Consider the following 144,179-nt stretch of genomic DNA (forward strand, 5'->3'; position numbering starts at 1 on the left):
GGGGGCAGCACCCATCCCCATCTGCAGGGGGCAGCACCCATCCCCATCTGCAGGGGGCAGCACCGTTCCCCATCTGCAGGGGGCATCACCGTCCCCAGTCTCCAGGGGGCAGCACCGTTCTCCATCTCCAGGGGGCAGCACATCTGGCTAGGGCTGATAATTTGCCAGTCTTGAGCTTTTCTTTCCCGTCAGACATCTGAGGGCTAATAATAATAGACTGTGGACCGGTCCAACCTTCTCTCCGTGCAGAGGAGCGGACTCCGCAGAATGTCTCACTATGCATATTATCTTCTGTTTTGCGCTAATGCCTGCAAAACTACATTTCCCACAGTACTTTGTGCTAGGATAAGTGGGCGGGGCGAAGAACGATGGGCGGAGCCGTAAATGGGATGGAGCGGGAGTGTTGTTCACGTAAAATGTGAAGGGGCGTGTCCAGGAAGGAAGAGGGGCGGGGCCTGACGTGAAGGGCGATCCGTTCCCGGTGATGACGTTACTGCTGTGGATGACGTCAGCTAGCTGGAGGATTCTCAGGGAATGCGCGCACACAGGTCCGCGTTCGCGACGCTTCCATCGGGCCTGGGGAAGGGGGGGTGTCGCTACGCCGCCATTACTGGAGAGAGCCGGAGCGGCGCGGAGGGATCGGCGGCTGCAGGGGCAGAGCAGCGCGGCCCGGGATAGCGGAGGAGCAGTGCTGGGGACACGACGGGACATGAGACCGCTGCACAGGTGAGGAGAGGCGGCACGGCGGAGGCAGGCCGGGGCTGTCAGGAGCTGCCGGGGCGGACATCACCGAGCTGTGGCTGCCGCTAGGCGTCCTGTCTGCACCCGGAGGATGCGTAGAAGTTCTCGCTGGCACAGTGCGGGGCCGGTGTGTGAGCTGTGGATCAGCCGGTGTGATGCGGGAGACAGCTGTGAGATGCTGAGGCCAGAGGTGACCCGGGGGGCCGGGGTGAGGCCCCCACTCTGCCATCCCAGCCAGCCTGTGGGGGGTATGCTGCCTCTCTGTGCGGCCCAGGGGTGCACCCCCCTCTCCCCGGTAGGGTGCCGTGCAACCCACCCCGATACAGTACTCTGCACCCACCACTACGGAGCGGTGCAACACCTCCTCCTCCCGCTACGGTACTGTGCACCCCCCCCAAACGGTACGGTGCACCCCACACACACACTATGGTACTGTGCACGCCTCCCCAACGGTACGGTACTGTGCACCCCCCCCAAACGGTACGGTGCACCCCACACACACACTATGGTACTGTGCACGCCTCCCCAACGGTACGGTACTGTGCACCCCCCCCAAACGGTACGGTGCACCCCACACACACACTATGGTACTGTGCACGCCTCCCCAACGGTACGGTACTGTGCACCCCCCCCAAACGGTACGGTGCACCCCACACACACACTATGGTACTGTGCACGCCTCCTCAACGGTACGGTACTGTGCACCCCCCCCAAACGGTACGGTGCACCCCACACACACACTATGGTACTGTGCATGCCTCCTCAACGGTACGGTACTGTGCACCCCCCCAAACGGTACGGTGCACCCCACACACACACTATGGTACTGTGCACGCCTCCCCAACGGTACGGTACTGTGCACCCCCCCAAACGGTACGGTGCACCCCACACACACACTATGGTACTGTGCACGCCTCCCCAACGGTACGGTACTGTGCACCCCCCCAAACGGTACGGTGCACCCCACACACACACTATGGTACTGTGCACGCCTCCCCAACGGTACTGTGCTGTGCACCCACACACACTGATATTGTGCACCTATCCCACCACCCCAACTATGGTACTGTCAACCACCACTACGGTACGGTGCAACACCCCCTACTCCCGCTACGGTACTGTGCACCCCCCACTACGGTCCGTTTTGGTACTGTGCAGCCCCCACTACGTTACAGTACTGTGCACCCTCCACTACGGTCCGTTTTGGTACTGTGCAGCCCCCACTACGTTACAATACTGTGCACCCCCCACTACGGTCCGTTTTGGTACTGTGCAGCCCCCACTACGTTACAGTACTGTGCACCCCCCACTGAGGTCCGTTTTGGTACTGTGCAGCCCCCACTACGTTACAGTACTGTGCACCCCCCACTGAGGTCCGTTTTGGTACTGTGCAGCCCCCACTACGTTACAGTACTGTGCACCCCCCACTACGGTCCGTTTTGGTACTGTGCACCCCCCACTACGATCCGTTTTGGTACTGTGTACCCCCCACCCCCACTGCGTTCTGTTGCCCGACAGCATATTGCCACTGTAATTCTCCAGCATCAGTAAGAGGACGTCAGCCCCCTGCACCGCCAGGGCACCAGGACCCCCCCCTCTAATCCCCGCTGCCAGATGGCTTTGTGCAGCCGGTGATTGTACGTGGAGGAATTAGGCGGAATCTGCGGACAGTAACCATTTCATGGCAGCGATAGTTGTGCTGCTGTGTGCCCTGCCTTATATACACCTGAACGCCGGGGTACAGTGCTGGGCCCGTGCACCGTTATACCCCTAGCTCAGATTTGTATGGAGGGGAAGGGGTGTCTACTGGCTGAAAACCTGCAGATTGGGGGGTACCGTTGATGGCGCAGTGGGTGACATGTCACCAAGAGTACAGTGTCCCAGCATCACACCCGGGTGGCATTGCCCCCAATACGTGGTCAGCAGCAGGGTCCGCGGCCGTCATCTGCACGGAGCTTGTATGTTCTCTTTCCAGGGGTGCTGGTGTCTCCTCCCACATTCCTAGAATGCACAGAGGCATCCTATGAAGCCCACCCTCCATCAGACATCACAGACTGGTGGGAATGGGGAGAATGTTTGTACCGTGCCGCGGAATATGTGAGCGCTATAGTGGGTCAGTAAGCTGTCAGCATGTGCCCTGCTCATTTCCTGATTGGGGTTCGTGGACAGGGTGGATATTTTATTTGCCCCCAATCAATATTTCACTCATCCATAGAGGCACTTTCTACTTGTTCCAGAAGGGCACCAGTCCGCTACCAACCCTGCGTGCCCCATACACATGGCTGGCCTGGGGGTCCCACCTTGGTCCATGTGCCAGGCTGTGACGTCTTCTTTCTCCACGGCTGGTGACTCACCGAAGGTTCTTGCTTTGGTTGCGGTCACTTCCTCTATTGCTGCTGCAGTGAAAGCTGCACTGAGGTTACGGATTACTATTTGCTTTATGATTTCCCACATCGCTGCCACGGCCAGCACTCTCGGGGTTAACCCCAATGGCCCGCTTGTGGCCATATATTTAATCTTGGTGCAGAAGGAAAGTGTCAAAGTCCAGAGCAGATCAGATACTGAATACTGGACCTGTGCGCCAGGAATCCCCCTTCCCAATCGCTCATCACCCCTTAGTGGCAGAGCACACTGTGGATTTTGCCTATGGAGTTGGACGCAGATAATCCGCAGCAAAATGGATGAGATTTTACCTAATCTTATCCACCCACTGAGTAAAGCAAAGTTTTCATTGGAGAATAACGTCCAGTGTGGCCGGAAATCTGCAGGTTGCGGATCAGATGGCCGTGAAGTGCGGTAGATCCGGGTGTGTGAACGCACCTCTAAACGTCCTGGCGGCTGCATATTTTTCTGCTAGCGATCTGTGATGTCCGGAGCGTGCCCATCTGGCCAGCGCTGTCATTAGGAGCTTTTTGTGGTTGTTCGTTTTCTGCTCCACAAATCCGCCATGTGTAGAACATCTGATAATCGGCAGCATGCCCTAAATTCCCGGCGGGTGCCCTCTACAGCGTGCCCTAAATTCCCGGCAGGTGCCCTCTGCAGCGTGCCCTAAATTCCCGGCAGGTACACTCTGCAGCGTGCCCTAAATTCCCGGCAGGTACCCTCTGCAGCGTGCCCTATATTCCCGGCGGGTACCCCCTGCAGCGTGCCCTAAATTCCCGGCGGGTACCCCCTGCAGCGTGCCCTAAATTCCCGGCGGGTGCCCTCTGCAGCGTGCCCTAAATTCCCGGCAGGTGCCCTCTGCAGCGTGCCCTAAATTCCCGGCAGGTACCCTCTGCAGCGTGCCCTAAATTCCCGGCAGGTACCCTCTGCAGCGTGCCCTAAATTCCCGGCAGGTACCCTCTGCAGCGTGCCCTAAATTCCCGGCAGGTACCCTCTGCAGCGTGCCCTAAATTCCCGGCAGGTACCCTCTGCAGCGTGCCCTAAATTCCCGACAGGTGCCCTCTGCAGCGTGCCCTAAATTCCCAACAGGTGCCCTCTGCAGCGTGCCCTAAATTCCCGACAGGTGCCCTAAATTCCCGGCAGGGTACCCTCTGCAGCGTGCCCTAAATTCCCGACAGGTGCCCTCTGCAGCGTGCCCTAAATTCCCGACAGGTGCCCTGAATTCCCGGCAGGTGCCCTCTGCAGCGGGGGTTTGTCCCATCATATGTGACCTTGGTGAGAGTCTAAGTTTCTGCTCAGAACAAAGCCTGACCAGTTACTAACAAGAAACACCTATTTATTTCATATTTGACTGCAAGAACGCTGCTGTGCCCAAACTATATTGTATTGGAGGTGATGGCGATGGAACCTTTCCCATTTGTTTATTTTCTTTTGACATCACTTTTTTTTTACCACTAGTTAATGGGTAAAATTGCAAAGTGTCTAAAAACCATCAACTTTGCAATTTACCCCTTATATATCTTCTGAAAGCGGAGTGATTTTTAATCCTATTGTTTACTGCCCGTTGCCAAGGTTACCTCAATAGTCTTGATGGCAGTGGCCCATCTCCTAGGTAAGGAGCACAGCATTTGCAAGCTGTTTTTTGACGTCGGCCGGATCCCTGCTACAGCGGCTCAGCGCGCGTCACTCAGACCAGCGGTGCAAACACTCTGCAGGTCCAAACTGTCGAGAGGGCATTTCGTCTCCCGTTAAGTGGAAGGTCGGTGACTCCTGAAATTACATTTTGAGAGTGACTTAAGAATTATAAAGTAGGCTGTTTTTTTTTTTTGTTTTTTTTATTAAATGAATGCAGCTGCTTAATGATGCATTATTTCATTGATAACGCCAATGCTTTTTTGAGTATTTTTATAAAAAAAAAATTCCTATGTCAGTATAGCATCACGTATATTTTGCTCACTTGTAGAGACTGGCCTGTTGCTAGGCAACGCTAACGGTTGCCATAGGTAGAGGGCAGGTATGGCGCATGGTGTGTAAACTTCTGTGATTCCTCAAGTCTTTACACTAAGGATCTGTGATCAATAGATATAATATAGATTTCTCTCTTTTTGACCCAAAGTATACGTCTGTGCCCCGATTGTGCGACAGCAGTGCAGTGAAATAGCCTCTACATTGCCAGAGGCAAGGGCGACCACACTGTTGGTGCAAGCTGTGCAACCACGTAGGGACCCAAGAGGTCGGGGGCTGCTAACACCTCCAAAGCAGGTGGGATCTTTGCAATTGGGCAGAGAAAGAGGACCAAGTCAGTTGGCCATGACGCGGGCGGGTTACGCACAGCTCCGTATTCTGACCACTGCTACATCTACAGGACAGTAAACGAGGATTGTATCAAAACTACAGCAAGCAGCCCAGTAAGTGATACATTGCTGGAATTGGACTCTTCTCTTCCCCTACGTCGTGCTGCTCTCAGATTTTATAGCAAACACCTGCTGACAGATTCTCTACAAAAAGCAAATCAGATCCTTACTTACAGGACTCCACCATTCCCTGCTACTGCTACTCGTGTTCCCCCGCGGGTCTCTTCTCTTCCTCCTGTAGGGGTAGTCACATGATTTGTGTTGACCGTCAGCAGCAACTGATGGGCTGCAGTTGTCAAGTGCCTTCCAAGCCCAAGATCCCATAATGTAATGGCCCATACTGTAAAGTTGTGGTCGTTATTACTGTGGAATCTTAGATGATCCCCGGAACTGTATTGACTAATGTCCCGATAAGATGCAGGCTTGTACTGCCTGGACGCCATCTTTGTCCAGCCCTGATGGATGCTGTAGGGTGAAATGCATGAGTCCCGGTAACCTTGGTATCCCTTGCATAGCTCCTAGGTGTGGGGAGGGCGCTTGGCACCGGTCTGATATTGACACTCTGCAGATCTTGCACACGCCGCTTCGGTCAGTCTATGCTGCAGATAGATTTTGCAGCGTTTGCAGGAGATTTTCTGCTGGTGAATACACAATGTACAGTCCCCTGTGGTTTCTGACTATAGGAACTTTTCTTATGCGCCCGAGTGTGATACAACACAAACGTGATCGGTGTGGAGTCACCCTGAGAGCGTCCCTATAGACTAGAGACACATGTACAGTGAGTATGGAAAGTATTCAGACCCCTTTAAACTTTTCACTCTTTGTTTCATTGCAGCCATTTGGTAAATTCAAAAAAGTTCATTTTTCCTCATTAATGTACACTCTGCACCCCATCTTGACTGAAAAAAAAAAACAGAAATGTAGAAATGTTTGCTAATTTATTAAAAAAGAAAAAACTAAATATCACATGGTCACAGGGTGGATTTGATTTAAATCTAACTGATTTAAATCACGATTTAAATCACTAGTCAGTAAGGCTTGATTTAAATCAGTGACTTAAATCAAAGTTTCTACCTAAACTAGTTCTTGCTACTTTAACATGCAAGTAGATGAAGATTTTTAGAATCTCTTTTTATATTACTTTTTTCTCCCCAGTTTAATGGGTTAATCATTCATATTTGGACACCACTGTTCTGTTGTACTTAGGAAGGAGAAAAATAATCCTGACCTTAATAACAATTTAAATAGATTTATTCAACTGAAGCAATAACAACATTACAGCATAAGTTATTTGCTTAAACAAACATCCATGTTTGTTAACTACTTTGGCTAAACAAAATATATATATATTTTAAGAAACTTAGACTGTCAGCCCAGCCGACACATGAAAAACTTAAATACTACTGTCCCTGCTGTCCTCTGTAGCTCACTTGTCGTCATCATCATCATCATCTTCTTCTTTGTTCCTATTCATAATCTGGAAAAGAAAAACAAGCTTTCCTGCTTTATTGGGTCCCAACCGATTTCTCAATTTAGAATGAATGAGTCCAAAGGAAGAGAATATTCTTTCAACGCCTGCAGAAGAAGCTACTGCTGTTAAAAGTGAAATCATTACTTGAACAGTCTCTAAATCCAAGCGCTTAAGTGACTTCCACCAGTTTACTGGTGTGACCATACTTAAAATATCTTCAGCAAACATATATTTCTTGAGTGGTTCCCCCTTAGCTCTGAAGTTTATTATAGTTGGCATTAAAGATGGATGATTGCTGGATACCCATGTCATAGCTAACTCCTCTTCCTCAGCACTTAGGTTTTGACCCTGATATTGGATATTGACAATATTTGCCAAAAACTGAGCTGGAGTCAGTGCTTGTCCCATTCGTTTGTTTACTGCTTGTAATTTAATTCTGTCCATGTGTAGTTCTGTTTTTAAGTGTTCACTCAGTTCCTTCCAAATTTCAACAGCATCCGCAATAAAACAGCTATTTTTCTGTATTTTGTTTAAAGCTTGAGAGATGGGTTTCAGGAAGCTCAGCATATGTTCAACATTTCTCTTAAGCCCAATGTTGAGGATTTTGGCCGTGACAGTGCCATCTATTTTATCTCGATTTTCTTCACAAAGTGTCATCAGAATAGGCCAGTTTTTGATATACTGCTCAAAACAGTCCACCACAGAGTTCCATCTAACATCTTGTGGGAGCGTTAGCTTGGTTCCACCCATCCTTTTCAGAGCTGCTGCAGCAAAATGATTATTACGGAAGTATTTAGCAATTTCAACAACATTAGCCTTTATTTCTGGAACACTTAAGTCTTTGGCTAAGAGGTGCAGCAAATGAGCACTGCAACCATATGTTATTAGCAGCTTTGTATTCCCTCCCTGCTCTTCTAAATCTCTTCTCATCTTGGATACGTTTGCAGCATTGTCAGTGACCAAACTGCGTACTAGACATTTGAATTTTTGTTCACATGTCGTTATAGCTTTTACTGCCACTTCTTGTAAGTATTCTGCTGTGTGTGCATTTCCTGACGTATCAGTTGTTTGTGCAAGGAAGACTTTACCTTCTTCTGTTGTTATACAAGCACATACAATAGGATCATTGTGGACATTACTCCACCCATCAATACTTAGGTTAACAATTTTACCCTCCAGAGCTGTTGCACATTGCTCCATTTTTCTGTCATACACTTGATCCAGCAGTTTCCCTGCAACATCAGCTCTGCTGGGGGGACTGTATCCTGGTCTCAGTGACTGAACCATATTAATGAAATGTGGGTTCTCAGTCAGACGGAAAGAAGAGTTTGTTGCATAAATAAACTGGGCAATTTTTTCATCAATCAACTCTTTTTCTAATCTGCTAGTTCTTATCACAAACCTATCTATGGTGGTTCCAGGAGGTAAAGGTTTTTTCTTCCTTTTGGGTGATGGTGATATGTGGCTGTGGGTGTCTGATGATGATGCTGCTGCTGCTGCTAATGAAGCACTATACTGGATGGATAACTCTGAAACTGTAGAACAGGATGATGGTGATCTTGGAGGTGGATAGTTTCCAGAATCCATGAATTCCCCTAAACAAAAAAAAGTCAATGCTGTTATTTTATTGTTTATACAATTTCTGCTTATTGTACACAACACATCACTGCCCCTGCCCCAAAAGGAATATTTGTTTTTCTTCATAACTGTACCAAATGACAGTAACATGCAGTAATAATAAGAAATATAATTTTTCTCACACATGACAGTTCAGTCTTTAGAAATAGGATGCAATAAAAATGTTTACCAACCTGAAGATCCTGCCTGTTCAGAAGTGTTTCTTTGGTCATCTTCATCACTGCACTTCTCATGATGTTGCCTCATTCGCGCCACCAGGCCTTGCATCTCTTTGTTGCATCGTTTGCATTTTGCACGCATGCCTGCCTTACCGATAGGCGAAGGAGCTTCATTAAAATATTCCCAAACTGGGTCTCTTTTACGGCCTGCTGCCATTATAAGGAAAGAATGTAATAAACCTCAGATCGTACACACAAACAGATCCAGACTTGTCTGTCTGTGGCTATGCTGCAGTATTGTGCTCAAAGTTTCACTTTCATTTTCTTGTCTGCTTGCCCTTCCTCCTCCTCACACTTAAGGCCCTTTTACATTTAGCGATGCACCAGCGATCCGACCAGCGATCCGACCCGGTCAGGATCGCTGGTGCATCGCTAAATGATCGCTAGTGAGCTTTCACACAAAGATCTCACAGCGATGCAGCAGCGACGCAGCGCACGATACTTACCATTCACACACAGCGATCCTGCGTCCTCCCGCCCGCCTCCACGCGTCTCTCGTCGTCACAGCAGGAAGTCTCAGCAGGAAGCGCCCGACGAGAAATGGAGCCGGACATTCTCGCGCGATCAGCGATGGACAGCGGGGGGAGCCGGTCGCTGGTAAGTATCACACATAGCGATATCGCTAGCAATATCGCTATAACGTCACAAAACCAGTGACGTTTTAGCGATATTGCTAGCGATATCGCTTAGTGTAAAACCCCCTTTAGATTCACATTCTTCTTGTGTTGTGCAGATCTTTTCCACTCCAAACAATCAAACATATTGTCTAACTTCTTGGACTTGGCACTGAAGGGGTTGATTCTGTATTCATAGGTTTGTAGAACAATAGGATTAAGGTCTTTTTCTCAACTCTGTTCATGTTGTAACATTTTTGCCGTGAAGAAGAGGCTGGGACCTCTGCGGAGTCAAATTCAGTTTTGAGAACTGCGTAAGTAAAGCGAGCGTCTGTGATAATATAGGAGAGAAACTGCCCACTAATCCTACAGAAACCTCTGGAAGAGCATGGCATTGTGAATGTTACACATATACAGCCTTTATTCTACTGAGTTAAACAACTCAGCTTTATCTCATGATGGAAGAACCTTTGGATGGTAAAATATTTTCCTCAAAAAGCAGTTTATTGAAAAAAATCCGATTTAAATAAAAAAATCCGATTTTTTTTTTTTTTTAAAAAAACATTGATTTTTATCCACCCTGCATGGTCATAAGTATTCAGACCCTTTGTTCTGTATTGAGTAGAAGCACCCTTTTGAGCTACTACAGCCATGAGTCTTCTTGGGAATGATGTAACAAGTTTTTCACACCTGGATTTGGGGATCCTTCGCCATTCTTCCTTGCAGATCCTCTCCAGTTCCATCAGGTTGGATGGTGAATGTTGCACATATTTTCAGGCACCCTTTGTATCGCAGATTTATTTCAAGGATCTTGCTCCGGTTTAGGGTATGTGCACACGGTGCGGATTCTGCTGCGTTGTACAGTACCTTTATTTCCTATGGAAATAATAAAAACGCTGTGCACATGCTGCAGATTTTCCGCGGGTTACAATCCGCAGCATGTCAATTCTTTGTGCGGAATCCGCTGCGGTTTCCTACCTTCACCATTGTGAGGTGAGAAACCGCAGGGCAAAACCGCAGGCTAATCCGCAGGTCTTTTGACCTGCGGTTTTACCTGCGGATTTTACAAAATCCACAAGGAGAAATCCGCAGCACTAAAAACTACATGGGCACATAGCCTTAGTGAATGAAGGAAGCAACAAATACCTAGAGCTGCAAAAAAATCCCCATCAATTGCATATAAAATGAATGAATATGCGCATCATTATGCCATGTGTAACTTGTGCCTTCCCATTCAATATTCTTCAGCTCTCTTAATCTTTTTAAAGGGATTCTGTCACCATGTCTTTGCCATATAAATGGAGAGCATCACAATGTAGAGCTATAGACCCTGATTCCAGTGATGTGTCACTCACTGGGCTACTTCCTGTAGTTTTGATGAAATCACTGTTTTATCAGCAGAATTTATCATAGAGGATTAGTAAACCTGTTGCCCTGTAGTCCTCCATATAACTCCACACACACCACTGATTGGCAGCTTTGGTACACAAAAAGTGGCCAATCAGTGGTGTGGGCAGGGTTATACAGAGCTCAGCATTCAGAGAACTGCTAGATCTGCAGCAGATAAAGCAGGGATTTTATCAAAACTACAGAAGGGAGCCCAGTAAGTGACACATCACTGGAATCGGGGTCTAAACCCCTACATCATCTGGCTCTCAGATTGAGTAGCACCACCCTGGTGACAGATTCCCTTTAAAACCCTGAAAGTGCAAGGTTCTCTCATACAGGGAAGATGTGTATCTTTGTACTATGAGGTTCTCTCATAGTAATACTTCTCCTGGGCTTATTCTGTTTGGAAGTATCTAATTGAGCTGAAAGCGAATGCATGAATGATCTGGCTTCACAGATCAAATAACATTTTCATTATGCTCCTAGTCGTGTATTGGATTTGTTTTCTGCCTTGATAATTTTGGTTATTGTTTAACAGGTTGCTTGTAGCAGAAAGTTTTTTGCTTGAAAGGAAGGTTATGATTTACACTCAAATGTATTTTTTTTTTTTTTTGAATGGTATTGAAAAGGGCCATGTTCACACTTGGAGTATTTTGTCTCCGTATTTGTAAGCCAAAATCAGGAGTGGAACAATCAGAGGAAAAGTATAATAGAAACACGTCACCACTTCTGTATTTATCACCCACTCCTGGTTTCACACTTCAAATACAGGCTCTGAATCGTGGCCCAAACTCACATATGCTGAAGACACTGTTGAGTTCGGGTTAGAAAATGGTGGTCTGTTCCAGAAATATCAAACTTGGACCTTCGAAGCTGGCCCTAGAGGAATGCAATAGAAAAGCCTGGTGTATGTTCTGTCTTAGTGACGCGTGTCTAGACACCCATTGTCACCACAGCGAATTTTATGCTGACAGATCTCGCACATCTCCTGTTGCATACAGTTGTGCTCAAAAGTTTACATACCTGGGCAGAATTTTTGCTTTCTTGGCCTTTTTTCAGAGAATATGAATGTTAACACCAAAACTTTTTCTCCACTCATGGTTAGTGGTTGGGTGAAGCCATTTATTGTTAAACTACTGTGTTTTCTCTTTTTAAATCATAATGACAACCCAAAACATCCAAATGACGCTGATTAAAAGTTTACATACCCCATTTCTTAATACCGTGTATTGCCCCCTCTAACATCAATGACAGCTTGAAGTCTTTTGTGGTAGCTGTGGATGAGGTTCTTTATTTTCTCAGATGGTAAAGCTTCCCACTTTCTGGCAAAAAGCCTCCAGTTCCTGTAAATTCTTGGACTGTCTAGCATGAACTGCGTGCTTGAGATCTCCCCAGAGTGGCTCAATGATGCTGAGGTCAGGAGACTGAGATGGCCACTCCCGAACCTTCACTTTGTTCTGCTGTAGCCAATGACAGGTCAACTTGGCCTTGTGTTTTGGATCGATGTCATGTTGGAGCATCCAAGTACGTCCCATGCACAGCTTCCGGGCTGATGATTGCAAATTTGCCTCCAGTATTTGCTGATAATGTGCTGCATTCATCTTTCCTTCAACTTTGACCAAGTTTTCTGTGCCTTTGTAGCTCACACATCCCCAAAACATCAATGATCCACCTCTGTGCTTCACAGTAGGAATGGTGTTCCTTTCATCATAGGCCTTGTTGACCTCTCTCCAATTGTAACGTTTATGGTTGTGGCCAAAAAGTTAAATTTTGTTCTCATCAGTCCAAATTACCTTGTTCCAGAAGTTTTGAGACTTGTCTCTGTGCTGTTTTGCGTATTGTAGGTGAGATATTTTGTGGATTTGCACAGTAATGGCTTTCTTCTGGCGACTAGACCATGCAGCCCATTTTTTTTCAAAGTGCCTCCTTTATATGCATCTTGAAACAGACTGCTGATGTTATTTGTGGGTTTTTCTTTTCATCCCGAACAATTTTCCTGGCAGTTGTGGATGAAATTTTTGATGGTCTACCTAATTAACCTAACTGTTGTTTTGTTTTTAGAGTCCCTGATTTTCCATTTGTTAATCACAGTTTGAACACTGCTGACTGGCATTATGAATTCCTTGGATAACTTTTTGTATCCCTTTCCTGTTTTATACAGTTCAACTACCTTTTCCCATAGATCCATTGACAGTTCTTTTGCTTTCTGCATGACTCACAATCCAGAAACGTCAGTGGCTGCTTTAGTATCCATTCAAACCCATTTGTGTCAACTTATGTGCATATTATCAGGCCAAAATCACCAGGGTATGTGAACTTTTGATCAGGGTCATTTGAATGTTTTGGGTTGTCATTATGATTTAAAAAGAGAAAACACAGTAGTTTGACAATAAATGGCTTCACCCAACCACTAACCATAAGTGGAGAAAGTTTTGGTGTTGTCATTCATATTCTCTGAAAAAAGGCAAAGAAAGCAAAAATTCTGCTGGGGTATGTAAACTTGAGTACAACTCTGTGTTCTGTCTCCCCATTGGCAAGAAAAGTCTGTAGGCCGCCGAGCCTAAAGGTGCCCATACCCATTTCACATAGTCGTGGGCACAAACATGTATATCTCCCGACTTCCCCTAAGGCTAAGTGCCCACGTTGCAGAAAATTTCTGCACAAAAACCTGAATCCCTTCCCAGAAACCGCACCTATTTTTCCCGCGGAGGTTTTTGCGCATTTTTTGCGCGGTTTTGATGCGTTTTTTACCGCAGCGGTTTCTAAACGCATGGGAGAAGCCAAAACCGCGGAAAAATCCGCAAAATTAATGAGCATGCTGCGTTTTTTACCACAATGCGTTTTTTTCGCGGTAAAAAACGCATCAATGTGCACAAAAAGTGCAAAATGCATAGAAATGACTGTGCAGCTTATTTTTAGCGGTTTTATAGTGAAAACCGCGGTAAAAACCGCTAAAAAAATGCTGTGTGTGAACACAGCCTTACACATGAATGTTTGGCACATCTTACTCCCGCAGACTCTTCAGTACTGGTGCATAAAAGGTCCATCTTGATTAATCAACCCCTTTAGTTTTAGTGATCTCAGTGGGGAAAAATCCCTGTAGCACATGGTGCAGTTTATTTCCCATGGGTGAAAAAGAAGCAACATGTAATCTCCAAGCATTTCTGCTTCTAAAAATTCTCCAAATTGCACTGCCAGGTAAATTCACGCGGAAGAAACACCCCGTACATAACAAAGCATTAAAAAATATACAAAAAAGTTTTTTGTGTTTTTTTTAATTTTTTTTTTTTTTTAAGAAATGATTTTTTTTCTACCCCAAAGATCCATGTCAGAGTTTGAGTGAATGAAAAGCTAGTTGTTCTCTAAGGCCTGTTTCACACTTCCGTTTTTTCAAATCCGTCAAAATCCGTTGGTGTCCGTAAAAAAACGGATCCGCCATTTTTTTGCAGGATCCGTTTTTTTGTCCCATAGACTTCCATTAGTGGTTACCGCGGATCCGTCAAAAAAACGGATCCGTTTTTTTAAAACGGATCCGTTTGCATCAGTTTCCGTCAAAAAAACGGAAACGGATCCGTTTGGCGGACACAAAAACGGAAGTGTGAAACAGGCCTAAGGAAGCGTTTTACTTGGTAGTATTTTGGGAAGTGTTTTACATCCCGTAAGTATTTGTAAAGCAAAACTAGAAGTGCAGTACCAAAACATAATGAACCGATTTGTCTCTTCCTTATTTGTAGCCACTTCTAGAATTCCTTCAGTGCACATGCATAGTCATTTTACAAGGTTCTTTAAGGCTAAATGCTTGGATTTGCGTGCAGAAGATACAGTATCTTGGGAGGTTAGTATAGTGTGGTGCTTGAAAGTTTGTGAACCCTTCAGAATTTTCCAGATGTCTGTGTAAGTTTGACCCAGAAAGAAATCAGATTTTCTCACAAGTTCTAAAAGTATAGAAAGGGAACCAAAGAATATGAAGATCGGCCATTCCAAAACATTGTTCTTGCTTCACCTTTCTTTTGTAGACCGACTTGTGCATGTTGGGGCTTTTTCTTTCTGCATGACGACCCCCATTGTGATGAGATTTAGCTCTTGGACAAATGTCCTGACATTTTCTTCTGGAATTTGCAAATGAAATTCAAAATTAATTGTTCCGTTGATGATGGCATTTGTTCTGGTCCAGAATTTTTTTTTACAAACATAAAGCTTTTCATGTAAGCCAAAATATCTCTATTTTAGTTTCTTCTGTCCACAAAACATTGTTCTAGTAGCCTCCTAACATATGTGTGAACTCAAACAAACTGCAGCTAGGCAGCAATGTGCTGCTGTTCAGTGTCCTACTGATGGTGGTGTCACAAATTTAACATTAGCTAATATGAGTGAGGCCTTTAGTTTCTTAGAGTTTACCTTGAGTTCCTTTGTGACCTTGCAAAATAGTACACACCTTAAGCCCCCGATGTCCCAGAGATCCCACCAACGATCCGACATGATGGGATCTTTGGGACATCATTAGGCTGATCGCTGGTGAGCTGTCACATAGACAGCCCCAGCGATCAGGATCAGCGACGCTGGTTTCTAATGTAAACATCGGGTATCTAAGAGCCGCGCGACTTCTGGATACCCGCTGTTTACCTTGGAAACCAGTGTCCAGCGTCGCTGATTGCTGGTCTCTCGCTGCCACATGCAGCAATGCACGCTGGCCAGCAGAACAGCGATCGAAAAACGGCCCTGGCCGATGGCTGCATGATCAGCGATAACCAGCAGGGGGGCCGGTCTCTGATCCCTGTCACACACAGCGATCTCGCTGGCGCAAATATTGGTTGTCGAGATCAGACTTTGATATGTCACTGTTCTTTCTATAAAATAGGTCACCTACTCACACCTGATTGTCATCACATTGATTGAAAACATCAAATTTTAATTTCACCTTCAAATTATCTGCTAATTATGCTAATCCTAAAGGGTCACATACTTTTGCCACTGACAGACATGTGATACTGGATAATTTTCCTCATTTAATCAAGGAGTCGAATATTTTTTACTGTATTTTTCGGATTATAAGACGCACTTTTTCCCCAAAAATTTGGGGGGAAAATGGGGGGGTGCGTCTAATAATTGGAATATACCTTACCGGCCGCGGTGGAGCAGGTTCCCAGGGTCGCTGCGAGAGGAGGCAAGAGTGGAGCGTTGCTGCAGGCCACAGGCTGGGACGAGGGGGTGTTCCGATGTGTGACGCTGCGGGTGTTCAGTGGTGCAGGGGCTCTGCTGACATTTTGTGAAAGCCTGAAGCCCCAGCACTTCCATGGTTTACTATGCGGTGGACTCTGGGAAAATGGCTGCCAGGGGTGGCGCATGCCAGATGGAGATCTCAGCGCCAAGATCTCTGGTGGCCATTTTTCCAGAGTCCACCACATAGTAAACCATGGAAGAATCGGGGCATGGATTGTAAGAAGCACCACCATTTTAAGTGTTTTTTTTTCCCCTATTTTTCTCCTCAAAATTTGGGGTGCATCTTATAAACTGCGAAATACGGTACTTGTTTTTACTTTTTTTCTTTATTTACTTTTAAGACTTAGTGAAAATCTGATGTAGTTTTAGGTCACATTTATTCAGAGGTATATGGAAAATTCTAATCTGTTGGCAAACTTCTAAACACCATTGTACATTGTTTTTTTGTTTCTGCAAGGAACTTGATTCATTTAGCAGTTGTTGTCCAATAGTGGACAATCCCTATTAACTTGTAGGGTAGCTACCTCTAATAGGAGGTGCTAGAGAGCCAGTTTTCTTCCTCCAGGTTGTAGTTAAATTTGTGTAAGGATGCTGATAATAGAAAATTAGGATATGATGTCACTTTTTTAAGTTTAGTGCTCTAAATAATAGAGAACCGTGAAAATTTAACAAGTCCCGTGTTATGGAGAACCATTTAAAAGAAAAAGGGTATGTGCACGCAATGTATTTTAGACACTGATATACCCGCCGGGTTTCGTCAAAATAAAATGCTTCAGGAAAATGAAGTCAGTGTTTTTTCTTCAAGTTTTTTCTTTTTGGCTTCTTTTGCGCCGGGCTGTCTGTTTATTTATTTTTTTTTAAATATGTATGCATTGGTCAGTGGCTGAGAGATTGATTGTGGTTATGGCATAGTGAGGGATTGAGGGGGACAGCAACTTGAGTGAGTGGGGGGGCGGCTTCTTGTGGGGGCGGCTTCTCGGGGGGGGGCGGCTTCTTGTGGGGGCGGCTTCTCGAGGGTGTGAGGGGGGGTGGAATCTCGAGGGTGTGAGGGGGGACGGCTTCTCGAGGGTGTGAGGGGGGACGGCTTCTCGAGGGTGTGAGGGGGGACGGCTTCTCGAGGGTGTGAGGGGGGACGGCTTCTCGAGGGTGTGAGGGGGACGGCATCTCGAGGGATTGAGGGAGGCGGTATCTTGAGGTAGTGAGCGGAGACTGCATCTTGAAGGGGGTCGGCATCTTGAGGGATTGAGGGGGGCGGCATCATGCATGCTTTAGGTTAGTGTATGATGACGCAGCAGAGCTGTTTTGTGGAAGTAGAGAGCAGTGTTATTGCTGTGTGTGTGTTGGGGGGGGGGGGGGAGCCTGTACAGAGATGGAGGACGGGAGGGAGACACTGATAGAGCAGGGGATCCTCTACTGTAAAGCTCAATCTGCTCTTCATACAGCAGCTCACAGCTGGCAGAGGCTAAGCTCCGCCCCTGCTTCCTGTGATTGGTCTCTGCTCCTCTGTTACTTCATCTGACAACCTTCAGTGGACAGCACTGTACAGAAAAGGGCGACACCTAGTGGCTGACATGTCAGGGCATTGTTATATTTCCAGTAAATAGTGATTTACACATTTTCTATCTTAGGGTACCGTTTCACTTAGCGACGCTCCAGCGATCCCGACAATGATGCGACCTGGTAAGGATTGCTGGTGCATCGCTACATGGTCGCTAGTAAGCTGTCAAACAGACAGATCTATTCAGCGACGCAGCAACGATCCGGCGATCCGTATAACGACCTAGGTAGTCGTTGGGACCTTGTCACGCAGCAGCTTTTCTGACGACTCCCGCCTGCGTCCCTGAGTTCTGCGTCGCCAACGAGGTCGCTCTTCGGCATCAAACACAGCGATGCATGCTGGCCAGTGGGACACCAGCGATCAAAAAATGGCCCAGGACATTCAAGCACGATCAGCGATATCCAGCAGGGGGGCCGGTCACCGCTATGTGTCACATGTAGTGAGATCGCTGGCGAGGTCACAAAATCTGTGACGTTTCAGCGATCTCGCTAACGATTTCGATATGTGAGACGGGGCCTTTACACACTCCGCTCAGTGGCGATAAGGTTAGTGACATGATAATGGTCTTTTTCACAGCCGGTGGTATAGGTGCCTTTCTACAGGGAAAGACTGTGAAGAGGAATCTGCATTGTGGCCCTTCATTCTTAGGAATGGCGAGGGTCCTAGAGATTGGACATTGTGACATCCCATTACTGTGTGGCAGAGAGATATCTCCCTTTAACTAACTTGTTGTAAATAATAGAATTAGTGATGGTAATTGTTACTTTTAAAAGGAATCTGTCACCATGTTTTTACTATTCATTTTGGAGCAGCATAATTTAGGTACAAAGACCCTGATTCCAGCGATGTGTCCCTTACTGGGCTGTTTGCTTGTCATTTTGATAAAATCCCTGTTTTCTCTGCTGCATGTCTAGCTGCTCTCTGAATACTGAGCTGTGTCTAACCCCGCCCACACCACTGATTGGCAGCTTCCTGCCCATTAACAGTGCACACTGAAAGCTGCCAATCAGTGTTTGGGGTGGAATTGGACTACATGGCAGCAGGTTTACTAGACCTCTAGTGATCTGCAGATAAATCCAGTGATTTTATCACAATTACAGCAAGTAGTCCAGTAAGTGACACATTGTTGGAATCAGGGTCTCTGTCTCTACATTATGCTGCTCTCAGATTAGGTGGCAAAACCTGTAAGTAACTTGATACTGATAAATCCAATAGATATGTTTCTGTAGTAAGAAGAGGCTGTTGTTGGGCTCAGTTCACACCTGCTGTTTTTGCTTACTATAAACACTCCCAACTATTGCTTTGATAGAGAATAGGGCAGACACTGGCAGGATTCCGGAAAGGATACAGATCCTGAGCTCGTTAACCCTCCGTGTGCTGCTGCTGATCGTGACCATTATCCTGCTTAATATGCCAGGCAGTCCTCGGCGTTCATCAGCAGCCAGACTGCACGGGCATAATGTTAGCCTTGTTCCTGGGTTTCGGATTCCAGACATGCGTGGTGCTGTTGTAGGGCAGACTGTCAGCATTTTAATTGATGGTCCAACCTAAGATGCGAGGCAGAGGAAATCATGAAGACTGCTGTAGCTGAGAGGTTTTATCTATAGAAGGCTGATATATACTGACATCTATGAATGCCGTCACAATCGGGCATGAGCCTTTTAGATCCAAATCTGAATTGCCAAGAAGTAATGTCATTCCTTATACCCAATGACAGATTTCTTTATAATGGTATTTATCTTTATTTTTATAGCTCCAACATATTTTTCTGCACACAACAAATCGGAGGGTACATTTAATAAACAAATCTTTGTAGCCAAGGACTTAAAGGGATGGTCCTAAACGAATATTGATTTAAGCCCAATTTTTTTTTTTATATTGCAATAATCTAATAGCTTTTCCAATACTTCAATTAAAAAGTCCCTGCTGTTCCCTCTCTCTGCTTTATTTTTTTACCATCTGCCACTTTGGTGACACTTCATTTCAGAACACCCAGTGCACACCGGGATACTGGAATAGTCACACGAATCGTCATCAGGGGGCAGAGGCAGCAGTCACTGCTGCAGCCTCTGCCGCCACCCTGAAACGAAGTGTTATCTGTGACGTTCATTTCAAGGGCAGGGCTAGTCCAGGCTCTGTTGAACATGTGTCAGTTCAGTATAATCTCTCTAATCATTGTGCAGTTGTTTTTTTTTACAATTCAGTGACAGTTTGCTCCATCCCAGGTTATAATGAGAAGTGATGTAAGAGAGCGCACTGTCAGTGCGCATTGTAAGGCGAGAAAGTGGGAAGCAAAGAGCAGAAACCTGCCCGCAAACGGATGTCTGTTTTAGGACCGTGCGCTCTAAAGTGTAAAGCTATATAATGTGTGTGTATATATTATATTTTTATACAGTATATGCTGTCCTTAAATATCCTGCATATTGGTGGGAGTCCCATTCCGGAGACCCTCATCAAGTGATCCAAACACTGTCCTGTTATGCACACTTAATAATGTAGAAATGCTCAGCGCAATATATGGGCTCAGTAGAAAGGCTATAAGGCAGTACACCGCTCTGTGTGTGCACTCATGCAGGAGCTGGTCAGTTTGTGGCACAAAATGTATACATACACACACAAAAATGGAGTGAGGGCTCTGCACACAATGGCTTGCATTCTCTATGGAACTAAGGCGACCCTAAGGTTTGAGTGCTGGTATTGTACTTCTATGGTTCATCCTTCTTTTATAGAACAACTTAGTCTTTGTAAAGCTGCAAAAGATGGCCACCAGATAGCGTGTGTGCGCGCACAGGTATGAAGTGACTGAGCGCATAAAGTATACTGTTACATGAAGGTATTGGGTAATTAAATGTGGAAGTTTGGTTAGTGTAAAGATCTGTTTAGGCCATGAGTAATGGGGTTCAAGAGTAGAGTTGAGCGAATTTGTTCTGATTCGGTCGCTGAATCTGAATTTGCCTTATTCGAACTCTATTCGTGCCGAATGTATGTTGGCTGATCAGTTCCGACCATATTTGGTAATTTCTACTTCCTTTGACTGTAATGACGTTCAGCTATTTTCAACGAACATTGCAAAAACAATATTCGCTGATGATCGTATTCGATACCGAATCCGAACACATTCGCTCAACTCTATTTAAGAGGTAACGTTTCTCCTTGTAGAGCATGACAAGCCAAGCCTGGCATGTCAGTGAGGAGACTTATAGGCCATGCATGCTCCTCTGGGAAATGAAATGTGCAAATTGTGTCTCCAGAGAGGAAGAGGACTAGAACTCTAGTGCCAACTATTGGAAGCAGCGAACCCAAAAGTCAGTTTCGACCTTTTAACAAGCCTGGGAGAATGACTTGGGATAAAAACCAAACCATAATCTCAATTTCCAGACACGTTGTTGCCGCTCATCAATGCAAAGTATGATATCTGATTTGGCTAGGTGAGAGGCAGTGGACTGGGGTCTAAGGGATAACGTTTCTTGTGGAGAGTGCAAGCCAAGCCTGTCATGTCAGAGTGAGGAGACTTATAGGCCATGAGTAAAACACTCCTTGCAAATTATTCTGATTTAAAATAGATTCTAGAATGAATGGGCAACTAATGCAGTGACTGGCACAGTGTAGGGGGATCGGTGTATGAGCTGGACAGAGATATGAGTTTGGCTGCTGGATGGACAGATTGGAAATGAGCAGAGTTAGAGGAGGACAGATTAGTAATGAATTGCGACAGTCAAAACAAAAATGAAAAGTAATTTTTTGCTCTTTAAACAGTAAGAAAAGGGTGGATTCTAGAGATGCTTTGAGGTGCAGGTGGCATGAGTGTGATTGAGTATGGGGAGTGAAGGAAGAATCAAGATCAACATATATTTAGTGCATTGTATAGATGTTATAACTTCATAGAGGGCGGACATGATATTTGAGGCAGCAGTGGTGATTTGTTGAGATTGTTTTACTTTTTTTGTTAATACATCTCATTTTGTGGCTTGGGCTTAATAGATCCAAGGAAATAGAAAAATGTGTTCCTGGAGCGTAACTTAGGTGCCTGTGTCAATCTGTCACTAAGTTCAACCCACCCCAAACTGCATATATAGGCATGCAGGTCTTTGAAATGTAAATCTATTGACACTTTTGCATGTTTTATAGTTTTCTGAATTCCAAAGATATTAGCGGCTTAATTTATGGCCAAATGTGGTGGGAAGTGCTCTCGGCCCAACAAAGCACTTAAAAATCCTTTGCTTGTTTCTTTACCGAGCACGAGCTTCTTCACCCTGATGGATCACTCTGTGTATGTGTGATATCAGGGGCCATTTTGGAAGACCCCCTTGTAAATTGATTAATTTTTACACTGGTTGCAATAAATGACGTAATCAAAGCATTTATAGGAGGCAGGTATATTTGTCACTGGCATTAATTATGATAACCATCTAAATATTTATTAAACATTAAGTGAGAATTTATGTTGTGGAGCCCTGCCAATATTGACTTAAAATTGTGTGTTTTCTTAAATGGTTATGCATAAATTATACATTTTGTGTATAATAAAAAAAAAAAACTAAGAGTTCCTGGAGAGCAGATGTCTACTGGATCTATTTTTTTAATAAAATTTTGGATGATAAATTAGTAAAATGTAATTCTTGGTGAGAAGCAAAATTTGTGTAATTGTGTAATCTTCTGGCCATGACTGCACAGTGGTGAATGTACAAGGGTGTAGTGTTTCAGTGTCATGTATGGGAAAGGGTCAGATTGCAGGGACCCTTCTTGTATGGGAAAGGGTCAGATTGCAGGGACCCTTCTTGTATGGGAAAGGGTCAGATTGCAGGGACCCTTCTTGTATGGGAAAGGGTCAGATTGCAGGGACCCTTCTTGTATGGGAAAGGGTCAGATTGCAGGGACCCTTCTTGTATGGGAAAGGGTCAGATTGCAGGGACCCTTCTTGTATGGGAAAGGGTCAGATTGCAGGGACCCTTCTTGTATGGGAAAGGGTCAGATTGCAGGGAGCCTTTTTGTATGGGAAAGGGTCAGATTGCAGGGAGCCTTTTTGTATGGGAGAGGGTCAGATTGCAGGGAGCCTTTTTGTATGGGAGAGGGTCAGATTGCAGGGAGCCTTTTTGTATGGGAGATCGGGGTCAGATTGCAGGGAGCCTTTTTGTATGGGAGATCGGGGTCAGATTGCAGGGAGCCTTTTTGTATGGGAGATCGGGGTCAGATTGCAGGGAACCTTTTTGTATGGGAGATCGGGGTCAGATTGCAGGGAGCCTTTTTGTATGGGAGATCGGGGTCAGATTGCAGGGAACCTTTTTGTATGGGAGATCGGGGTCAGATTGCAGGGAGCCTTTTTGTATGGGAGATCGGGGTCAGATTGCAGGGAGCCTTTTTGTATGGGAGATCGGGGTCAGATTGCAGGGAGCCTTTTTGTATGGGAGATCGGGGTCAGATTGCAGGGAGCCTTTTTGTATGGGAGATCGGGGTCAGATTGCAGGGAGCCTTTTTGCATGGGAGATCGGGGTCAGATTGCAGGGAGCCTTTTTGCATGGGAGATCGGGGTCAGATTGCAGGGAGCCTTTTTGCATGGGAGATCGGGGTCAGATTGCAGGGAGCCTTTTTGCATGGGAGATCGGGGTCAGATTGCAGGGAGCCTTTTTGCATGGGAGATCGGGGTCAGATTGCAGGGAGCCTTTTTGCATGGGAGATCGGGGTCAGATTGCAGGGAGCCTTTTTGCATGGGAGATCGGGGTCAGATTGCAGGGAGCCTTTTTGCATGGGAGATCGGGGTCAGATTGCAGGGAGCCTTTTTGCATGGGAGATCGGGGTCAGATTGCAGGGAGCCTTTTTGTATGGGAGATCGGGGTCAGATTGCAGGGAGCCTTTTTGTATGGGAGATCGGGGTCAGATTGCAGGGAGCCTTTTTGTATGGGAGATCGGGGTCAGATTGCAGGGAGCCTTTTTGTATGGGAGATCGGGGTCAGATTGCAGGGAGCCTTTTTGTATGGGAGATCGGGGTCAGATTGCAGGGAGCCTTTTTGTATGGGAGATCGGGGTCAGATTGCAGGGAGCCTTTTTGTATGGGAGATCGGGGTCAGATTGCAGGGAGCCTTTTTGTATGGGAGATCGGGGTCAGATTGCAGGGAGCCTTTTTGTATGGGAGATCGGGGTCAGATTGCAGGGAGCCTTTTTGTATGGGAGATCGGGGTCAGATTGCAGGGAGCCTTTTTGTATGGGAGATCGGGGTCAGATTGCAGGGAGCCTTTTTGTATGGGAGATCGGGGTCAGATTGCAGGGAGCCTTTTTGTATGGGAGATCGGGGTCAGATTGCAGGGAGCCTTTTTGTATGGGATCCTAGGAGTGATTGCATTATTTGCCTTCTTCCTAAAGGTTTAGGTAATAAATTTTGAGTTCAGCAGCTTTAATTTTTATCTTCCCATAACGTTATTCTGAGTTGACATCTTTCATGTAACCTTTAGATTTCCTGATGACTGCTCCTCTATGGTTTTCTGTTACAGCTTTAGATGGCCGTTAAAGATAATTTATCATCTCCATGAAAAGAACTCGCCAAACATTGACACACACAGATCTCTGGATTAATTGATATAGAAAATAAATTTTCTAGTATTCAGACTTTTTCCAGGAAGAGTAGTAGTAGATAATGGGCAGATACTTTGCCATTATGTGACTGTGTTCAATTCTTACACCATAAGGCAAAAGATTATTACAGTATTATTGTTAGATTGGCTGATAGTTGGGAATGGGTGTTTGTAGGAATGGCGATGAATGAGCAAAATGCAGGTGAAATGCTTTTTACGCTTGCAGAAAAATTATTATTCTCGGCAGCATTTCATCCTATGTAAAGAGTTGATGTGCTGCCAAGAGCAGTGATATTCTATGCCCACAGAATGATTGTACTGTGGTTGGCCTGTCTAAACAGGCTATTAAATGACTACCAATTTACCTGTATGAAGTTGACCTGCAGTTATTTAAAGGGGTTGTCCACTACTCTGATAACCCCTTCTAAACCCCCATTTTTCGCCTCAGTAAAATAACACTTGTGTTCCCTTCCAGCATTGTAGGCACTGGCTCTCCCGGTGACTGTGTGACATTGTCACTCAATCCCTGCAGCCAATCCACTCCTGGCTTTTCTCTCCTCTTCTATGGATGTATGAGATTCGTTTGAAGACGCGGGGGCATGAAATGGCCACTGATTGTCCACATTGATCACTTGACTTAATGTCTTGCGATCCCCAGGAGAGCCAGTGCCGACACCACTTAATCAGCACTGGATTATTTTACGGGGGGGGGGGGGGGGGGGGGTGTGGAAACATATGGATTCAGAAGGGTTTGTCAGAGAAGTGGACAACCCTTTTAACAGCTGCAATCTGCCAGTGTAAGTGCACCCTTAGGATACCGTTACACTTATCGATGCACCAGTGATCCCGACAACGATATGGATCGCTGGTGCATCGTAAGTGGTCGCTAGTGAGCTGCCACACAGGCAGATCTCACCAGCGACATAGCAGCGGTCGGGGGTTGCTACTTACCTGTCAGACGCGGCGATCCTGACGTCCTCCCGCCCGCGTCCACGCGTCGCTCGTTGGCGCCACAGGAAGCGCCGGACGAGAAATGATCCAGGACTTTCTCGCGTGATCAGCGATAATCAGAGGGGGAGCCGGTCGGAGGTAAGTATCAGACATAGCGATATCACTAGTAATATCACTGCTACGTCACAAAATCGGTGACTTTACAGCGATATTGCTAGCGATATCGCTATGTGTAACGGGGGCTTAACTCCCGGCATGATTTGCATATATGATTGACCGATTGTTGATATGTGTTCAGTTTTTGTTTTTTATTTATTTTTTTTGGTGATATTTAATTCTGAAATTTATTTTTGGCATTGTTCACATCTGCATCAGCTGCTATTATAAAGCTAGTAGAATATTGACATGTTTCACTTTTTATTGTCCCACAGTTTCATTCATCGGATTCTGCATCGGGACATGGATAAACTTCATGCAGAACTGCAGCTGAGGCCTTATTCACACATCCGTATTTCATCTATGTATGCGAAAATCCAGGAGAGGAACTTAAAGGGAAAAGGTATAATTGAAAGATTGACGCCTTTTCTGGGTTTTGGCATACTATTACTGATGAAATACAGATGTGTCAATGAGGTCTTGGCAGTATAAACCGCAAAGTGCGCTGTCTGCTGCCATGGTCTGCTCGCGTTAGCCCCACATACAACACATAGCCATAATATTGGTATATAGGGAGGTTGTATGTTTTCGGCTAAACATAGGATCGCATCATGTCTTGTAGGATCACCTTTGGCCTCCTAAAAGGAACACTGAGCCGTATATTCCCAGTACTAGGGGTGCTATGAAAAACACTTAAGTGGTCGAACTCTTCATACCTTATTAAAAAAAATAAAAAGTAAGAACTACTTGGCGTTTGTATTAGAAACTGAAGGTGAGAAAAGATTACCCATCGTGTTTATAAAATGTTAGCGCACCATTAGCTTCCTATATCAGTGCTGAATATTAGACTAGGGTCACACCGGCGGTTTTTCTCTCGTTCGAGAAAATTGGTTCCATTTAAGCTAATCGAACTCTGATCAGGGTCTCATCAGCGGGTGATCAGTGTGATGGGATTTTCTCAGTTGTGGAGGAAGAGAGTTTCCCCATCTTTTACATGCATCAGACCACGCTTGGTTGTCATTCGAGAGCTGTCCCATGTTTTCCATGGACTCGTAGATATGAATGGCTGAGTGTCATCTGATTATCGGAGGCAACTCATGCACTCTGTGACTATTTTTTTTTTTCTTCCCTTGGATCGGACTGGTCCAAGAAAAAAATTGGCCATGTGCATGTCCCCTTAGAATAACATGAGGATGAGTGCTATCTGTCAAAACGATGGCTAGCACTTGTCCTGTTATTACGGTCGTGAGCACGAGCCCTTACAGGCAGTTTGTGCGCCCAGAGCAGGACCATGAGAAACAAAAATTAATTCACCTAGAGAAAGCAACTTACCCCAAAAAATGCCCCTGGTTGTGAAAGATTAAAAAACAAAAAAAGTGAAAAGCAGGATTCTGATACAACGATGGCTACAGTGCTGATGCACCGGCTTGTATGTAGTCATCAAGAGTCATAGAAGAATGGGCGCCACTAATGAATAAGAAGCCATTACAGCTGGGGAATACGGTGCTGATGAGATCTCTATTTTTGAGAAAGCGAAGTAAGCAGCTAAAATAATCTGACACCTGCATTACATGAATTCTGGGCTTTTCTTGGAAAATATTCTTGGTCTCTGGTGACAGATGCTGAATGTATGATCTGACGGGTCTCGAGTACAGGAGCGATCTCCTATAACAAGTCCTCGTCTATCGTGACCAAATCTGACTCCATGATGTCATGTATGTTGCTACAGAAGGGGACAGCCGAGCTCTTGTGATGACCCGTTTTAGGCAAGAGATGGTCACATGAGGCTCATGTTGAAGTAGGAATCGGCCTGGTGTGACCAGGGCTGTGGAGTCTGTAAGCTTAACCTCAGACTCCTCAATTTCCATGACTCAGACTCCACCAAGATTGGCTCCGACTCCACAGCCCTGCCAGGGTTGTGGAGTTGGTAAGCCAAACCTCCGACTTCTCAATTTCCATGACTCCAACTCCACCAAAATGGGCATCGGCTCCGACTCTACAGCCCTGGGTCTGACGACGCCAGCCTCACCCTGAAGGTCTGTTTTATCCAGTGTGACTGCCCGCCTGCACAACTGACTACTACATTACTGCTGCCAAACAGATGGTTTATACTTTTAAGGGTCGCAAAGCTGTTTCCCTTAAAGTTTTTAAGTGTATATCTGAATTAACATTTTCTGCCATTCTTAAGATATTAAATTAAGCCTGTCATGTCCCCAAATACTATTAACCTGCAGATATAGGGTTAACCTTAGGTTACTAGTGCTACAATGCTACTGTGGACAAACTTTGTTGCTCCCGGATGCCGCCGGCTTTCAGTCATAAGCATGCCCCTCAGCGGCCACTGTCACTTCTCATAGCAATGTGATTGGTGGCTGTAAGCACCTCCAGCAGTTTGATTGACAGCTGGCTCTGCACAGATGTACTTCAGAGACCGTTGTCTTTCAAAGTGCTGGGGTTGCTTAATTGTATACTGAGAGGTGATTTACGACTGAAAGCCGGCTACTTCCAGGAGGAATAAAGATCATTTTCTCCCAGTAGCCACACTTTCAGTAAGGCGGTCGGATGGTATTGTAATGCTATTTGCCTGCCGATTATCTCTTATATCTGCAGTTCAATAGCATTTGCAGACATGAACCGTTCCCTTAACGCTTATCTTTAGTTTACAGCTCATTGTCTTGGAGACCGACCACTGCTCCTTGACAGCAGAACATGCTCTTTTCTGTTGAGTATGACTCTGGCCAGGATAGCTTAAGTTCACTGCTATCGTCCAATTCTTACCATCTTCAGCGTAGACCACAGTAGTGGTCGGTCTCCTAGGCAAAAAGCTGTAAGCAAATAAAATGTTACTATCTCAAGAGCAAGTGCAAATTGTAACAAGTAGTAAATTGCAGAAGGGCTTGTTTTTACCGACCATATCCATCTGGGAAGATGGGAGAAACCCAAAACAAACGAAATCTGAGCTCTGAATGGTATGTATTGCAGTATTCAGACGGAACAGTCACCTCTAACATACAGATCACCCATGTCTTAGCTCCTGACTGATATTCTAAGGTACCGTAAGTTATGACCACGGAAAAGTCAATCTCTTATGGAACATGCGATTTTTCATTTTTACCCTTCTGTTTTTACTCTTTCTTTCCATAGCAGTAACATTAGGAAAAACTTATATATTTTTTTTTTTTTAAGACAGGAGTGCCGACTGCAGTTTTCAAATCTTTTACGTGCCACAGTGACACCTAATGGCAACATTTAAGTAATTAAAGATGGTTTTATACTTACCGTATGTACTCGAATATAAGCCGAGATTTTCAGCCCTTTTTTTGGGCTGAAAGTCCCCCTCTTGGCTTATATTCGAGTCATATACCTGGGGGTCGGCGGGGGAGCGGGGGTGTCATAGATCATACTTACCCCGTCCTGGCTCAGTCTCTGCAGCCCCCTGCTTCTCCACTGTCTCCCTTCCTTCCTTCAGCGGTCACATGGTACTGCTCATTAAACTCATGCATATGCGCATATTTATGAGCTTAATGAGCAGTACCACGTGACCGCTGAAGGTAGGAAGGGAGACCGTGGGAGAACGGGACTGCAGAGACAGAGCCAGGACGGGGTGTGTATAGACTATATTCACCTGTCCCCGGTCCATCGGTGCTTGCTGCTGTCTGATGTGTCCTCTTGTCAGTTGTCAGTGACATTCAGACAGCAGAGGGCGCGGTGACGTGGTTAGTGCGCGCCCTGCCCTCTGCTGCCTGGACGTCACTGACAGACGACGTGGCAGACAGCGGCGGACAGCGAGCAGCGGTGGACCCAGGACAGGTGAATGTCTCAGGTGCCGGGTCCTGAGGCAGCAGCGACACCGGCACCTGGCACCCAGCGACGGAGAGGTGAGTATGTCATTTTTGTATTTGCAGCAGCAGCGACAGCATATGGGGACGTAATGTATGGGGCAGCATATGGGGGCATGATATATGGAGCAGCATATGGGGGCATAATATATGGAGCAGCATATGGGGGAGTATTCTATGGGGCATAATCCATGGAGCAGCATATGGGGTCATAATCTATGGAGCATCTTATGGGGTAGCATATTCTATGGAGCATCTTATGGGGCAGCATATGGGGCATAATCTATGGAGCATCTTATGGGGCCATAACCTTTATGGAGCAGCATATTATTCTAGGGAGCATCTTATGGGGCCATTATTAACCTTTGAGCAGCATTATATGGGGTGTATTTTGTATGGAGCTTCTTATGGGGCCATCATGAACTGTATGGAGCATTATATGGGGCTCCTGATTCACTATGGCTATTCAAAAACATCCTACTGATGTCTCAATTAATTTTACATTTATTGGTATCCCATTTTTATTTTTGAAATTTACCAGTAGCTGCATTTTCCACCCTAGGCTTATACTCAAGTCAATAAGTTTTCCCAGTTTTTTGTGGCAAAATTAGGGGGGTACGCTTATACTCGAGTATATACGGTAAGTATTCCCCAAGTATAGCAATCATGAACAACATCAGAAATACCCCCCCATCTGTGGTCCTCTGCTACCTCCCTCTGATTTTTTTCTTTCCTAAGGGCTTGTTCTGATGGCTGTATTATCAGTCCGAATCTGTTCCAACAAAACATAAGATTGCATACGGACCAATGTTATTCTATGGGGCAGTGCACACGTCTGATTTTTATTCCTTGGACAGGGCCTGTCCAAGGAAAAAAATCTGTGCATGTCTGAATTTGATCAGATATTCAGTTCGCACTTTGCCATGTAAGACAATGAGTGCGTGGAAACAATCAGACTGCACCTGGATGACATCGTAGTGCAGTCAAATTTCTGTGCACTGACACAATGGAGAAGATGGAGACTTATTTCTCCATCATCTTCTGCCAGGTTCACGCCCTGATCCCGTATTCTGTAACATTGTATATGATTGAGCATTGCACCTTTTTTTTACCTTAATCGATTTACACATGCACATTTCAGTTTTTGTGTTCTTGAATTTCTCGGAACATTCAGCTCACTGGCTCTGATGTAAACAGCACAAGCTGCTGAGCTCAGTGACCTGCTGCAGCGGTGAGGTGTCAGTGTGAGGTCGCCGCTGCAAAGACTGGAACAGCACCGAGAGTTGGTGCTGGATCTGGGAGGGTGTGTGCTATCTGATTTTGTTATTTTACATGAGCGCCATTGAAGGGATCACTTTTTTTTTTTTTTTTTTGTTATAAAAGGGAAAACCCATTTAATCAGTAACCCTTGGGTGCGAGCTATGTATCATGAGGACACATGACTTCTGTACATTAAGTGGCTATTAGAGGGGTAATTTGGATTTCTATGTACTGTGTCTAAGTTGCCTCCTATGTACTTTGATGCATAGAGGCTGTAGAAGCAAAACTGTCCAAAATGTTTAATAAAAAAAAAATCTATTGCGTAAATGATTTCTCACCAAAAATACTTTCAATAAATTAAAAAAGAATTCCCCCCTGAAGGAATCCATATCCCTTAGCCTGCCATTACATATTAGGTTAATGTTGTGGATCTGGCCAGAAAGGGTCTCCGACCTAGGGGGAACAAGGATTCGGTGATGTAATGGATGGCTGGCGATTGGGTAACTTCTGCATTGTTGCCCAGCACATAGCAGGCTCTTATATTGCCAGACTTCTGGATGAGGAATTACATCACATTGCACCAATTATACCAGCACAAAGCTGGTGAATTGCCATCTGTAAGGTCATTTGAGTGGTCGGTGTGAACCGCCAAGGAGAAAGAATGACCGCTTTTGTGGCTACGCTGCAGTTTTTTTTTTCTCTGGCTTGCTAAAACAAGACGCTTCAATTGCATTGTTTTAGCCCAAAAAATCAAATAAGAAGCCTTACAGGCACCTAGCAGACTTGCTCGAAGGAATCCACCAAAGATACCTTAGGCATCTTAAGGAGTGCGGTGGGAGTGAAAGGGTTAAACACTTGGCACCACAGTCCGCTGTCCTAATAATCTCTATAAAGCGCCAACATATTCTGCAGCACTGTATAATCCAGAGTCTCATGAGTCATTATTGGGAAAAGTCGGCATGTTCAAAAAGGAATAGATCTGTCAGGGCGTGTTCACACAACTCATGGAAATGCACCTTGAACAATGAACGAAAATCCTCAGGCCGAGAGGAAAGTGCTTAAAATACTGAGACGTGTGAGTTGCTTAATACATGCGCCACCATGACCTGTGCTCCCTGCCGGTCTGTGTTGTCTCGATGTCCCTTAGTAGCCACTTAGATGGCTGCCGTAGTCACATGAGTAGTCCTAACTGCAGCACATTACATGGTACACCGCTAAGGCCAGTGATTTGATGCAGTGAGTGTGGTCACAGGGCGCCATCACTGCGAGACCACCAAAGGGGCTGGGCTATGAAGCAATGTTGTGACACGTGACCCTGGCGCCCAATCAGCGCTGGCGTCACTGGCCCCTTCTGCAGCTGATCCCTGACTTCCTCTTCATGTTCAATTCATACAAAGGTGGAGACAGTGATGCCAGCGCTGATTGCGCACCGGGCACCATGTGTCATAACCGCACGGGAGCCCTTGGAATGAATGCCGACACTGCTGGAAAAACACTGACACTGGAGGGGAGGAGTAATAAGCTTTATTATTTTATCAGGGCCAAACGTGAGGTTGTCCAATCTCTTGTGGGTATTCTGAGTTTTATGTGTAGCTTTTCCCCATAGATTTGCATTATATGTAGAAAATCTGCAGGTAATAAATGCATGTACGTTTTTAGTACATTTCTGCTGTTTGTAATACACACAACTGTGTCAAGTTTTATCAACGCTAAATACCAGGAAGTATCAAAAACTAGGCCGCTTTATTTAAAACATGAAACACCAAAAAGAGACACAAACACCACCATAAGCACATGTTAAAAAACACAAGTAACCAAATTCACATAATAGGTGCAGAAAATGTGCAACATCAAAAGTTCACATAAAGCTCATCGTGACGTGAGAACATTGCCTTATCCCACTTTTGGTGTAAGTGGATGTTTACACTTACCTAAGCGATCCTTTAATCTGGCCTTGAATGTAAACATATACAGTACTTTTTAAAAACTTTGGGCAAAACTATTTTTGGTTTGTGTGAAATGGACTTAATGCAAACTGACTATTGTTCGCCAATATGCTACTATATTAATGCCTTTATTGGCAGGCAGCTTCTGCACCCGTCTGAGCGCTATTGTTCCATGGCCGACAGAAGCCCACCTTAGGATGAATCCAGCCTGGCGATGGGGGAAGCTTCTCATTACCCCAGAATGATTGAGGGGCCCTGATATACAGTACTTCTTTGGGTTGACTGTTAGCACACTGGATAGAGGTTTGTCTAAAATGTCAGACCCCCCATCTGATGTCCATAAGCTCTAATAACTGACATCAATAAGGGTCCTCTTGGTGTGTGTCCTTTAGATAATCTCTTTTTTTTGGAGGACCCTAGTGATGTCTGGGGCACTCTGCCCGATCACATACAACGATGGAGCTCTGGTAACGTCCCCATCTCCAGAGGTGCTGCCAGGCTTATAGGTGGACTTTTTAATATCTCTGGTTGAGGCCTCCACATTATCAAGATAGACCCAGGCTCATTGTGTGAGGGGAAAAAAATGAAGCAACAGGTGATATTTCTATATTTGGACTCTTAATCGTCTTTGTCTGTTGGGATTAGGGCGTTAATTAATTTAGTCATTAGAATCTTAGATGATTAGTAACGCATGGCGTTCTTTGTCTGGACCACTCAGGATTATTTCATCTATTTGTATAATTCCTCGCTGTTTGATGGATACATTCTGGATGATCCTTGAGCACTTCAGAAAAGGCCTTTTACTTTATGGCAGCTCTTAGTCAGTACACCCTACAGTCCTGCCAGCTGCCATTTTTTTCTGTGCACGTCATGTAAGGGGAGCACAAGCTGACCAAGGACAACATCTGCAAGTAGTTTGTATGTTCTCCCCGGGTTTGCGTGGGTTTCCTCCGGGTTCTCCAGTTTCCTCCCACACTCCAAAGACATACTGATAGGGAATGCCCCAATGGGGTCCAGTGATGATGATGTCTGTAAAGTGTGGTGCTATGATGGAGCTATATAAGTGAGTATACTAAGTCAAATAAATCTGTTCCTGTTCACTTGGCGTCTCTTCTTTAAAGAAGTCTTGTCACCTGGTTGAAAAGTAGGTAGTTTTTTCTCTTACTTTATTCTTGCAGCTCCACTTACTATTGTTTTTTTTCTGTTATGGCCTTTTATAAAGGAGTAATGCAGAGCAGCCTAAAGACATACCCTAGAGCAGGGGTACCCAACCTGTAGCTCGAGAGCCAGTTGTGGCTCGTGGCTGCCAGCTTGGTGCATTAGCACCAGGTGTAGCAAACAGCTATTAAGAGTAGATCTGTAGATGGAGACTTTTGTGTGTAGACCTGCACAGAAGAGCAGATCTGAATGGGGGTAAGATAGGAGACCCTGGAGCTGCCTTGGTGTGATTTCAGTGGAAAAGTTTTGTCTGTCGTTACACTGGTAATGGGGGCTATGGGTGTCACTACTGTGAATGGTGCAAGAGCTGGATGTGGTTCGCGACCCTCCCTCAGAGCTGAGTGTGGCTCTCAAGGTCAGAAAAGTTGGGGACATCCGCCCTAGAGAATCCTGCGAGTCACACCCCCTGGTAAGGACTGTGAAAATTAGCGCTAACTAATTAAAAAAAAATATATAGTGAATAATAAAGACAAAAACAAAACAATACTCAGGGGAGTAGCAGGAATAAAATACGTTAAGAGCAAAAACTGGTCACTGGTGACCCCTCTAAGTTCTGTTTACGCCTAACCACAGGTGGCACAACTTTACTGCTGATCGTTGGTCATTTTTCATCAACAGACCCAGCTCCCCGATGTGCTCTGAAGGATCTGTAATGGACCATTTTGTGCACTTAGGCTGCTGTTTCTCTTGTCTTGTCGAGAACGATGATTGTTTGTGCAGCACAAAAGATGATTTTTAGCCAATGAAGGAGCGTTTTGCTTGTTGAGATGATCGTTAGCCTGTTAAGACTACAAGATTATAGTGAACCCGAGCGGTCTTGGGAACTTTTGTTCATAATAATATTGCAGTGTAAATGCAGAGGCTAAGTGCACACGTTGCAGAAAATTTCTGCTCAAAAACCTGAATCCCTTCCCAGAAACCGCACCTATTTTCCCGCGGCGGTTTTTGCGCGGTTTTGATGCGTTTTTTTCCACAGCGGTTTCAAACCGCATGGAAGAAGCCAAAACTGCGGAAAAATCCGCAAAATTAATGATCATGCTGTGTTTTTTACTGCAATGCGTTTTTTTTTCGCGGGAAAAAATGCATCAATGTGCACAAAAAGTGCAAAATGCATAGAAATGACTGGGAAGCTTATTTTTAGCGGTTTTATAGTGAAAACCGCGGTAAAAACCGCTAAAAAAAGCTGTGTGTGAACACAGCCTTACACCAGAGGCTTCCTATGAACATGGGAATAACTTGGATATAAATATCTTGAATATATAAAATATAAAGTTTTTATGCGATCTTTGAAAATTACTTAAAATTGCCGAGTTTCTGGTTCCCGCTATGCGACCCCACCAGCTAGTTTTCTGTCCCTATCTCAGATGATGTGCCCGTCATTGCCTTGCCCACACGATCAGTGCCTCTGCTTTATTATTCCCACAGTGTCGACATTATTTCCATCCCTTTCATTGCTCGTCTCTTACTGTTTTTCACAACAGCACATATGCGGTATTACTTTATACATGAGCTAAACATGTTGATGGAGGGAATGACCAAGCAAACACAAATCACATGTACAATGTAAGTGAGGCTGTGAGTTCATGTGACAGATTCAGAATTTCGGCAGTGTTAAGCTATTTTGATGTTGTGAATTGCAAAGTTTCTTAGCATTGTGTTGAGGTACTTTTTTTAAAATTAGTTATTCCCAGTAACACCCCCTTTTAAGGCATTTATTTTGCTACTTTTTGTAAGTAGTTTATTAGGCCCAATTGTGATATTTTTATTAATAAGTATTTATGTGTAATTATATGTATATAGAATTTATATATATATATATATATATATATATATATATGTGTGTGTGACCTACAAGTAGACCTGACTTGTAATATTTCTCTACTTTGCTTCTACAGAAACGCCATGCACCATCAGGTTTGAGAATATATCATGTTGATGGAGAACAAGAGAAGGAGTTGAGCATCTTGCCTGGTTTCTTGAGAAAATCTGAAGACCTCACGTGGGAATTAAGAATGAAAAGTATGCCTTGCTATCTAGATGTGCTGAAAAGGATGAGAGGGGAGTGATGATGGCAAAGAATAAGGAGCCGCGACCCCCGTCATATACCATTAGCGTGGTAGGATTGTCCGGAACCGAAAAGGATAAAGGCAACTGTGGTGTTGGAAAATCGTGTTTATGTAATCGATATGTCCGCCCAAAAGCTGACGAATATTATCATGAACACACCTCTGTCCTTAGCACAATTGACTTTGGTGGCCGTGTTGTCAACAATGACCACTTTCTGTATTGGGGTGATGTAACGCAGGTAGGAGAGGATGGGGTTGATTGCAAGCATCACATTATTGAACAGACAGAGTTCATAGATGATCAGACTTTCCTTCCGCATCGTAGTACAAACCTACAGCCCTACATTAAGAGAGCAGCAGCTTCAAAGATTCAATCTGCGGAGAAATTAATGTACATTTGCACAGACCAGCTTGGCCTGGAGCAGGACTTTGAGCAAAAGCAAATGCCCGAAGGAAAGCTGACTATAGATGGTTTTGTTCTATGCATTGACGTTAGCCAAGGATGCAATCGAAAGTTCGATGATCAGTTAAAATTTGTTAATAACCTCTATGCGCAAGTAGTAAAAGCAAAGAAGCCCATTATCATTGCCGCTACAAAGTGTGATGAGTGTGTTGACCACTATTTAAGAGAAGTCCAAGGATTTGCCTCGAATAAGAAAAATTTACTTGTTGTAGAAACCTCAGCCAGAAACAATATAAATGTTGATACTTGTTTCACAGCACTAGTGCAAATGTTGGACAAAACAAGAGGAAAACCCAAGATTATCCCTTACCTGGAGGCATTCAAAACACATAGACAAATTGTTGCATCTGCTACTGATAAGTTCGAAAAGCTTATTGTACAAACTGTGCGTGACTATCACGCAACTTGGAAAACTATCAGTAATAAATTAAAAAACCATTCGGATTATGAAAATTACATAAATTTAGAGGGAACACTGAAGGCTAAAAACACATTTTCTAAACACATAGATCAGCTCAAACAGGAGCACATTCGAAAAAGAAAGGAGGAATATCTTAGAACGCTACCAAGAGCACTCAATACATTACTGCCAAAGCTTGAGGAGGTAGAAAACCTAAGTTGGACAGATGCTCTTCAGGTGCTAGAGAACAAGCCTGAATTTAGCCTATGGTTTGTAATGCTAGATAAAACCCCTTGGGATCAGTCAGATCATATTGACAAAGTAACTGACCGACGGGTTCCTTTTGATCTTCTCTGCACATTAGACTCTGAGAAAGTTTATCAAAGCCATGTTCAACACTTGGTTTCTGAGAGGAGGAGACTGGAAATGAAAGCCAAGTTCAAAAAAACCCTTGAAAAAATACAATTCATTTCGCCTGGTCAACCTTGGGAAGAAGTGATGTGTTTCGTTTTGGAGGATGAGGCATATAAATTTATCATTGAGACTGACCGATTTGAGGTATATCGTAAACACCAGCAAGAGATCATTGAAAAAGCCAAAGAAGAATTTCAAGAGATGCTTTTTGAGCACTCTGAGCTATTCTATGACCTAGATCTTAATGCTACCCCAAGCACTGATAAAATGACTGAAATAAATGCCGTTCTTGGAGAAGAACCAAGATACAAAGCTTTACAGAAGCTCGCGACTGACAGAGAATCTCTTCTTCTGAAGCACATAGGGTTTGTTTATCATCCAACTAAGGAAACCTGTCTTAGTGTCCAAAGTTGTATGGACATAAAAGTGGAACAAATACTTGCCAACAGTCTCTTACAATCGAATCTTAGCCGCTTGAATTTGTATCAGGATGGAACCAATCTCGACAAGGTCAACCTTCTCATTCTTGGCAAGGACAACCTTCCTCAAGAGATGGCCAATGAAATTAGGACCCAGTCAACAGATGATGAATTTGCCTTGGATGGAAAAATCTATGAGTTAGAACTAAGAGTAGTGGATGCCAATTCCCCATATCTTTTCAGCCAATTATGGACTCCTGGGTTTAAACCACATGGCTGTTTTTGTGTGTTTAGCTCAATAGAGTCACTTAATTTTATAGGTGACTGCATTGGGAAAATTAGATGTGAAGCTCAGGCAAGAAGAGATAAGGATATTGCTAACCTTCCATTTACATTAATTTTGGCTAACCAGAGAGAGAGCGTCAGTAAAAACATGCCAATATTAAGGCACCAAGGGCAGCAATTGGCCAATAAGCTCCAGTGTCCCTTTGTGGATGTGCCAACTGGCACATATCCTCGTAAATTTAATGAGACCCAAATCAAACAAGCGCTTAGAGGAGTACTAGAGTCTGTCAAGCACAATTCTGATATTGCCAGTCCTGTTCCTGCAATTAAAGACCTTTCAGAAGCAGATTTAAGAATTGTAATGTGTGCCATGTGTGGGGATCCTTTCAGTGTTGATCTTATTCTTTCCCCCTTTCTGGAGTCCCGCACTTGTAGTGCTGCTCAGCCAGGCCAAAATAACTCTTTAATGCTGGATAAAATAATTGGCGAAAAGCGGAGAAGGATTCAGATAACCATTTTGTCATACCACTCCTCAATTGGAGTTAGAAAAGATGAACTAGTGCATGGGTACATTCTCATTTATTCAGCCAAGCGCAAAGCATCTATGGGAATGCTGCGTGCTTTTTTGTCTGAAATTCAGGACACCATTCCTGTTCAGTTAGTGGCGGTAACGGACAGCCAAGCAGACTTCTTTGAGAATGAAGCCATCAAAGAACTAATGACTGAAGGAGAGCACATTGCAACAGAAATTTCAGCAAAATTCACAGCTTTATATTCTCTGTCTCAATATCACCGCCAGACGGAGGTCTTTACGCCATTTTTCAGTGATGTTCTGGAAAAGAAAACTTCTATTGAGAATTCTTATTTGGCAGAGAGTCGTAGAGAGGCAAGTCAACCATGTGAAGATGTTTTTCCATATTCACCACGTGGAAACTCACCAGCCTACAGCTGCTACCCAGATTCAGAGGATGATACAGAAGCACCACCTCCTTATAGCCCTATCGGGGATGACGTGCAACTATTGCCAAAGTGTAATTTGGACAATGAAGGGAACGAGTATCCTTCACACAGTACACCATTAAATTGCCACGATCATGAACGCAACCATAAAGTGCCTCCACCAATAAGACCTAAACCAGGTGGACCTAAGTCTAAGGTCAATAGGCTAGACCCAAATCTCGTCAGAGCTATTGAAGCCGGCATTAGCAAAAACCCAAGGAAGCAATCGCCTCGATACCCATTGGTACACCCTGAAGATGCCGATTCGTCCGATAACTACGCAGAACCAGTTGACACAATACCAAGGTCCAAAGATTTCATTAATGACCTGTATGCAGATCCAGATGATGGCCAGAACCACATTCATAAGTTGCATCATTTGTTTCCTAATGCACAAGGAGACGAAGAGAATGGAATCACTGACAGAAATTCAAGACAAGGAGAGAGAAGGCCATCAAAGTACAAGTACAAATCAAAAACGCTGTTCAGCAAGCCGAAATCGTACACATATAGGCGAACCCATTCCGATGCCAGTGATGAAGAGGCACTTACCACCACCACCACTGGAAAGGACAGAAAACGGAAACCAAAACACAGGCCAAGTGAAGAAGACCCGCTTCTTTCTCCAGTTGACCCTTGGAATGGCGGCATAGATAACCCAGCTATCACCTCAGACCAGGAACAGGAGGAAAGGAAGACCAAGAAGAAACCACCAAAAGTAAAGGAAGAGAAGAAGGTAGGTTTGTTGGATTTCTTTAGTTGGTGTGATTTTGATGGATGTCTGTATAGACTAATAGGTTTTATTAATAACTAAAGTATTATTGTGTTTTGCTCCAAAAGACTAGATTATTGTTTCCTAGAAGTGGCATCAGTTCATGTTTGGATAAAAATCATCTTGGCAATTCTGTCTTTAGAATATTGAATAATTTACTGTCTTTCCAATCTTGTGTCCCAATGAATATTAATTTCAAACCATCCTACAGTGAATGGATAGGATTAGTCCCCGTCGGTCAGTATAGGTAGGGTCTGTGTCAGAGCAGTAAACTGTTAGGGAAGCTGTTGGTTCATATTCTAAGGATAGAGACTGAGATGAGAGAATCATAATGAAAGTCTAAAAAAAAAAAAAAATAGATACCAATAAAAGTAAAATTAATTGAGACATCAGTAGGTTTAATGTTTTTGAATATCCATATTGAATAAGGAGCCCCACATAATGTTCCATACAGTGCATGATAGCCCCATAAGATGCTCCATACAAAATACACCCCATGTAATGCTGCACAAAGGTTAATAATGGCCCCATAAGATGCTCCATAGAATAATATGCCCCATATGCTGCTCCATAAAGGTTATGGCCCCATAAGATGCTCCATAGATTATGCCCCATAAGATGCTCCATAGATTATTCCCCCATATGCTGACCTCATAAGATGCTCCATAGATTATTCCCCCATATGCTGCCCCCATAAAATGCTCCATAGATTATGCCTCTATATGCTGCCCCCATAAGATGCTCCGTAGATTATTCCCCCATATGCTGCCCCCATAAGATGCTCCATAGATTATTCCCCCATATGCTGCCCCCATAAGATGCTCCATAGATTATGCCCCCATATGCTACCGCCATAAGATGCTCCATAGATTATGCCCCCATATGCTGCCCCATAAGATGCTCCATAGATTATTCCCCTATGTTTCCCTCATAAGATGCTCCATAGATTATGCCCCTATATGCTGCCCCCATAAGATGCTCCATAGATTATGCCCCCATATGCTGCCCCATAAGATGCTCCATAGATTATTCCCCTATATGTTTCCCTCATAAGATGCTCCATAGATTATGCCCCTATATGCTGCCCCCATAAGATGCTCCATAGATTATGCCCCCATGTGCTGCCCCATAAGATGCTCCATAGATTATTCCCCCATATGCTGCCCCCATAAGATGCTCCATAGATTATTCCCCCATATGCTGCCCCCATAAGATGCTCCATAGATTATTCCCCCATATGTTGCCCCCATAAGATGCTCCATAGATTATGCCCCCATATGCTGCCCCATAAGATGCTCCATAGATTATTCCCACATATGCTGCCCCCATAAGATGCTCCATAGATTATTCCCACATATGCTGCCCCCATAAGATGCTCCATAGTTTATTCCCCCATATGTTGCCCCCATAAGATGCTCCATAGATTATTCCCCCATATGCTGCCCCCATAAGATGCTCCATAGATTATTCCCCCATATGCTGCCCCCATAAGATGCTCCATAGATTATTCCCCCATATGTTGCCCCCATAAGATGCTCCATAGATTATGCCCCCATATGCTGCCCCATAAGATGCTCCATAGATTATTCCCACATATGCTGCCCCCATAAGATGCTCCATAGATTATTCCCACATATGCTGCCCCCATAAGATGCTCCATAGATTATTCCCACATATGCTGCCCCCATAAGATGCTCCATAGATTATTCCCCCATATGCTGCCCCCATAAGATGCTCCATAGATTATTCCCCCATATGTTGCCCCCATAAGATGCTCCATAGATTATTCCCCCATATGCTGCCCCCATAAGATGCTCCATAGATTATTCCCCCATATGCTGCCCCCATAAGATGCTCCATAGATTATGCCCCTATATGCTGCCCCCATAAGATGCTCCATAGATTATGCCCCTATATGCTGCCCCCATAAGATGCTCCATAGATTATGCCCCTATATGCTGCCCCCATAAGATGCTCCATAGATTATTCCCCATATGCTGCCCCCATAAGATGCTCCATAGATTATGCCCCCATGTGCTGCCGCTGCTGCTGCATTTAAAAATAAAAAAAATGACATACTCACCTCTCCGTCGCTGGGGCCAGGTGCCGGTGTCACTGCTGGCACCTGAGATATTTACCTGTCCTGTGTCCATGGCTACTTGCTGCTGTCTGGCACGTCATCTGTCAGTGACGTTCAGACTGCAGGGGGGGCGGCGCGCACTAACTACGTCACCGTTCCCTCTGCTGTCTGAACGTCACTGACAGATGACGTGCCAGACAGTAGCAAGCAGCCATGTGCGCAGGACAGGTGAGTATTGCTATACTTACCCGTCCTGGCGCTGTCTCTTCAGCCCCCAGCTGCTCCACGATCTCCCTTCCTGCCTTCAGCGGTCACGTGGTACCGCTCATTAAAACTCATGAATATGCGCATAATCATGAGTTTAATGAGCGGTACCATGTGACCGCTGAAGGAAGGAAGGGAGATCGCGGAGAAGCTGGGGGCTGAAGAGACAGCGCCAGGACAGATAAGTATGACCTGACACCCCCTCCCCCTCCGACCCCCCCCCCCGGTGTATATGACTCGAATATAAGCCGAGAGGGGGTACTTTCAGCCCCCAAAAAATGGGCTGAAAATCTCGGCTTATATTCGAGTATATACGGTAAATGTATATTTATGAAATCATTAAGTTGTAAATGAACCTTTTTAGTGATATTTTAAAATTTCAAGGCCCTTAAGAAAATCGCTAAGGCCTAGGTCTTTAGATTTCCCACCCATCGCTCCAAAAAACCCTCTTTTAGAGGTGCGCGGCTTAGGCCTTTTTCACATTTTCGTTTTTTGATGTCAGTGTAAATCCGCCAGAATGTGAAAAAACGGATCGGTTTCCGTTGTGGCACAAACGGAGGCCACCGGATCCGTTTTTTTGACGGATCCACATTATCAGCTAGTGGTGGAAATTTAAAGGACCACGAGCCTGGAAAAGAGAGAGAGAGCGCTATCTTCCGGGCATGTTCAGTGTCAAAAAGCGGATCCGTTGCCGGATTCTGTCAAAAACCGGTTGGCAACGGATCCACCGACCATTATAATGAATGGCGGATCCGTTGCTATCCGCTATTTTGACGCTATTTTGACGTTTCATTGTCCGTCAACTAAAGTCAGCGGACACCAAAATTTTGGCGGATCCATCGGATGACCATCCGTCAAAATCCGCCGCTAATGCAAGTCAATGGGAAAAAAACGGATCCGCCAAAAAAATGGCGGATCGGTTTTTTTTGCAAAACGACGGATTTTGAATGATGACAACAAATGGAAATGTGAAACAGGCCTAAGGAGATCAGATAACATACCTGAATGAGCACACTGCCTGGGATATGGATTCTATAGAAATTGAAGGCTATGCTTTCTTTCAGATTCATACCCTACTCAGTGTTTGGACTCAGCGAGGTGCTGTACCCTTCTGTCTCCTAAGGCTATGTGCACATGGAGTTTTTTGGCTCTGCGGATTTTGTAGTAATAACCGCAGATAATCGGCAGGACTAAAGTCCTGCGATTTATCTGCGGTTTTGCCCTGCGGTTTTACACCTCATAATGGATGAGGTGTGAAACCGCAGCGTTTCTGCACTAAAGAATTGACATGCTGCGGATTGTAAACCGCAGCAAAACCACGCGGAAAAATCCGCAGCATGTGCACAGTGTTTTCCAGTTTACAATTGAAAACAAAGGTACTGTACAACGCAGCTATATCTGCTGCGGACCTGCAGCTGCAGAAACGCTGCGGATCCGCAGCAGAATCCGGACTATGTGCACATGGCCTTAGCTGTGCACCTCTTTAGTGGAGAAATAGTTTGAGGACCTGCAGACTTGTGAATCCTCACAAGCACGCACAGTGCACGGTCAGGATTCTTTGGGATCGGCTAGTCATGTTACCGCGAGTATGTGATTTACATACTTCAGCCACATTCCGACTTGACTTGTCCGCCCTCACTCAATACATTTGTATTGAGAGACTGTGCACATCTAGTCGGCATGTAACAGCATTTGCGCAAATGGCATACTTGTGGTCAGGCTTCCGGCATCGGTGATTCTTGACAGCATGCACTTTGTTTTTAAAATAAAAGCTTCCTAAATTTAAATGGAAATTAAATGCAAACACTTTTGGCGGACGGCTTTACCTTGTGTAGGTTAATCGTATGTTTTGTAGCCCTGCTTTTGTCTGGTGTACTAGCACCAGTAGACATTTGGTTACAGCGTTCAGCCTGTTCACACAAATATTCTACTTTTGAAACATTTTTGGATACATTGACTACTTGACATTTGCTGATTCTTGCAGCCTTACAAATGGAGGCTAAAATCACCATTTTAATTGTAACATGAAACGGAATGAGTCCTAAGAGGATGAGTGTAAGGTGAAAAGTATTTTGTATTTTTTTTAATGCTTTTTATTTAAGCGCTGATGCTACGTTGAATACAGTTTACTCTCTCAACTGCAATTTTTTACATTGAGCAGAACATAAAACTAATAAAATAATATAAAACTAATCCAAATCCCGGTCGTTGTTCATCGCTCCAGTTCATTGGTGATATATATTGTACGAGGAGTCCCATGTGTTCAAGTAGGGTAGATAACTCATCCTATTGTTGTGTTAGGGGGTGGTGGGCCTCTGTTATATTCCTTCCATTGTCTCCGGGGCGTAGATCGGGCATCAATACTGTCTGATCACAGCCACGCTTCTTTTTGTGAGATTTGTGACACGGAACTATTCTTGATTTGTTTGGCAATTTGCCTCTGGTGTATTAGATGTGCTATATATGGCACATTTTATTTCTGGAGTGAAATTACTATGAGTATCTCTCATCTCCATGGAAATATTTTCTAGGTAGCTAGCAGTACATAAAAATGGTTTAAATGTGTGAGCGCAGAACTGTCGACTTCCCAGCGGTGACTGCATGTAAATGTCATTATGTTGCAGATCTATTGTTAATAGGGATTCTAGGTTGTTACTTTATATAGGATCAGAATTTCTATGATGTTACAAAATGCCTTTAAAGTCTTGTTTCTATGATGACTTGTAGACATAATTGGTGGATCACTGCATTTTTATGTAATGTCTCATGTATATAATTTTAGGATCTTTAAAGAAGCAGTTCAGCAAAAATAGTTTTTTTTCCACCCAACCCACCTGTCTGTCTATCAAACTCCACACGGCATACTTATTTCCATAAAGTTCATCCACCTCTGTGCTTTTCTTCAGCCTCCATCTTGATTCCCATCTTGTATTTTATTCCTCTGCTCTCAGTATCGAAATGCATCAGTACCGAATCACTTAAGAAAACAGAGCAAGTACCAGATCTGCCTGTTGTTGCAACACTAATTCTCCTCTCTATAGTCTACTGTATGAGCTATGGGATTACAAATACTGAGTCAAGGAGGCCGAACCGTGACCACCTTCATTATAAGTGTGTGACAGGTGCTGACTAGTAATCATCAGTAATTGCGATAGGAGTTTGTTTTCCCTCCTGTGAAGAACCTCATTGCCACAGTCCATTCAGTTTCAACATAGTCAGCTCTGGAGACTGGTATGGCAACCACCTTCAGAGAACACGAAGCCATATTATTCCCAGGTGTTCGCAATGCGATCACATAACACAACTGAAGAGAAATACAACATGACATTTCAGATATAAAGGACAGTTAATTTATTATGGCAGAATTATAAATATTGTGGGGCAATTGGCAAGATAAATGAGTATAGAAATCTCTGGACTTAGGCTATTTTGTAATATATCTCATAAGAAAATTCAGCTTCTGACTCCACTCATCATCTACTTCTTAGTGTTCCCTCAGTCTCCTGAACTTGTCATCTATTCTGAAAAAAAAAATCAAACTGCTGAACTCTATCTTAATCAAAACAAATTGCACGGCCAACACAGTGAGATGTCAGTTTACACATCCTAGATTTTATGGCGAGAGGAAGAGAAGTGAGGAACAGAGGGAGACACAATAATATCGTTCTTGGCTTTCTAACATCACTCCAAAGCTGGAATCTCATCTACAGTGCTCAGTACTACTGTATAACATCCTCCTTGCTGCTTTTTTTTCTGTGTGCTAAGGAATGAACGGCAGAAATCTTTGTGGGCTGTATATTGGAGACCTCAACATCATGCCCTCTAGTCATTTCCCACAAGACTCTAATTCAGTGTCAGTTGCAGGTTAAGAGATGGAGCCTGCAGAGGGGAATAACCGGTAAAAATTCAGGACGCAAGTCATGTAACGACCAACAATAGCATTATTCATCGTGTGCACAAATGACACATCTTTCCAGTATTGTCTGTATAGACAGTGAGCCAGTGTATTTGGTATGTGTTAGAGGCTATCAAATGTCCTATAGCCATAATATAGTCTGTTTTCCAGTAAATGTTGTGATATTTGCCATACTTGATTTGATAATTCAGCTTCTTCAAAACTTCCAGATTGTTTTGACATTTCTGTCTTGTAGACGTTAACATAGTCAGGAGTGCATCTGGTGTCCTAGTCTTATGCTGGTTTCCGAAACAACAACAACGTTTTTCTAGGTTTTTCTACAAAAGACATCACTTCCAGAAAATTGGTGATAAATGTTCATTTGGTGCTACTGCATTGGGACCATTCTTTGCGATTCTCTGCACTACAGAACTGTGAGTGGAGTAGTGGTCAATCACACATGGTGCTTCTCCATCCAACGTCTCTAGTACAGAGAGGCAGCCGAGTATCGCACCTAGCTATGTCCCTCAGCCCCATACACACTGAATGGAGGAGTGGTGGATCATACATGATACTTCTCCATCCAAGGTCTGTAGTACAGAGAAGCAGCCGAGTATAGTGCCTAGCTGTGTCCGTCAGCCGCATACACACTGAATGGAGGGGTGGTGGATCATACATGATGCTTCTCCATCCAAGGTCTATAGTACAGAGAAGCAGCCGAGTATAGTGCCTAGCTGTGTCCGTCAGCCGCATACACACTGACTGGAGGGGTGGTGGATCATACATGGTGCTTTTCTATCCAAGGTCTGTAGTACAGAGAAGCAGCCGAGTATAGCGCCAGCTATGTCCATCAGCCACATACACACTGAATGGAGGGGTGGTGGATCATACATGATGCTTCTCCATCCAAGGTCTGTAGTACAGAGAAGCAGCCGAGTATAGTGCCTAGCTGTGTCCGTCAGCCGCATACACACTGAATGGAGGGGTGGTGGATCATACATGGTGCTTCTCCATCCAAGGTCTATAGTACAGAGAAGCAGCCGAGTATAGTGCCTAGCTGTGTCCATCAGCCGCATACACACTGACTGGAGGGGTGGTGGATCATACATGGTGCTTCTCCATTCAAGGTCTGTAGTACAGAGAAGCAGCCGAGTATAGTGCCTAGCTGTGTCCGTCAGCTGCATACACACTGACTGGAGGGGTGGTGGATCATACATGGTGCTTTTCTATCCAAGGTCTGTAGTACAGAGAAGCAGCCGAGTATAGCGCCAGCTATGTCCATCAGCCACATACACACTGAATGGAGGGGTGGTGGATCATACATGATGCTTCTCCATCCAAGGTCTGTAGTACAGAGAAGCAGCCGAGTATAGTGCCTAGCTGTGTCCGTCAGCTGCATACACACTGAATGGAGGGGTGGTGGATCATACATGGTGCTTTTCTATCCAAGGTCTGTAGTACAGAGAAGCAGCCGAGTATAGCGCCAGCTATGTCCATCAGCCACATACACACTGAATGGAGGGGTGGTGGATCATACATGATGCTTCTCCATCCAAGGTCTGTAGTACAGAGAAGCAGCCGAGTATAGTGCCTAGCTGTGTCCGTCAGCCGCATACACACTGAATGGAGGGGTGGTGGATCATACATGATGCTTCTCCATCCAAGGTCTATAGTACAGAGAAGCAGCCGAGTATAGTGCCTAGCTGTGTCCGTCAGCCGCATACACACTGACTGGAGGGGTGGTGGATCATACATGGTACTTCTCCATCCAAGGTCTCTAGTACAGAGAAGCAGCCGAGTATAGTGCCTAGCTGTGTCCGTCAGCCGCATACACACTGAATGGAGTGGTGGTCGATCATACATGGTACTTCTCCATCCAAGGTCTCTAGTACAGAGAGGCAGCAGAGTATAGCGCTTAGCTGTGTCTGTCAGCCGCATACACACTGACTTGAGGGGTGGTTGAGCATTTGTGACTGTTCAATTCATTGTTCTCACTGTGGATGCACAGTGAAAAGGGAAGGGGGCTTAGGACCCCTCTTCAAAAGATCTGTGGACTCCTATGATCGGACATTTGTCACCAATCTTGTAAATGGGTGATGGCTTGTGTAGAAAAATCTTTTCTTCTTGAATATTCATTGCATATCTAGCGACTGAGCCATTAATTCCTGATTGATGCGGGTCCCATCTCTGTAACGAGGAGTGCATTGTTTGGGGTACACAGCTTCATGTGACATCTGCAGTATGCAATTCCTTACGAACCAATGAAGACTTGGTCACATAAAAGAATAAAGGCTGTGAGGCATGTGCATGGTTCCTATCTGATGTCTGGATTCCGAGGTTTACAGCCCTAAGTGGCATGTCAATCGCGGGCAGTGTTGATTTGTGCTGATCTATATAATGCAGATTATAGTAAGTGATGGGGCAAAGATTTAGGCTATGTGCACACTTTGCGGATTCTGCTGCGTTTCCGCAGCGGTTTTGGCCCTGCGGAAACGCAGCAGTTCGGCTGACATGGTACAGTACAATGAAACCCTATGGGGTTTCAAAAACGCTGTGCTCACGCTGCGTTTTTTTCCGCGTGGTTTTGCTGCGGTTTACAAACCGCAGCATGTCAATTGTTTGTGCGGTTTCCGCAGCGGTTTCACACCTTTAACATAGTAGAGGTGTGAAACCGCAGGGCAAAACCGCAGACCAAACCGCAGCAAAACCGCAGGTCACTTTACCTGCGGTTTTACCTGCGTTTCCGCGTGGAATCCGCAACGTGTGCACATAGCCTTAGGGTGTGTGCACACGCTGCGGATCCGCAGCAGTTTCTGCTGCGGTGTACAGTAGCATAATACCCTATGGATATTAAAAACAGCAGTGCAGACGGCGCGGTTTTCCTGCGGTTTCTAAACTGCAGAAAGAATTGACATGTCAATTCTTTCTGTGGATTCCGCTGTGGTTTACCATCTCCATTGTAGAGATGATAAACCGCAGGGCAAAACCGCAGGATAATCCGCAGATAAACCGCAGGTCTTTTGACCTGTAGATTTAAGGCCCTTTTACATTTAGCGATGCACCAGCGATCCGACCAGCGATCCGACCCGGTCAGGATCACTGGTGCATCGCTAAATGATCGCTAGTGAGCTTTCATACAGAAAGACCTCACAGCGATGCAGCAGCGACGCAGCGCACGATACTTACCATTCACACACAGCGATCCTGACGTCCTCCCGCCCGCCTCCAGCGTCGCTCGCCGTCACAGCAGGAAGTCTCAGCAGGAAGCGCCCGACGAGAAATGGAGCCGGACATTCTCGCGCGATCAGCGATGGACAGCGGGGGAGCCGGTCGCTGGTAAGTATCACACATAGCGATATCGCTAGCAATATCGCTATAACGTCACAAAACCAGTGACGTTTTAGCGATATTGCTAGCGATATCGCTTAGTGTAAAACCCCCTTTACCTGCAAATTTTTCAAAATCCGCAGAGCATTCCGCAGCGTGTGCACACAGCCTAACATGCAACTTATCCCGAATAGCTCTTGTCATGGTTATATGTGCTTGAACATACTGGGGGCAGACATAGGGTCTTGTGGTCAGTAGAAAGCTTGTGTGGGCCGTTAACATTATCATACCGGGGCGTGTGCCCACATTTGAAGCTTTACTGGGCCCTGCGTGCCCATCATGTCGGTGGGTTTTTAGGCTTTTCTGATACAAGCATGTACTGATTCTTGTCCCAACAGAGTACAGTAGGTAGTAGCCATATCCAGGAACAAGTGACACACAGGATGGCAAAAAATATAATTTTGCATTACGTAACTTATTAGTCAGTAGAGGTAGTGATGAAGTAGTAGTGCGATAACCCGTAGAGCAGGGATCAGCAACTTTCGCCACTTGGGAGGAGTAGGACCACAACAGCCATCATTTCCTGTTGGCTACAGGCAATGAGGTGGCTGTGAGGGCATGTTGGGTGTTATAGCTTCTCAACAACTGGAGTGTGAAAGGTTGCTAATCCCTAGCATCAAGGTGATAATGAGCAGACTGATGGCACAGGGCGGGTGTAATGCACACAAGATGAGCATAGTGATGGCACATGATGGGCATAATGCGCACAGCATGAGCAGAGTAATGGCACAGGATGAGCATAGTTATGGCACGGGATGGGCATAATGCGCACAGCATGAGCAGAGTAATGGCACAGGATGAGCATAGTTATGGCACGGGATGGGCATAATGCGCACAGGATGAGCATAGTTATGGCATGGGATGGGCATAATGCGCACAGCATGAGCAGAGTAATGGCACAGGATGAGCATAGTTATGGCACGGGATGGGCATAATGCGCACAGCATGAGCAGAGTAATGGCACAGGATGAGCATAGTTATGGCACGGGATGGGCATAATGCGCACAGCATGAGCAGAGTAATTGCACAGGATGAGCATAGTTATGGCACGGGATGGGCATAATGTGCACAGCATGAGCAGAGTAATGGCACAGGATGAGCATAGTTATGGCACGGGATGGGCATAATGCTCACAGCATGAGCAGAGTAATGGCACAGGATGAGCATAGTTATGGCACGGGATGGGCATAATGCGCACAGCATGAGCAGAGTAATGGCACAGGATGAGCATAGTTATGGCACGGGATGGGCATAATGCGCACAGCATGAGCAGAGTAATGGCACAGGATGAGCATAGTTATGGCACGGGATGGGCATAATGCGCACAGCATGAGCAGAGTAATGGCACATGATGAGCATAGTTATGGCACGGGATGGGCATAATGCGCACAGCATGAGCAGAGTAGTGGCACAGGATGAGCATAGTTATGGCACGGGATGGGCATAATGCGCCCAGTCATGTCACATAGGGATTTAGTAATAGTGGGTTACCGGGTAGTGGCAAAACTTAGCTTGTGGCCCCAATGCATCTTTGGTCTTTAATATGAGCCAAAGTGACATTTTTAGACTAGTCCAAAACATCAGGGCCATGGTGTGACTCTGCAATCCCTTGCCCCAATATAATTACACCCTTAAATGTAGTAATAATGCATCCACTTATTTCGCTGCTTGCCCATCAAGCCTTGATGATGAACACACTTGTTGTTAAAGGGGTTTTCCAGTTTTAGAAAATCCATCCTTGGCTGAGATTTTTTATTTTTTTTTAAAAAGAGAAAATCCCTGCATTACTCATCCTCCCCTCCCCCGGTCCAGTGCTTAGTTTATGCTCCGAGTGACTGTTCTTGTCTGCACATTGACCGCAGCACTGTCTGCATGATGTTGGCACTGTAGACAAGAACAGACACCGCCAGCAGCAGCGTCTATATTCGCACAGGAGACTTTCTGAAAATGGAAAACCCTTTTAATTTTGCTTTCCCTTATAACCTGGAAAAGAAATAAAAGCAGCTGAGAATATTAATTTGTTGGTCCGCGCGCATCTTCCCAGCTTCCTGTAATAGTCTGTGTTGTGTAGCTCTAGTGGAAGAGAGAGTAAGTTAGTCTGTGGTCTGTGACTGTTTGGTCAGGTACAATGTGTACTTCCTGACTCCCTAGTGAATATACTATATATACATCTGTACCTCTGTATAGAGCCACATGGCGCCTGCTATCAGAATAACAAAAGTGAAATGATCAGAACAGCAAGAATGCACTGCTTAAACACAAGCTCTCCTCTTCTCCTCTCAAAATAACGTTTTAATTTTTTTTATTTCATCAGGTTTTCGTGTAAAATGTTTATATTTTTGGTAGTTTTTCCCCTGTCGCAATCTGTTTTAAAAATAAAAAATACAAATCTTGCAGTTTTCACACCGGCCACTTGGGCATATTTAGACTCTTACTTTCTGTTGTTTCAGGAAACAACACATGTACATAGCTACAATAGCGCTAGTCCCTGACCCTATCTTTTGTATTGAAGTATCCAATGAGCATGTGCAATAGTCATTGTGAAGGGAGAAGAGTAGGTGAGCTGTGACATCTATTGTAAATGGTGTACAGAGATGTTACCTTTCATTGTAATTCTGCCTCTGATGATAAGGAGCCAGCTGAAAACTCTTCATGAAAGGACATGAAGTACGAGTCTAAAAAAAAGCCCAGTGGCCCGTGTGTAAAATTCAAAGATTACTAATTTAGTTTCTTTATATAAAGATCAAGATATGGAAAGAAAAACCCAAAATATTGCCAAATTTGTTTTAAAAAAAAGCTGAGGTCTGCACACGTTGCGCTCTCTCTCTCATATATATATATATATATATATAGATAGATAGATAGATAGATAGATATAGATATATTTTACACACACATATACAGTTTGGTCAGAGAACCCTGAAGCCTTTCCTAGTCCCAGCAAAGTGAATGGGATACCTCAGATCTCATGTACACGTTACATATTTTTTCCTGGCAGGGTTATATCTGCAGCTTGTCAGTTCTGTCCATGGGCACTAAACCTTTGTGATACCGGTGGCCCCTGATGGGGAAGTTCATTTACACAGTTTCTCTCTGTTCATGAGTGTGGTCCCTGTCTGTCAAATATGCTCATTTGCTCTCTGGTAGCAGGCAGAGACTAATTGCATTGCCCAGCTTGTAGCTTCTCCAGCAGGAGCAGTGTCCTAAAAGTTTTAACCTCTTCCAGGCTTTTGGTCCAAGGAAGGAGCAGGCGCAAATATTTTCCCAAATTTGTGAACAAATTGGCTATATTGTGGGGTAGGGAGTTGTCCTGTTCACAGGATCATCCACAAGAAAGGTCTTCAATATCAGATCAATGGGGTCCGACACCTGTAGCCCCAGGGATCAGCTGTTATTTGATTTGGCGTCCTCCAGAGGTAAACTTTACACAGGGCTGCACAGTGCATCTCCATTCAGTGTGTAGTGGCTGCTGCCAGGTGCTGCAGAATAGCTTGTATTCCTTTGAATAACTGCAGAGCGGTGTTGGTGCTCTGGGTCAGATCACTACTGATCTTAGATCGAAGGCTTGTACTACAGATAGTTGATCAGTATGTTGTGCCTTCTGCTCCCTGTGACCCGCTGTTGTGGGAACATATTGTCAGGCGCACAATTAACATGGCCTCTAGTCCAAGGCAAGGACCAGGCATCAGTCTGATACTGTCTGTAAAGCACTGTGGAATTAATGGTGCTATATAAGTGAGTTTAAATAAATATTAGCAAAAACTGCCCAAGGGTCGGGTAATAGTTGCATGTTTTAAATTGCTTGTTTTAAATACATCAGTTAGGGACTGCTCTTAGATGGGTATACCTTGACATTGGTGAGTGGCTTAGTATACATTTTTTGCAAAAAACGTATCAACTAAATACCCTTTTTTTTTTTTATCATTCTTTTACTAGCACTTGCTGTTTACTGTTATATTTTTTACAACAGAGTATTTTTGCACGTTTGTTATACTGCGTTTTTTCTGTGTTTCAGTCTTTGGGTGGTGTGAACACTGTCCTGCTGACTTGTTCACTTTTGTGCATGGCTCATGTGTGTTTTTAATCTATTAGATTCTTGCTTTTGCAAGTTTTGGGAGATCCCTGCCCCCCTCCCTTGTGAGCCATGCACATAAAAAGCCATCTTGCACAGCGTACCCACATCAGGCATTGCCTTTCTTAATCCTGCTCATATAGGTACTGTTCACATGATCAGGTTTCAAATACATCATTTAGGGATTGCTCTTAGATGGGTATACCTTGACGTTGGTGGAGTGGCTTAGTATACATTTTTTGCAAAAAAATTATCAACTAAATACCCTGTTTTTGTTATCTCTTACTAGCACTTGCTGTTTACTATTACATATTTTTTACAACAGAGTATTTTTACACGTTTGTTATGCTGCGTTTTTTCTGTGTATCTGTCTGATATTGTCTGTAAAGCACTGTGGAATTAATGGCGCTGTATAAGTGAGTTTAAATAAATATTAGCAAAAACTGCCCAAGGGTCGGGTAATAGTTGCATGTATCTGAAGCATAGGCACCCCAGTCCAACACATAGTGAGTGTGTAGAGCAAAATACAGTTCCTGTACTGTTCCCTGGATTCCCATGTTTGGTACTAACAATTATTTCCAAAGTTAAATATTTGCTGTTTGTGCCACCTGAAATCTTTTTGCTAGGACCACCAGCAATCCGCTTTAATCTCCGAAGGACCAGACAACCAGTGTTCATTTCCTTGCAGCACCCCCCCCAGGCAAAATGAATCATTTCATGGTGCCCAGTGCAGTGATGGAAGGAAGGGTACTGTCTGACTTTTGGAGGGTTGATTTTCCTGAAATAGTTTCCAGAGCCCCTAAGTGCCAGAATAGCAGAAATCCCCCAGAAGTGGCTCTAAAAATTGCACCTCTCTGGGAATTCACCTATGGGTGTAGTGACTAATATGACACCACAGGTGTTTTCCAGAAATGAGCACATAGCTGGTTTTGCAGAGTGAGAATTGCAAATAGACCAACTTAGTGCTCATGCTTCTGGGGACACGCACGCCATTCATTGTACTACAGGCTTTCCTAGCTACAGTAAAGCAAGTGGACATTGACTGTGGTTTGGGTACATTGTGGGGCTCAGGGATGGAGGGGGGACAGCCATTTGGAAATGTAGTAATCACTGGATTTTTATGGGATCAGCCGTGTCGCTTTTCCAATACCTTTGTCTTCAGTTACATGGAATCAACTTGTATTTCCAGTAACCAATACCGGACCAGGGAGGGGTTTGTTTTGTTTTAATGGGTTAAGTTGAAGTATTTATTTGGACCATTCTGGGGTACCTAACACTTTGGATCACTTGTTATAGGGCTTTATATTATATGCAGAGTTAGATATTAATAAAAATTAAACCATACCTACCCACCCTGAGTCCAGCACTTGCTCTGCTCTCCACTGTTGCACTGGCATGCCTAACTATGCATACGATATAAAGTTTGTAAAATGGGACAACCCGCTTTTACGGCTGTGTTCACATTTATTTTGGAGTTTTTATGCTGAGGTCGTATCTCAATGTTTCTCTCTAAATGTTTGAGGAACATGTTTCAGACAAAACCCCTTGAATCTCCAGATTTCCGGTTTCTCTTCTGCCTAAGCAAACTGTACCACTTCATGGTGTGGTCTCACGAGTTACTGGTCGTGGCAATAATACCTTGTCCTTTTACCTTTTTTACGCACTCTCAATTTTTGTTTTCTGTTGGGTTAATTTCTGTCGTTCTGAGCTGGCGGGACGCCTAAGAATGTTCCCACCAGTAATGTAACTTTATAAAAATGCTCAACATTTGGAAGGAAAGATTCACGGTTTTTCCATCCTGGTGATCATCTGAAGTAACATCGTCCTCCCTTGCATCAGTGCCGACAGCTTTTCATCTAACGTTTCTGCTTATAACAATGTGCCTCTGATTGAAATTGTTCCTGACATCATTGCTGTGTTTTTCTCCTGTTACAGAGAAGAGTTTAATTTGACCTAAATTTTCTATTCAGCTTTTTTTGGGAAAAGGAAACTGTCAGTGATAAGATTCTGAAGAACATTGTGATAGCTATAGATGGCTTGAAGCCTGAAAAGCCTTTTTTTATAGGCTACTTAGAATATATTTGTCACTATGTGCTTTGTTTTCTAGAAGTAATGAAGGTCTCTCATTTAAGGGTTGCTTCAGTCCCTAAAATGTCCATTCTAAAGATCTATCTTTATACCCTAAGCACTTCCTGTAAGGTTTCTTTTGCTAGGAGTCACATCCTTGCAGCATCCATCACCCCTCCTTGAACAGGACGTCATCAGAAGGCAGCACTGCAGCTATGTATTAGTTTCTTGTATTGCCGCCCTCTGAAGACGTCCTGCTTCTCGGGCGACAGTATCTGTGGGAGAGGCGAGTGCTGTGTCGGCTTTCTGCTTCTATCTCCACTGCATTGTGTAACTGAAACAAGATGTCATCAGGGGACAGAGATCAAAGAAGAGTGACACCAACGCTGCCTCACAGACTTCAACACTGTCCTCAAGCGAATAATCATCATAAGGTGGCGACACTGGTGTTACTACTTGCTTCTAGCACCACCCCCTGCTGTCTTCGTTTGAGGGCGGTGCTAGAAACTGAGGGGCGGTATTGGTGTCACTTACTTCTTCTGACTCCATTCCCTGAAGACGTCTTGTTTCACTGTTAAAGGGAATCTGTCACCTATTTTTAGCCCTATCAGCTGCCGGCACTGCCATCAGGGGCTTATCTACAGCATCTTCATATGATGATGTCCTCCTCCTTGCTTCTCCCTCGACTCCTGCGCAGGCGTACTTTATCTGTCCTGTTGAGGGCAGAGCAGAGTACTGCAGTGCGCAGGCGCCGGACCTCTCTGACCTTTCCCGGTGCCTGTGCACTGCAGTACGTTAATATAATATTCGGAATAGGCATTTTAGGCACTGGACCAACCCTTTGAGTCCTGTCTAGCCCTATTGGTAATGCATACACATAAGCTTACATGGCGACAATGAGATTGCAAGGTGATTTTACCAGTATTGGATATGGATGTGCTTTTTTGGACCCTCGACATAACATCGATGTGATGGTTAGAAGTGCAAACCGACTATATTTTGATTCCTTGTGACTCACTCGAACCATTTCTGCACTTATATTTTCCAAATGTGTAACTTGCTATTAAAAATTATAAAATCTCCTGCTACTCGCCAAAACTCCTTGTAGTGTGCCCACGTTTTTTGGTTACGTGACTTGTGTACGACTTGCTGATGGGTCGCTGTGTAACCCCTATCCTTTTATGCTTTTTCATGGTCAAAACCCACAATCTGAAATATGCAAATTCTAACCCATAGAATTTTTGGTAAACTTTTCTACTTCTTCTCTTCTGATTATAATTGTGGTGGAGGAGAAAACTAGAGATACTACACCACATGCTCCAATTTATTGTGCCACTGCTAGTCCTTCATTTTACGACTGATAATCCATCGGTTTGACCATGGTAATGGCAAAGAACCTTTTTGGCTGTTCTGCGTAAAACTGTAAATGTTTAACATTTTTTACTATTTTCTTCTTGTAGAAGAAAAAAAACAAGCCGTTTAACCCACCAACCAGACGGAACTGGGAAAGCAACTACTTTGGCAAACCCTTGCATGACCTTGTGAGCCCCGAGAAGCCCATTCCCGTGTTCGTGAAGAAATGTGTGGACTTCATTGAAGAGTCAGGTAAGCAGTTGTTATGGTTAGCCTTTCTGAATTGGCGTCTATAATCTGGGGAGTTGCTGTGTAAAGGCAGCATGGATGGCAATCATTATTTCCAGAACTGTGAAAATGTATCTTTGTCAGTAAGAAGATGTCTGTCTGGGTAGTTGGCAGACGTGCGTCTAACTTCTTCCAAGATCTCCACAGAAATGGGAATTAAATCAGACCCTTATATAGCAAGGAACATACTGTATATACCTGTGTATAAGCAGAGTTTTTCAGCATAGTTTTTTGTGCTGAAAACTCCCCCCGGCTTGTACACGAGACAGTTGTCCCAGAAAGCCTGCGGGGAGCTGCGCAGCAGCGGGTCACAAAGGCTGGAGTCTGTGGCTAAAGCCTGTGCAGTGGCTAAAGCCTGTGCAGCTGCTAAAGAGAAATGAATATTCATTTCTCTTATGGCGCGCACAGTTACAGCTGCTGCCGCTGGCTTCCAGCACAATGGCACACATCCTGCTCCCCTTCCTGCGCGCCCTCGCTGCATCTTGTACGTTCCGGCGCCAACAGCATTTCCGGCCGAGCGATCATGTGGCCCCGCTCATTAAGGTAATGAATATGCACGCCTCTCCACTCCCATAGGCGTGGAGTGAATATTCATTACCTTAACCCCTTTCCTACATTGGACGTAATATTCCGTCCATGTGACCTGGGCCCTAAATCCCATGGACGGAATATTACGTCATAGCGATCAGCGGCGCCCACGTGGTGAGCGCTGCTTATCGCGGCCGGGTGTCAGCTGATTATCACAGCTGACACCCGGCACAATGTGTTAGGGGCGGTCACGGACCGTCCCCGACACGTTAACCCCTTGCACACCGCGATCAAACACGATCGCGGTGTACCGGGGGTTAAAGGGAAGCATCGGCAGGGAGGGGGCTCCCTCCGTGCTTCCCTGAGCCCCCCACAGCAGCGCAATGTGCAGCGCTGCTGCGGGGGGCTCTTTCCGTGCAGGTCTCCGGATCCAAAATGGCGACGGGGGCCTGCAGGGAGCTGACTTCCTCAGTGCCTGCAAAGCGCAGGCATGAGGAAGTCTGCGTCTATGCCTGTGACAGATTGCTGATCTGTCACAGTGATCTGTGATGTGACAGATCAGCGATCTGTCACAGGACAGTGATGTCCCCCCTGGGACAATGTAATAAAGTTAAAAAAAAAGTGTAAAAATAATTTTAAAAAATCGCTAAATAAATTCAAAGAAAAAAAAAATCCCTAATTCATTTTTTGGAAATAAAGAAAAAAACCCCAATAAAAGTACACATATTTGGTATCGCCGCGTCCGTAACAACCTGCCCTATAAAACTGTCCCATTAGTTAACACCTTTAGCGAACCCCTAAAAAATAAAAATAAAAAACGAAGCAAAAAATGATTTATCATACCGCCGAACAAAAAGTGAAATAACGCGCGATCAAAAAGAAGCATATAAATATCCATGGTACCGCTGAAAACATCATCTTGTCCCGCAAAAAAACGAGCCGCCATACAGCATCATCAGCAAAAAAATAAAATTAATAGCTCGCAGAATAAAGCAATGCAAAAATAATGATTTTTTATATAAAATAGTTTTCATTGCATAAAAGCGCCAAAACATAAAAAACGACCTAAATGAGGCATCGCTGTAACCGTACTGACCCGAAGAATAAAACCGCTTTATCAATTTTACCGCACGCGGAACAGTGTAAACGCACCCCCCCCAAAAGAAATTCATGAAACTCTGGTTTTTGCTCATTCTGCGTCCCAATAAACGGAATAAAAAGCGATCAAAAGATGTCACGTGCCCGAAAATGATACCAATTAAAACGTCAACTCGTCCCGCAAAAAATAAGACCTCACATGACTCGGTGGGTCAAAATATGGAAAAATTATAGCTCTCAATATGTGGTGATGCAAAAACTATTTTTACAATAAAAAGCGTCTTTTAACGTGTGACAGCTGCCAAATATAAATACCGCCATAAATAGTAAATCAAACCCCCCCCCGTTATCACCCCCTTAGGCTAGTTTCACACTTGCTTTTTTTTGCAGCGCGTTTTTCCCGCAAAAAAACGCATTGAAAAAACGCATACATAAGCATACAACTGCTGCGTTTTTTTCAAGCATTTTTATGAGCATGCATGAAAAAAACGCAGCGTTTTTATGCGTTTGTATGCGTTTTTAGCGCGTTTTTACCGCGTTTGCGTTTTTTTCCAACATTTTTAGGTGGCCCCTCACACTACCCAAACCATGACTTTACTAACCCTAACCCTAACCCTAACCCTGACCCTAACCCTTAACCAAATCATACTTAACCCTAACCCAAACCCTAAACCCTAACTAACCCTAACCCTGACCCTAACCCTAACCCTGACCCTAACCCTAACCCTGACCCTAACCCTTAACAAAACCATACTTAACCCTAACCCTGACCCTAACCCTGACCCTAACCCTTAACCAAACCATACTTAACCCTAATCCTGACCCTAACCCTAACCCTGACCCTAACCCTTAATAAAACCATACTTAACCCTAATCCTGACCCTAACCCTGACCCTAATCCTTAACAAAACCATACTTAACCCTAACCCTGACCCTGACCCTAACCCTTAACAAAACCATACTTAACCCTAATCCTGACCCTAACCCTGACCCTAATCCTTAACAAAACCATACTTAACCCTAATCCTGACCCTAACCCTAAGCCTAACCCTAACCCTGACCCTAACCCTAACCCTAACCCTGACCCTAACCCTTAACAAAACCATACTTAACCCTAATCCTGACCCTAACCCTGACCCTAATCCTTAACAAAACCATACTTAACCCTAATCCTGACCCTAACCCTGACCCTAAGCCTAACCCTAACCCTGACCCTAACCCTGACCCTAACCCTTAACAAAACCATACTTAACCCTAATCCTGACCCTAACCATGACCCTAATCCTTAACAAAACCATACTTAACCCTGACCCAAACCCCAACCCTGACCCTGACCATAACCCTAACCCTAAACCCCCTTAACTAACCCTAACTCTAACCCAAACCCCTAAATTCCATGGTTTAAAAAAAAAAACGCATATGCAAAAAAACGCATACATGAGCATGCCAGTGCGCACATATGCGCATCCATAGGCTATAATGGCCATTTTTAGCGCAAAACGTGCGCATATGTGCGCATGCGCTTTTTTGCAGGGCCAAAAAATGCAACATGCTGCGTCTGGAAAATCCTAACGCACACCCCAAAAAAACGCAGCGCATGAAAATCGCATACATGCGCTGACCAGTGCGCAGGTATGCGCACCCATGTTAAATATAGGGGAAAAAACGCATGCGCAGGTGTGCGTTTTTTTCCAGCGCTAAAAAACGCAAATGTGAAACCAGCCTGAGTTAGGGAAAAATAATAAAATTAAAAGAAAATGTATTTATTTCCATTTTCCCATTAGGGCTAGGGCTAGAGTTAGGGCTGAGATTAGGGTTAGGGGTGTGTTGGGGTTAGGGTTGGAGTTATAATTGGGGGGGTTTCCACTGTTTGGGCACATCAGGTGCCTCTCGAAATGCAACATGGCGTCTGATCTCAATTCCAGCCAATTCTGCGTTGAAATAGTCAAATTGCGCTCCTTCCAAGCTCTGTCATGCGCCCAAACAGTGGTTTACCCCCACATATGGGGTATCAGCCTACTCAGGACAAATTGCAAAACAACTTTTGGGGTCCAATTTCTCCTGTTACCTTTAGGAAAGTAAAAAAATGGGGGCAAAAATATCATTTTTGTGGAAAAAAATGATTTTTTTATTTTCACGCCCGGGCGTTATAAACTTCTGTGAAGCATTTGGGGGGTTCAAAGTGCTCACCACACATCTAGATAAGTTCCTTAGGGGGTCTAGTTTCCAAAATGGGTTCTTTTGTTGGGGGTTTCCACTGTTTAGGTACATCAGGGGCTCTTCAAAGGCAACATGACACCCGCAGACCTTTCCATCAAAGTCTGCATTCCAAAACGTCACTACTTCCCTTCCGAGCCCTGACATGTGCCCATACAGTAGTTTTCTCCCACATATGGGGTATCAGCGTACTCAGGACAAATTGGACAAGAACTTTTGGGGTCCAATTTCTCCTGGTACCCTTGGGAAAATAAAAAAAATTGGTGACTAAAAGATCATGTTTGTGGAAAAAATACAATTTTTTTATTTTCACGGCCGGGCGTTATAAATGTCTGTGAAGCACTGGGGGGTTCAAAGTGCTCACCACACATCTTGATAAGTTCCTTGGGGGGTCTAGTTTCCAAATTGGTGTCATTTGTGGGGGGTTTTCACTGTTTTGGTACATCAGGGGCTTTCCAAACGCGACATGGTGTCCAATCTCCATTCCAGCCAAAAACGTCAAATGGTGCTGCTTCCCTTCCGAGCGCTGCCATGCGCCCAAATAGTGGTTTACCCCCACATCTGGGGTATCAGCGTACTCAGGACAGATTGCACAATAACTTTTAGGGTCCTGTTACCCTTGGGAATATAAAAATTGAGGGTGAAAAGATCATTTTTGTGGAAAAAATGATTTTTTAATTGTACCGCTGTACTTTATAAACTTCTGTGAAGCCCTTGTGGGTTCAAAGTTCTCACCACATATCTAGATAAGTTCCTTGGGGGGGTCTAGTTTTCAAAATGGGGTCACTTGTGGGGGGTTTCCACTGTTTAGATACATCAGGCGCTCTCCAAACGTGACATGGCGTCCGATCTGAATTCCAGCCAATTTTGCATTGAAAGTCAAACGGCGCTCCTTCCATTCTGAGCTCTGCCATGCGCCAAAACAGTGGTTCCCCTCCACATATCATATCAGCGTACTCAGGACAGATTGCACAAAAACTTTTCTAGTCCAATTTCTCCTGTTACCCTTGGTAAAATAAAAAAATTGAACCTGAAGTATTTTTTTTGTGAAAAAAGTTAAATGTTCATTTTTTTTAAATAATCAAAAAAATTCCTGTGACGTACCTGAAGGGTTAATAAACTTCTTGAATGTGGTTTTGAGCACCTTAAGGGGTGCAGTTTTTAGAATGGTGTCACTTTTGGGTATTTTCTATCATATAGACCCTTCAAAGTTACTTCAAATGTGATGTGGTCTGTAAAAATAAAATGGTGTTGCAAAAATGAGAAATCGCTGGTCAACTTTTAACCCTTATAACTTCCTAACAAAAAAAAAATTTTGGTTCCAAAATTGTGCTGATGTAAAGTTAACATGTGGGAAATGTTATTTATTAAGTTTTTTGTGTGCCGTATCTCTGTGATTTAAGGGCATAAAAATTCAAATTTGGAAAATTGCAAAATTTTAAAAAATTTTCGCCAAATTTCCATTTTTTTCACAAACGCAAGTTATTTGAATGAAATTTTACCACTAACATGATGTACAATATGTCACGAGAAAACAATGTCAGAATCACCGGGATCCATGAAACGTTTCAGAGTTATTGCCTCATAAAGGGACAGTGGTCAGAATTGTAAAAATTGGCCCGGGAGTTAACGTGCAAACCACCCCTGGTAGTGAAGGGGTTAATGAGCAGGGCCACGTGATCGCTCGACCACAGGAGCTGCTGAGAGGGCATGCAGGAAGGTGAGTAGGATCATGTTTTTTCTAATTGGAACCATGCATACAAGGATAGGGGGGATAAGGATCCATGCTTACAAGGATAGGAGATAAGGAGACATGCATACAAGAATGAGAGGGGGGAGCCATACATACAAGGACAGGGACTGGGGAGCCATGCATACAAGGACAGGGACTGGGGAGCCATGCATACAAGGATAGGGGATAAGGAGCCTTGTATACCACGATGGGGATGAAGGGACAATGTATACTCGAGTCAATAAGTTTACCCAGTATTTCGTGGCAAAATTTGGTGCCTTGACTTGTACTCGGGTCGGCCTATACTCAAGTATATACGGTATAACACAGTATTGTGTTCAGTTTCGGGTTGCCTGCACCACTGTATCAAAAGGGGGGCATGCTTAGAAGACCCATTTTATTGTCATTGAAAATTCAAGTTGCTGCTCGAATATATAAGAGCGGTCTCCTTTATAGCGGCATATGATCAGGTCAGTTTATCTTCTGAAGAAGCCAAATGTACGTATTCCCTGAGGGCAAGCAGAAGTATGCAATTAAATCTATTTGGAATGCGCACCCATAAAATAACACTGCTCCAAATGTTGAAATTGCCATCCCTGTACTCGGGATCAGTGAGGGTCCCAGTTGTCAGATGCCCAGAGACATGATATGATGACTGAACTTGGTTGCCTTTCCAATACTTTACACAACCAATGTGTATCTCATCTTACACTTCTTTTAGGTCTTATTCAGACGTCTGCTGTGTTTATCAGTGGGAGAACATGTACTCATTGCAGTCTATGGGGCTGTTTATATGTCCGTGGGTTTTTTGCGCATTCGCAAAAAAAAAATAAAAAAAATGACGAAATGTCCATTTTTAACCTGAGTCACAAATCAAAATTGTCCATACAAGTCTTCGAATGTATGAAAATTACAGACAACACAATGATGCCATCTGTTTGCTGTCAGCTTTCAGCATTGTTATGGGTAGAAGAAAATCACTGATGAAACTCGGATGCAAAACTCTGAAAATTGTACCATTCTTTGCAGATAAAAATCCAAATCCTTGATGTCTGAATGAGTGCTTATGCTCCTCTTTTTTCAGTATTTTCATCTATTTTGGACAAGGTTATGTCGGTAAAGGACCGTAATTACTGTAATGGAGAGCATTTACACTGCTCAAAAAAATAAAGGGAACACTTAAACAAGAGAATATAATTCTAAGTAAATCAAACTACTGTGAAATCAAACTGTCCCACTTAGGAAGCAACACTGACAATCAATTTCACATGCTGTTGTGCAAATGGAATAGACAACAGATGGAAATTATTGGCAATTATCAAGACACCCTCAATAAAGGAGTGGTTCTGCAGGTGGGGACCACAAACCACATCTCAGTACCAATGCTTTCTGGCTGACATTTTGGTCACTTTTGAATGTTGGTTGTGCTTTTACACTCGTGGTAGTATAAGACGGACTCTACAACCCACACAAGTGGCTCAGGTAGTGCAGCTCATCCAGGATGGCACATCAATGCGAGCTGTGGCAAGAAGGTTTGCTGTGTCTGTCAGCGTAGTGTCCAGAGGCTGGAGGCGCTACCAGGAGACAGGCCAGTACACCAGGAGACGTGGAGGTGGCCGTAGGAGGGCAACAACCCAGCAGCAGGATCTCTACCTCAGCCTTGGTGCAAGGAGGAACAGGAGGAGCACTGCCAGAGCCCTGCAAAATGACCTCCAGCAGGCCATAAATGTGCATGTGTCTGCAAAAAAAGGTTAGAATTCGACTTCATGAGGATGCGGAGCGGTGTTGCCGGTGTCTTTCTTCTTATTTTTGGACTGTTGTATCGGGCACGTTGCAATTTATATCCGCCTAATCCCCCTCCACACTTGGTGATATATCACCTGTTTTGACTCCTTGTCATGGAGTCTGATGCTTTGCCCTTTTCCAATGGACTATTGGGAGGTCGGGAGATTGTGGACACTTATTTTTTTTTTTAGAGTGTGAACAGCATGATAATATACATTCTTTAAGTACAAAGACTTTGGCGTACAAGTTATCCACTATTGCTGAAAGAGAAGTTAACCTTTTTTGGACTAATAACTCTTTGAAGTCGTATGTGGACTGTGGCAGAGTCCCACGAGGCCTCATAGTATACAAGGAAATGTCCCATTTTAAGGATAATCAAGTGTTCATCGCGGAATGGGAAACAATTTGTTGAAATTCTCCCAGGAGCTGTTAAGTTTGGTGCTGCATCGCGATGTGATTAACTATGAGGCAGTTAAGTCTGAATTAAGTGAAACCAAAGAAGAATTAAAATCAAGATAATCAGTGGGTACAGTTCAATAAAAAGTTTGGCAGTAAGTTTATTATTGTGCAGACAGAAATAAAACAAAGGAAGAGGGACAAATTCATCCCAGATAAAGATGACTTTGATTTGGGACAAATGTCCTCTAGCCACACACACTGCTCTCCTGCTGAAGATTTTAACTATGAAATAAAGGTGGATTTTATGAACGGTGAGTGCCATCCTTATTTTTTCTATGTTTGGATTTCGGTATTGTGTTTTTCAAGGAGAGAGCACCCGTTCTTAGTGCGTTTAATCGTCTTGATGTGTTAATAATTGTGGGATATATATTGGTGGGGCAGCGGTGTCGTGCTTTTTTTTTTTTTTTTTTTTTTTTTTTTTTTTTTTTTTTGGACTCAATCCTTAAAAAAAAAACTAGTCCAATCTTTTGTATATGCGTTACATATTGTACAGTTTGCAGAATAACACTAATGGTGTATTTTGAAGGGCAGATCTCCGTCCGTTAATGAGCACCAACCGACTATATAAAAGTTGATCCAAGCTTGTTTACTGGCCAGCTTACACGGGATAATGGAAAGTGACAAAACAGAATACTAAAGTTGTGTCCCCTGTAGGGTAGCAGGAGGTAAAGTTCCGGAAGGCAGGTATGTGTTACTGAAGTGACTGAAGTCCCAGAAGAAAGTATATGAGGAACAACAGGTTACTGAGAGGATTTTGTAGTGGACTGGATTTTTGGTCTGGGATTTAGAAGCGACCAGAAGAGCCTGGGTGGGAAAGGTCGCTCCCATACTCTCAATGCCGGGGTTTGCTTGTCTAATAATGCCGAGCTCACTTACCTTCCTTTTATCTTGTGGTGTTTGGTGAGGGAAAAGACAGTTAATGGTGGACATTTTCTGAAAGAGCCTGAGAGGTGGCTACAGAACTGAATTGGGGTGGGGGGGGCTTTTTTTTTTTCTTCTATTCAGTGAATGGATTGTTTTGTTAATTTGTGCTGGAAATAGGCTTTTGTTTCTTTGCATTTGAGTCTTGTGGAAGTTCATGAAATATAATAAATCTTACACTGTTTGACACGAAAACCTGTGTAGCTGAGCTGCTGCCAGAGAGCTTCAATCCCTACACCCCATACTGCATCAGTGTTGGGGACAACTCATTCTTTGTTTTCCCAGGGTGTTGTGCTGTCGATTATTTTTTTTTTTTTTTTTCCAGCATAATGGATCGAATCACCTGACAAACAAGCATTTTGCAAGTTCATTGTGTGATCGCCGGCATGTTTACATTACATGGGAAGGAAGTGTTCTTATGGACGCTCATTCACCAGGTCTAAGTGCACCTTTACTCATCAGATTAGAAGTATGTATGTCTATGAACTAAATTCTGCCTCCATTCTTCAGTCCACCACAGCAACACCAGCCCACCACACTTTACGTCAGACTCCCACCTTCTTTCTGTTAACAAATCTGATCTGTCACTATACGGTCTGTGCGTCGGCGACTGCTGGAGTGAAGTCTGCCTTTACCTGAGCACTTGTGAGATTACTGTATGCCGTCTGCTTTACTGCTTCTCCCCTAGTGAGGAAGGCGTTAAGAAGTTGTTGGTTCTATCTGAAGAGTCTGGTAGGCAACACAAGCTGTGAGATTTCTGGCCAGCCACACGCCAGGATGAGGAGCAGATGCTGTCACCATCACCCACTTCCAGTAACAGAAGGATTAATTGTAGCACACACTCCCGGGCTATGCTCTGGCCCGCTGCTTGGTGGATGGCGCTAAATGCCTTTTAATGTAATGAATTTTGCACGTTTATCCTGCTCTTACGTTATATACAGCAGGATGGTGATTTGGTCTATTATTTTTAAGAAAATCTTTTATGGTACAATTACAACGTTGGTTATTACTGTACTGACCTGTAATATGCAAAACTAGAGGCTTTTCTGTGGCTTGCCTTAAAGAAACTCTGAACCTAAAAAACTTCCAAACTCGCCAAAACTCTCCCATAGTAATTGTCATACTGTGTGATTGTAGAGCACATATAGTATTACACCGGTTGTCACCTTTTCCCACTCCCGTCACCCCTTTTCTACCACTCCAGTGTACTCTGCTGTGGCTATCACACTTTCGGTTGATGTCTCGAGTCCTACTGGTTATCAAAACTGTGAGTGTTCTTTGGTGATGGTGCCCATACACCTCCTGGCGTAAACGCCTTAATGAGTCCCCCTCAAAGTGTATACCTATATATGTCATTATTTCACCGTATTGTATCTATATCTGCATATAGCAAAAGGTATGTAAATATATTTAATGGATTTCTAAAACTATTGTATGCACATCTATGGTATACAGTGGAATGTGAAAGTTTGTGCACCCCTGGTCAAAATTACTGTTATTGTGAAGATGAAACGAACTCTAAAAGGCTTAAAGATGACACATTTCTTTTGTATTTTAGGCGCAAAAAGATATATTTTCATCTTTTACATTGTAAAAATTACAAAAAGGAAAATGGGACAATGCAAAAGTTTGCGCACCCAGCATGGTTCGTAGCACCCACTTTTGCAAGTATCACAGTTTGAAAACTCTCTTTGTAGCCACACAAGTAGCCACACAAGTGTTTTTCAATCCTTGTTTAAGGGATTTTCTTCCATTCTTCCCTGGAAAATTTTTCCAGTTCTGTGACCTTCCTGAGCCATCTTGCATGCACTGCTATTTTGAGGTTTAGCCACAGATTTTCAATAATGTTCAGATCAGGGGACTGTGAGGGCCATAGTAAAACCTTCAGCTTGCGCCTTTTGAGGTAGTCTATTGTGGATTGTGACATGTGTTTAGGATCATTATCCATTTGTAGAAGCCATCCGCAGTAGAAACCGCACCGTGTGCACAGACCCTTAATGACTTCTAGTCATCCAGAAGTTGTAGTCACAAGATTACGGCTTTGGAATGGAGCGGCGTGGTGAACACCTGAAGATGGCAGCTGGTGTGACGTGTTTTGCATTGGCTGGATTACCGTTCCGGGTCTCTCCCGATGTGGAGAGAGGCATGTCGGCTTGGCCCCCTGGCTGGAGTGGCATTACTGGCGAGGCACACGCTAGTCATGAGATGTGCCACGTTCATTGAGTGGTGTGCGCATCTTATTCCTGCGCTGCCCTCGTTAAGATTGGTCTTAATGACTCCAGTCTTAATGAGTCAGGACCTTATAGTTTCATCTGTTATCATTTTTTATCTTTTTCACTTAACCTTTAGGTCTTCTTAAAAATGACTTCTGTTTTTCTTGAGAAGAAGGGACACTTGTCTTGTTTGTTTCCTGATAATCCTGAAGCGCACTGTGTAATTGATGGGCTTAGAGGCACATGCAGATTGTGGCAGAGGATAATTGGCCCCATGCCTCTTACTCGACACGTGCCATCGTAGCTCTAAAGCGGAATCTTTTTTAGATCCGGTGTGCACACAGTCTATAGGAGGGTAGCTCAGTCACTCTCATGTGCCCCCAATAGTGGGCCAGCCTCAAAATTGTCATCACTCATGACTGCTAATTCTAGGATAAGTCCATCTTGATGGCAGAGGTTTTTTTTAGACTTGTGTTGGGCGTGTATCTGAAATCATTGTATTATGAACCCCTTATACACGCAGCTAACTTTTTTTTTTTTTCTGTGTCCCATGAACCATAATGGTTTAATTTTTCTGTCTTTTTGTGAGACAAGTTGTCTGTTTTAAGGGGGTACAAATAGTGTGTTGAAAATCTTATTTTTTTTATTGGGTAGTGGGGGTTGATTTTGGAAGCAAAAATAGCAATTTTGAGGGTTTGAGTGTTTTTTTTTTTTTTTCCTGTTTACAGCTGGCCACGCAAAAATTCCATTACTAAAATAATAAAAAAAATTAAAAAAAATAGTAAGAGGAGAGTTGATACATTTTGGTGGAATGGGGTACTAATGGCTACATAAAAGTCTTATATAAGGATGACCATGAGGTCCTTCAGCCTCCCAGTATTTGGGGTTGTGCTCTTTTTGTGCCTTACAGCCATACTTCTTGTGAGATTGTGGCTTCCTCGTTTCCTTCTCATTTATTTTATTTTTATTTTTTTGCTATTGTAAACTGTAATTCTACAGTCGGAGGGAGGGTGAGGGAAGGAGATCTTAAATGTTCCATTAACGTTTATGGGACATCTCGGCTCTGTAGCTCGGGGTGAACATTTTCGGCAGAGGAGATTTTAAAGATGGCTGGTTTAATATAACCTGCTTCCATTGTCTCACTGCCCCAGGAACCAAATTCAAGTTGTGTCTTGCTTTCGTAAAGCATGTAGAAAATGTATGTCCTTTCATCAAACATTTCGCCTGCAACTTAACAAGTTGCATTTGTATTGATAGGTTTTCGAGAAACTGCAGATTCAAGTACTTTTTTGTATATAGAAATTGCACTTTGACTAATACAGACTAAGTTATAATGCAGTAATTCTAAATGGGTATTCCCAACACTGAGAGTTAGGGTCGGTACCCTAACTCTCAGTTTTGGGAATACCCATTTAGAATTACTTACACTTAGCGAGGCACCAGCGACTCCATATTCATAGGGTGGGAGATAATGTACTGATATCTGTGGGTCTGAGAGAATATGCAAACTATTAGGGATATTGGGAAATTAAGTGGTCACTGTTCTTTTTTTGCTTGATCAGATTTGATCGCTAATTGTGACTCAAAATTGCAAATTTTAACCCCTTGGAAAAATTATCCCAGAGTGTAAGCCACTCGGTTGTGGTGTTTATTTTGTCGTCAACCATCTGTCTCTTGTACTCCCTCTCTCGGACTATGTACCGGTATAACGGAGAGGCTAGCAATTGAGAGGAAGTTCCAGCACCTATAGTGCCGATAAAGGCAAGCTGACCTCTCAAAATGAGTGGCAATTTTTTTTTACAGAGCCTGAGAATCGGGACATTGAAATCTGTTTAATATCTTTGGGTCCATGGAGAAAAAGATTTTGAAAACCTCATTCACGTGTTGTATAGAATCCGGTTGCAGATGCTGAATGCAGCAACATTTTTCAGTATTTTCTTTGCAGCTGTTTTTTTGCTACGATCACAAGAAAACTTAAAGCGCAATAAAAAAAAAAAAAATTGTTTATGAAAAACCTTGAAAAGCTCTTAAATAAAATGACTTTGAATACGGTACATTACTGCAAATGATATAGTTGGGAAGGAATGGCTCGTTGAAGTTTTAGTAGCCACGTGGTCTCCCGGCATAATACCCTAAATATCAGCAATTCCCACTGCTGTAGGTGACAAAGGGAAGTACTACCGGTAATTGCTTTATTAGCGCGGCTCATTATCTCTGCATGCTCATTAACGGCTTGGGGCAGCGACGTTGACAAGTGGGGTTACGGGTTGGTTGTCGTTGTGTATTGCCTCACTGTATTAGTGTGTGTGGTCTCTACGTACATGGCGGCTGCAGGACAAGGATTAATGCCCCCACATGGCATCTGAATATTATTTGGGGCATCTTTGAAGGATGAGCTGACACGCCGTCTGTTACTGTAGGTGGAAGAAGCCAAGTGAGCAATGTTTATAAGCAAGGCAACTTGCTCAGCGCCGTCATCCCGTATTTTGAGATTGATCCCCAGGGTCCAATTAGTTCAGTACACTTGTCCAACAGAAAAAAAAAAAGTTTCCTCTTCTAAGTACATGTGCGATGGCGGCCTCTGCCTCCCAGCAATGTACATCATTAAATAACAGTCTGCATTGTTTGGACATTTTATTTCTAGTCATAGCCAGAAGATGGCTGCACTTGCCAAGTAATAAAATCTTCTTTATTGATCCATTAGCAGCAAATTAAACACGAGCGGGGAGAGTACGGGCAAATCACATAGCAGGCAATGGCCGTTTCACAGCTACTGATACTTACGCGGTCTCAACGGGCCATCGTCTGTGACTTGCGTGACCGTGGTGAGTGCCGCCATCTTCAAGCCGAGTAGTTTGAATTTTCGATCATTCGGCTAAGCACTTATAACGATCTGTGTGGGCTACACACTCATTTTGAGTGGACTGTTCCTTTTCATAAATATTCTGCCAGCACTATAGGTGTTGAAACTTCCTTAATTCTACCATTTTTCCATCATATTTTTTCCTATTATCAGTGTGTCGATTCAAAATCTTTCCCTTTGTTTCTACAGCCCCCTTGCAGGTCTACGCAACCCCATGGTAAAGGACTACAGACTCTGCGCATACTCTCTTTAATATACTTTTTCTTTCTAGGGAGTAAGAACGGACCATACAGAATTTTTTATTTGTCTGCGACCAGTTAGGCAGATGGACATTTTTATTCTGGACACAAGATCTAATAGTTGCTTTGTTTTTCGTCGTCCTTTTATTTGAGAGATAAAACATTGTTTGCCACGGTGTGGTCAGCAGAGATAAGCCCCCGTTACACATAGCGATATCGCTGTAACGTCACCGATTTTGTGACATAGCAGCGATATCGCTATGTCTGATACTTACCGCCGACCTGCTGCCCCGCTGGTTATCGCTGGTCGCGCAAGAACGTCTTGGACCGTTTCTCGTCGTCAGCCTCCTGCGGCGCTTCCTGTGGCGCCGACGAGTGGACGCGGGCGGGAGGACGTCAGGATCGCCGCGTCTGACAGGTAAGTAGCGACCCCCGACCCCTGCTATGTCGCTGGTGAGATCTGCCTGTGTGGCAGCTCACTAGCGACCACTTAGCGATGCACCAGCGATCCTTATCGTTGTCGGGATCGCTGGTGCATCGCTAAGTGTAACGGTACCCTTACTGAAATGACAAGCTCGATGCCATTCCCCTCTGTTAGCTCGTGTGCCTTCAGACTGGTGGTACACTTTAAGATCACTAGAAGGATAGAATAATTCAGTGGAATTTTTAATCTTTTAATTAGCATTACTGATCGCGCCCATTAACGCGCTTTTTCAGATCCGCTAATCATATAGTTTAGATTCTACGGAGGTGGGTGAATGTCGGACCCCCGTAGAGCCACTTATCTTGTTGCACCAATGCATTCATGCTCTGTGGAAAGAAGCGAAGTATCCACCTACCTGACAGCTACCATCATGAGATTGTCAGCAGCCGCTGCAGCTTCAGTGCAAGCAGTAAAAAGCCAAATAGAATTGTTCTCCCTCTTTTCTAGTTTGTGTGGTTTCTCATTACTGCTTAGTTGAGTAGTTTTTGCTACTTTTTTCGTAAGATTTTATGTCGGTTATACAAACTTTTTGGAAACCGTGTGGAGCGTTACCTGAGGGGGGTAAAACTGAGAGCGGTCAAAACTTGGCACAAATTAGGGATAGAAATGGAATTTATTCTGCTACCGAAGTACATTTTTCATGGTGCTACACGGCCACTGAAATATGCGCAAAATTTCTCAGAAATTGAGCCTTACTCCGACGCACCTTCTCTAATTGGTGGCTAATGAAGTGGTATGGACAGATGTGAAGTGGCAACACTGTTAATATGGTAGAATTACAACATATCCATTGTTTCAGTTCCTCTTGTTCATTTATAAAACATGAGTGCTCCGGCTCCACAAGTACAAACCTCTGCGACCAAACTAGCACCAAAAACAAATGCCATAAGGGAGCGAAACCATTTGCTTTATCATGAGCTTTTCTTGGTTCCTCTTCACGCTTTTTCTGGTGTTTCCAGTTCCTTAAATGAAGTAGTCCATGTTTAGACCAGAATGTATCGTAATCGTGCAGACCACATTCTAACGTGACCGTATGGGACAGTGTCTCACAAATCTATGAACTGGATAAGAATCTGTTCCTTTTTTGACCGCACGCCGCACAAATCTTCAAGCAGCAGTAGCATTATGGTGTATCTGCTGTTACGTGCTTCATGTGAAGGTTTGCTAAAGACGAGCACAAATCTGTGTTCACTTAACTGGCCATCTGCTCTGAAAAGGAAGTTCTGGAAGTGATCCCCAGCGGATCAGTCCAACGCCAACTAGTAAAAGTAAAATGCAGCTTGTGTCATGCAGTCCCATGCCGGAAATAACTGCGTGATGATATATAATAACCCAGCAATGTGTACAGCCTGGCTCTATCACAAAACTGGATAAACTATGCATTTTGAAAGGGGTTCTCCAAGCAGACCTTCCCTGATCCATGGGACCTATGCACGATGCTTGGTGGACATAGACAACCACTTTACACGGCACATTTAAGAATAATACGGCACCTGTCATGTAGAAAAATGTTTATTGAGCCCAATATGTCTCTGGTACCATGGCTATATTAGGCTGACATTAAATATTCATAAACCCCAATGGAAAAGTTGGAAAGGAATACGTTTCTGTGCTCATTGGGATCTACCCCTACGCCATGATTGGTGGCCAATAAGTAGTGATAACGGGGCTCAGACCACTGTGCTTCTTCTCGGGGTTTGTTACACTCTGTTAGGTGAGTCCTCTCCAAAAATCCACCTGCTAAAGTGAACATTGTATCTATATGTAAAAATGACTTGCTGGTCATATGTTCAGTCCTTTGAGTAACTTTTAACCACTTCAGGTTTCCAAATAAATCAAGTGGTTAAAATAAGTGACTTGATCATTCTTTGCTGATACTTTGTACTTTACTATACTTGTCAATGGATGAACATGGTTGGAGACCATGATTTTTTTTTTCTCAACACAGCAGTCAGACATCTGCAGTTTAAAGTCCCATAAGAGGGCTCCAAAATACAGTAGAAAGTGAAAAAATACACTCTTTTTTTTCATATATTTAAAGTTTATCTATCTCGCTACCACTCCCTCCCATTAAAGTAACAAAAAAAATTAAGTCTATTTAAACATAAAAGTATCGAAAAATCATCGGCGTGGGGAGGGGTAAAAAGGTTCTTTGACTATAAATGTCTTTTTCTATGCTATGGTACCAAAGTCTGCTTTTACGGTTTGCTTGAGCCCTTTACACATTAGGAAGCATCTAAAGAAATAACCTTTTGTAATTATGTGCTTTCTGTTTAATTTCAGGACTTGGCACTGAAGGTCTATATCGTGTGAGCGGATACAAAACAGACCAAGATAATATTCAGAAGCTGTTTGACGCGGGTGAGTAGTCGCTGTTATTTGGTAATTGTTGAACACTTTCCAGACTATTATTGCTGTGTACTGATGATCCATTCATTTAGTAACGTTTCACTTTTACTTTAAGGACCAGATTATAAACCTCTATATAGTAAAATTATTCCTGGCAAGTTAGCATTGAATGTGCTACAAATTGCTGGAGCGTTCTAGTAATAGTGTGCACCCCTCGACTCCGTTACATCAGTTAACATCAGTAAGCCTTACAATATGGGCAGCTGTGCCATGTGGTTGACTGCCAGTCCAGTGCCTGCTCTCCTGTGGTCAGTCTCTGACTCTCTGTGAATGACATAATGAAATGGTCACCTATGGAATGAATTGTAGATGCTCTCAGAACCCACTCAGTCCTCCCTTGTTCCTGTGTGTGCCCCCACTGCAGATGAAGATATTATTTCTGCATTACATCTGTAAATAGTGATATAGTAAATGAGTCCAAGTCCACTTACCCACTGATTTCATATATTATTTGAGAGTGCAGTGAGGAAAATCTCCATTGTTTATATATGGGATGCACCTTCAGCTCGTTTTCTATGCCTCTTGCATGTAAAAGTTTGACAGGGAGGAGCCTGCCACAAGCAGAAGCCAGGGGAGAATGTCTGAAGAATAGAATGTAAAGGGTCAGTGATTTAAGTTAGGGGACAACAGCCCTGTTAATGGTCAATAACTGATGGCAACAGATACGACCCATATCACAGCAAGTGCAATGTGCTGGAGCTTTGCCCCCCTGGGTAAAATAGTAATCATCATTATTAGATCATTAAAGGGAGCCAGCCATGTCTCCTTATGCCATTATCTTGCAAATATTGATGTTATCTGCAGATTAATAACATTGCAGTGATATCCAGTCGTCTTCCTGAAAGTTTGGCTACTGGAAGAAAATAAACTTTACTCCTCGCCGGAGCTTCGAGCTTTCAATCATAGAGGCTCAGAATGGTTACAATATATAGTAAGCATGTATTGACACTTTGACAGCCCGCTCTGTGATGCAATCTAAGTGCCGGACTGTACTTGCAGCTGATATTCACAGTGCTGTGAGCAATGCCTGTAGCCTCTCCTAAATATAGGTAGTCAGTGATAAATTGTTAGACCACCTCCTTAAATATAGTGGACCTGGCACACAGTTATTGCTGAGATGAGCTGCTGGACCCTCCCATAATAACATACATACACTTATTGGCATGCCATGGTGAATGTAGCTGCTGGACCCTCTCGTAATAATGTACAGATACCTATTGGCATGCCATAGTAAATGTAGCTGCTGGATCTCCCCATAATAATGTGCAGACACCTATTCGCATGCCATGGTAAATGTAGCTGCTGGACCCTCCCGTAATAATGTACAGACACCTATTGGCATGCCAGTATGGCATTTATTTGTCAGGATGTTTTCAGAATTACTTGCCTTATAAGACGACTTTATAATGAACAACTGCTGCTATGCCTCAGGGTTTATTACCATAAAGGGGTTGTCAGTAGTGATAAGTGCAAGTGCTCGTTACTCGAGTTTGCCTAGGGTGCTCAGGTATGCACCGAGTATTGCGGGTGGACGAGTGACAAATTTGATTCCTTACGCTTGCATGGTTCACAACTATTAGACAGCCACAAAAAATGTGCGGATTCCCTGACGTACGCGGGCCATCCCCGCTGATTGCCTGACATACACGGGCCATCCCTGCTGATTGCCTGACATACACGGGCTATCCCCAAAGATAACCTGACATACACGGGCTATTCCTGCATGTTTTGTGGCTGTCTAACAGCTGTGAAACACGTGGGTTCTGGGAATCGAACATGTCATTCGTGCACCAAGGATACTTGGTGCAACCTCGAGTAACAAGCACTTGCGCTCTTCACTAGTGATCAAGGCAAAACAAAACTCTGCCCATGAAATTAGAGATGTAAAATAAAAGAAACTTCACCTACCGGCACCCACCTGCATCCAACGTAGGCCGATCAGTAAGCGGTGAAGTCACTGTTTCACCAGACCACTGCAGCCAATCTGGTGGAATGGAGACAATTCTTCCAGTCTCTGCTGAAGCTCTATCCGGAAGCGTGCTGGTAGATAAATGCGACTCGGTTTTATGTTTTACATAGCCCGGACAGTCCCTTTGTTTTTTTTTGTGCAGACTCCATCTGCATTTGTGAGAAGATATGTTCTGTTTGCACTTCCTGTTATTCCCTGCCCGTTATTAGTATAGTGTATCTCTTGTGGGTGAGAACACAATTCAGGTTACAACAGCCTTTTTGTACTTTGGTGATAAGTCCTTGGTGTTGCCTTCTTTCCATCCTTGGAGATGTCTCGTGCCTGTTCTTATACTCATGTACGGTCTCATTTGTGTTGCAGATAACAGTCTGAACCTGGCGTCCATGGAGGTTAATGTAAATGCGGTGGCTGGTGCTCTCAAGGCGTTTTTTGCTGATCTGCCAGCCCCTCTAATACCATATATTCATCACCCTGAACTTCTGGAAGCTTCTAGTAAGTAGAAGTCATTTATGTCTACCTGGGTGCTAGCAGGTCACTGCTATGAGAGAATATGTGGAACAAAAATAGCCATGGCCATCCCATAATATTCCGCTAATCGGGAACCAGACTCCTGATGTGGCGGTCCTCAGATATTTTTCAATAATTAGTCATAAAATAGTCAAAGTATCGGGAAAGCTAATATAAAACGTTAGGGTTAAAGGGAATGTCATCAAAGTAAGGTTTAATTTTTAAATGCAATTCTTAAAAATGATTAAGAATCCTTTCACTCAGGTCCTATTAATACACAATTTATAAGTTGACCGAACCCAGCAGTCTGTTATGTACAGCCATGAATCAATCTGCTGCATGATCAGACGGCGGCTCTGTAATAAGAGCACACGGGATTGCCAGCCGAGCAGAGAGCTGCTAGGTGTGGGGGAGTAGGGAGAGATGATGGCTCGGTCAACAGCTATCCAATGTGTATGGCTAGCACTAGCCAGTAGTCATGCCATTACCTTCACAGGCCGGGATTAGGAAAACCTCTGTCTGTGGATGGTCACTGCTCAATCAGTCAGTGAGCGTTTCCAGTCTGTTGTAGCCTATGTCCATATATCTGCTGTGAAGCACCACAGCAAAGATGGCCGCTCCAATATCCATGTACCACCAATGGAATTAAAAAAGCCAAATGTTTACATCCTACTAAATATAATTCTGTGCAGGCTCGATTATTCAGGTACTGACCTCTCTTTTACATTACTGCGATTTAGAGACGGTCCAGCACCTTGCAATGTCCATGTCAGAAAGACGTCCTCTTATAAGCCTTACCAGAAATGTTATATCTACTATATTGTTCAAAAAAAATTCCTTCCAACTCCTAACCGAGAATAGACACGTAGCCCACATCTAGTGACGTGTAAACCTTTGTTGTCAGGAAGCTTCCCCATCTAATGAAAAGGAATCTGTCAGCAGATATTTGCTATGTAATCTGGGAAAAGCGTAATGTAAGGCTTGAGACCGGGATTCCAGCGATGTCACTTACTGAGGTGCTCAGTGCAGTTTTAGTAGAATCACTGTTTTCTCTGCTGCAGATCTAGCAGTTCTCTGTATACTGAGCTGTGTATGACCCCGCCCACATCACTGATTGGCAGCTTCGTGTTTCCACTGTAAGCAAGCTACCAATCAGTGGTGGGGGCAGGGTTACCCAGATTATCCTGACTGCTGTGCACATGAGACTTGGTCCAGCAGTGTTTCAATCCATGTTTTATCAGCAGGAGTTATTGAAACTACAGCACACAGCCTAGTAAGTGACACATGGCTGGAATCAGGCTATTTTGGTCTATTATGCTGCTCAGATTAAATAGTTTAAACTTGTTGACAGATTCCTTTTAAAATGAGTGACTGGTGTAAATGGTGGTGATCTCTGTCCAGAGCTATGGAGTGCATTAGCTCTATGTTCAACAGATAATAAACAAAAGCTAGAATGTAAATGTCCAGGATCACCTTTAACCAAAGAATGAGTGAATACAATTTTTTCAATAATTTTACAAAAGAAAAGTAGAGTGTAATATCTTGTAAGACGTGACTGTGAAGTGTACACTTGGTCTGAGAAAACTGTTTTCTTCACCTCCAGAAATCCAGGACAGGATAGAGAGGCTTCATGCTTTGAAGACCATTTTACGAAATTTTCCTTCTGTCAATTATGAAGTCTTAAAATATATCATATCCCATTTGAACAGGTAAGTGAGTTTGCAAGCAGTAACGAATAGCACTGGAATCCTCCGACTTTCAGCTCAGTTCCTTAGTTACTTAAAGAGAACCTGTCAGCAGGATTGTGCTCAGTAACCACAGGCACTGTCAGGTCAGCGCCGTTATACTGATTACATTGATATCTGGTGATGGAATCCGTCTTGTGGTTGTTCTTCAATCTTTATTTTCAGTTTTGAGTTAATGATATGCCTGTGCTCCGGGCGGCCTGTGGGGGGTCTTCATGTGGTGCTCTGATTAGGAATTCATAATGCAGACTGCTGACAGATTACTGATCCCTCACTGATGTGCTCCATAGTTTACATAATGAAAATCTGTACATACTTCAAAAAGAAAAAAAAAAAAAACCTTCTGCAGGTAGGTGCCAGCCATGGTACCTGCGCTGCCACATAAAGCACATTTATTAACTGTACATTATACATGCGATTGTTTTCCTGAGGGGAGTATAAAAGGAAAAAAAAAATTTTAAATGGCGCCTGCATAGTAGCAGCTATCAGTGTATGTGTGTGTGTATGTATGTATGTATGTATATATATATATATATGTGTATATATATATATATATATATATATATATATATATATATATATATATATATATATATATATATATATTATATAGAGGTGATTCGATAGTTGCTACTGACCATGCGCCGGCATCGCCTTCTTGGTAGGGAAAAAAAAAAGTCCTTCCATCCAAAAATGGCGCAGTAGCAGCTATCGGCGACCGCCGCCATATTGGAGGACATTTTTTTCTTCTCTAACAAGATGGAGGCGCATGTGCAGTAGCAGCTATCTAATCACCTCTATAGACACAGCTGCTACTGCGCAGGCGCCATTTTAAAGTGGATTTTTTTTATACTCAGGAAAACATCAAGCACATTTATTAACTGGACACTAAACATGCGATTATGCTTCAGCACAGAAGTCATGACTGACACCTGCCTGGAGAAGGGTTTTTTATTTTCCATTCTTTATGTGCTGGTATTCGTTATGCAAACTAGGGGGCAGGTCAGTGATCTGTCAGCAGTCTGCATATCTAATCAGAGCACCACATACACCAACCCCGCCCATGAAGACTCAGCCACAGGCCGCGCCAGAGCATGATCGTATCATAAACTGGAAATAAAGATTAAACAACAACCACAAGACGGATTTCATCACCCAGGTATCACTGTAATCAGTATAACGGTGCCGACCTGACCCTGTCTATATGTTACTATGCACAATCCTGCTGACGGGCACTTTAAATTCAGAGTGCAGGTACACTCATAAGAAAAACGAAGTACACCGCTTTTTTGAATTACGTATTTTGACATAATAAAGAAACTTACCTGCAGTGTTGGAAGTGAACAGCAACACGTGACAAATTACAGTGTTATTATTTTACAAAGGCCTACCTGATCAAAATACAGAAGAAGTTTGTGAAAAATACACTCCATGAATCACCAGCTTGTAAAACAACCTTTAGAAGCAATATTTGATCAGTGTCTCACATCGTTCTGCAGGGGTTTTGGCCACTCTTTTTTTACAACGTTGCTTAAGTTTATTGCAGTTTGTGGGCATTTGTTTATGCAGAGGTCTCTTAAAAGGGACTTTTCACCAAATTTTTCATGTTGAATTGCTGCGCACATGATATAAAAGTGACTGCATAGAGGAGTAAAAGTGGTTTTTTTTTTGTTTGTTTTTTTTTGTTTTTTTTTTTTTTTTGGTTTGTGATTTTTCTTTTTTACAATCCAACTACATGTTATTAGAGACTGTTTTTACTGGGGGCGTGTACAGGGAGAAGTACACACCTCCAGTGAAAACCGTCTGTTAACACCCACTTGGATTTAAAAAAAAAAAAAAAAACAAGACCAAACAAAGTTTTATTCCACTATGCAGCCAGTTTTATGTCCAGAGTCCAATTTCAAGATGAAGAATTTGGTGAAAGGTTCTCTTTAAGCTGCCATCACAGCAATTTAACTTTTTATTTTTTATTTTTGTTTTTTTCAGCACTCGGATGTAGATCATTCACCTGGTGCATAAACCTGTTTCAGCCAAGCTTTAGCTTTTAGATAGGTGGCCTTATTTTTGACTCTAGAATACTATGGTATAGTATACAGAGGAATGCATAGTGCACTGTTGTTTGTGGCATCTTGTGCAAACGTCTTAATTTTTTTTTTTTTTTTTTTTTTTTTTTTTAAATTAAAAACTTTAAACATTTTTAAAAGACAACATAAACCACTACCATTCCCCATAAAAAAAAGAAAATTCCATACATGCAGAACATATCTTTTAAACAGTACCAGTACAGTAGGAATAGTACAGCACATAGTAGAAAAAAAGGTTTGCGTAACATATAAAGGCAATAGGGCAATAAAACAATAAATAGGTAGCTAAACCACCACAACCTCCTTCTTTTATCTCCAGAATACGTAAAATATTTAATAAACCCCTAAAATGCAGAGGACCACAATACTGCCTTACATCTTCCTCCCCCGAAGTGAGAAGACTACATGTGCTATTTACACACCATCTATCCCTTTCCATCTGCTACAATATATCCAGACATAATCTAATTACCTCTCTGGAAGCCATTCCCCTTGTATCATTTCATAACATCCACAATTTTTCCAATTTTGCAATGACTCTCCATTCTCCAGCGTTAATTTGATAAACCAGCTATTATCATATGGTCGGCATACTTGCCATTTCAGTCTCTCGGCTCATCAGTCTCTAAGAGGTCCTCCACATGCCACAGAATACACTCGAAGGGCATGAAGGAAAAGAGAATTATATGCTGTAACACCTTTTAGATCCTTACATTTCACTTTCCACCAAACCTTATGGATCATTGTAAATGTGGGTGCTCAGTATGGCATTTTTCTAAATTTATGGGCCTTCAAAGATTCAAAAAGATTAGAAATTGTTTGGTGCGGTTACAGCAGCAAGCTACTTTACAAACATTAGCTGTGCTGCCATGTTCTTTTTAGAAAGAATATGCTTCCTCCTGGCAAACCCTTACAAACAAGTCATACTTGTGGAGTCTCTTTATAAGGGCGCAGTCAGACGGCTGTGTAACACGTACGACGATCGTGTCATAGTGCACGGACTGGCCGGCGCCTCTCCTGAGCCGAGCGTGACAGCTACATAGAAATACAGGCTGTCACGCTCAGAGTCAGAACAGCCAAACGCCAATCCAAGCATCGCAATTAGAAATGAGCGAATTTGTTCGGATTTTGGCCCTGAATCTGATTTTTTACATATTTGGGCCATATTCTAACACTATTCGAGCCAAATGTATGTCTTATGATTGGTTCCGAACATATTCGGTAATTTTTAGTGATGAGCGAGTATACTCGTTGCTCGGGTGGTCTCCGAGTATTTGGAAGTGCTCGGAGACTTATTTTCTGTCGCCGCAGCTGCATGATTTGTGGCTACTAGACAGCCTTGAATACATGTGAGGAATACCTGTTTGTTAGGGAATACCCACATGTATTCATGCTGTCAAGTAGCAGCAAATCATGTAGCTTAGGTAACAGAAAGTAAATCTCCAAATACTCGGGGATAATCCGAGCAACAAGCATACTCGCTCATTACTAGTAATTTCTACTCCCATTGACTCTAATGACGTTCGGCTGTGTTCGACGAATATTGCAAAAACAATATTCGAATCCTATCGTATTTGGAACCGAATCCGAACAAATTCGCTCATCTCTAATTGCAATGCGATTGCTGTCTAAGTCCTGAACTTTTAACATGCTAAGGCCGGTTTCACATTTGCGTTAAAGGCCGCAGCGTCGGCCTGGGCACGGCCGCCGCTAAGCCCCGCCCCCTGCCGTGCCTCCACTGATAGCTCCGCCTCCGGTCGCATGACGCTGCATGCGTCCCCTATCTTTATCACTGAGGACGCAGGCCGTGTGCAGTATGCGTTTTGGCGGCGCCTGCGTCCTTTTGGCGGTGCGCCGACCAGCGCCAAATGCAACCTGTTGCAATTTGGTTGCGCTCGGCACACCGTCAAAACGCATACTGCGTTTGGCCTGTGTCCTCAGTGATAAAGATAGGGGACGCATGCAGCGTCATGCATCCGGAGGCGGGGCTTAGCGGCGGCCGTGCGCAGGCCGACGCTGCGGCCTTTAACGCAAATGTGAAACCGGCCTAAGGCCTTTAGAGTCTGAACTGTAGCTCTTAGGGTTTTTAACATTTCTATGAGGGTTGCATGGTCTGACCTTGGTCAATTTACTGGAACATCCGCTCCTGGGAAGATTGTCAGTAGTCTGGAATGTTTTTCACTTGTGAATAATTGTTCTCAGGGTCTATGATGGACTCCAAATTATTCACACTTACTAATTTGCAAATAAATTAAAGCATTTGATTAGCAGAACCTGACCACAGTTTACCCATGTAACTTTTTTAGAAGTGGAAAGGGCGTACTTAATTTTTCATGCACTGTTTCTGAATTTTGGCATACATTTTGCAGAAACAATAGAATTCAAACAGGGTGTACTTAGTTTTTGTTACTGCTATAACTGTTGAAGGGGTTTTCAGAGTTTTTAGAAAAGTTACCCAGAAGAAGGCAATGCTATGAAATAAAGAAATGACCACTACTCCCCTCTCGCCCAAGTGCTGCCAGTCTTGTGGTCCAGCAGTGATATCGCGTCCATCCGTTGTGACCATTTCCTATAGTATATTGGCACTGACACCTACGTGTATAGCATATGACTGTTGAGGTCAGTGATTGCCTGCAGCAGTAATGTAAATGAGTGACGGGACGCCTTTGGCAGAGGCTTTCAGAGTTAGAGGGGTTGGGCATCCATCGGCTGAGTGATGGTTATTTTCTACTTTTTAACAACCCTTTTCTAAGATCCAGCTAAACTGCATCAATATCCCCTACCATAAGAGATCACTTCACCTGGTGTCGCTCCGTTCTGTAGGATGTGAAATGCCTGCACGGGACGTGACTATGCTCCCTGCACAATTCATGGAGTACAAACAGGTTTTCAGATAACTACTAAAATATCATTTGTGACACACCCAGGTAAACCCGATGACACCACTATTCTGAATGGTAAATCACATTCATGACTAGTAAAGCTTGCTACACATTGCCCAGTCATAGAATCATGCAAAGTGGAGAGGAACGATTCCAGACACTTAGTCATGTGATAACGTATTGGAAATTGCAAAAGCCTCTGTGAACATAGCTAAAAAATGTGATCCAACTTGAGGGGGTGTTTTCCAGGAAAAATTTAGCTTTTTTTTTTATTATTTTTTTTTAAAAATGTTTAACGGCCTTCGTCTCTATCCCGAGCCATGGTGACTTGATGGATGAACACTCTGTAGGATTATTGATCTTGTGCAATCCTAGATAGATCCACCAGGGTCATCTCCGCCATTATCTTGATTGTATCTAGCCATCGGGTTGCTGGTCTTCCTCTTCACCTTGTTCCTTCTATTCTTCTGACAATGATGTCCTTCTCTAGTGATCACTCTCTTCTTATGTGTCCAAAGTAGACAAGTCGTAGCTCGGTGATCCTTGTTTTGAGTGACATGCCTGGCTTGATTTGTTCGTTCCAAAAATTGATTGATTTTGCTCTTCTGGCCATCCATAGTATTGATAACATCCTTCTCCAGCACCACATTTTGAAGGCGTACATTCTTCTTGTTTTGCATCCCCGGAGCCTCTTTATCTTTAGGTACCATGCCACCACAGTATCTAAGGGGTTAACCATCCAGGATTGGTCCTTGCTCTGATCCCAGCCACCACAACGGAAGCCTTGCTGTATAATATAACTTGCTCTCACTGCCAACTGTGCACAATCCTCTGCGCAATATCAGTGTGCAGTCAACATGTGTCAGTTTCCTCAAATATGTACTTCACTGAGCGGGAGCGTGTCAATAATTATATATTTTTTAAAAAATAATTATTTAATGATGTCTCTTTTCATAATTTTTAGGGTTAGCCAACACAGCAAGACAAACCTGATGACTGCAGATAACCTTTCCATTTGCTTCTGGCCAACACTGATGCGCCCGGATTTTGAGAACAAGGAATTTTTCTCCACCACTAAGAACCACCAATCCGTCATAGAAAACTTCATTCAGCAGTGCCAGTTTTTCTTCTACGAGGGTGAAATTGTCGACTCTCCAAGCGTCACCAGCTCTCCTTCAGCGCAGCACTCCAGTCCGGGTCCGCTCGCAACTCCTTTAGTCCCTCTGCAGTTACCTCCTCCTCTTCAGCCGCAGCTGCTACAGCCCGCACTGCAAGCCGATCCCCTGGGGATCATATAACAGGGCGCACCGCACAGCTTTGTACTGATTTATTTAATATCCCCAGGTCCTTACTGGAAAACAGTGATACAGGAAAAAGACTAACTTCACCTGTAGTAAAACCCTAATGACTCAGACGCATCTGACTACTTTTAGTTCTCAACCTTTTTGTTTGTATTTTTTTAAACCCTTTGGAACGTGTAGAAAGAGATGGCTCTGTGGCAGGCCTTGTTTGTGAATTTTGCTGCTGCATGGAACTTCTATATAAATACTATACACTTCTTCAGGTGTCGCAGAGATACTTGTAGAAGAGAAGATTAAACACAGAATAAACAAAACAGTCCTTTTCTATAGAAAAATCTAATTAAATTTACAGAAATAAATCATTTATGAAGCATTAGTGCTTTCACAGCCTGTCTGAAGGCTGAGATTTATTTTGGTGTCAAAGCATCCGTGGTGTGCAGACGTGGGCATGTGTGGGTGCGTGTTGGGAGCCTGGCAGTGGGGTGGGTTATGGATTCTTTGTTGGCGGTGCTTGGAATGGAGCTTATCTTGTAAATGATACAAAGTAATAATTGTATGTACATATATAAATGTTTACATATTTGAGGAATAAACATCCATCCATTGAAGCAATGTTTTGGTCTACGTCAGGGAGTGCGGCTGCATGGACGCTTGCGTTCCTTAGTTGGACGCCGTTGATATTTTAATGTGCAGTTTTCATTAGAAATTTTTTTTCCACAAGCAAGGTTCGAGCCAAACTAAAAAAAAAAATAAATTAAATTGCACCAGGATCCATATGTGCAATAAGGCCGGATTCACATGTCTGACATTCATGGTCTGAATATGAAATGCATTGTCCAGAGGCGACGTGTCTTCCGACTTGAACTCAGAAACCTCATGTACATTGGGTATGGAAAGTATTCAGACCCTTTAAAAGGAATCTCACTTCATTTTTGCCCTATGAGATGCTGTAATGTTGTAGATAAGCCCCCGATGTAACCTGAAAGATAAGAAAAATAAGTTAGATTATACTCACCTGGGGTCCCGGTCCGATGGGTGTCATGGTCCGGTCCGACGCCTCCCATCTTCTAGCAATGACGTCATCCTTCTTACTTCTGCTGCGGCTCCTGCGCAGGTGTACTTTATGTGCAGAGTAAAGTACTGCAGTGCTTGGGCGCCGGGAAAGGTCAGAGAGGTCTGGCGCCTGCGCACTGCAGTACTTTACTCTGCCCTCAATAGGGCAGATAAAGTACACCTGCACAGGAACAGCAGCAGAAGTAAGAAGGAGGGCATCATCACTAGAAGATGGGAGGCACTGGACCGTGTATAATCTAACTCATTTTTCTTATCTTTCAGGTTACATCGGGGGCTTATCTACAAATGCTGTAGATCCAGGGTTCCCCAACTCCAGTCCTCAAGGCCCACCAACAGGTCATGTTTTCAGGTTTTCCCTTGTAATGTACAGGTGATGCAATTATCACCTGGGCAATACTAAGGAAATCCTGAAAACATGACCTGTTGGTGGGCCTTGAGGACTGAAGTTTGGGAACCCTGCTGAAGATAAGCTCCTGATGGCGGTGGCCGCATCTCATAGGACAAAAATGGGGTGACAGATTCCCTTTAAATCTTTGACTCTGTTTCTTTGCAGCCATTTAGTATATTCAAAAAGTTCATTTTTTTCTCAATGCACACTCTGCACCCCATCTTGACTAAAAAAAACAAATGTGCAAATTTATTAAAGAAAATCTGAAATATCACATGGTCCTAAGTATTCAGACCCTTTGCTCAATATTGAGTAGAAGCACCCTTTTGAACTAGTACAGCCATGAGTCGTCTTGGGAATGATGCAACATGTTTTTCACACCTGGATTTGGGGATCCTTTGCCATTATTCCTTGCAGATCCTCTCCAGTTCCATTAGGTTGGATGGTGAACATTGGTTGACAGCCATTTTCAGGTCTCTCCAGCGATGCTCAATTGGGTTTAGGTTAGGGCTCTGGCTGGGCCAGTCAAGAATGGTCAACAGAGTTGTTCTGTAGCCACTCCTTTGTTATTTTATCTGTGTGCTTATTAGGGTCATTGTCTTGTCAGAAGGTGAACCTTCAGCCAAGTCTGAGGTCAGAGCACTCTGGAAGAGATTTTCATCCAGGATACCTTTGTACTTGGCCGCATTCATGTTTTCTTCAATTGCAACCAGTCGTCCTGTCCCTGGAAGTGGAAAAACACCCCCATAGCATGATGCTGCCACCACCATGTTTCACTGTTGGGATTGTATTGGGCAAGTGATGAGCAGTGCCTGGTTTTCTCCACATATACCGCTTAGAATTATCACCAAAAAGTTCTATCTTTGTCTCATCAGACCAGAGAATCTTATTTCTCATAGTCTGGGAGTCCATGTGTTCTTTAGCAAACTATGGGGGTTTTCTTATGTCTTACACTGAGGAGAGGCTTCTGTCGGGCTACCCTGCCATACAGGCCTGACTGGTGGAGGGCTGCAGTGATAGTTGACTTTGTGGAACTTTCTCCCATCTCACTACTGCATCTGTGGAGCTCAGCCACAGTGATCTTGGGGTTCTTCATTACCTCTGTCACCAAGGCTCTTCTCCCACAAGTGCTCAGTTTGGATGGACGGCCAGGTCTAGGAAGACTTCTGGTGATCCAAAACTTCTTCCATTTAAGGATGATGGAGGCCACTGTGCTCTTAGGAACCTTGAGTACTGCGGAAATTCTTTTGTAACCTTGGCCAGATGTGTGCATTGCCACAATTCTGTCTCTGAGCTCCTTGGTCAGTTCCTTTTGACCTCATGATTTTCATTTGGTCTGACACAAGGAAATGGACAGCATGTGACTTAAATATGATTTTCTTAGCAAAGGGTCTGAATTCTTAAGACCATGTGATATTTCGGTTTTTCATTTTTAATAAATTTGCAAAAATTTCTACATTTGTTTTTTTTTCCCATCAAGATGGGGTGCAGAGTGTACATTAATAAGAAATCCGGAAGTGGGGAGAACGTACGACCAGGCAGTGTCAGTGTGCACACATCCATATACCAGCTCTTGCCAACAAGCTCCTTAATTTGAAATGAGCAAAGACCCCCAACATGCAAAATGAGGTGGGCGTGATAGCACTCCAAACTTTTGACCATACCGAGGCTGCACTGAAACCCCATATTTAGATAAGATTTAAAGTAATTTTTTCAGGCAACTACCTGCCTATTTTGCCTGGTGCCAGCTCAGAGCTGTTAATGGCCGCTCCTGCCGGCGATTCAGCTGCTCCATGTAAACAGAGCAACTTTTCTTCAGGCTGCTCTGTCAACAGGTTGTGACTGCAGACATGCCGATTCCTAGCCAGCTCCCCGCAGTTATGCAGCGGAGAGACAGCTATCCATCAGCATGAACTTGGCAGTCCTGCCTGTTGTGAACTCACTTTCTGGTCTACCTCTGGTTGCTGGTGAGAGTGGTGGAGCTGGTTGTATTGATAGAGGAGTCGTGAGTTCTCTTTCCGGGCTCCCTCTGGTGGTAGCATTAGGTAATGTTGCTGATCTAATGAACAGAGACCTGCCACCTGATAATGAGGACGACGATTGGACATCTAGAGTCTCTGACTGGATTTAAGACAGCCGACTCCCTCTATCCCTGCTGGTGATTTTTCCTGCCTCCTGAGGTCTTAGTTTCCAGTTCAGTCCCTGCATGCTCAAGCTAAGTGTTCTTTGCTATTGTTCACATTTGATTTGGCTTTGTGTATTCAGTTGTGTGTGCTCAGCCAGCCCCGGCTGGAGCTGTGCTGAATTTCCATCCTTATGTTACTGTTTGTGCCAGTTTGTTTTTTGTCCCTTATTAGGTTGGCCTCTTTTTGATCTGTTTTCAGAATATGCCAGAGTGCTGATATAGTGGGTGAAGTCTAGTGACTTCAGGGCTTTTTTTGCTATCTGAAGTGTTGGACATTTTTGCAGGGTTTTTTGGTGTGATTGCAGACAGTGTCTTTCCTTTCCTGTCCTTTCTAGTTAGTGTGGGCCCCATCGTTTGCTCAGTCTATTTTTCTACCTGTGTTTGTGTTTTCATCTTGTCTCACCGACAATATATGTTTGGGGGCTATCTATTCCTTTGGGGTCTGCTCTGGGGCAGTTTAGATTTCCCCTTTTCTTGCTTGAGGCTTATTTAGTCCTCCGGCTGTGTCGAGGCGTCTAGAATCATCGTAGGTACGCTCCATGGCTACTGCTAGTTGTTTGGATAGGATCAGGGGTCTGCATCTGCTTCGTTACCAACTTCTCTGGTTTTCTGTGGCTTAGCTTGGTCTTGTTTTCCTCCTCGGTGACCCAATCATAACACCCGCCCCATCAACAGAGTAGAGCGGAAGAGAAGACACTGCTCTGTGATGTCTGCAGAAGCCACAGAATCTCCGGTAGGATTGGTCCGTGACCAATCTGTGCTGGGCAGAACAGACTGTAATTAGCAAGTTATTTGCCTGTTATTTTACTTAAAAACAATACTAAAATATAGTCATGGATCAATCCTTAAAGGTTGAAAGATGGAGGTTGAGCCCTCGACTATTTATTGTCTTCCTGTTTAACTTCTAAGCCGGGATAAAAACATTAAGCAGAGCCACTTAGGCTAGTTTCACACTAGCATTTGGAGGCACAGCGGACAGTCGCCGTGAAGCTCCGCTTCCTCCGGCCAGCTCCGCCTATGGGCGCATGACGCTGCATGCGACCTGCGTACCCTATCTTTAGCATTGGGTACGCAGGCCGTGCTCAGGTATGCTTTTGCCAGTGCATGCGTCCTTTTGACGGTGCGGCGACCTGCGCCAAACGCAACGTATTGCATTTTGGTGCGGCAGCCGCACCGTCAAGAGGACGCATGTGCCGGCAAAAGCATGCCTGCGTACCAATGCTAAAGATAGGGTGCGTATGTTGCATGCATTGTCATGCGCCCATAGGTGGAGCTGACCGGAGGCGCGGCAGGGATCAGAGATTCACGACGACCGTCCACTACGCCTCCAAACGCTAGTGTGAAACTAGCCTTACAAATTCGTGTCGGTCGAGTTATGCTGCAGATCATTTTTTTTTTTCTGCAACGTGAACTATATTTAGTTTTATCTTACACTGCTGCTACTGTAATACACAAAGGATTTTCGGTATGCAATTCTGCTGCATAGCTGTCCCATTTGAATGTGTCCTAAATCCCAGCTGGGAAGAGCTGACCATAAACCCCAACCCAATAGCGGACCATAAACCAGTAGTCAGGAAGAACTGAAGGAACTAATTATATCTATGTAAGTAGGGGAAATAAAGGAGATTAAAACCTAATATATTGGGAGATCAATGTTGCCATAGGATTATTGTTACCTCTATTGGGAGTCTAATGCCTCCCAATAGAGGCCGTGAGAATTAGAATTGTCGGAGAATCTTATGATGGACAGCGCTACTTTTCAGTAAGTAAATCTAGTCACTATGATTAAGGTCAGACCCTAAATAAATATGCTGAGTTTTTAAACCTTTTATACTCTGCTCAGCAATTTGTGACTACAAACATGCCAGAACATCTTAAGGATATGTTCAGGATCTTATAGGATTTTTTTTACATGGATTTTGAACTGGATCCGCATCAAAATTGCTACAAATACTCTTTGAATGTTCTTCAAAGGGGAATCCATGTTAGGGTTCATACAGTAAATTTGCATTCAACGAAGTGTTGAATACCTCACCATGGACAGAAAAAAAGTTAATTACTTCTTGGATGTGAATTGCACGTGGAATATGGTCCAAACTGGACTTTATCAAGTCAAAGGGCTACTGAAACTGCATAGAAAATCTTAGATCTGGAAAAAAAAAATTGCTTTAGGTCTGAAAATCTTGTCAAAAATTTAGATATCTCTTAAAGGGAATCTGTCACCCTTTTATTGCCCTATGAGTTGCCGTCATTGACATCAGGGGCTTATCTACAGCATTCTGTAATACTGTAGATAAGCCCCCAATGTAACCTGAAAGAGAAGAAAAACACGTTAGATTATACTCACCTGAGGGGGCGGTCCGGTCCGACGCCTCCCATCTTCATACGATGCCGTCCTCTTCTTCCCTTCCGCCAGACCTCCCCCGACACCTGCGCACTGCAGGACTCTGCTCTGCCCCCCCACGGTGAGTATAATCTAACGTGTTTTTCTTATCTTTCTGGTTACACGGGGGGGGGGGGCTTATCTACAGCATTGCAGAATGCTGTAGATAATCCCCTGATGGTGGTACCAGCAGCTGATAGTCAAAAAAAGTGACAGATTCCCTTTAAACTATGTTTGATTAATCCACCTCAGAAAGAAAGCTCTCTACGGCTTGTTCACATGTAGAGGTTTTGCTGTTATTTTTTTAATGTAGAAAAAATAGTGTTTTACAGTAGCTGCAAAATAAATTACGATAGATTTCAAAAATCTCATTCACACAATGCTGCTTCCTTGCATTTTTGAGCTGCAGTGTGCTTTGCAAATTCTTTCAGTGATTTTGCTGCACGTTTTCTAATCATTCAATTAAAAGCATAAAAACACAAGAAAATCGCATGTAATGTATGCCGTTTTTTCCTGCCGACACTTTTTCATTCAGGAAAGAAACGCATAAAAAGCACTGTGTGAACTTACTCGAAGGCTGGATTTCCACATGGCAGGTAGAGGTGAAAAGTATCATTATTTGTTTTCTCCATAATTTGCTATATTTGCTGCCAATGGGTAGCAAATTGCAGGGAATGCTGGAGTCACACAAAATACCACCCACAAACGCCATGTGAAAACCCAGCCTATGTAAAGCTTCACTCTAATCATTTGCTTACTATGTTAGGCCTCCTTCACACTTCCATGAAAAAACAGTGTCAATGTCATCAGTTATTTCTCAGTGTGTCCGTCTTTACCATCAGTGTGTCATCCGTGTGTCCATCTTTACCATCAGCGTGTCATCCATGTCTCCGTCATTATCGTCAGTGTGTCATCCGTGTGTCCGTCATTATCGTCATTGTGTCATCCGTGTGTCCGCCATTACCATCAGTGTGTCATCTGTGTGTCCATCTTTACCGTCAGTGTGTCATCCGTGTCTCAGTCATTATCGTCAGTGTGTCATCCATGTCTCCGTCATTATCGTCAGTGTGTCATCCGTGTGTCCGCCATTACCATCAGTGTGTCATCCATGTGTCCGTCTTTACCGTCAGTGTCATATGTTTCCGCATTTACCATCTGTCATCCGTGTCCCATTTATACCCTCAGTGTCATCCGTGTTTCCGTTTTTACCATTTGTGTCATGTGTTTACCATCAGTGTGTCATCCGTATATCTGTTTTACCATCAGTTTATTTGTGTGTCCGTCTTTACCATCAGTGTGTCATCCGTGTGTCCGTCTTTACTATCAGTGTGTCATCTGTGTCTTGTTTTTACAGTTGGTGTGCATTTTTACCATCAGCGTGTTCCCTTTTTTTACAGTCAGTGTCATCTGTGTGTCTGTTTTTACCGTCAGTGTGTCATCCGTGTGTCCTGTTTTTATCGTCCATGTCAGCCGTGTGTCCCTTTTTTACCATCCGTGTGTCATTTGGGTGTCCGCCTTTACCATCAGTGTCATCTGGTTGCCTGTTTTTACCATCAGTGTGTCATCCATGTGTCCATTTTTACCATCAGTGTGTCATCCATGTGTCCATTTTTACCATCAGGGTGTCATCCGTGTGTCCCGTTTTTATCGTCAGTGTGTCATCTGTGTCCCGTTTTTATCGACAGTGTGTCATCCGTGTGTCTGTTTTTATCGTCTGTGTCATCAGTGTCCTGTTTTTATCGTCCGTGTCATCAGTGTCCTGTTTTTATCGTCAGTGTCATGTGTCCCGTTTTTATCAGTGTGTCATCTGTGTCCTGTTTTTATCGACAGTGTCATCCCTGTGTCTGTTTTTATCGTCCGTGTCATCAGTGTCCTGTTTTTATCGTCAGTGTGTCATCTGTGTCCCGTTTTTATCAGTGTGTCATCTGTGTCCTGTTTTTATTGACAGTGTCATCCATGTGTCCCGTTTTTAACAGTGTCATCCATGTGTCTGTCATCGTCAGTGTATCATCCGTGTGTCCGTCGTTATCAGTGTGTCATCCGTGTTTCCCGTTTTTACCGTCAGTGTCATACATATTTCTGTCTTTACCAACAGTGTCATCTGTGTGTCCCATTTATACCCTCAGTGTTTCATCCGTATTTCCGTTTTTACCATTTCTGTGTCCTGTTTACCATCAGTGTGTCATCCATATATGTTTTACCATCAGTATGTTATCTGTGTCCTGTTTTTACAGTGTGTTATCCGTGTTTGTTTTTACAGTCAGTGGGTCATTCATGTGTCTGTTTTTACCATCAGTGTCATCCGTGTGTCCCATTTATACCCTCAGTGTTTCATCCGTGTTTCCGTTTTTACCATTTCTGTGTCCTGTGTTTACCATCAGTGTGTCATCCATATATGTTTTACCATCAGTATGTTATCTGTGTCCTGTTTTTACAGTCAGTGTGTTATCCGTGTTTCTGTTTTTACAGTCAGTGGGTCATTCATGTGTCTGTTTTTACCATCAGTGTCATCCGTGTGCCCTTCTTTACAGTCATTTTGTCACCAGAGACTGATGGGGTGGAGTGACCAGTCAGAGATTGGAAGTGACAGTTAGTCTTTTGATATTTGTATACATAGGCTGTCTGACTGAGTACTCCACCCATCAGCCTCTGGTGTTGTTAATTACAGCAGGATCCTACCGTCCCATATAAATAGGCCCACGATAGGAGTCCGAATAGGATCGGTCCCAGCAACGAGAATCGCCTTATCGTGCCTGCTCGGTACACATGAATTGGCCAATTCATGCGATAAGTTTTCTCGAGCAGTAATGCAAGATAAATTTCTACATTTCATGTTTTCATGCTATAGCACTACAGCGTGTAACTATTAGTTCTAATTTGCAGGAGCTGTCATCGCCACTAATTCAAGTCTCACGCACACTTGCCACACATTTCTGCAGCGTCACTCTAACTCTGCAGCCGGGTGTACGCTTCCCAGCTTCAGAGGCGCAGTGCAGATGACTGGAAATCATCTTCTGAACTTCCGGTCATGGGCAACACGTACGTTTGAAACTGAGAAGCGTACACCCGCCTGCAGAGGTGCACTCTATACAGTAGTGTTCAAAATACTATCAGTCTAATCTGACGTATCAGATTAATCAGTGTTTTTAGTATAAATTATATTACCACGTCAAACAATTTACCAGTTGGTGCAGTAGATTTTAAGAAAACCACCAGACTTAGCATTCATGATCTGCAGGTTTTTGAGTCTGTGTATTAGAACAATTAGGCTACGTTCACACGTAGCGGAACTCTCGCGGAAGTTACCTCGAGAATTACGGATTCCATTCCGCGGCAAAATCGCGTGTTTAAAACCGCCATGAAAACGCAAAAAAAACGCCACGTGTGAACTCCTCCTTAATTGAAAGGAGGATGTTCAAAATAATAGCAGTGTGGAGTTCAATTTTAGTGAGGTCAATCATTCTGTGATGAAACGGGTGTGAATCAGGTGGCCCTTATTTAAGGGTGAAGCCAGGACATGTTGTACATGCATTTCTCCTTGAAAACCAGAGAAATATGGGTCATTCAAGACATTGTTCAGAAGAACAGCGTTCTTTGATTAAAAACTTGATAAAGAAGTGCAGACAATGATAGGCTGTTCATCTAAAATGATCTCCAGTGCTTTAAAATGGAAAGCCAAACCAGAGAGACGTGGAAGAAAACGGAAGACTACCATTCTAATGGATGGAAGAATAGCCAGAATGGCAAATGATCAGCTAATGATCAGCTCCAGGATGATCAAAGACAATCTCAAGTTACCTGTGAGGACTGTGACAGGTAGAAGACACCTGTGTGAAGCTAATCTCTTAGCCAGAAGTCCCCGCAAAGTCCCCCACTGTTAAAAAAAAGATGTATTGAAGCAGGTACAATTTGCCAATGAACACATGAACTGACCTAAAGAGAAATGGAGAAACATTTTGTGGACTGATGAAAGTAAAATTGTTCTTTTTGGGTCCAAGGACCCCAGACAGTTCGTCAGATGACGCTAAAACTTGGCATTAAAGCTACAGTACACTCTGAAGACAGTGAAGCATGGTGGTGCAAGCATCATAATATGGGCATGTTTCTCTTACTATGGTGCTGGACCTATTTAGCAAGTAGCAGGGATCATGGACCAGTTTGCATATATTAAAATACTTGAAGAGGTCACGTTGCCTTAAGCTGAAGAGGAAATGCCCTTGAACTGGATGTTTCAACCAGACCACGACCCTAAAAACACCAGTAAGCAAGCAAAATCTTGGTTCCAATCCAACAAAATTGAGGTTATGGAGTGGCCAGCCCAATCCCCAGACCTTATTCAGATAGAACACTTGTGGGGTGACATTAAAAATTACATTTCTGAGGCAAAGCCAACAAATGTCAGAAAATTGTGGGATTTAGGCCAAGCATCCAGTGCAAGAATAACAGGTGACAGGTGCCAGAAGTTGGGTGACTCTATGCCACATACATGTGAAGCAGTTCTAAAAAACTGTGAGTAATAACTAACTATTAAGTTAATGATTCACAGGAATGCCAAATCCACAAAAAATACCACATATTGTGAGTTTGTAAAGATAAATGCAGACACTGCTAATTTTTTTAGAACAGCCCAATGTTGATTGTTTATTTTCTGTAAAGTAGTTAAAAATTATATACATTTCTCTTCATGTTATGAATTAGAAAACAGTGTGCAATATTCCCAATGCATGGAAATAAAAACTAGTATAACGATTGTGATTAGCATGTTTTTGAACACACTGCTATTATTTTGAACACTACTGTACATTTCTCCTCCATACATTAACCCCTTTCTGACATCTGATGTACAAACATGATTGCAGTGTACCGGGGGTTCAGAGAAGCATCGGCAGAGAGGGGGCTCCCTCCGTGCTTCCCCAAGACTCCCGGAGCAGCGCGAAGTGCTGCGCTGCTCTGGGGGCCTCCTTCCCTGCAGGTCCCCGGATCCAATGTGGCAACGGGGGCCTGTGAGGAGGAGGCTTCCTCAGTGCCTGCAGAGCGCAGTCATGAGGAAGCCTTGTGAAGCGCCTGTCAGATTGCTAATCTGACACAGCTCTGTGTGATGTGTCAGATCAGCGATGCCCCCCCGGGACAATAAAATAAAGAAGAAAAAAAAAAAGTGTAAAAATAATTTATAAAAAATTGCTAAATAAATTTAAAAAAATAATTTCCTAATTCATTTTTTGGAAATAAAAACAATAAAAGTAGTACACATTTAGTATCGCCGCATCCGTAACGACCCGCCCTATAAAACTGTCCCATTAGTTAACCCCTTAAAAAATAAAAATAAGAAACAAAGGAAAAAACTGCTTTATTATCACACCGCCGAACAAAAAGTGCAATAATCATCTTGTCTCACAAAAAACGAGCCGCCACACAGCATCATCAGTGAAAAAATAAAAATAGTTATAGCTCGCAGAATAAAGTGATGTAAAAATAATTATTTTTTATATAAAATTGTTTTCATTGCATAAAACCGACAAAACATAAAAAAAGACATAAATGAGGTATCGCTGTAACCGTACCGACCCGAAGAATAAAACCGCTTTACACGCGGAACGGTGTAAACGCACCCCCCAAAAGAAATTATTGAAATGCTGTTTTTTTTGTTCATTCTGCGTCCCAAAAATCGGAATAAAAAGTGACCAAAAAATGTCACGTGCCCGAAAATGGTACCAATAAAAACGTCAACTCGTCCCACAAAAGATAAGACCTCACATGACTCAATGGGTCAAAATATGGAAAAATTATAGCTCTCAATATGTGGTGATGCAAAAACTATTTTTACAATAAAAAGCGTCTTTTAGCGTGTGACAGCTGCCAAACATAAAAACCGCCATAAATAGTAAATCAAACCCCCCGTTATCACCCCCTTAGTTAGAGAAAAAATAATTAAAGTAAAAATGTATTTATTTCCATTTTCCCATTAGGGTTAGGGCTGAGATTGGGGTTAGAGGTGTGTTGGGGTTAGGGTTGGAGTTAGAATTGGGGGGGGTTCCACTGTTTAGGCACATCAGGTGCTCTCCAAACGCAACATGGCGTCTGATCTCAATTCCAGTCAATTCTGCATTGAAAAAGTCAAACGGTGCTCCTTCCCTTCCAAGCTCTGCCATGCGCTCAAACAGTGGTTTACCCCAACATATTGGGTGTCAGCCTACTCAGGACAAATTGCACAACAACTTTTGGGGTCCAATTTCTCCTGTTACCCTTGGGAAAATAAAAAATTGGGGGCAAAAATATCATTTTTGTGGAAAAAAAATGATTTTTTTTATTTTCACGCCCGGGCGTTATAAACTTCTGTGAAGCACTTGGGGGTTGAAAGTGCTCACCACACATCTAGATAAGTTCCTTGGGGGGTCTAGTTTCCAGAATGGGGTCACTTGGGGGGGTTTCCACAGTTTAGGTACATCAGGGGCTCTCCAAAGGCAGCATGACACCCGCAGAACATTCCATCAAAGTCTGCATTCCAAAACGTCACTACTTCCCTTCCGAGCCCCGACGTGTGCCCATACAGTAGTTTTCTCCCACATATGGGGTATCAGCGTACTCAGGACAAATTGGACAACAACTTTTGGGGTCCAATTTCTCCTGTTACCTTTGGCAAAATAAAAAAATTGGGGACTAAGAGATCATGATTGTGGAAAAAATATGATTTTTTTTTATTTTCACGCCCGGGCGTTATAAACTTCTGTGAAGCCCCTGGGTGTTCAAAGTGCTCACCACACATCTAGATAAGTTCCTTGGGGGTCTAGTTTCCAAAATGGTGTCATTTGTTGGGGGTTTCCACTGTTTAGGCACATCAGGGGCTTTCCAAACGCGGCATGGCGTCCGATCCCAATTCCAGCCAAAAAAGTCAAATGGCGCTGCTTCCCTTCCGAGCTCTGCCATGCACCCAAATAGTGGTTTACCCCAACATTTGGGGTATCAGTGTACTCAGGACAAATTGCTCAACAACTTTTGGGGTCATGTTCACCTTGGGAAAATAAAAATTGGCGGTGAAAAGATCATTTTTGTTGAAAAAATATGATTTTTTAATTGTACGGCTGTATGTTATAAACTTCTGTGAAGCCCTTGGTGGTTCGGCACGGTGGTTTGGCACGGGGACTCTAACATATTATTCGAGCACGCCAAAGATACCCTCTTAGCGCTCGAGCATGCTCGCTCATCACAAGAGCTCACTGAATTTTAACGTGGTATCTTACAGGATGTCACTGGTAGAACAAGTCAGTTGCTTGTTGAAATTTTTCAATATTCCATGATGAACTGTAAATTGTATTAAAACATTTTGGAATCATACAACTCAGTGATGAAGTGGAGACCACAAAGTTACAGAGCAGGCTCATCAAGTGTAGAGGTGCATAGACATTGCCAGTGCCTTGCCAATTACACAACTGTAGAGTTCCTTATCTCTGATGTAAATGGGAATCTGTCATCCCATGGGACGTATATGTGACCTATTAATATGAGCATACAGGTGATAGAAATGTTACACTAGTCCTATCTGTATGCCTCATATTAATGGTCAGGGGTGTAACTAGAACTTATTGGGCCCCATAGCAAACTTTTAAATGGGGCCCCCTCAAAGACACACACCCTCAAAGACACACCCCCTTCAAGACATTCTCAGAGGTCCATACGGCAGGCAGCTCTGCAGACAGCTAATAGACAGCGAGGGCTCAGGGAAGGGGCGGGACTGAACTAGTCTGAAGCAATACACTCTGTGACTGGCTGCAGGCAGGGAGGCAGGCCCAATATGTGCTTCGCTCCACACAGCAGGCACAGAAATGAAGCATAGGCTGCGAAATCATAGTGTACATTTTTTCCCGCCGGGGCCCCGGATCCCCTACACTACACGCACCAGGCCGGCGGGCCCCCAAGACAGCGTTGGCCACCCACAGCACCCGCCGGAGCGCCGCAGCAATGTACTTAATTAAATTGCACTACCGGGTAGCGCAGGGGCGGACACTGACAGCTTGGGGCCCCTGTGCAAGAAATGTGTCTGGGCCCCCCTCCTTTTATGGCGTCAAAGCTATATATATCTATATATATATATATATATATATATATATATATATATATATATTATATAGCCACACATACATACATATATATATATATATATATATATATATACAGTATATAGTACATAGTCTCCTTTATTATGTATATTGCTGTCCCTTACACAGTGCCCTCTCATGTACAGTACCGTCCCTTACATATTGAATTATATAGAGCCCTGTTTTTTATGACATACCGTCCTGTCTTGTTAGCTGTGCATGGGAACGCTTCCTTTCTAATGGAGGAGCTGATGGACTGGTAGTTTGGTCACCGGCTGCTCCATCAGCAGTCATTTTATATCTAACAAGAGAGGGGACTATGTAATAAAAGAGGGCACTGTAAATAACAAAATTAACAAGAATACACTATGTAAGAGCCAGCACTATACATAACAGCACAGGAAGCTATATAATAAGGGACGGCACCAAATGTCACTAGAGAGGATGGTACGTAATAAGGGACGTGTTATGCATAATAAAAGAGGAAACTATGTAACTAAGGGTGGTGCTATACAGAATTAGTGAGTCCACTATATACTTAGGGACTGTGTTAGACATAGTGAGTACACTATATACTAAGGGACTGTGATAGACATAATAAGCCATAACGTCTTCCTCCACCTCCCCCTGTTCCTAAGGCCACTATAAGTCCCCCTTCCTAACATCCCAAACCCCACACCCCTCATTGTCCTCCCCTCGCAGCCCATTATTGTCATCTCCCCCACCCCATCATTGCCCTCTTCACCACCTCCATCATTTTCTTCTCCCCCCCCACTCCCATCATTGCCCATTCCACCACCTCCATCATTTCCTCCTCCTCCACCACCCCCATTATTGCCCTTTCCACCACCACCAGTACATTCTCCCCCACCACCCCATCATCATTTTTTTCCCCCCACCACCCCATCATTGCCTTCTCTCCATCACCCTCATCATTGCCTTCTCTCCATCTCCCTCATCATTGCCTTCTCTCCATCACCCTCATCATTGCCTTCTCTCCATCACCCTCATCATTGCCTTCTCCCCATCACTCCCATCATTGCCTTCTCCATCATCCCATCACTGCCTTCTCCATCATCCCATCACTGCCTTCTCCCCATCACTCAGATCATTGCCTTCTCCCCATCACTCCCATCATTGCCTGCTCCATCACCCCATCACTGCCTTCTCCCCATCACTCCCATCATTGCCTACTCCCATCATTGCCTGCTCCATCACTCCTATCATTGCCTGCTCCCCATCACTTCCATCATTGCCTGCTCCATCACCCCCATCATTGCCTGCTCCATCACCCCATCACTCCCATCATTGCCTTCTCCCCATCACTCCCATCTCCCCATCACTCCCTTCTCCCCATCACTCCCTTCTCTCCATCACTCCCTTCTCTCCATCACTACCATCATTGCCTTCGCCCCCTCAATCCCTTCTTTCCATCACCCCCCATGGCCTTCTCCCATCACCCCAGACATCATGGCCTTCTCTCCTCATCACAGTCTTCTCATGTCCGTATCTCCTCCAGGGCCTGGCTAACCTACACACACACACACACACACACACATACATACATACACACACACACACACACACACACACACACACACACACATATATACATATACACACAGACAGACACATACACACACAGACATTCCCACATTCATACACACACAGACATACATACATACACACAGACAGACACACACACAGACATACATACACAGACATACAAACATACAGACATACACACATACATACACACAGACATACACATACATACACACAGACACATACATACATACACACATAGACATACACAGATACACACATACATACATACATACATACATACACACATAGACATACACAGATACACACATACAGACATACACACGTACATACACACATACAGACATACACACGTACATACACATGTACATACACACATACAGACATACACACGTACATACACACGTACATACACACAGACAGACATACACAGACATACAAACATACACACACACATACAAAAATACACTCATACACAAACATACACACACAGACATACATACACACACAGAGACATACACACATACACAAACAGACATACACACATACATACACACACAAGTGACTGACCTGCGGCTGCAGCCACCGTCCGGCCGACGCCACAGGCACAGTGAGTGAAACAGTCTGTCTCCTGCTCTCCTCCCCCACAGCAGTAGCACAGCACAGCGTGAATGACGCTGATATCATCTCACCTCAGGCTCAGGGCTGGCTCCTCTCCTCCTTGCGCTCCACATGGCTAATTTGAGTAAATAGCCATGCGGTGCTGGAGGGGCCCCCTCTCCCCTGGGGCCCCGTGCAATGCACAGGCTGCACCAGCAGTAGGTCCGCCCCTGGGGTAGCGCCGATCGGAGCCGGGGACCCGGGCCCCAAAGCAACAACTTCGGCTGCTACCCCGGTAGTTACGCCAGTGTTAGTGGTCTTGTTGCTGAGAAATGTTATATTCTTTCTTTATGTTAATGACTTCTTCCATGCTCCGGGGCATGCGGTGCTGTATGAAATCCCTGACTCCTGTCTTCATTGTAATACTACCCCCCCTCCCATGTCAGTTATGGCCCCGAAGTCCAACGCCTGCGCTCCCTCATGAATACATACCTCATCTTCCCTACACAGTCATCACCATGTACCCATGGTTCCTAGTGATAACTATGCAGGGAGGAAGTGAGGAGAGCATATTATCGGTGCACACATTGGAGATCGCAGTGACTTGCCTGTGTAGAAGATCCCCTGAATGCAGTGCCCATAGAAGAGAGGATGAGGTATGGATTTCTGAGGGAGTGCAGGGCACAGGCACAGATACCTTACACTAATGGGAGGGGGGAATGGACATGGAATGGACAAGGCAACTGTTAGGTGGATTCATAACTGGCTTAGTGATCGGACCCAAAGAGTGGTCGTAAATGGCTGCACATCCAGTTGGAAGAATGTCTCAAGTGGGGTACCACAGGGCTCTGTCCTGGGCCCTGTATTGTTCAACATCTTTATCAACGATTTAGATGAAGGAATTGAGGGTAAACTGATTAAATTTGTTGATGACACAAAGCTAGGAGGGATAGCTAATACTAGAGAAGAGAGAGAGAGGATTCAAAACGATATAAATAAACTGGAGAAGTGAGCAGCAACTAACAGAATGGTTTTTAACAGGGAAAAATGCAAAGTACTACATCTGGGCAATAAAAATGAAAAAAGCATATACAGAATGGGAGGAATAGGCCTAAGCAACAGCACATGTGAAAAAGACTTGGGTATACTAATAGATCACAGACTGAATATGAGTCAACAGTGTGATGCAGCAGCAAAAAAGGCAAATGCAATTCTAGGATGTATTAACAGAAGCATACAGTCTAGATCACGTGAAGTCATTATTTCCCTCTACTCCTCTCTGGTCAGACCTCATCTGGAATATTGTGTCCAGTTTTGGGCACCACATTTTAAAAAAGACATCAGCAAACTGGAGCAAGTTCAGAAAAGAGCAACCAGAATGGTGACCGATCTGCAAACCCTGTCTTATGAGGAAAGGTTGCAGGATTTGGGATTGTTTAGTTTGCAAAAGAGAAGACTGAGAGGAGACTTAATAGCTGTCTACAAATATCTAAAGGGCTGTCACATTGTAGAAGGATCAACTTTATTCTCATTTGCACAAGGAAAGACTAGAAGCAATGGGATGAAACTGAATGGGAGGAGACACAGATTAGATATTAGAAAAAACTTTTTGACAGTTAGAGTGATCAATGAGTGGAACAAGCTTCCACGAGAAGTGGTGAGTTCTCCTTCAATGGAAGTCTTCAAACAGAGGCTGGACAGACATCTGACTGGGATGATTTAGCGAATCCTGCTTTGAGCAGGGGGTTGGACCAGATGGCCCAGGAGGTCCCTTCCAACTCTACGATTCTATGATTCTATGGGTAGAATTATAATGGAGACAGGAGGCATGGATTTCTTCCAGGCACCGCACACCCCGGAGCCTGTAAGACATGATTAACAAAGACAGAATATAAAATTTCACAGTAACAAAACTGCTAACATGAGGCATACAGGTAGGACTAGTGTAACATTTCTATCACCTGCATGCCCATATTAATAGGTCACATAAGTCCCAGGGGGGTGACAGATTCCCTTTAACATTTGGACAAAAACTGTTCCACTGCTGGGAGCTTCTTGGCATGGGCTTCCACAGCTGAGCAGCTGCATGCAACCTTACATCACCAAGCACAATGCCAAGTATTGGAGTGGTGTAAAGCCGCCACTGGACTCTGGAGCCGTGGAAAAGTGTCCTAGACTAATGAATTACGACTCTGTCTGGCTTTGATGGAATGATGGAAAAGGCGAGATTTGGTGAATGCTAGAAGGACATTATCCGAAGACATTTTGACAGCTGTACAGTTTTTGTGGAGGAAGGATACTATGGGGATATTTTTCTCGGGTCAGCCAAAGCCCCTTAGTTTCCATAGAGGGAAATCTGAATGCTTCAGTAAAATAAGACATTTTGGACAGTTGTATACTTGCAACTTTGTGGGAACGATTTGGGGAAGGCCCTTTTCTGTTTTTCATAACTGCGCCCAATGCACAAAGAATGGTCCATAAAGGCATGAAGGAGAAATTTTTGTGTGGAAGAATTTAACCAGCCACACACAACCCTGACCACAACCCCCAGAGACCCCTCCAAATTCTCGTAGAAAGTCTTCCCATAAAAATGGTGGCTGCTATAGCTGTAAAGTGAGGTCCAACTCCATACTAATGCCTATGGATTTAAATGGGTATCCCCCCCATCCAGCTCATGAACGCTTCATGCCGTGTAAAAAATCAGCTTAAAGTGATTCTGCCATCAGGATGTCATCCCCCAAATAATTTCATGAATGTAAAGATGCTTTAAAGCAACTAAGTTACATCCTTACCTTACTTGTAGAAATCCATTTTGTAGCTTTAGATACAGTTAGGTCCATATATATTTGGACAGAGACAACATTTTTCTAATTTTGGTTCTAGACATTACCACAATGAATTTTAAATAAAACAATTCAGATGCAGTTGAAGTTCAGACTTTCAGCTTTCATTTGAGGGTATCCACATTAAAATTGGATGAAGGGTTTTGGAGTTTCAACTCTTTAATATGTGCCACCTTGTTTTTAAAGGGACCAATTGACTCCAAGGCTATGTCATGGACAGGTGTGGGCAATCCCTTCGTTATGTCATTCACAAGCAGATAAAAGGCCTGGAGTTGATTTGAGGTGTGGTGCTTGCACTTGGAAGGTTTTGCTGTGAAGGAAACATTCGGTCAAAGGAGCTCTCCATGCAGGTGAAACAAGTCATCCTTAAGCTGCAAAAACAGAAAAAACCCATCCGAGAAATTGCCACAACATTAGGAGTGGCAAAATCTACAGTTTGGTACATCCTGAGAAAGAAAGAAAGCACTGGTGAACTCATCAATGCAAAAAGACCTGGGCGCCCAAGGAAGACAACAGTGGTGGATGATCGCAGAATAATCTCCATGGTGAAGAGAAACCCCTAAACAACAGCCAACCAAGTGAACAACACTCTCCAGGAGGTAGGCGTATCAATATCCACATCTACCATGAAGAGAAAACTGCATGAAAGTAAATACAGAGGGTTCACTGCACGGTGCAAGCCACTCATAAGCATCAAGAGTGAAGGTACTGTCACACTTAGCAATGCACCAGCGATCCCGACCAGCGATATGACGCGGTCAGGATCGCTGGTGCATCGCTAAGTGGTCGCTAGTGAGCTGCCACACAGGCAGATCTCACCAGCGACATAGCAGGGGTCGGGGGTCGTTACTTACCTGTCAGACGCGGTGATCCTGACGTCCTCCCGCCCGCGTCCAAGCGCCGCTCGTCGGCGCCACAGGATGCCCAGCAGGAAGCTGACGACGAGAAACGGTCCAGGACGTTCTCGCGCGATCAGCGATAGCCAGCGGGGGAGCGGGTCGGAGGTAAGTATCAGACATAGTGATATCGCTAGCAATATCGCTGCTGCGTCACAAAACCAGTGATGTTATAGCGATATTGCTTGCGATATCGCTTAGTGTGACAGGCCCTTAAAAAGGCTAGACTGGACTTTGCTAAGAAACATCTAAAAAAGCCAGCACAGTTCTGGAAGAACATTCTTTGGACAGATGAAGCCAAGATCAACCTCTACCAGAATGATGGAAAGAGAAAAGTATGGTGAAGGCGTGGTACAGCTCATGATCCAAAGCATACCACATCATCTGTAAAACACGGCGGAGGCAGTGTGATGGCTTGGGCATGCATGGCTGCCAGTGGCACTGGGTCACTAGTGTTTATTGATGATGTGACGCAGGACAGAAGCAGCCGAATGAATCCTGAGGTATTCAGAGCCATACTGTGTGCTCAGATCCAGCCAAATGCAGCCAAACTGATTGGTCGTCGTTTCATACTACAGATGGACAATGACCCAGAACATAAAGCCAAAGCAACCCAGGAGTTTATTAAAGCAAAGAAGTGGAATATTCTTGAATGGCCAAGTCAGTCACCTGATCTCAACCCAATTGAGCATGCATTTCACTTGATAAAGATTAAACTTCAGACAGAAAGGCCCACAAACAAACAGCAACTGAAAACCACCGCAGTGAAGGCCTGGCAGAGCATCGAAAAGGAGGAAACACAGCGTCTGGTGATCTCCATGAGTTCAAGACTTCAGGCAGTCATTGCCAACAAAGGGTTTTCAACCAAGTACTAGAAATGAACATTTTATTTACAATTATTTAATCTGTCCAATTACTTTGGGTCCCTTTAAAAACAGGGTGGCACATGTTAAGGAGGTGCAACTCCTAAACCCGTCATCCAATTTTAATGTGGATACCCTCAAATGAAAGCTGAAAGTCTGAACTTCAACTGCATCTGAATTGTTTTATTTAAAATTCATTGTGGTAATGTCTAGAACCAAAATTAGAAAAATGTTGTCTCTGTCCAAATTTATATGGACAGTAAATTCTTAGTTGAAATTGTATGTTAATTAGCTGCAAGTGCAGTAGATGGGACTGCTTTCTCTGTCCCTATTCTCAGCCCACTGCCTCCCTGCTCTCTCTAGGTCACTCATGTGTCCATGAGTGGTTAGTCTGAGACAGGAAGCAGGCAGTGGACGTGGAATAGGGAGAGAGGCAGGAAAGCTGTAAATCTAGGGCCCACACACTGCACTTGCAGCTCATTAGCATACTATTCCAACTTCCCATTTCTCTAAAGCAGCATAACGGATTTTTACAGGAAAGGCAAAGCTTTATTCAGAATTGCAGTGCCTTTACATGCCTGCTATTAGTTTGGGGAATAAAATCCTGATGAAAGGTTCTCTTTAAGTCGGCCTTGTTCATAGGAAATAGACTGCAGGTGTCATGTGACATGGACCATAATAATCTAAGGGGAAGGGAGGAGGAGTGAGCAGCAGGGAAGAAAACAGGCAGACAGAAAACATGGTGTAGAGCTCTATAACAAGTGTTTTACCTCATATCAGAGCTTGATTCAGGTCAAGACAGATCAGCGCTGCTGTATAATGTCCTTCATACTGCTGCAGCTTGTCTGTGTGAGCTAGAAAGTGGATGAAGAGCAGGCATTCCCCTCTCCTGCAGAAACTAGTGGATTGCAAACTACAGATAGATCCTGCATTGTTGCCACTTTTCCCTTTTGCATGATCTGAATCACATAATGACCAGATATGATGTGATTCATATACAGTGGGGAAAACAAGTATTTAGTCTGCCACCAATTGTGCAAGTTCTACCACTTAAAAAGATGAGAGTGGCCTGTATTTGACATCATAGGTAGACCACAACTATGAGAGTCAAAATGAGAAAACAAATCCAGAAAATCACCTTGTCTGATTTGGCAAGATTTATTATGCAAATTATGGTGGAAAATAAGTATTTGGTCACTTAAATCATACAAGATTTCTTGCGCTCACAGACCTGTAACTTCTTCTTTAAGAGACTCCTCTGTCCTCAACTCATTACCTGTAGTAATGGCACCTGTTTGAACTTGTTATCCGTATAAAAGGCACCTGTCCACAACTTCAAACAGTCGCACTCCAAGCCCCACTATGGTGAAGACCAAAAAGCTGTCGAAGGACACCAGAAACAAAATTATACCCTGCACCAGGCTGGGAAGACAGAATCTGCAATAGGCAAGCAGCTTGGTGTGATGAAATCAACTGTGGGAACAATAATAAGAAAATGGAAAACATACAAGACCACTGATAATCTCCCTCGATCTGGGGCTCTACACAAGATCTCACCCCGTGGGGTCAAAATGATCACAAGAACAGTAAGCAAAAATCCCAGAACCACACGGGGGACCTAGTGAATGACCTGCATAGAGCTGGGACCACGGTATCAAAGGCTACCATCAGTAACACACTACGTCGCCAGGGACTGAGATCCTGCAGTGCCAGACGTGTCCCCCTGCTTAAGCCAGTACATGTTCGGGCCCATCTGAAGTTTGTTAGAGAGCATTTGGATTATCCAGAAGAGCATTGGGAGAATGTCATATGGTCTGATGAAACCAAAGTAGAATTGTTTAGTGGAAAAAAACTCATTGTGTTTGAAGGAGACAGAATGCTGAGTTGCATCCAATGAACACCATACCTACTGTGAAGCATGGGGGTGGCAACATCATGCTTTGGTGCTGTTTCTCTGCAAAGGGACCAGGACGACTGATCCGTGTACATGAAAGAATGAATTGGGCCAAATACTTATTTTCCACCATAATTTGCAAAATAAATCTTGCCAAATCAGACAAGGTTATTTTCTGGATTTGTTTTCTCATTTTGACTCTCATAGTTGTGGTCTACCTATGATGTAAATTACAGGTCTCTCTCATCTTTTTAAGTGGGAGAACTTGCACAATTGGTGGCTGACTAAATACTTTTTTCCCCCACTGTAGCGTTGCACACATAGGAACACGAATTCTATAAAAAAGTTACATGAAAGCACAGTTAGACTTTAAAGTAATGTTTGGTATAAAACAAAAAAAAGAAAAAGATAAGTGACAACAAGAATGTTCATTACTGAGGGCTCCTGTTTGCCCTGACAATGTGGCACGGCTCATGCTGCCCATGTGCCGTAATGTAACTCCATTTCTACGATGTGCAGTGGTGGAGGCGTTAGGGAACCTTGGCTGGGTACAGTTTAGATCTAGTTTTATACAGTCGGATACAATATGTATTTGGAAACATTTGGTGGCGGAGATTTCTCTATCTATCTATATATATCTATATTTATCTATATCTATCAGGGTTAAACAGATTTACTACCTTGTTGTGTAGTTGGAATAAATTAATCATGTGCCACAGCTTCATATTGACCTCTTATATATTTATACTTATTAATACGATTAACTATAAGGCGTCTTTTTTTCTAAGCTTAAGCTGAAATGTTTATGGAACTGTTGCCAAATATGTATATATGCTAAGAAGGACTGCAAAAACAAAAAATGGAGCAGAGTTTAATTGCAATCTACGATTTAAACACGTCATACACATTAACGTTCAAAAAAATCTAACGATTTTGCCGCTAGCGGATGACTCTTCTTCAAAATCATGGTGTGGGCATTATCCTTGGTACAACTTGTGCAGCCACACAGGGGCCCACTACCAACGCCAAAGCAGGTGGAATTGTAAAAAGGAGCTATTCGACCGCAAAGGGCCCATGTATTATTCTTGCACAGGGCCCTCTACTGACTGGGTCCGACAGTGCTCAACATATTATATTTGGTGCCAGAAGGGTTGTTTCTTTTGATTTTAAACCTCTGATCACTTTGGCGGCAGCTCTTTATCACCCTAGAGAAGAGAGACTTTTCTTATTTATTATGTATTGCTTATATAGCGCTATTATATTCCACAGCACTTTATATACATCATCATCACTGTCCACACTGGGGCTCACTGTATAAATTCCCTATCAGTATCTCTTGGAGTTTGCGAGAAAACTGGAGAACCCAGAGGAAACCCACGCAAACACAGGGGCAACATATAAATTCCTTGCAGATGTCGTCCTTTGAACCCGGGACCCCAGAGTTGCAGTGCTAACCACTGAGCCACTGTGCCCACTGAAAACCCATTACATTGTACTTATGAGGAATGTGAAACTGATGACAAATAAACTAAAAGCGGCACTTATATTAGCTGATTTTTGAGTGTTTAAGGACCACTATTCAGTAAGAATTTACCAAATCGGCGGTGATTTAATAGCCCAGTTATAATGAGTAATAAATCGTTTAGTGCTCATAGGCTGCCATTGTTCTCAGCGGCTCCGATCCTTTTCGCACCGGCTGGTGTGCCGCAGAGAACGATAATCTTTTGTGCAAACCAAAAGATTATTTCACACAACGAGCAAGCTTGTAATCGGCAGCCCGTCCAGCCTACATCGTTAACATGAAACAAGTGTTCCCAGGATTACAAGATAATGGTCCAGTATAAATGCACCTTACTACATGCCTCCATTCTTCATCAATCATTTAAACCCAACAACATTTACCATAATAAAATGTATAAATGTAGTACCTTGATGCAGAAACCTTGCAAATGTTTTGGTTCTCAAACTCCCTCGGGAAGTGTTTTGCCGATTCGGTGATTTGACACATGGAGCGAATCCCATCATTGAGGCTTAAGTGTTTGCAGTGTGTCGCATATACACGTGTAACAATATGGGAGTTTAATCAGTGAACATACACTCAGATAATTACTTTCTGAATCTTTTGTTACTATACCTTATGTATTATTTTATCCTACATTTGATGTCTTTGCACATACAGGGTAATCTCGTCTATTAAGGATTTCTGGGACATAATCGATTCTCATTAGTAATATTTGGAATCAACTTTGCTTGTTCCGTAACGTTAATGGAGCCCAGTGTAAATGGAGTTTATTTCTAAACATGTAAAATTAGTGCAATGGAAAATAATTTCTCACTATTCCATTTATCTTTCCACAGGAATTTAAAGGCAAAGAGAATATCTCCTTAAAGACTTCACTGAATTGTGTTTGTGGAAGATAAAGTCCAGATTATTCTAACAAACAGTTGAAGGCGGAAAACCAAACACTTCTTGCTTTGTGTGTTAAATGTCAGACAAAGGCAGATATCAGTTATCTCAAGCAGAAAATTCAGAATCTTACTATAGTGTTAAAAGAAAAAAAACAAAAGAACTTAAAATGCCTAAAAAAAAACCTGGAAGTGAAGTAGATGAAGTTGATGAACCATGCCTGGTACTTTTATTGTCCTTCATCGCAGATCAGAAAAGGTTTCCAGTACTTCCTGCCCGACTTTGAGATAGAGTCCAGTCCAAGTGAAGATGGCCACTTTGGTCCAGGATCCTCGGACAGCAATGATACTGTGTTATGGGAACTGTTTTACAATAGTTCTAATAGGATCTAATTTTGAAATAAGCAAGAAATTGTTAATAAAATAGTGCAGCATCACTGTCACTTTATATACGCAGGCAATCACTGTAAAGAAAAAGAAAAATATATATACTTTCAAACACGCTGCATTGCTCATCCTGTATACCATATTATAAAGAAATAAAAAATATATATATGTGTGTCTGTATATACACGTGTATATTATACATGTGTGTGTGTATGTATATACATATATATATATACACACACACACACACACACACACACACTGTATATACTCGTGTATAAGCCGACCCCCCGTAATTTTGCCACAAAAAGCTGGGAAAACTTAATAACTCGCGTATAAGGGTGGAAAATGCAGCAGCTACTGGTAAAGTTCAAAAATAAAAATAGATACCAATAAAAGTAAAATTAATTGAGACATCAGTAGGTTAAATGTTTTTTAATATCCATATTGAATCAGGAGCCCCATATAATGCTTTATACAGTTCATGATGGCCCCACAAGGTGCTCCATACAAAATACGCCCCATATAATGCTGCACAAAGGTTAATAATGGCCCTATAAGATGCTTCATAAAATAATATGCCCCATATGCTGCTCCATAAAGGTTATGGCCCCATAAGATGTTCCATAGATTATACCCCATATGCTGCTCCATAAAATGCTCCATAGATTATGCCCCCAAAAGATGCTCCATAGATTACCCCCCATAAGATTCTCCTTAGATTATGCCCCCATATGCTACCCCATAAGATGCTCCATAGATTGTCCCATATGCTGCTCCATAAAATGCTCCATAGATTATGCTCCCATAGATGCTCCATAGAATATGCCCCATAAGATGCTCCATAGATTATGCCCAATATGCTGCCGCTGCAAATAAAAAAGAAAAATGATATACTCACCTCTCGTCGCTGGGGGCCAGGTGCCAGTGTCCTGAGCAGGAGGGGACACCCGCGCGCTATGGGGGTCAGGTACCGGTGTCACCGCTGGCTCAGGACCCTGGCACCTGACATATTCAACTGTCCCCGGTCCACCGCTGGGCGCTGCTCTGTCTTCCGGGTCCTCTGGCTGTGATGTTCAGGTCAGAGGGCGTGATGACGTGGTTAGTGTGCGCCGTGCCCTCTGACCTGAACATCACAGCCAGAGGATGCGGAGGACAGAGCGGCGCGCAGCGGTGGACAGGGAACAGGTGAGTATCACATATACTTACCCCCTCCTGGCACGATCTCTGCAGCCCTGCTTCTCTCACAGTCTCTCTTCCTTCCTTCAGCGGTCATGTGGTACCGCTCATTAAAGTAATGAATATGCGCATATTCATGACTTTAATGAGCGGTGCCAAGTGACCGCTGAAGGAAGGCACCTGAGAGCATGGGAGAAGCAGGGAGCTGCAGAGATGTGCCAGGGGGGGTAAGTATGATCTGACATCCCTGCTCCCCCTCCCTCGCCGACCCCCTGGTGTATATGACTCGTGTATAAGCCGAGAGGGGGACTTTCAGCCCAAAAAATGGGCTGAAAATCTCGGCTTATACGCGAGTATATACAGTATATATATATATATATATCTATATCACGTGAAGAAAGAGAAAAACGCAGACGGCTCCACTGTTACCATATAACTTCTGGTGGTGTGCGGTATCCGGAGCACTGGATGCTGGCAGCTTCGGGTGCTGGTCTGGAAATCCACAATGCGAATGTATCCAAAAGGAAAGAGAGACCGCACTCCATGAGCTGGTGTTCACACCAGCTCATGGAGTGCGGTCTCTCTTTCCTTTTGGAGATATATATATATATATATATATATATATATATATATATATATATATACACACACACACACACACATATACAGTTGTGCTCAAAAGTTTATATAACCCGACAGAATTTTTGCTTCTTTGGCCTCTTTTCTACTAGTTATAAATGAAGTCTTGCTGCAGCATCACTACCACTGAAATAGTGAAGATAATTTTCCTGATTTCCAGTAACACTGTAGGGTTATGCCTATACTGTACATGGATTTAGCTGACAGCAAGAAAAAAATTCCTGTGATTATTTTTGTCTCTACTTGTAAAATACATCCATATTTACCACTGTCCTGTGATTGCTCTCCATGCTTGTGTCTTGCTTTTTCAGTAAATTGAGAAAAACTCAACATGCACTCAAGAACCACCTTATCCATTTTATTTGGTAAGAGGTTTAGAGATGTGTCGAAAATGTGGAGCCTGTTTACAATTGTGGCAAAAGTATTTTCCATTACTCTTCTAGACAGGAAAATCACTAATTGGATATTTTTGCTTGTTGGTTTGAGTACTTTGTGGAAATAGATTAATTAAATGTGAAAGAAGCGAGAAAGATTCATCTCTGAAAAAAACCAAAGTTCACGTTGTCATTAGTTTCCTCATTAGTTGGTAGGTCGAGTTATTTGTTATGTACAAGTTCCATAAAATTGGTGTGTCCCGGCACATCTCCGCAAGTCACGTGTCCGATTTAACAAATATCAACCATGAGAATCTAACATTTGGCATTATCCAATATCATCGTTACTATACTCAGCCTTTATAGTTATAATATTTACCGGAGGAACAATTTACACTTGTTACCCATCAAAGATTCCTCCACAGTTAGGGAAATTCCATTTACTTTTGAAATAAGAAATCTTTTTTTCCATTCTTATGAATTTTTGGGAGACTAAACAAATTAAAAAAAGCTAAAAAATACAATACAAAAGTCACTTTACAGCGTAAGGTGGCTGTAGGACTCCCCTTGGTGGTGGTTCACTTAGTAACATGAGGCCCGTTTGTCTCAAAGAGGTCTGTGTATATGTAGGTGTGCAGATCTCCTGCATTGAGTGCCTTTGCTAAAAGGACTAAGAAGCTGGACTCTAAGCCGTGGGCTAACCAGCACCATTGTAAGGACTTGTTACTTTATGTTTTACTTTGTGCTAAAGGCTGTATTTGAGTTTCCTGTGATGTGGTTTGAGGACTAAAATAAACCAGCCAGACTTTAAATAGAAACGGTTACTGTGATACCTCAGAACTCTCCCAAGTGAGTAGCATTGTTACAAAAGAGATGAAAAGAAATGAATGGCGCATTCTTTTGAATTATTGAGGGGTATGTTTTAGCTCTGTCTCTATTATTTGCTTCAATTGTTGAGCTAATTTGGTTTAATCTTCACTGCTTTGTGGCTTTTCAAAAAGTTGGTGCACGGACAAAATTTACCTATTTGCAGATGCCAATGTTATATTTTTCTGAAACAGAAAGGGAACTTCTGGTGACTCTAACTCTTGTGCTGAAATTTGGTCCATTCTCTGGTGTGGTGGATAACTAACGAAAAAGAAGTTTTTCTTCCTTTAGGGCCAATAGAGATGGAGGGACTCACCACAGTCAAAGTAAAAGCCCTTTTGTTACCTGAATATAATTGTCTCCTTGGAACTGAATTATAATTCTGTATTATTATGAAACCAGAGATTAAGTTATGTCAGAACAAAATCAGAATCTAAAATAAGCTTTCCTTGTCGGAAGCAGATAGGACAATAATTTTCTAAATTTGTTTTCCCACAGATCTTTTTTTTTATTCTCTTTTAAAATAACAAATAAACTCCCGAACCTTGTTAGATAACAAGATGTTGAGACCTTTAATTCACTATTAACTGAGTTAATTTGATAAAGTCAGAAATCAAGATTGAAATTGATAAATTTTACCACTCCTTAACCAACGTAAGATTTATGGTTCCCAAGCCTTTTTATTTTGTCGACATCTCAATTATAGCAATGGATAGACCCCGGCTTAACTTTTCATTAAGACATATGCCATATTTGAAATGTTAATTAAAGTATGAGAAGAATTTAATATGACTAGCATTTTTCTTTTTCTCTGTTTATGGAATAAACTCTACCAATTGAAGTTACTTTGTTATTCTAAATTCTTTTAAAAAAAAAGGTCTTATAAAGGTTTTGCAAGTTTTGGAGAACAATATTCTCTTATCAGTTTATGATTTAAAATTCAGTTTCATTTGAAAAACTACAACTTTTTTTTAGATACTCGCAATTAAGATATGCAGCTCAATCTCCTCCTCATCTTTTTGCTTTGGGGAAACTAACTTTTGACTAAAGGCCCCTTTACATTTAGCGATGCACCAGCGATCCGACCCGGTCAGGATCGCTGGTACATCGCTAAATGATCGCTAGTGAGCTGTCACACAGGCAGACCTCACAGCGATGCAGCAGCGACGCAGCGCACGATACTCACCTTTCACACACAGCGATCCTGACGTCCTCCCGCCCGCCTCCACGCGTCACTCGTCGGCGCCAGCAGGAAGCGATTGACGAGAAATGGAGCCGGACATTCTCGCGCGATCAGCGATGGACAGCGGGGGAGCCGGTCGGAGGTAAGTATCACACATAGCGGTATCGCTAGCGATATCGCTATAACGTCACAAAAACCAGTGACGTTATAGCGATATCGCTAGCGATATCGCTATGTGTAAAACCCCCTTAACAGATTCAGAGGGGAGGGATTACTGCTCTATATAAACAAATGAATGACTATTGTCACGAATTACCAGGGAGGATATATTCGTATATCCCACCACTGCCACCAATTTGTCAAGTACCTGCTTCTCAGCACGTGACTTTGGGTTTGCCTACAAAGGTTAATCTGTCTCCACTCACTGAGTCCAGCATTCAACCTGTGTTCTATGCTGCAGTTGGAGCATAAATCACACCCCGACACAGACCACACACCCCACTCATACACGCTACCACCACTTACCGAAGTCACGGACGATGAGTCCCGGAAGTTCTACTACTATATGCCAATCACCAGGAGCACCCACTCTAAGGCTATGGATTCTTTAGAGCAACAAGTTTCAGACTTATTAAAGTTTTAAGCTTTAATATAAAAGGTACAGTGCTTACAATAAAAAGAATATAAAAATGGAAATAAAAAGTGACATATAAATATGCAAAACAGTGATAAAATAAAAGGGAGAAAACTTACAGAAATATCGAACTTTGCATCCTGATTCTCTGTCCCCGAGGGAGGGGGGAATATGAAATGGATCACAACAGCTAGGCTGCCCCTCACTGTGAACCCTTTTCTTTGTGTGTAGGCCTAATTTTTAAATGTGACTTGGGGATCCAATTTCTAGACCAGCCTCTCATGTTAATATTCTAGTTGCTGGTTTGTGACTGGACCATGGCTATTTTATCAATGAATACATTATTTTTTCTCTGAAACACTTTGTGTAACCTTTCTCCTAGATAGGGTGTGAGGGTGTGAAATGTTTCCCCTTGTGGTTCTCAGTAAAGCCCCCTGGTGAGATTGGCGAGAGGAGACTGCCTTCTCAGGATAACATGAGGTCATGACCTGTGTGGAGAGCTGCCGTGTAAGGACAGATGTTAATTACTGCTGGTGATACAATATTACATATACATATTTCACTACAACTATATTTCAAAAGATACTGTAATTAAATCTAAAAAAAAACAAAAACAAATTGGAGAGCCCCAGATAGGTATTAAAGTTGGAAGTTAGTTTAGAATTCTGAGCTTTTTTTCAGAATTTTTTAACTAGCCAGCTCCAAAGAAAAGATGATCCAGTTTGTGATTATTCATATACTTCACTACTCTGTATGTACAAAATTTGTATGCACAGGGGCACCAAAGTCTGTGGGGGGAGCAAAATTTTGAATGCCGAATCCTGCGCAGCCCTTATTGCTAAATGAGCTGTGCCTGCAAGGGTTGCTTCATCTTTGGTAAATGCCTAACCAACTGTCACAGGGTTGCAGTGACAGAGAGGAGCCAGAAGATTGCACTGTCTTATTTCTCCTACTCATGCACTGACTAGAAGCATTTCACCTTCATATTAAATTGTGCAAGTTTCTTCTTACAGTTCAGGGGTTAATCTGCTCAGCTGAGATCTCCTGGAAGCTTTCCTGCATTATGGCTCAGCTGTTCACTGTTAGCCACTTCCATATCTTACATAAACTAGACTCTGGAAATCAGGACATACTAGAGTTAGTTCATTGCTCCGTGGTTCAGGAGTTGGTGGTGTGTTGTTTGAGAAGGCTTTTGGTGGATTTATCCAAGACTGTTGCTTTGTTTTCTCCCATCATTCACTCCCCAGTGTTTTCCTTTGTTTGTGTGTGCATATTTGTATGATTGGTATTTTCCTTTATCCCTGATCGTATTACCTCGTTAGTAGTGTTGAGCATTCCGATACCGCAAGTATCGGGTATCGGCCGATATTAGCGGTATCGGAATTCCGATACTGACTTCCGATACTTTTGTCATATCGTATTCCGGAATCGGAATCGGAAGTTCCCATCATGCTATGAGCCTGCTTGCTTTGATTAAGCCAATGGGAATCCTCCGAAGTGTGGGCACATCCTGTTAGGCATGTAGGCATGTTAACTATTGGCATGGCTGTGATTGGCTGCCGAAATGATGTCATGATGCACTATAAAAGCCACCGCAGCCGCCATTTCTGGTTCACTCTGCTGTGAATTCAGTTAGGGACAGGCTGCTGTAGAAGACTGTGAGGGACAGTTAGAAATAGCGATTCCACCAAACATCTAGTGCTTTACCCAGGTACATAAACCACTACTGTAGCCTTCTTTGCCCTAGCAGCAGTGTTCACAGCTGTCTGCAAGGGCTGTGTGAGTGCAGCTCACGCTGTGGAGTGGGTCCTGCAGCCACGTCAGGCTGTAGGCCACCCAGTGTAATCACTGCTGCCTCATACATCTTTTATTTTTTGAGCTGCATTTTTTACATAATTTCAATCTAGTGTGCTTCCATCCGTATCCATATACGTTGGTTGCAAACACTAGTAGTAGACAGCGGAGCCTTTCTGCAGCCTTTCAGTGCTAGTGTCCACTTTGCTGCACTGTTCACGGCTGTCTGAGAGGTCTCTGACTGTGTGTGAGTGCAGCTCACGCTGAGTAGTGTGTCCTGCAGCTACGTCTGGCTGTAGGACGCTCAGTGTGCGTCAGTGCCTCACACATATTTTTATTTGAGTACAGCTCATTTTTTCTTCTATTAGTGTGCATCCATCCGTCTCCATCTACGGTGGTTGCAAACACTATATAGGAGTACACAGCGGAGCCTTTCTGCAGCCTGTCAGTGCCAGTGCCCACTTAGCTGCACTGTTGACGGCTGTCTGAGAGGTCTCTGACTGTGTGTGAGTGCAGCTCACGCTGAGTAGAGTGTCCTGCAGCTACGTCTGGTTGTAGGACGCTCAACGTGCGTCACTGCCTCACACATATTTGTCTTTGAGTGCAGCTCATTTTTTCTTCTCCTATTAGTGTGCATCCATCCGTATCCATCAACATTGGTTGGTTGCAAACACTATATAGGAGTAGATAGAGGAGCCTTTTTTTCTGGCTTGTGCCCTGCCGGCGCAGCCAGATTAGTATTACCCAATTTTTTTGGAGCCTCATCTTTTGCATTGTAGGTTACCTGCCTGCATTGTAATAGCTCCAAAAAGTTGGTGATACTATCAGTTTCAATTCTTTGTTCACATACTTTGAGTTTGTTTCCAACAAAGAAACCACAAAAAAAGTTCACCAAACACTACATTTGGAACTTGTGTAGGCCACATCAGCTCCTATTAAAGTGTAGTCCACACACACACACACTTCATAAAATTAGTGTTTCTTGTACCTGTAACCAGCTGTTCAGGAATAAGCACACTAAGGCCCCCCGTTGTACTTTTCTGCCTATCTTAAGCAGTCTGGCAAGATGAAGAAGGCAGGGAGTAAGGCGCGTGGGCGTGGGCGTGGAGTTTCAGCAGGGAGAGGACGTGGGGATTCTGCAGGGAGAGGACGTGGGGATTCTGCAGGTAGAGGACGTGGGGATTCTGGGCCTGCTGCGGGCACCAGTGGATCAGCATCCCCCAGTTTTAGCAGGCAACAGTCCTTTATGCGCAGCTTTGTAGGACCTCAACGTACCCCACTGCTGCGGGAGGGACAAATTGAAGCCGTTGTCGGATGGATGGCAGCTAACGCATCGACTTCAATTACTTCCACAGCCTCTCAGGACCAGAGCACCGAAGAGCAACCATCTGTCTCTTCACCACCTGCCAAAGTGCCCAGGCAGTCAGAGAGACATGGACAGGAGCCATCACAGTCTCTACTTCTGTTCTCGGAATCTGTTGGCTTGGAAAGAGGGGGCCAGCCAAGCAGCATTCCTGAATGTGAAGAAGAGGGAGTATGCAGTGATGTGCAACTTCTTTGTCCCTCTGAATCTGAAGAGGCGAGTGGGCCAGTGCCTATGGTCAGCACACCTCAGTACGCATCAGATGATGACGAGACTCAGTTGCCACTTTCTGGTGCGTACGGTGCTGGCGAGACAACCCCGGAGAAGCAGCTGTTTGAAGAGGGGAGGGAAGATGATGAGGTCCTTGACCCATCATGGCGTGAGGAACAGGAAGGTGGTGGGAGAAGCTCGGAGGAAGAGATTCCCCTACCGGCCAAAACAGGAGGCAGAGGGAGGGGGAAGACTTGGTTGCCTGTACCCTCCACTTCGGCACCCGTTAGGAGCATTCCTCATTCCAAAGGCAAAACGGGCGCTCCCAAGAGTTGCAGTGCGTGGTCCTTTTTTGACACAGTTGCAGATGACATTTGCTTTGTCAAATGCAAGCTGTGTCATCAGATAGTCAAAAGAGGGAGAAATGTCAGCAACCTCAATACCACAAATATGTGGAAACATGTGCGCACCAAGCACGAGTTGGAGTTGCAGAGACACCCTGAAGACGTAGGCCAACGTACAGCACCACCTACCACCTCTTCAGTTCGTGTTGGGGCCTCTTCCTCCAGCTCACACACTGCTGGTTCGGCTTCCTCACAGGATCGCCAAGGAAGAACCTCTGCCACTGTTGTCCGGAGACCCTGTCAGATTCCACCCATAGCAGCACGTTCCCATCCATCACAGCCATCGGTAGCACAGGCATGGGATAAAAGGTGCCCTTACTCGGCAAACCATCCCCGAGCACAGTCTCTGAATGCTGGCATTGCCAAACTTCTGGCAGTTGAAATGCTGTCATTCAGGCTGGTGGACACTGACACCTTCCGGGACTTAATGGCATTGGCAGTCCCCCAATACAACGTGCCCAGCCGCTTTTATTTCAGCAGGCGAGCCGTCCCTGCCCTGCAGAAACATGTTGAGGGCAAAATAAAACATGCGCTACTAAACGCCGTTAGTAGCAAGGTCCACCTGACCACCGATGCGTGGACCGGAAACCATGGACAGGGACGATACCTTTCCCTCACTGCCCACTGGGTCAATGTTGTGGAGCCGGGTACAGATCTGGAGAGTGGCGCTGTACGTGTTCTTCCAACGCCACGGATTGCAGGACTCCAGTCTGTACACATAGACTCCTCCTCCTACTCAAGTTCCTCAGAAACAGCAGAGCAGGAGCCTGTTACGACCGATATGAGCACAGCCGTGACCAAACGTCAACAGGCTGTACTCAAATTAATTTCTTTGGGGAATCGAAGCCACACAGCGCAGGAGCTCTGGAATGCTATCAAGCTGGAGAGCGATGTGTGGTTTGCGCCAGCGAATCTCCATCCGGGCTTGGTAGTGTGTGACAATGGCCGAAATCTGGTGGCAGCTCTTGGCCTAGGCAACCTCACACACATCCCATGTCTGGCACATGTGCTTAACTTGGTCGTGCAGAGCTTTCTGAGGGACTATCCGGATCTTGATGCACTGTTGCACAAGGTCCGCATAGAGTGCGCTCACTTGCGGCGTTCCAGCACGGCAAGATCGCGCCTCACTGCTCTGCAGCGACGATTTGGCCTTCCGGAACATCGCATCATATGTGACCTACCCACCCGGTGGAATTCAACGTTACATATGTTGGAGCGGTTGTGTGAGCAGCAGGCAGCAGTCATGGAGTACCAGCTGCATCAGGCGCAAACAAGTCGCACTGTGCGCCGTTCACACTTCAGCACCATTGAGTGGGCCTCTATGAAGGACATCTGCCTCGTTTTGCGTGCCTTCGATGAATCCACGCGGATGGCGAGTGCAGATGATGCACTAGTCAGCATGACTGTCCCCCTTATCTGCCTGCTTCAACAAACACTGCAAGCACTAAGGGATGAGGTTTCGGAAGAGGTGGAGGATGAGGAGTCCCAAATGCCATCTGCTTCTGGACAGTCTGCGCTACGTGTTTCCTCACAAAGGCCTAGGCAGGGGACACTTTGTGAGGAGGATGAGGAGGAGTCGATGGAGGAGGAAGACATCTCTCCAGAGGAGGGAGGTACACAAACCTCTACTCAGTATGTACAGCGAGGGTGGGGTGATGCAGAGCAGGCCGAGGTCACGCCTCAAACAGGGGACAGCGGTTCTTTGGCAGTTGGGAGTCTGCAGCACATGGTTGATTTCATGCTGCAGTGCCTGAGAAACGACCGCCGCATCGCCCACATTCTCGTCTCGGCTGATTATTGGGTGTACACCCTCCTAGATCCTCGCTACCGGGACAGCGTACAAAGGCTCATACCAACGTTGAACCGGGAGCGTAAACTGCGGGAGTACGAAGAGTCACTGGTGCAGTCCATAATGTTTTCCATTCCACCCGACAGCATTGTTGCTACTGCTTTACAAAGCAGCTCTGTGCGTCGAGGCAGTGGAGGAAACTCTGCACAAAGAGGGAGCAGAGGCAGCGCCGCAGCACAAGGCAAGACCACTATGGCCCAAATGTGGCAAAGTTTTGTGTGTCCACCACAATTGTCTACACCATCAGCGACGCCTCGAGTCAGCAGGAGGCAACGCTTCCGTCAGATGGTGTCAGACTACATGTCTTGCCCTGTCACTGTACTCCCAGATGGCTCTTCCCCCTTCAAGTTTTGGGTCTCTAAGCTGGATACATGGCCAGAGCTTAGCCAGTATGCATTGGAGGTGCTGGCTTGCCCTGCTGCCAGTGTATTATCGGAACGTGTCTTTAGTGCCGCAGGTGGTGTACTAACAGACCGTCGCACGCGACTATCTTCCGATAATGTTGACCGGCTGACTTTTCTGAAAATGAACAAGGCCTGGATCTCCAAAGACTTTGCCATTCCTCTTACACACTAAATTAGTGGTTGGCAACTGTATCCAGGTCTGCTGGTGTGTTCATTTTTCTACCACCTGAACTATAATCCCTGTGCTTCAACACAGCCAGTTGTCGCTCAGATGTGTCGTCTGCACAGAGAAACACACTAGCTCCTGTGTTAGTGGGGTTCAGTAACGCCAGCTGATCCCCTGCTGTGTGGACGGCAAAGTCACCAGCTCCATCAACATTCAAACCACTACTGATTTTTAACCGTGCCCAACTTAGGTCTCTGGCTCCACTGTCTCTACTATTTCCCCTGACCTCCAACCCCGCCATCAAACATCAGGGGATCAACTGACGGGACTGAGCACCAGTAACACAGGAACAAGTGTAGATTGTGCTGACGCCACTTCAGAGATGTAGCTGGCTGGGTTGGAGGCCAGGGTAAATAGTAGAGACAGTGGAGCCAGAGGCCTAAGTGGAGCATGGTTAGAATCAGTAGTAGTCAACAACCTCCATAAAAACCGCTGCCCATTGGCCTCTGCATGCGGCATGCGTAATCCTGGGCTCCAACAGTGTCAGTTGGTGTTCAGAAGTGTCGTCTCCACAGAGCCAAACACATTCGTTCAAGTGTTAGTGGGGTTCAGCACTGCCAGCTGTTCCCCTGCTGTGGAGATGGCAAGTCTCCTGCTGCCTTCACCTGCCAAAATCCAGTAGGCCCCAGCCTGCTCCACGCCTAATCCTGGGCTCCAACAGCGTCAGTTGGTGTTCAGAAGTGTCGTCTCCACAGAGCCAAACACATTCGTTTGAGTGTTAGTGGGGTTCAGCACTGCCAGATGTTCGCCTGCTGTGGAGATGGCAAGTCTCCTGCTGCCTTCACCTGCCAAAATCCAGTAGGCCCCAGCCTGCTCCTCGCCTAATCCTGGGCTCCAACAGCGTCAGTTGGTGTTCAGAAGTGTCGTCTCCACAGAGCCAAACACATTCGTTCAAGTGTTAGTGGGGTTCAGCACTGCCAGCTGTTCCCCTGCTGTGGAGATGGCAAGTCTCCTGCTGCCTACACCTGCCAAAATCCAGTAGGCCCCAGCCTGCTCCACGCCTGATCCTGGGCTCCAACAGCGTCAGTTGGTGTTCAGAAGTGTCATCTCCACAGAGCCAAACACATTCGTTCGAGTGTTAGTGGGGTTCAGAAATGCCAGCTGTTCCCCTGCTGTGGAGATGGCAAGTCTCCTGCTGCCTTCACCTGCCAAAAGCAACAGGCCCCAGCCTGCTCCTCGCCTAATCCTGGGCTCCAACAGCGTCAGTTGGTGTTCAGAAGTGTCATCTCCACAGAGCCAAACACATTCGTTCAAGTGTTAGTGGGGTTCAGAACTGCCAGCTGTTCCCCTGCTGTGGAGATGGCAAGTCTCCTGCTGCCTTCACCTGCCAAAATCCAGTAGGCCCCAGCCTGCTCCTCGCCTAATCCTGGGCTCCAACAGCGTCAGTTGGTGTTCAGAAGTGTCGTCTCCACAGAGCCAAACACATTCGTTTGAGTGTTAGTGGGGTTCAGCACTGCCAGCTGTTCCCCTGCTGTGGAGATGGCAAGTCTCCTGCTGCCTACACCTGCCAAAATCCAGTAGGCCCCAGCCTGCTCCACGCCTGATCCTGGGCTCCAACAGCGTCAGTTGGTGTTCAGAAGTGTCGTCTCCACAGAGCCAAACACATTCGTTCGAGTGTTAGTGGGGTTCAGCACTGCCAGCTGTTCCCCTGCTGTGGAGATGGCAAGTCTCCTGCTGCCTACACCTGCCAAAATCCAGTAGGCCCCAGCCTGCTCCACGCCTGATCCTGGGCTCCAACAGCGTCAGTTGGTGTTCAGAAGTGTCATCTCCACAGAGCCAAACACATTCGTTCAAGTGTTAGTGGGGTTCAGCACTGCCAGCTGTTCCCCTGCTGTGGAGATGGCAGTCTCTCCTGCTGTCTCCGCATTCCAAAGACAGTAGGCCTCTGCCTACACCCTCCTATTTCCTGGGCTTCAACACAGCCAGTTGTAGCTCGGAAGTGCCGTCCACACGGAAAGAGATACTTGCTCCCGTGTCTCAGTGGGGTTCAGTAACGTCAGCTGATCCCCTGCTGTGTGGATGGCAGTCTCTCCTGCTGTCTCCACATTCCAAATACAGTAGGCCTCTGCCTACACCCTCCTATTTCCTGGGCTTCAACACAGCCAGTTGTAGCTCGGAAGTGCCGTCCACACGGAAAGAGACACTTGCTCCCGTGTCTCAGTGGGGTTCAGTAACGTCAGCTGATCCCCTGCTGTGTGGATGGCAGTCTCTCCTGCTGTCACCACATTCCAAATACAGTAGGCCTCTGCCTACACCCTCCTATTTCCTGGGCTTCAACACAGCCAGTTGTAGCTCGGAAGTGCCGTCCACACGGAAAGAGATACTTGCTCCCGTGTCTCAGTGGGGTTCAGTAACGTCAGCTGATCCCCTGCTGTGTGGATGGCAGTCTCTCCTGCTGTCTCCACATTCCAAATACAGTAGGCCTCTGCCTACACCCTCCTATTTCCTGGGCTTCAACACAGCCAGTTGTAGCTCGGAAGTGCCGTCCACACGGAAAGAGACACTTGCTCCCGTGTCTCAGTGGGGTTCAGTAACGTCAGCTGATCCCCTGCTGTGTGGATGGCAGTCTCTCCTGCTGTCACCACATTCCAAATACAGTAGGCCTCTGCCTACACCCTCCTATTTCCTGGGCTTCAACACAGCCAGTTGTAGCTCGGAAGTGCCATCCACACGGAAAGAGATACTTGCTCCCGTGTCTCAGTGGGGTTCAGTAACGTCAGCTGATCCCCTGCTGTGTGGATGGCAGTCTCTCCTGCTGTCTCCACAGTCTCCATAACAGTTATGGGAATGTGGACAGAGCAGGCGACATTGCCGGACACACATCAGGGGATTAACTGACCGGACTGAACACCTGTAACACAGGAACAAGTGTGGATTGTGCAGACGCCACTTCGGAGCTGTAACTGGCGGGGTTGGAGGACAGGGGAAATACGAAAATCAGTGAAGCCACAGGCCTAAGTGGAGCTTGGTTAAAATTAGTAGAAGTCTACAACCGATCTTAAAATTTCTTCAATGCAGCCTCAGCCTGCTCCGTGCTTGTCCCTGGGCTTCAACACAGCCAGTTGTTGCTCGGAAGTGCCATCTTCACAGAGTAAAACACTAGCTCCTGTGTTTGTGGGGTTCAGTAACGTCAGCTGTTCCCCTGCTGTTTTGATGGCAATCTGTCCTGCTGCCTCCCAATTGACAGCACATCAGGCCTCAGCCTGCTAAGTGCTTGTCCCTGGGCTCCAACATCGCCAGTTGCTGCTCATAACTGACTTTGGCACGGGTACTCCCTCCTGCCCAGCTTGGTTCCAGCCCTGCCTGCTGTTTCCGGGAAGTGTCAATGTCAGTTTGCCACCCCAAGTTGCCATGTCGTGTTGCGGTTGGGTTAGCCGAGGCTAGGGTGCCAGCAGTTTAGGTGCTTCCTATGTGGACTGCGGGTTCTGGTAAGAAAGGCTTGTTCCGTAGTGCCAGTAGGACAAGCACCCCCTGTAGGACTGTGTGATTCGGTAACTGCGGCTAGCTTGCGGCATGCCAACTTTGCTTTTCAGGGGTAACTTCTGCTACCCCTCCGGGTTCCAGCACCGTCAGCTGGTTCTCGTCAGAGCCTTTGGCCTAGGTGCCTCCATCTCAGTATCTGAGTTCCGGCAACGTCTGCTGGTCCTTGGTAGTGCTTTGTAGCACAGGTACCTCCTGCTTAGTAACCGGGTTCCAGCACCGTCAGCTGGTCCTCGGTTGTGCCATTGGCTCTTATTCCTTCTGCTGCCCCTCCGGGTGTCAGCACTGTCAGCTGGTCCTCGCTATTTCCATTTGCTCTTGCAGCTTATGCTACCCCTCCGGGTTCCAGCACCGTCAGCTGGTTCTCATCAGAGCCTTTGGCCTAGGTGCCTCCATCTCGGTATCCGAGTTCCGGCAACGTCTGCTGGTCCTTGGTAGTGCTTTGTAGCACAGGTACCTCCTGCCTAGTAACCGGGTTCCAGCACCGTCAGCTGGTCCTCGGTAGTGCCATTGGCTCTTGTTCCTTCTGCTGCCCCTACGGGTGCCAGTACCGTCAGCTGGTTCAAGAGGACAAAGAACAGGAAGACAACCACCAAGATGCAGAACAACAAGAGAGAGAAGACAAAGAAGCATAAAAAAACAAAGCAGAAGAACATTAAGCATAAGACTAATACTCTGAGCAAATGATATTATCTTATTTATAAGCAGAAGAAGACTAAGCAGTGTATGGGGGTGAGTCCGTTCCTCCTCGTGGTGCCCCTGGAAAAGGCCTGCTGCTGCAGGCCAAACTGAACGCGGACAAATCCTGTTGTAAATCTTTTGTGACAGGCAGAACGGAAGGTGTAAACTTCTAACTTTTCTAGATAACAACTACAGGAATGCCTGACACAAACAAGAATATGATGAAGAAGAATAGGAAGAAGATGAAGAAGTTGAATATGTAGAATAATAATTGTTGAATAAGAAGAATATGAAGAATGTAAGAAAAGGAAGAAGAAGAAGAATGTAAAAAAAGGAAGTAGAAGAATTTAAAAAAAGGAAGAAGAAGAATGTAAAAAAAGGAATAAGAAGAAGAATGTAAAAAAAGGAAGTAGAAGAATGTAAAAAAAGGAAGAAGAAGAAGAAGAATGTAAAAAAAGGAATAAGAAGAAGAAGAAGGTAAAAAAAGGAAGAAGAAGAAGAAAGAAGAAAGAAGAAGAAGACATACATGTCTGGCAAAATATAAATGAGGCTAACATAGTCAATATCTTTGTAACTCCTAACGTCTTTAAAAAAAAAGTTTAATTCCTGCTATTCCATTTGATTGGGCTAAACCTCTATGGCTTTAATGTCTACTCCACCTCCCACAATATATTCTACATTATTCTTAGTTGTTTTTCTTCATGTAGAATTAACCTACAAGGAAAAAAAGGTTTTTTTTAATTCCGATATTTTGGCCCCATTGACTTGCATTGGTTCCCGGTATCGGAATCGGCGATACCGATACTTTTTTTTAAGATCGGCCGATCCATTCCGATCCGATATTTTCAAGTATCGGCTGGTATCGCTCAACTCTACTCGTTAGTCTGATTGGCATATTATGGTATGCTACTACTCCCCTGTTACATAGGTGGGGGAAGGGAACAGACTGAGGGCAGATTCAGGAGCTCAACAAGGTACGTGACCTTTGCGTTTTCATCATTAGAAGTAGAGTTGAGCGACTTTAGTCGGATCGGGTTTCATGAAACAAAATTTGTTTCAGATGAAACTGGTCCGACTAGGACAAAAAAAGTCGGAGTTTCGTCCGAAACCCGAACCCAATGTAAGTCAATGGGGAATAAAAGTTGGCATTGAGTGGATGAATGTCATCAGCTCAATGCCGACTTCTATTTCCCATTGACTTGCATTGGGGTCAGGTTTCGGACGAAACTCCGACTTTTTTTGCCCTAGTCGGACCAGTTTCATCTGAAACAAATATTATTTCATGAAACCCGATCCGACTAAAGTCGCTCAACTCTAATTAGAAGAAATTCGGGGAGCAAGGATAGCTAGGGCGCCCCTAGCGTTAGGGACAGGGAAGGAGTCCATGGACCTTGAGATATCTGACAACAGTCGGCTGCCTGTGCAGAACACAACAGTTGAGATGAGTTTATCAAATTGCAATGCCCTCCATGTGCATCGACAATGATGACAGAGGATGAGGATTATATACACACATGGTGTGTGTATATAATATTTTTTAACCCCTTTCCGAAATCGGGCGTACATTTACACCAATGTCGGACTCTCTCCCGGTGAGCCCACATCTTTCCCGGGACATGTCAGCTGTTTTGAAAAGCTGACTTGCCCGCAATAGCTGGGGGTGAATTGCGATTCACCCGCGGCTATTAACCCGTTAAAATCCGCTGTCAAACGCTGACAGCGGCATTTAACAAGCGCTTCCAGCAATCGTGCCGGAAATCCACCCACCGGTGACCCACGTCAGGTGAGTGCGGGTCAGCGGTGTGTCAGCATGACAACCAGGGATCTCCTGGAGACCTCTATGGTTGTCAGTGCTGGCTTGCTGTGAGCGGCGCTCATAGCAAGTGAGCAGATTAGAATTGAGAGTCCTCAGTGGTTGATACCTTTTAATGGCTAACTGAAAAGATGGTAACACATTGCAAGCTTTCCAGACTACTCAGGTCTCTTCATCAGGCTGACTAATACAACATCTGAAGAATCACATATTTATACACAAGACAACACAGAAATAACGCAATAGATAAGACAAGTGATGTGAAGCAGAATTGTCATTTTGGGAGAGGGTTAAACATAATTATTGGAGCAGGTCATAGATAAAGAGCCTGAAGGTTTTATTGCCCTCTGATGGGGTCTAGTTCTGTGTTGTGATGACCGCCAGAAGGTCTGAAGAACAAATTCCTTAATTGATGTAAAAAGACATAAAACCATGCGACACATTCATTCCTGCACTGAATGTGTCGAAAGTTTTCATAAATTTGTACTCCGAGATTCTTCTCTCTCTCTGAGACTTGAAGTTACCTTTTACTACAAGTAATTTAATGTCCATCATGTTATGACCAGGGATACAAAAATGTTTTGCCACAGGTAGATCCATTCTTTTTTTTCTTACTGTGTGACGATGAGAATTCATCCTTGTTCTCAGTTTTTTGCCCTGTCTCCCCCACATACAGACCCCCAGTTGGACATTTAGTACAAATAATTAAGTACACCACATTAGATGTGATGCAGCTGAAAGTACCTGGGATCTTGTAGTCCTGATGTGAGTTGGGGATCTTTATCTTGTCCGTGGTCATTATAAATGGACAGGTTTTACATTTTTTTTGGTTGCAAGGAAAGGTTCCTGCAGCTGTTGGGGAGGATGGCTGGATATCCTTAAAGACAAAAATGTCCAGGAAGGATGGGAAATCTTGAAACATGAAATTCTCAAAGCACAGTTGTTAACAATTCCGAAAAGAGGGAAGAATAGGAAGCATTTAAGGAAACCAGGATGGATGAACAAAGAACTTAAGCACATGCTAAAAAGGAAGAAAAAAATGTTTATAAAATGGAAAGAGGGAGGCATATCTAAAGAAGAATATAATGCTGTCTGCAGAACCTGCAGGGCACAAATCAGATTAAAGCTGAAAATGAATTGAGGCTTGCAAGAGATGTCAAAAGCAATAATAAAGGATTTTGGGGATATGTCAAAAGTAAAAGAAAAGTCAAAGATGCTATAGGATTTTTCCCAGGATGAAAATGATGAAATGGTAAGACAGGATGTTGTGAAGGCTGAACTTTTAAATTCCTATTTTGCATCTGTTTTCTCTCAGAAAGGAAATGTAACATCAACTGTTCTTCACTGTCCTATTAAGAGAATAGAAGAATCCAGGATATCTATGAACAGAAAGATAGTGAGGAAACACTTAGCTAACCTAAATGAATTCAAGTCTCCAGGTCCAGATGAATTACACCCCAGAGTAATGAAGGAGATAGCAGAAGAAATTTTTGAACCCCTATCCATAATCTTTGAAAATTCTTGGAGAACAGGAGAAGTGCCAGAAGACTGGAGAAGAGCAAATGTTGTTCCTATCTTCAAAAAGGGGAAGAAGGTGGACCCAGGCAACTATAGGCCGGTGAGTCTGACTTCTATACCAGGAAAGATCTTTGAACAAATTATTAAACAACATGTATGTCTGTACCTGGATAAGAATGAAGTGATTAAACAGAGTCAGCATGGGTTTGTAACTAATAAGTCATGTCAGACTAACTTAATTTCCTTCTATGATGGAATCACTGATTGGGTGGATCAAGGAAATGCTGTAGATATAGTATATCTTGACTTCAGCAAAGCATTTGACAAAGTCTCTCATACAATCCTTATTGAAAAAATGACTAAGTATTGAATGGACAAGGCAACTGTTAGGTGGATTCATAACTGGCTTAGTGATCGGACCCAAAGAGTGGTCGTAAATGGCTGCACATCCAGTTGGAAGAATGTCTCAAGTGGGGTACCACAGGGCTCTGTCCTGGGCCCTGTATTGTTCAACATCTTTATCAACGATTTAGATGAAGGAATTGAGGGTATACTGATTAAATTTGCTGATGACACAAAGCTAGGAGGGATAGCTAATACTAGAGAAGAGAGAGAGAGGATTCAAAAAGATATAAATAAACTGGAGAAGTGGGCAGCAACTAACAGAATGGTTTTTAACAGGGAGAAATGCAAAGTACTACATCTGGGCAATACAAATGAAAAAAGCATATACAGAATGGGAGGAATAGGGCTAAGTGACAGCACATGTGAAAAAGACTTGGGTATACTAATAGATCACAGACTGAATATGAGTCAACAGTGTGATGCAGCAGCAAAAAAGGCAAATGCAAATTCTAGGATGTATTAACAGAAGCATACAGTCTAGATCACGTGAAGTCATTATTGCCCTCTACTCCTCTTTGGTCAGACCTCATCTGGAATATTGTGTCCAGTTTTGGGCACCACATTTAAAAAAAAACATCAACAAACTGGAGCAAGTTCAGTAAAGAGCGACCAGAATGGTGAACGGTCTGCAAACCCTGTCTTATGAGGAAAGGTTGCAGGATTTGGGATTGTTTAGTTTGCAAAAGAGAAGACTGAGAGGAGACTTAATAGCTGTCTACAAATATCTAAAGGGCTGTCACATTGTAGAAGGATCAACTTTATTCTCATTTGCACAAGGAAAGACTAGAAGCAATGGGATGAAACTGAATGGGAGGAGACACAGATTAGATATTAGAAAAAACTTTTTGACAGTTAGAGTGATCAATGAGTGGAACAGGCTGCCACGAGAAGTGGTGAGTTCTCCTTCAATGGAAGTCTTTAAACAGAGGCTGGACAGACATCTGACTGGGTTGATTTAGCGAATCCTGCTTTGAGCAGGGGGTTGGACCAGATGGCCCAGGAGATCCCTTCCAACTCTACGATTCTATGATTCTATGATAGGGAGCTTCTGACAATTATGCTTCTTAAATTTGGGGGCTGCCTAAAACACAGTAGTGGGGGGTCTGAAAAAATGGATTGTAATCGGGCATCTTTTTGCAGTAAAGGTTGTAATTTCTGTGCAGCTCCCCTTAGCACCTCCAGATTTGGATTGTAGGTGACCACTAGAGGCACCCGTTTATTTTCTTCTTTAGCTTTGTAATGTAGCAGGTGATTCCTTGATATTCTGGTGGCTCTTGTAATTTGGTTTTCAATTGTTCTTGGATGGTAGCCCTGATTCAAAAAGGTCTTTCTGAGGCGACCAAGGTGTTTGTCTATATCCATGGGGTTGGAACATATACGATTGTATCTGATGGCTTGGCTGTAGACAATAGAGTTTTTTTATGTGTTTTGGATGGAAACTGTCCCATTTAAGGTATGTTGGATGGTTGATTGGCTTCTGATACAGGGATGTCTCTATTTCATTGTTCTTTAGCTTAATGATGGTGTCTAAAAAGTTAATTTCAGTGCTGGAATAGTTGAGTGTTAAGTTGATGGTGGAATGAAATTGATTAAACTGTTCGTGGAACGTCTTTAGCTGTTGCTCAGACTCCGTCCAGATGATTAAAATATCATCAATGAAGCGGTAGTAAGCCAGATGCCTGATGGGACATGAGGACAAAACGTCGCTTTCAAGCTTGGCCATGAAAAGATTTGCATACTATGGAGCCATTTTACTTCCCATAGCTGTGCCAGTCTTCTGTAAATAGATCTTATTGTCAAATTCAAAGTAATTGTGGGTGAGGATAAATTTTGTGAGTTTCACCACAGAATCCGCATCATTCCCTGTGTTTTCCATTAAGAATTTGCAGGCATTTAATCCATCCTGGTGTAGGCTATTAGAGTACAAAGATTACACCTCCACATCTATTGCGTTATTTCTGTGCTGTCTTGTGTATAAATAGTTAGCCTGATGAAGAGACCTGAGTAGTCTCGAAAGCTTGCAATGTGTTACCATCTTTTCAGTTAGCCATTAAAAGGTATCAACCACTGAGGACTCTCAATTCTAATATTCTTCTATCTACCGGCTAACACGGTACAAAGATATATATCTTTCCTGTATCATATCAAGTGAGTAATTCATCTACATACTGATCATTGCCTCTATGTAGCAGAGCTGATCGGATTATGGCAGCTTCTAGTCTCCCATGGAGACTATTGAAGCACGCTAAAAGTAAAAAAAAAAGGTTTTTAAAAATACAAAAAAATATAAACGGTCAAATCACTCCCCTTTCGCCCCATTCAAAATTAAACAATAAAAAAATCTAGCCTACACATATTTGGTATTGCCGGGTTCAGAATTGCACGTACAATAAAAAAAAGGATTAACCTGCTCGCTAAACAGTGTAGCAAGAAAAAAAGGCAAAACGGCAGAATTACTTTTCTTGGTCGCCACAACATTGCATTAAAATGCAATAACGGGCAATCAAAAGATTGTATCTGCACCAAAATGATATCATTAAAAATTTCAGGTTGGCAAGCAAAAAATAAACCCTCACCCAACCCGAGATAAATGGAGACAATACGGGTATCAGAAAATGGCACAATTTTTTAACAACGTTTGGGATTTTTTTTTCACCATCTTAGATAAAAAAGAACCTAGACATGTTTGGTGTCTATGAACTCATAATGACCTGGAGAATCATAATGGCAGGTCAGTTTTAGCATTTAGTGAACCTAGTAAAAAAGCCAAGCAAAAAACTAGTGTGGGATTGAACTTTTTTACAATTTCACCGCACTTAGAATTTTTTTCCCATTTTCTAGCACATGACATGATAAAACCAATAGTGTCGTTCAAAAGTACAACTCGTCCCGCAAAAAACAAGCCCTCATATAACCATATTGATGGAAAAATAAAAAAGTTATGGCTCTGGGAAGGAGGGGAGCGAAAAACGAAAACGCAAAAACAAAAATACCTGTGGGTTAAGGGGTTAAATCATTTTTCAAGCTGGTGTTATAAAGTATTCTAGTTTACGGAGATAATGGCGTTTGAGATTTCATTGGCTGTAAGCCATAATCATCAACATTAATAGAAATAAACACTTAAAATAGATCACTGTTTGTAATGACTCTATATAATATATGAGATTCACCTTTTGTATTGAAGAACTGAAATAAATTATCTGTTTGACGATGGTCTAATTTAGTGAGAAGTACTTGCACATACACACACATATATATATATATATATATATATATATATATATATAGTCTTAGTTACTCACCGGTTAACGGTATTTTTCGGAGTCCATGACAGCACCACCTGAGAGATGGGATCCGCCTCTTCAGGAACAGGAAACCTACAGATACAAAAGGGCGGCACCTCTCCCACGCATCAGTTGGATTACAGAGCACAAGAGGACCTCCAAGGTTAATGCATGATTTATGTACAGTACTATTGTTATCTAATTATTTATCACCAGTGGACATATACAAGAGGAAGAAGTGCGCACCCAAATTAAATTAAAGGGAGGGAATATACGGGTGCTGTCATGGACTCCGAAAAATACCGTTAACCGGTGAGTAACTAAGACTTTATTCGGTCGTCCATGACAGAACCACCTGAGAGAATTACAGAGAGTAATAACTACTTTAGGGAGGGCCTGCAGTACCCTTATACCAAAGGAGAGGTCTGCAGAAACATCCAGGTCTAGCCTATAATGACTATAAAAGGTGCTCGGAGAGGACCAAGTAGCCGCCTTACATATCTGGTCAATGGAGACTTCCGACCTCTCAGCCCACGAGGTCGCCATGGCTCTGGTGGAATGCGCCCTCAGCTTCCCAGGTGCCGACCTGCCTTTTGAGGTGTATGCTATTGAAATCGCCTCTCTAATCCACCTGGCTAGTTTTTTTTTTTGACGCTCTAAATCCTTTCCTAGGGCCTTGATGGGAGACAAACAGGGCATTATCTTTCTTCCAGGAATAGGTAACTGCCAGATATTCTATGAGGCATCTCCTAACATCCAGGGTGTGTAGTTTCTCTTCCTTCTCGTTAGCTGGATTAGGGAGGAAGGATGGAAGGGCTATTTCCTGTGTGCTATGAAAGCTAGAAACTACCTTAGGTAAGTACGCTGGATCAGGCCTAAGTATTACCCTATCATCTTTAAACTGTATATAAGGAGGACGCCTAGATAATGCCTGGATGTCGCTTACTCTACGAGCTGACGTCAGAGCTACCAGGAAGGCTACTTTGAGGGACAGGTTTTTTATGGAAGCTGATGATATGGAAGCTCCATTTGAACCTGTCATAGCAGTGAGGACTAGGGTCAAGTCCCACGGCATGAATCTATCCTTCACTATTGGCCTGGATCTACCCGCCGCCTTAATGAATCTACTGACCCAGTAATTACCCACGATTTTGCAGCTAAAGAGGGCCCCCAAGGCTGATACTTGTACTTTAAGGGTACTGGTGGAAAGCCTCATGTCCAGACCTTTCTGTAGAAACTCTAAGATTTGAATTATGGGCGCTGAATCCCCAGCGACTACTCCTGAGTTCTGAGGGAATTTTTTCCAAATTCTGACGTAAATTTTGGTAGTAATGATTTTTCTACTTTTAAGTAGGGTGTTAATCAGGTCTGGGGAGAAACCTTTATCTTTTAGCAGTGACCGTTCAAACTCCACGCCATCAGATGTAGGCCAGCCACCTGAGGATGGAAAACTGGGCCCTGGGATAGGAGATCCGGGATGTCCGGAAGAACCCAAGGATCGGACACCGACATGGTCCTGAGGCATGAGAACCATGCCCTCCTGGGCCAAAATGGAGCGATAACTATAACCCTTGCTCTGTCTTTTCTGATTTTTCTCATCACCAGGGGTAGTAGAGATAGGGGAGGGAAGGCGTAGACTAGCCTGAAGTCCCACTTTATCAGAAAGGCATCTACCGCCAGAGGATTCTCTCTGGGATTTGGGAGCAGAATTGTCTTAATTTCCTGTTTTCTTTGGTGGCAAAGAGATCTACCTCTGGTTGTCCCCACTTTTGTACAATCAGGTTGAAGATGGAGGTTTTTAGGGACCATTCTCCTTGCTTTAGCAGATTTCGGCTTAAGAAATCTGTCGTGATGTTTTCTTTCCCTTTTATATGTAGAGCTGTTAAAAATAGAAAATGCTGTTCTGGTAGAAGGAACAAACACTCTGCTACATTCATCAGGGGCTTGGAACGAGTCCCGCCTTGGTGGTTGATATAAGCCACGGTGACCTGATTGTCGGAGAACACTCGTACGTGATGGCCCTGTAGATACACAAGGAGATTTTTAGCCGCCTGCTCCATTGCTGTCAATTCTTTCAGGTTAGATGACATTTCTATCTGATGATGCTCCCATAGGCTCTGGACCAGAATCTTACCCATATGAGCCCCCCAACCGGAAGGGCTAGCATCCGTGGTGACTATGCGGGTTATGTTATACTCCCAGGGTACCCCTCTGGATAAATTATCTTTGTCTAGCCACCACTCTAGGGACTCCCTTGTGTTTCGGGACAAGGTTAGGTGGACCTCCAAGTAACCCCCAAGGACTCTTTGATGTAATAAAACCTCGCCCTGTAGTTTCCTTGCTTGAAACTGGGCCCACTGGACTGCCGGGATACAGGACGAGAGAGAACCTAGAAGGGACATGGCTTTCCTGAGGGACATGGTGGGGTTATTGGAAGCATTCAGGACCTGGTAGTGTAGGCGAACAAGCTTCTCCAGAGGCAGACGGCATTCCAGAATCTAGGATTAGGCCTAAGAATTGCTGGACTCTCATCAGCTGTAACCGAGATATTTTGATGTTCAGCAACCATCCTAACCGCTCTAGGGCAGACATTGCCCTCTGTAGCTGTTCCAAACAATGATCCGCTGTTTTGCCTACAATAAGGAAGTCATCCAAGTAGGGGACTACTAGAACGTCTGATTCACGTAGATGGGCCATAATTTTCGCTACCACTTTAGTAAACACCAGGGGAGCGACTGCCACCCCAAAGGGGAGGGCCTCATATTGGAAATGTCGAACTGACCCATCTAACTGAACAGCCACTCTGAGGAAACGCTGATGAGCTGCATGAATGGGTATATGGTAGTAGGCATCTTTTAAATCTAACACCACCATGAAACCGCAATTTTATTGTGGAATTGATTGTTTCCTTTTTGAACGGATGTATGACCAGAAACTCGTTGAGGGCCTTAAGATTTATTATAGTCCTAAAGGAGCTGTCTGGCTTGCGGACCAGGAACAGAGGGGAGTAGAAACCTTTCCCCCTTTCTCCCTCTGGAACCTCTGTTAGGACCTTCTTGCCGCATAGATCACGAACCTCGGCCTCCAGGGCAGCTTGTTCTGATGTGGAAGACCTGAGTGGGGTGACCTAAAATCAATCTTGGGGATCCCAGGAGAATTCTAGTCGTAGTCCCACAGCTATCACCCCCTGTATCCAGTTGCTACTAGAAATCAGCGACCAAGCTGGGTAGAAGGCAGCTAGTCTCCCTCCTACCGGGGCAACTAGTCATTGGGGCGTCTTTTTAGTGTCGCGTGCTGGACCTTCCTGGCGCCCCAACCCTCTAAACATAAATCCTCTACCTTTTCTTCTTTTCTCATCCCATCTGCCCTGATCTCTGGACGGCCTTCTACGGAAATATCCTTTCCTGGTAAAGGGACATCTATAAGAAGGGTTCGGCAGACTGGGGAATTTCTTTTTATCATCCCCAGCTTTTTCTAATAGTTCGTCCAGGACGGGGCCGAATAGATATTCCCCCTCACACGGAATGGAACAGAGTCGGGACCTGGCCTGAATATCTCCCGGCCAGCAGTTTAACCAGAGCGCCCTTCGAGCTGCATTAGACAATCCCACGGTCCTAGCCGCCATCCTTGCAGAGTCCGCCGAAGCATCGCCTAAAAAAGCAGCGGCATTCTGGATGATCGGCAGAGTTTTCCGAATGGATGCTCTCGAGGCTCCGTCTTTCAGCTGGGAATCCAGTTGATCTAGCCAGACCATCATGGATCTGGCTGTACAAGTGGCAGCTATCGCTGGTCTTAGCGCGCCCGCTGACATCTCCCATGTTCCCTTTAGAAAAGAATCCGCTTTTTTATCCAGCGAATCTTTCAAGGAGGCCATGTCGTCAAAAGGTATGGAGGATTTTTTGGAGGCTTTGGCTACTGCCGCGTCCAGCTTAGGGGCCTTATCCCATCTGCTTACCACTGGGTCATCAAAAGGGTACCTTCGCTTGAAGGCTGGTGGCATGGTGCCCCTTTTTTCAGGCCTCTTCCATTCTCTATCAGGCTCTGGACTTTATCATTTAATGGAAAAGCCCTGCGCTTCCTGGGATCTAGACCCCCGAACATCATGTCCTGTGCTGAGAGTTCCGGCTTTGTGTCTGCTACCCCCATGGTGGACCTTATTGCTTTGACTAGCCTATCCATTTGGTCTAAGGGGAAGCAGATCCGGCTAGAGTCTTCATCCGAAGAAGACGAAGAGGAGGCCGGGGAGTCTGAGGAGTTATCGTCTTTCCTAGGGGCAACCGAGGACTCCGAGCCTGAAAAACTAGCCTGTCTTCTCCTAGAAGATTCCCCTTGAGATAGGGCTTTCATCTCTGTCCTGATTATCTCCCTCAGGCTTGTAGTGAAGTCAGGCGTCTCTTCCACTACCTGTATAAACGGGGGAGAGTGTAAGGGCCTGTCAATCTACCCATGGACTATTGTTCCCTATCAACCCCTACCGTCTGTCGCACGCATGGCTGACATAACTTTTTAGGGTGGCCATCTGGCAAGGGGCAACTAGAGAGGGCACATTCCCTGTGCTTCTGTTTTCCTGTAGCTTTTCTCCCCTGCGAAAAAACATAAGGGAACACTGCATCAGGGTACATTCACGGAGATCTCTTACCCATCCAGATGAAGCAGGTACTGGATCACGGAGGGAGGCAGGGGGATCCTTTAGTCTGGAGGAACTTCTGTGCCTCTGTCCGCTCGTTCGTCCCTGCTTCTTTTGCTGGCCACTCGTATGAGGCTTCGCTGTGGCCTGTTTCTGCAGGCGCTCCTGCGCCTCGTCCTGCTGGTCTATGGGGGTTTCCGTCGTATCCATTGCTGGGGCTTCGGAAGCACCCCAGCAGCGTCCCCGCCTGCCTTATAAGGCCTCCTGATGTCTGGGTCAGCAGGGTTCTGGCCGTGGCACATCCCACCCGGGACCCTCCCGCGACCTCCCCGCCCCGGCTGCCGCCCGCGACCAAGTACAGGCGCTTCCGCAGCGCACACCGGAAAGCCGGCCGGCACCCGACTTCCGGTTTTGGCGTTCCTGGCCCCGCCCCTTCCGCCGCTCACCTGAGACCGCGGGAGCGCACGGAAAGGAGCCGGCACGGCGCCCCTGGCCCGGAATGCCTCCAGCCCCCATGTGCGTCGCCCTGCGCCCGCCGACCGGGCGCCAACGCCGGCCCGGATGAGGAGAGGACCGGACCCCAGGGGGAACGCACCAGGAGGGGCCCGGGGCATACATACCCCCTGGTGCTGGCACTCTGGAGGCGGCTGTCCACCGGACCCCTTGCTCCACCTGCTCCGTCCACTGCCGTAGCGACCTACCCTGCCCCACCGTGGTGCTTCCAGGGACTCCGCGCTGACCGAGGTAGGAGATCCCCCCGCTACCTGGGTCGGTCAGCCGGCCTGGGAATATCCTCGATGATCCATGACGGACGATCTGTAGGAAGTCTTGTCCTCTAGGAACAGGAAACCAACTGATGCGTGGGAGAGGTGCCGCCCTTTTGTATCTGTAGGTTTCCTGTTCCTGAAGGGCGGATCCCCTCTCTCAGGTGGTGCTGTCATGGACGACCGAATAAATATACACACACACACACACACACACACACACACACACACAGTCATTGAGGTAAAGTGTGAGATGCGGCATAATATAGATTATTATTGTCCACATGGTGTCTAGAAATATCCATATACCTACAGTGCACATTCCTGATATATATTGATACTAGTTGTCATAAACAATAAACATGACGCCAAGAAAAAATGATAATATATCACTTCCCAATAGAAATACAGTGTGAGTAAACCTGATGAAAAAGATAGCTTCGTCTCATTATTGAGGCCTAATAATTCCTTGTCAGGATATACAGCATAACGATAAAGACCAAGCTACTTATCATTAGAAGGTAATGCTTCTAATGGGATGTACGCTCACTATCTCGACACGCTTCCCCCATAAGTGCGGGTTTATCAGGAGATCAATAGTGGCATAGGTATAGTGATGGATCAACGAATTATCTATGAGTAGTTCCTGAAGGGTAGTCCACCTTGTATCTCTCTTGGAACCATTTTCACCCTCAAAATTAATACCCGTAGACATAGTGATTTATCCTTACTTTTCTATCTATATGTCTTATGTTAGGGCTATCCAGGGGAACTTAGGGAAAGCAGACGCACGAGCGGGTCGCCATCTCTGGTCAATTTAGGGTGCCAACCTCCGCCAGTAGGAAGGTGTGCAGTAGGCTCTAGGCCTGGAGCCAGTGCGCCCCTCCTCACACTGAGCCCTTTGTGTGTATGCTGCACCTGATTCCTGCACTGTGCTGTCCAACATGCATGCAGACGTCTAGCTGAGGAATAGGTTTATCGTCATTACCATGCTGCAATATCCATTATTCCTTTCAGTTCTGGGAAATTAAGAAAACATTTTTGCACATTCCTCATCTATGCATTTTTTCCATAGTTGAGGTGTTTACTATGAGGGATATCATCGACTTTAAGTTGTTCCTAAACTAGGCCATTTGAGCTATTTTTAGGATAGTCGACAGATGAATGGTGGCGCCGATCTAGGCTATCTATATATAGGGTGACTGCCTACCCCTGCAGTCAGGCTGGTGTCTCCAGGATTATGAGGCCACTTCACCTCCCTGCTCTCTGTCCCCACTATTGACTAGCAATTCTTGCACTCGCACTTATTTCACCCTTGCAGGGTCATTTATATATAGATCTTTTCAATAAAAGTTAATTTTTATAAGAGTTATTCACGGCGAACCTTACAATACCCTTGCTCTATGTCTATTGTTAGCCCCCAATCTCTGATGATCTCCCAGAGCACCATCAAATCCATTATCATCACATGGAAAGAACATGGTACCACAACAAACCTGCCAAGAGAGGGTCACCAACCAAAACTCTCAGCCCGTGCAAGGAGGGCATTAATCAAAGAGGCAGCACAGAGACCAAAAGGTAACCCTGGAGGAGCTGCAGAGTTCCCAAGCAGAGGCTGGAGTATCTGTCCATACAACCACAATAAGCCATACACTCCATAGAGCTGGCATTTATGAAAGAGCGGGCTTAAAAAAACCTTTACTTACACACAGAAATGTAAAGCTCATTTTGAGTTTGTCAGAAAACTTGTGGGAGATGCCCCAAATGTAATGAGGAAGGTGTTGTGGTCAGATGACCACAAAATTTAACTTTTTGGCCATCAAGGTAAACGATACGTCTGGTGCCAAACCAACACATCTCATCATCCCAAGAACACCATACTGGGGATATTTTTCAGCAACAGGGACAGGGAAAATGGTCCAATTTGAGGAGAAGATGGATGGTGCAAAATACAGGGATATTCTTGAGCAAAACCTGTTTCAGGCTGTCAGTGATTTGAGACTGGGATGGAGGTTCACCGTCTAACAATACAATGACCCAAAGTAAACTGATAAAGCCACACTCGAGTGGTTTAAGGGGAAACATATAAATGTTTTGGAGTGGCCTTGTCAAAGCGTTGACCTTTATCCAATTGAGAATTTGTGGTCAGAGATAAAGATTGCTGTTCACCAGAGGAAACCATCCAACCTGATGAAGCTGGAGCAGTTTTGCCTTGAGGAATGAGCAAAAATCCCCATGATGTGGAAAACAAGATGTGGAATTACTAAAGCGACTTGCAGCTGTAATTGCTGCAAAAGGAGGCTCTACAAAGTACTGACTTTAGTGGGGTGAATAGTTATGCACACTGAAGTTTTCAGTAATTTTGTCCTATTCTTTGCTTCAAAAAAAAAAAAAAAAATGTTCACAGTTGTAGGCCATGTTCTTCACATGAACTGATGCAAACCTTAAAAACAAAACCCTGTGAAACTCCAGGTTGTGAGGTAACAAAATATTAAAATGTCAAATTGGGGCATACTCTCACAAGCAGTATGTCTCTGCTATTAACCATAGTCCTGATTGCAAGTTTTGAATTACATGTACTTCTCTGCTGCTTCTGTGTACAAAACCCGCAACATCTAGCGACTGTAGCTTTGCTTGTCCATCTACTGTCATGCTTACCCACCCTACTGTCCTGATCCTTACTGATCCACATGCTATTCTTTTAATTTGTATCACATCTGGTCCGTGTTTCATACCCTTACCTACTACTTAGAAAATTCACCTCACTAGATGATCGAATAGCACATAGTGTTTTCTATGTGTGATGTAATTTTTAAGATTGAGCGGACCCATGGTTCTGGTACCTGACCCAAATTTTAGTCCAAAGTTCGATTCGGGTACCAGGACCTGAACTTCCACGTGTCAGCTCATTCTTAAAAATTACATTTCATAGAGAATTCACCTGACCAGATGAGCGAATAGCACATAGTGTTTTATCTAAGTTGTAGGTAAGGGAATGCCCGAACTTGAACCAGAAACAGATCCCCACTGAAAAGAATGGAGACCCGAACTGGAAAAAAAAATTCAAATCTCACTAACATCTAAATTTTATCTTTTATAATTTTCAGTATTTTGTAAATCCACATTTGGTTTTCAATGCTGCCTGAATACTTCTGGGCATGCTCTTGTTCAGATGAAAACATGTCCTGACTGAAATCTGATCCCAGGTCTTTTCTACACATTTCCAAAGTTGGTGCATACTGCTCCACTTATTTGGGCATGTATACAGTTTTTTTTTCAACTGTACCCACAAGTGTTCAATTGGGTTGAGGTCTGGAGACTATGGAGGCCAATCCAAAATTTCCTCGCCAATCTCGTCGTATGCTTCGTGTCGTTGTCCTGCTGGAATACTGTCGTCCTTTTCATATCCATAGTTCTTGAGTGTGTGAAGCAATTCATATTGTAGCATACTCACATATAGCTCAGCGTTGAGACCACCATTGATCCTGGTCAAGTATCCAATGTCTTTGGCTGTGAAATGACCATAAAGCTTCCTCTACCAAACTTTACAGTTCATTAACTTCTCGATCCATTTGCCACTTTTTCCCTTGTCTCTTCCAGACCTATTTGTACCCATCAGAGCCTAGTCTATTGACTTTTGTCTCATCACTACAAATCACCTGTTTCCAATTTTCTACTGTCCAATTTGTGAACTTTTTTGTAAACTCAAACCAACGTTTCTTATTACAATATTGAAGTCGAGGCTTCTTCACTTTTATTTGCACCGTGTAACGTGCATCACACGGTGCTTGCATGGACATCTGTGATCTATTACGAAGCAGACGAGCCACCTCTACTGCCGTGTTTGTATCTCTAGAACTGATAGACATTGTGATGAGCAGACTTGCCATTTTGCCTGCTTGTCCACCTCTTGGCTTTTGAATGGATGTACAGACTTAATTTCATATTCTTCCAACTGTCACGGCACTCACATGATGCAGTTTGGCAATTTTCTTAGTCGAGCGTCTGATATAAGTGAGCTGGATGATGCAGTTTCTCTTTTCTTTGGAAATCTTCATTTCTGCTCCTCAATTTGAACCAGTCACCCATCGCTTGGGAATCAATCTAATGACACACTGAGCTATTAGGAAATGTGAGAACAGGTTGTAATTTGTAGTATGCAGTAAGGAAAAGATTTTTCCACCAGGAACAAAACAGTAAAGGCCCCATCAAACTTAGCGATGCACCAGCGATCCCGACAACGATATGACCCGGTCAGGATCGCTGGTGAATCGCTAAGTGGTCCCTAGTGAGCTGCCAAACAGGCAGATCTCACTAGCGATGTAGCGATGCAGCAGCGGCCGTTACTTACCTATCAGACGCGGCGATGAAGACGTCCTCCTGCCCGCGTCCACGCGTCGCTCGTTGGCGCCAGCAGGAAGCAGCCGACGAGAAACAGCCCAGGACGTTCTCGCGCAATCAGCGATAGACAGCGGGGGAGCCGGTCAGAGGTAAGTATCACACATAGCGTTATCACTAGCAATATCGCTGCTGCATCACAAAATCGGTGATGCGACATCGCTAGTGATCTCGCTTAGTGTGACGGGGCCTTAACAATGACTTAACATGACAAGAATCTGCATAACTAATCATATGCTAAATAGTTGCAAGTCAAATTTATGTATGAGATAGCCAAGATGATTTTCTATAAAGTGATGGTAGTGTCACGACGATCAAAGCAGTAATGGATAGTGAGATATGGAGCCTGAAAGTCGAAAGTTCAAAGCATTGTTACTCCTTTTGCTCGTCAGTGTATTTAGGTATTTTGATGCCACAACAGTGGTTTTCTGAAACTCATGTTTGCCGCACACAAAGTACTCGGTCTGTCAATATGCAGGTATCATATACATAAATGCTATGGGGAGGGAAAGGCGAGGCTGAGGGTGTCACCCAGATAGTCATTAACATTTTTTCCATGCCTTTTGCTCACTACAACACCACCAATTATCTTCGTGTGTGAATACAGTGAACAGAGTTCGACTGAGAGATTAAAGAGGAACAATATTTTACAGATTACTATGACACGTCTGGCAATGAGTGACACATGGATTTTTTTTTTTTACTAAATTACAGGAAATGATTTCAGCAGTTTTTCTTAATTATCATATAGACAACCCCAAGGTTAATAGCAATATAGAGGAACTTATCTTCTTAGAACAACTTGCCAGTTGACATTTTCCACATACAGTAAGTTGTATTCATTGCTTCACATGATTATATCATTAGGGCACACAAGGGAAATAATTGGACAACATTAAAATAACATTTACAGAGAAGAACATGTTGGATTACCCATACAACTCTGAGAGCTGAAACGTCTACAAGTATGTAGCTTGGTGCTCCAGGGTCAAAAAGGTGCAAAAAATCTATACCTGGGTCAATCAGCTAACTGTGTAGACCTTTTATGACTTTATATGTGCCATGTATGTATTGGATACATCACACTTCACTGGATCTATTCCCACTGTAAAAATGACATCCTAAAATTTAAATGTGGCTTCAATGCACTGTATAGTTTGGTGTCCATGGTATTCCTACCTGAGAAAGATCTGCAGCTATAAACATAAACCTGCATTTGCTCAGAACCTAGGTGGCATTACTCATCTCCACAATAGTTTGCAAAACTTCTCAAGCACTGCACCAATGCTCTGGAGTAGAGATGAGCGACTTTGCCTTTTTTAGGGTCGAGTCGGGTTTCATGAAACCCGACTTTCGCAAAAGTCGGGTCGAACGCAATCGGCCGATTATCGTGAAAAGTCGAAGGCCGACTGAAACACGAAACCCAAAGCAAGTCAATGGAGAAGAAAAGTCGTCAGTGAGTGGAGGACAGGAAACACACCTACAGTGCCCTTTTTAATGCCAAAAACATCAATTCTTATTACTTAAGCTTGTCAACCTTAATTTACTTTATAATAATAGTTAGGCATTGAAAGCTGGGGGTTATTTGGTTAAAGTTGTGGAGGTGTAGGGCCCAGGGCCAAAGAGTGTCACTGGGCTCCTTTAACACATGCCACAATTCATGATCCTCTGATACGGTAGAGAAATAGCGGTATAGTACAATGAAAAATACTTCACTTCTTACATCACATGACTGATATCCATTTTAAATACTCCAATAGCTCCAAAAATGGACAGTATATTACTCCATACAGTATTATGGCCACCGCATAGTGCGCCATACAGAGTAATAAGGCCCATATATTTCTCCCTACAGAATCATTTGTCCCATATGATGTTCGATACAGTATATGATGAGCTCCACATAATGCTACAGTATATGTTGGTCCCCATGGATGAAGCTCCACTGTCTTATGGGCCCAAATAATGCTCCATATATAATGGGCCCCATTTCTAATGCTCCAGTGTATAATGGGCCCTGTAAATGCTGCTCCAGTGTCTGATGTCCACTTTTGGAATGCTCCAGAGTATGTGGGCCTCATATATCATTCTCTAGAGTATAGTGCTCCCCAAAAATTGCTCCCAACCTTTAAATCAATTAAATAAGTCTCCTCGCTAGGGAATCCCTGTACTCTGGACTCCTCGTCGTCCCCATCTTCCATCTCTCTGCACTTGGACTGTTTAGGCAGAGGGCGTACAGACTTGATGTCATCGCGCTCTCTGACCAGAATGTCACTGTCAGGAAACGTGGAAGACATCACGGCAGTGGAGCAGGGAGAGGTAAG

At 44.1% G+C, this 144,179-nt stretch overlaps 1 protein-coding gene across 1 annotated transcript; it reads left to right on the forward strand.

The window, feature by feature from the left end:
- Positions 1-472: 472 nt before the first annotated feature.
- Positions 473-84,789, forward strand: ARHGAP5 (Rho GTPase activating protein 5). The gene is made up of 7 exons (XM_073577838.1): positions 473-726; positions 35,417-39,303; positions 56,565-56,709; positions 73,568-73,645; positions 76,023-76,154; positions 77,773-77,878; positions 83,845-84,789. The coding sequence occupies exons 2-7, from the start codon at positions 35,587-35,589 to the stop codon at positions 84,176-84,178; spliced, it is 4,512 nt and encodes a 1,503-aa protein (XP_073433939.1). The 5' UTR covers positions 473-726; positions 35,417-35,586; the 3' UTR covers positions 84,179-84,789.
- The last annotated feature ends 59,390 nt before the right edge of the window (positions 84,790-144,179 follow it).

The sequence above is a fragment of the Dendrobates tinctorius genome, unplaced genomic scaffold, assembly GCF_039654945.1.
Source record: "Dendrobates tinctorius isolate UK_male_01 unplaced genomic scaffold, ASM3965494v1 ptg000057l, whole genome shotgun sequence".
NCBI lineage: Eukaryota > Metazoa > Chordata > Amphibia > Anura > Dendrobatidae > Dendrobates > Dendrobates tinctorius.

Bases quoted from the DNA above. Each gene is read 5' to 3' on its own strand.
- ARHGAP5 (XM_073577838.1), top strand. From the start codon at position 35,587: ATGATGGCAAAGAATAAGGAGCCGCGACCCCCGTCATATACCATTAGC. The intron at 73,646-76,022 runs GTGAGTAGTCGC...TTTGTGTTGCAG, and splicing joins TCAGAAGCTGTTTGACGCGG to ATAACAGTCTGAACCTGGCG. The intron at 77,879-83,844 runs GTAAGTGAGTTT...CATAATTTTTAG, and splicing joins ATCATATCCCATTTGAACAG to GGTTAGCCAACACAGCAAGA.